Source organism: Anticarsia gemmatalis, chromosome 27 (assembly GCF_050436995.1).
Source record: "Anticarsia gemmatalis isolate Benzon Research Colony breed Stoneville strain chromosome 27, ilAntGemm2 primary, whole genome shotgun sequence".
Classification (NCBI taxonomy): domain Eukaryota; kingdom Metazoa; phylum Arthropoda; class Insecta; order Lepidoptera; family Erebidae; genus Anticarsia; species Anticarsia gemmatalis.
Window position 1 is genome coordinate 1,490,948 of NC_134771.1, and position 144,179 is coordinate 1,635,126.

Below are 144,179 nucleotides of genomic sequence, written 5' to 3' on the forward strand. Positions count from 1 at the left end.
TTTGTCATATATTGGGTAAAAGTGTTCTCCGAGATATACCTAACCTATCACCTTACCAAAATTTATCAAAATTGGTCCAGCCGTTGGCTCGTGAAAGCGTAAAAGACAGAGCTACTTTCTTTTTTATTATATTAGTATACATTTTCATTATAGTTACAAAACTGAAACGTTACTCATAGTAATTTAACATTCACTTATTAAAGTAATATTTAAAATCAAGCAACTCATACTGTTATTTAATTTTTGAGGGTACCCTCAATGCTCGTCCTCCATTTTGAAAATTATAAATAAATAATAATAATAAGTAAATAATAATGTGTATTGATAATTGTGATGTTTTCTTTATTATTAGTATATAAGATTATTTTCATTGTACCTACATTTGTTAGATCTATATTATTGATAAAAAGGTTCTATTAAAAGACTGAAATCTTACTATGCATTTATATTTTTAACCAATTTTCCATATAACAAAGCAGGTATGGTGCCTTGTCAGTTTCAAAGATCTTTGACAGTCGTTAACAGTAGTCAGAAGCTTCAAAGTCTGACAACCAGTCTTACCGAAGGGTATCGTGTTATCCAGGTAACTGTGTTGTGGAGGTCAGAGAGACAGTCGCTCCGTGTAAAATACTGGTATTCAGTTGCATCCGGAGAAGCCGACTCATGAAAGTATGCATTCGCATTTAAATTTCGACTGTAGAAACCAGATTTTTTATAATATATTACATTCTTCGTTAGGCTAAAATAATACGGGGGAGAAATAAAACGAACACATTTTTACAAAATTTATTATTTCATATTTATTTTCCTAAACTTAAAGTTAGGCGTAGGACCCCCTTTACAAATGTATATTTAAGCTTCGATATCAGCCCTTTTAAATAAGTTTCAGTTAGCTTATCAGAAGGCTTAAAGTATTTTCATCCATTGGATAGATTATCTAACACTTATCCCTTTATGTCATAATAAGTAGTTATCTATTGATTATTTTGAGAAATTCCCTAGCACCCATAAATTCCACCTGTGTTCCGATTTAAACCCTTCACCTTTTTTTTAGTAAATTCAAATGCCCAGAATACTTTCTGTTGAAAACTATCAGTTAATTAAAAAAAAACATAAAAGTCACAGATAAATTTCCTCAAAATTAAGATTTAGAATTAAGAATAAAGAATTTCATTGTGCAAAAATTGATACTATGACCTTTTTGATAGGCAGTTGCATATAGGTATTATTACTTAGACAACACCAGCAGTAGACTCATGGTAAAACTATGGTAAAATAGGTCTTTAAAAGTTGCGAAGTTCTAGAAATGTCTAAATAAAGAAACAAAACTAAAACTTATTATTTTTTATCCGTTCGAACCTGAGACCTCGTAGTCAGTAGACGCAAACACTACTACTGAGACCACAGAGGCAATCAATAGTAATATCTATAACTTTATCTAATAGATTTCCAACAGATAAGTATAATTTATTTTTACAAAATTATCTGTAAAAGGGGTCCTATCAAAAGCTCTAAAAATAATCACAAAAGTGTAAGTAAGTATTGCAAGCACCAAAAATAATAACTATTTAGAGTTACAAAGTAAAAAATAATAATATGGCCAATATTTTATTTAAGATTTTTGTTGTAAAAATCAAATAGGTAAGAAATTTTACAGGGTAATATTTGTAGAATCTCACATCTTTGTCTTGAAAAAAGGGACAAAAATTTTAAACGTAATATTATTAAACAATTTTTAAATCAAATCATTTAAATAAGTCTAAGTATTGATATTTAGCAAATAATATTTTATTGCTTTAATATGCCAAGACATACATACAACAGATACTAAACTTCATACAAATTAAATACATCTAAATCAAAATATTTAAGAGTCCTACTAGCCGTACCCAAGATTACTGGTATTCAGCGTCATGCGGTGAGACTGGAAGCCGACTCCAATATAGTTGGAATAAAGGCTAGACTGATGCTTATGAATATTTAATGAAAATTCTACAAAAATTACCACAGTAAAAAATCGTATGAAATTATTATTGTAAAGGTAAACAAATACGTATCACGCTTATTACTACTAGTGGGTAAGCAATGATATTTACAGTAGTACATTATGTCTAGACGTCTAGAAAATAGTATTAAAAAACAATCATTTCAGGAATTTTCTGATACAAGTCATTTAATAAATTTATCCAAATTCTGCTATCATTTTTATTTGTTGTATAAAAATTAGAAAGTTGTATCTAATTGAGTTTAGAGAAAACTTGAGCGTTACATCATAATTATGTTCTTAAATCCAAAAAAATTTTTAGACAGCAGAATTAAAAATATTATTTTCAGTGTGGTATTTTGACGTCAAATTACTGATTACTGATTAGGGAAACCGATAATTTCTAAATTGTGAACGATCGAGTAACGAGAGTTTGACATTTAAAATGTTTAGCAAAATAGTTCCGGAGGCCCCCGATAGAGGCGCTGTTCTGATTTTCATACATTTCTCGATAGCTAGCCGGTTGTCGGTAGTCGATAGTGGTAGAGTATCGTGCTATTGTGTTTCTATAATACCACACTTTTAAAATGGTTTAAACATTCTAAGCGGTAGGTATAACAAGTTGTAAAGTAAATTATATTTATTATTCACAATTATTGATCCGAGTTTCTATTGAACAGTTATCATAAGACTAGTGGATTTTAATGCTGTTAGCATTTTTATTTAAGTTAAGCGCACACTACTGGGCTTGGAAATGGATGGAGCATTGAAAAAAACTTTTTTTACTTATTTAGAGAATTCTCAATTATAAGCTCACACAGCTCAATTTGAAGCTAACACAACTTTAAATTGAGCGATTTTTGGACATGAAAGGTCAAAAATTTTACAATAAACCTAAAAGCCTAGAATCTCATGGCCAGGCTGAAAAATATGTAGATGAAATATAGCTATATAGAAAATAATAAAACAAATAAGGTTTGTTTCAGTTTTAGAGTCCTTAAAAATCATTGAATATCGAAGCCATCCATTCAATAAGTCAATGTGCGCTTAACTCTACACTGGTAAAAACTAATCTAAATTAATTACGTCTTAAAATACATTATTATCGTTAAATCACTTTAATTAAAACCTACTTGGGAATAACTATGGAATGGTGTCGACTACTTTAAAAATCCTCTACTATTTGGCAATAGAAAAGTATAAAAATAACAATTTAAAATCTTTCAAAATTCATGTTTTTTAGTCTGTGATCGAAATTAGTTCTAATGATTTCCGTCTGTCAAATGGCGCTAGTATCGTTTGATTTATTTTTCAGTTAGTTACACCGTTTTTGCTACAAAAGGTCTGTTATTAAGTCGTTTCGATGTATTAGAATAAAAATAAAATGTTTTTGCATTACTTTTGGTCGATTTAAAACAATATCTAGTTCATAAGAGAAAGCAACTTTTGGCGCGACTAATTTAAAGATTTGATCATCTTTTGTAGCTTAATTTATCATAAACTGACTCTTTTAGTCTTTAGCAGTGTTTAAGCCACTTTTAAACCCTGACTTACGCGAACCACACATGGAAAACCTTAAAAAAGAACCTTCTGCAACAAAAATCGGCGTCAAAAACATCGCAATCAATTAAAAAGTCCACTTTTCTATTTGAACAGAGCTAAAAGGCAGGTTATAAGTAGTAAACTGCTGTACACTGTCATATTGGAGTTGCTTTCAGTCGGTTCCGGGGCGTGGATCACTAGCTTATTGTCTGATGTATGTTCTGCGACTGTTGCCGGGGTTCCGTCCATGTCGCCGAGGCGTTGATTCGCGATTTTGAGGTTACGGATGAGAGCGAGGACGTCTTCTGTGAAAAGAAATTTGGTTTTATTAGTTCTTTGTGGCTTTTTAAGAATTTCTTAGGGAGATAAATCATTTTGACGGGCTGAGAAATTGTTATAACGTTTTACAGGTTAGGAAAACTGTTTTTTGCGTATTCAGTGGAAAAGAACTAGAAATGTATATGATTAAAACAAGTTATTCGATATGTAATGTGGGTATACTTAGGTTGTAACGAAAGTCTTTAAGTGTGCATGTTTTATGGTACTGTTGACTGCCTGTGCCGGTAGTGTATCCGATTGCTGACCATTAGCGATAGGTTCCGGTTTCGGTGCCCAGGTCGGAAAAAAAGATGATTATTCTCAATGGTTGCTCGGAGTTTGGTAACGTGCCCGGTATATAGTTAATTTCACATATGACTCAACATTCCAAAATTATCAGAAACTACTGACTGAACAACTAAAACCAAAAATTATGTCTTCGTTTTTAAAACCTCATACCAATAAAACATATAGGTAACCTAAAAAACACCCTATTTCACCTAAACTAAAACCTTTTACCCATCTATCAAACACTAAAAGCTCAACACAGCCTAGCACTCACTCAATTTACATGAGAATATATAACCCTCCATATTTTCTCATAATGAATATATATGTACATATTTCATCCCATTTGCGTAAAATGGATGGGCAGACGCAGTTGACAACGGTCATTATGCGTCGTTTATCATTCAGGCAAAATGATTCATTTTATAAAGGACGGATGAATACAAAAATGTGTATTTTTGATATTTGAAGAACATTTTTTGGTTGTAGTTTTGTCTGTTAAGTGGTTATGTTACTTGAATATAATGACTGAAAGTAGGTACTTAAGAAAGAAAACTGAACCTAGACTTGGCGCAGAGAGTCTCGGTTTGACAATTCTTTACAATCAGGCTATCAAAACGCAATAATTATAGCGTCCTGCAATTATTTCCAAGCGGACCTAAAAATGACTTACAAGTTGTTTGGCGGCACTTATACCTATTTATATTGCGGGCGCATAGTAGCCTCAATAAAGGCTTCAATTTAATTTAAAATCTTATTTAACAATTATAGAAAATTGAATATTCGAGCACATTCAAGACAAGACATTTCTGTTTTAGTTTGGGCCTCGAACCCAAGACCTCTTTACCAGTAAGGTAGTAACTAGTAAAGTTGTTAATGTCGCATGTATAATTATTTTCTTATATTTTATCAGTAAGCATCAGACAACGATGTACCTGGTTCTTGCTGTCCCTTTTCTGGAGCAACTTGTATGAAGGTAGTCAGAGACACTTCGTACAGTTTGTTGGACTCGCTGGACGCGATGGAGCGGCGCCGGCGACCGTACGCGACCTGGCCGTTACTGCATTGTACCTGCGAAATAAACAATACTCAAGTTAATTCAATAAGTATTTATTTTACAGCAGACTATTGCACTCGTTATCAGCAGTAGAAGCGAGTAGAAACAGCGGCGCGTCGAAAACATATATCCGTTCGTCAGTTTAAATGCATTTTAAATTTTGAACTTATTTTTTACTAGAGGCCGCTGGCGAATTCGTCCACGTGAAAACCCTTCCCGTGTAAATCCCGATCCCTCGGAACTCCGGGATAAAAAGTAGCCTTTGTGTTATTCTGGGTCTTCAGCTACCTATATACCAAATTTCATTGTTATCGGTTCAGTAGTATTTGCGTGAAAGAGTAACAAACGTCCATACATCAGACAGCAAACGTCACAAACTTTCGCATTTATAAATAATACTAGCGGACCCGAAAGACGTTGTCCTGTCAAATAAATTAAATTTAATAAAAAAAACACTGTCCAGCGGACAAAATTGTGAATCTAAACCATTCTCAGATTCCCTTGAACACACACAAAAAATTTCACCAAAATCGGCCCAGTCGTTTAAGAGAAGTTCAGTGACATACACACGTACAGACTGACTGACAAATGGACAACGCACAGCCAAATCTACTGAGCGTAAAAAGTTAAAATTTGCTATGAAGATTTCATAGGAAGTGTAGAGGAGCACTAAGAGAGGATTTTTGGAAATCCCTCGACAAGGTACCTGTTCCACGTGGGCGTAGTCGCGGGCAGAAAGCTATTTAATAATAAACGTCATCTACTCACCCCCTGGCATTTATCGAGGCACACGGTGACTGTTCCTTTAAACTGCACGTACGTGGTGTCAGGGAACTTGAACGCCTTGAACTTGGCTGTGAGAGTGTCGCCGTCTGACGTCACGAAGTTGTCGAACAGATACGGGTCTACTGAACAACTGAAATTAAAGAAAATAGGGTTAATTTAAAAAATAATATAAGTAGATAAATTTATAATTATCATGCTCTCTGTTCATTGTCAAGTATAGTCTTTTAGTCTTTTGCAACAAATTTTCCTACCAACGAATTCTTAGCAATTTCTTGAAGTTCGTTGGCAACGGTGCTTTAAAAAGCGTGAAGTCATGGGTCCTTAGAATTACCTCTCACCGATCGAGTTGCGTACTATTCTTGCTGGGCTTTGAGAGTAAGGGAGTAGAGGTTAGAGTGTACCTCTGTACTGTACACACACGCGCGACACTATAAACAAAGTCCTGCACAATTGGCCGGTTCTATGAAAATGGCCTCTATATCGACTTGATTATTATTTATTTATTTATTATTATAGTGTCTGTCTGTTATAGTCACTCTTAAAAGTGTAAACAACTATTTATTTTACTTACCCATTCAATATAATAGTCTCCTGTTGTTTCCCTGTATCGGTGACGTGCATGTAGTTGACAAGTAGTCCGTAGATGGGCGCCGACTGCTTGTTCAGGAAGATCTCCATCGTTAATGGCGTGCCAGGGGTCACGGAGATCTCGCCTGATACCCTGGTAAGAAAGTCACGGTGTTTAGTATTGAGTACTTGCCTGGATTAACAAAAAAATATTAAACTCATAAAAGGTTCGTCTAAAACGCTCATGTTATGTAATGTCTTATGGTAAATAATGTAATTATTACAGACTGAATTATTTTATTAGAAACTCATTTGATATCGACTAAATTACAAAACTGTCGTCACTACACCGTATTTCTGTAATAAGATGTGTTTTTTTAAATTTCATAAAGAGTAGTGGATTTGTTTTAGTCAAGTACCCAATAGCAACATTCGTTTCTGTGGTGTTTCTTAAATTTAATAATGATATAGATTTTGATTTCACTAGAAATATTTGAGAAATCTCTATAGCTGCGTCATTCTTTATACGTTGATAATGTTTAAATTTTTCGCGCTGCAACTCAAACTCAAATTCGAATAACTTATTTCAGGCTACAGACTATACCTTTACCTAAAAATACATATCTATACTAATATTATAAAGCTGAAGAGTTTGTTTGTTTGTTTGTTTGAACGCGCTAATCTCAGGAACTACTGGTCTGATTAGAAAAAATCTTTCAGTGTTAGATAGCCCATTCATCGAGGAAGGCTATAGGCTATATAACATCACGCTACGGTCGTTAGGAGCGGAGTAGCAACGAAAAATGTTACAAAAACGGGGAAAATTTTGACCCATTCTCTTAGGTGACGCAAGCGAAGTTGCGCGGGTCAGCTAGTTAATCATAAACTCTTTCATGCATTTCACTGTTATTACGATATCTAACTTTGAAGTCGTTCTTTTTCTTGTAAGAATTATTAGGTCGGGAAAAAGTATTTTCGCATTATAGTATGTATGAACTTGTAACAAAATGTCTTTGGTTTCAAGAATCACAAATGAGTACACGGTTCATTAGGTTTCTTTCAGTGAGCTCGTGAGGTACCCAAATATCGATCTTTTTATGTAGAGAAAAGATTTTATTACAAGTTCATACATACTATAATGCGAAAAGACTTTTTCCCCGACCTAATATTAGAAAATATTCACATGGGCAGTGCCTACTACGTACATACATCATAAGCAAGTTTATATACAAATCAGATACAATTAGTCAATAACTTCACATACAGGTATTTACAAAGTTCACTCATGTACCTACACACCGTGACGCCGTGTGAACCACATAACTAGGGACCAATCACGCGTGTCTATGTTATTATTGATGATTGTTGTAAATCATTTCACATAGATTGACTGCTTGATAAGTAATGTATAAATGGACTGAATTGCCTTTTGTGTAAGGTTAAATAAATATTTGGATAATTCAGACACGGTCATTTGATTCCAAATTAAGCTTGTACTATGGTAACCAAATCTATACTAATATTATAAAGCTGAAGAGTTTGTTTGTTTGAACGCGCTAATCTCAGGAACTACTGGTCCGATTAAAAAAAATATTTCAGTGTTAGATAGTCCGTTTATTGAGGAAGGCTATAGGCTATATATCATTGCGCTACGACCTCCCATTGCGGGTCCTCCTAGGTTAATACTTACTGTTTTCCATTCTGTTTCACGATAGCACCAAGGACTGGTTCGGGAGCCTTTCCTTCTTCGTAACGAGTGATGTTCAGGACACTGAAATAAAGAACATACGGCTTAGACATTTTGAACACAAAAGCACGACTTAATTGATACTACAAAGTTGGTAGTTTGATTGAGACAAATTTTGTTAGGACCATAAATATTCTGTTTAAAAAAAAACAATAAAAACTTGTTACTATCCAACTTCTGGTAAAACTGAACTGGTAGTTCGATTAAATTGAATTTTGGTAGGACCAAAAATATTTTGTTTCAAAAAGACAAAATAATAATAACTTGTTACTATCCCACTTCTGGACAAAGTCCTTCTCCCGGGAGTAAGGGAGGGGCAAGGCTTTTAGATCATAGAGGCTAGTCGACAGGTTATAGACTTTTAAAGAGAGATTATTGTATTCGAAGGTGCTGAATTGAGAACCTCCTCGTTCTTGAAGTTGGTTAAGGTAGTTTCATTTTTAGATGAAAAACAAGAACAGTAAAATAAAAGAATATATTTTTATACTTGTGTTTGTGACATCTATAACTTTTGGTGGTAAAAGAAGGGGTGTTCAATATTTCATTAACTTTTGCCTAAGATTTATTTTACGTTTCAGTCAGACATGGGTGATTGTGAGGTTTTCAAAGACGATACGCGATGTTTAAGATTGAGTGAAGTGGAGGAGACTACCAAATGCCTCCGTGGCGCAGTGGTTTAGGTCGCCACGCCGATACCATTGCGTAAGGACGTCGTGGGTTCAATTCCCACACAGAACAATTATTTGTGCGATCCACAAATAGTTGTTCCGGGTCTGGTTGTACTTTGTGTCCGTTTTTTGTATGTTTGTAAAAGTCCCCGCGACACAAGAGTAATTCTTAGTGCGGGAGTTGTCTTTAAAAAATATATATGTATATATTACTCATGGCATGAAAGAGAGTTTACTCACTCAGGTTCATCAAAGTCCAGAGGGAAGGGGTGCACGTCTCTGCTCACCCTCTGCTTGCCAGGCACCATGCACGTCACGGAGATCACCTCCCGACCACCGTTGTCATCTTCGATTATGATCTTGTGGTAGAATGTGCGTTTACCCTGAAAGATATTAGTTAGTAGTCAGATTCAGAGTATTTGTTCAGTAGCTCGATTCTCTACTACTATCGACTACCGACAACCGACCTGTCATCGAGAATTTGTATGAAAATCTGATCAGCGCCTCTGTCGGGCGTTGTAGGAAATATTTTGGCAGTACATTCTCAAATGTCAAACTTTCGATACTCGACAGTACCCACTGTACAGAATCGCGCTACTGAGTCGTATATACGAGATATAAGTATGTATTTAGAAGTATGTATATGAATATGTATATCAGTTATTTGGTTAGCATAGTTCAAGCTCTGCTTAGTTTGGAACCAAATAACCGTGTGTGAGTTGTCCAATTATATTTATTTATTTAGATAAGTGATTGCAGGTTCGATGCAACACACCAATGACTTTTCCAAGTTATGTGTGTATTAGAAATAATTATCACTTGTTCTAACGGTGAAAGAAAACATCGTGATAAAACCTTGTATGTCTGAGAGTTCTTTAGGAAAATTGTATAAAGCTGTCTACATAAATAAAAATGAATCACCGAAAATGTATGTATAACTTTTAAGCAACTAATTTATAATTAGGTAATTTTTTTTATGTTTGTTACAACTTGTCGAAACAAGGATTGTATAGGATCGATGGGATCAAAATTCCCATGAGAATACAATCAAAGCTACAAAATTGCATTATACCCGGACGAAGTCGGAATTGCAAATACAAATAATGTATTTCTATAAAACTTACTAACTCCCGGTTTCTGAGGTACATTTAGCGGCAGTTTATCTATTCAATAGCGTTTTTTTGTATGAGTGTTAACGCTATCGAATAGATAAACTACCGCTAAATGTACTTCAGAAACCGGGGGTAACACGTTTAAAATATCTGTCCTAATTAACATTTTATGTTTCTAACTATTCAAACTTGTATGATTATTAGTTAGCCCCTAGGGGTAGTTACAGTCCAGGCAAATTAATGTTTTAACTAGATTTCAGGCTGTTTCTCTTTTATGACATGTTTCGGGAGTTTCAGTAGTTTTCAGTTCGTTATGGACACTGGGGATAGTTTTCAAAAGGTTTTAAATGTAAATTGGGTTAGAATTTTGAAATGTATTTTATATTTTGTGGTAACTTTTAGGAAACGAATGTTTTAGAACTAAATTTGGGGATAAAAAAACTAGTCAAGTGCGAGTATGACTCTTGCAACATTATTAAAAAAAAACGTGAAAAAATATCTGTTTTGTTGTACAGATAATGATTATTTTATTCCGTTTCAGCACGTCATCTGTGAAAGTTAAGCAACCTTGGCACGGACAATCCTTAGATGGGTTACCGCTTAGTAGTATCACGCACGGGAAAGAGGGCGCGGTCTTCGCTCACATTTTCTTCGCCGGCTTGACAGATGCGGCGCGCGCTCTTTCCTTTCTTTTTGCACACCCTTTACACGCACGCTCTTTCACGCGCGAAAGAGCGTGCGTGTAAAGGCACATATTGACTGAATGAATGACAACTCACAGTGACTTTGTTGAGCACCCTGGTGACACCACACTGGTGAGGGTCTTGCAGGTCAAGCACGAACATGGCCGTCGTGCCGTCCACTTCGGGCTGGCATGGCTTGTATTCTGAAAGGAAAGAAATAGGTACTATTACTACTGACATAGGTATCATTTCCTATTTTAGGTTTTTAGGGAATTATTTTAGAAAAAAGTTATCTATTTTAGAACCTGGGTCTTCAGCAATTGAAGGAGAAACGCGTGGCTTAGGATACAACAGCCGCGCCGATCGATCTCGAGGTCGAGATCGAGGTAAAGCTACGCTTACCGAGGTTGTTCTGTGGATGGGTAACCATCTTTCAAATTTGTAGAGCTCCTCCGTGTTTCAGAAAGCACGGTAAATTGTGGGTCCTGGCTATCATTTTCAAAGATCTTTGACAGTCGTTAACAATAGTCAGAAGCTTGAAAGTCTTTCCGAGGGGTATCGCGTTATAACATAGAATGGGTTGTGGAGTTCAGATAGGTAGTCGCTCCATGTAAAATACTGGTATTCAGCTGCATCTGGTGATAATGGAAGCCGACTCCAACAAAAATTGAAACAAGGCTAGGCTCAAACTAAAAATGTATAAATGAATAGGTAAGCTACGCAAATATTTGAAAGTCATATTTTTGTATATAAAATACAAGGAAAACACCCCTCCCCTTGGGGGATGTCCTTCATACCCTACATGTTCCAATTATACACAACGACCATTAATCCTGGCTTGTCTGGCCCGGGAATAGAACTAATTACCTTACGGACGTGACCCGGTTATCTAGTGCTTATAATGTTGATAAGAAATTATTATCTTGATAATCATGAATATGGACATAACTAGTTATGTTTCATATATCATACATATATAATTTAAACTAGATTTTGGTTTGTGACTTATGACAGGATTTTCATACAAACTTACATCCCCTATTTTATCCTCTTGGGGGTAGAATTGATAAAATCCTTTCTTAGCGGATGACTACGTCATAACATCTACCTGCATGGCAAATTTCAGCCATATCCGTTTAGCGGTTTGGACTGTGCGTTGATAGATCACTATGTCAGTCAGTCACCTTTGAGTTATATATATTTAGATACTAGCTGACCCGTGCAACTTCGCTTGCGTGACATAAGAGAGAATGGGTCAAAATTTTTCCCCGTTTTTGTAACATTTTTCACTGGTACTCTGTTCCTATTGGTAGTAGCGTGATGATATATAGCCTGTAACCTTCCTCGATAAATGGACTATCTAACACTGAAAGAATTTTTCAAATCGGACCAGTAGTTCCTGAGATTAGCGCGTTCAAACAAACAAACAAACAAACAAACAAACAAACTCTCAGCTTTATAATATATAGATTGTTCCGGGTCCGCTTGTACTTTATATCCGTTGTTTGTATGTTTGTAATAGTCCCCGCGACACAAGAGCAATTCTTAGAGCGGGAGTTGACATAAAAAATTGCAATAAAATACATATTTATTTACATACATACATAATATCACGCCTTTTATACTCAAAGGTTTAGGCAGAGATATAATAATATAAAATACCTATTTACAAAATGAAACAGTGCCCCAAAGCAATGTCTTCAAAAGATGCCACAAGTGGTATTCTTACGATTTGGAGTTGTACTTCACAATTCTTATGACTTCTTGACATTGCTGACACTTGAAATTTTCTCGCTTTGATGATTTTTTATGGGGGCAATCTTAATGAATATGTATCCATAGCTTGTTATGTTAAGGATGTACTGTTGCATAGTAATTTTTGTTTTAGGCAGAAAGATTACTACCTAGGCATTTTTTTCTGTCCTATAACTGCTGGACAAGGGTCTCAAACTACTTATGGAAGCATTTAACAATTTCTCCGTGATAAAAAAATATACGCTTTGTAGCATTCCTTAACTCAAATATTGAATTGATTTTAAATCTTTTATCCTTTCTTAAACAATAAGGAAAATATAGATAAGTAACAAAATACAGATGTAGGCTCAAATATCTGCTCTAGGCACATAGAAGCACGGGCATAAACCTCCCGCAGAATATTCATACATTTGTACATCTGTCGGTTTGTCTGTTATCCCTTTGTAGCTAAACTGCTGGTCTGATTAAGGTGAAATTATTTGTTAAAACTGTAGTTCACATCTAGGTTAAAAATATTTATTATATAATTGTATTTAGATAAGCTATATTAATCAAAAGGTTGCCGACTCTCTGCGTGATTTGTATATCATAATTTACGACTCAAATATACTCAGCCAATAAATATTAACCATTCAAAAACAATCAAATAACAAATCAAAAGTTTGTATAATTCATAGTTAAGTTAAAAATAAAGATGTCTGCCGTGTTATTGACGTTTGAATAGAGTGAGCGAGACAGGAGATATATCAGGGTTGATGTGTTGCGAGATTGATGGCCACATGGTACATGACTTTGTTGAAAAACATTTGGACTTTAGTTTTTAAGTAGAGTGACAAAATTGCTTCAAATGAATAACCCCCGGTTTCTGAGTACATTTCGCGGTAGTTTATCTGTTCAAATAGTCATTTTTATACGAGTTTAAAATAGCTTACTAGCTGACCACTGACCACATAAGAGAGAATTATACTAATATTATAATTATAACCTATACTTATATTATAAAGCTGAAGAGTTTGTTTGTTTGAACGCGCTAATCTCCGGATCTACTGGCCCGATTTGAAAAATTATTTCAGTGTTACATAGCCCATTTATCGAAGCAGGCTATAGACTATATATCATCACGCTACGACCAATAGGAGCAGAGAAGGAACAAAAAATGTAACAAAAACGGGGAAAATTTTGATCCATTCTCTCTTATGTGTCGCAAGCGAAATTGCGCGGGTCAGCTAGTAATATTATAAAGCTGAAAATATTGTTTGTTTGAACGCGCTAATCGCAGGAACTACTGGTGCGAATTGAAAAACTCTTTTACTGTTGGATAGCCCATTTATTGAGGAAGGCTTTAGGCCTTCGGGCGGCTTGAACAACTTTGACACTAGGTTGACCACTAACCATACAATAAGAAGACAATTCAGTTCTTAAAGAAATGCTAAGTTACCAACCTGCTAAGTCAACGTGGTGGTCGAAAATGCCACTTTACTATGCCACAGGTATTGTCAAAATCCTACTAGTATTATAAATGCGAAAGTCTGTGAGTATGGATGCATGGATGTTTGTTACTCTTTCACGCAAATACTACTGAACCGATCACCATGAAATTTGGTATGTAGGTAGCTAAAGACCAAGAATAACACATAGGTTTTTAATCCCGTAGTTCCCGAAGGATCGGGATTTACACGGGAAGGGTTTTCCACGCGGACGAACGTCGCGGGCGGCCTCTAGTAAAACAATACATTTTAAAAGTTACACAACAAATGCCACAATTCCCTTGTATTGTTGTAAGCGAAAGTTTGTGTTCTCATGTTAATTAGCCGCCATTTTGTTTCTATTGTCAAACGGTTTACCGACAGTTTTCACTCAACTTATAATTGGACAAGTAAAGTTATAGTTTGTAACTATATAACAACGCTTTAGTTTCAGATTTCTATGGTACTGGCTCATCCCTATTTAAACCCTAGGTTGATTTAAAAGGTCCAAAATTTAACAAGTCCTTCAGAGGTCAATGTGTGTGGTTCTACAATAAAATCCCTAGTTTTTAAGTTGTTAATGCCTAGTTATTGTTAATTAAAGATACAATAAATTTAAATTACTGTTTAAACGAACCTTCTGCTTAAAAGGCAAAGATATAGAATAAAAAGTTAAAAGTTGTTGTTCAAGATTATTTGGAACATAATAAAGCTTGGGACTGTGCTGCTTCTGCAAATCAGTTTCAAAATTGTATTAATATTTTAATGTACGATGTTTTACTGTGTCCTACCTAAAGGTTTTCTTTTAACTTTATTATTAGCTTTAAGTTTAAATTAGATTTGTTACTGTTTTTTACAGCACACAAAGTAAATCACCATTATGAAATTGCAATAAATCTATTGACATTTAAAAAGCGAGAGCAAGCCATAAGTTTCTTGTCGTTTCTTCTCCCGATCAATCAGCTTTCCCGAAACGAAAAAAAACAATAAATGACTATTTCAAATAATTTGTACAAAGTTTACGAAATAAAGGATATGTATTTTGAATTTGAATCTATATTAATTTGGGTTTGGTGTTAAGTAAAGTTTCTTTATAAGTTCTAAAGTATCTATTGAAGAAATGTACTTACTTCTTAGCTGGTCGAGGTACGAGATCCTCCTGTCTCCGTCCATCGGCACCGTCACTGTCATCACCTCGGGCGTGCATTCTATGCGAGCTTCCGATCCTAAAACAATACATAAAAACATGTTAATCCAAGGTATTTATAAAATTTTAGAATCACCACTGAAAAATAGTTTCTTCCCCTACTTCAACTTTTCTTTCCTCTAACGTATGCTGTCCCAGTGTCCGTTGGGCAAAGGCCTCTCCCAAAGTCTTTCTTTTTTCTCTTTCAGCGTTTTTTCGTTTTAGAGGATAATTTTTAAAATATTTTTATAAGATTCTGGGTATGATCTATATACATATTTTCATAAAAATCGACTCAATAGTAGTTCAGCTGTTTTGGCTTTTTAATTGTAAAGCCTAAAAGTAATATGAATGGTTTATTTAATATCTGTCTGAACTTTAATGACATGTAAGGTTTCATCGCGAGGTTTTCCTTCACCGTTAGAGCAAGTGACAATTATTTCTACTAAGTCTATAACTTCGAAAAGTCATTGATGTGTTGCCTTCGATTCAAACCTTTGACCACTTACTTGAGAGGCAATTGCTTAAAAACATTGCTATAACTACTTATCTATTAAAAAAAGTGCTATATTCGAAATTGCTTAAATAACTGTAAATAATTTCTACATAATATTATATTCGTTCGACAAAACAGGTTACATTATTCCATAAAGTTGAGAAACCCAAAAAGTATTAAACCGGTCAATTGATTAAATTCAACAGAAACTGGTTGTTGCAAGTGCATAAGATTACATCATCGTATCAAAATATAACCATACGGTACACATACGAGTTTGGAAAAGAGATTTAATGTTTAAAAATAAACTAACTGCACGTTTGGGGCAGTGGTTTAAGTAGTCATAAGTCACCTCACCACAATAACCGTAACGCCGCGTGTGGCGGGTTCAAATCCCACCCGGGACTAATATTTGTGTGATGAGCACGAGTATTTGTTCTGAGCCTGGTTGTTAATCTATACTAATATTATAAAGCTGAAGAGTTTATTTGTTTGAACGCGCTAATCTCAGGAACTATTGAACCGATTTGAAAAATTATTTCAGTGTTAGATAGTCCATTTATCGAGGAAGGCTATACGCTACGACCAATAGGAGCAGAGTACCACTGAAAAATGTTACAAAAACGGGGAAAAATTCGACCCATTCTCTCTTATGTGACGCAAGCGAAGTTGCGCGGGTCAGCTAGTTTATCTATATAAGTATGTATTGAGATGTATATAAGTATGTTTATCAGTTGACTGGTTACCAGGCTGGCTATGGGCGCTTCTAGGCGGTATTTTATAAGTAGATAATTACTTATATCAAGACGTTAGCCGCGGCGGTCCCGTCACGGTTCAAGTAGCGCGCTCTCTTTAACTTATTGTTTTAAACAAAGACTACCTTCCTACTCCGTGTTATAGGTCAACGATCTGTTAGGCTTTTGAGTGTACTATCACTGTATTTTAATTTAGGTATAAGCAGAAGTATTATAGACTGAGAGTCAGCCTGCGCCGAAACATTAGGCAATCCAAGATTAAATTCGTGTTCCCGTTAATTCCTTTATCAATGCATCATACATATTATTATAATAAATGAATCCCTAATTCCCTTGCCCCCAGTTTCTGAGTACGTTTTTTATATGAGTTTAAACGCTATTTAATAGGTAAACTGCTAAATGTTCGTCCGAAACCGGGGGTTAGTCACGCCATCACGCGTGAACGGCTGGACCGATTTCATTCATTATCTTTATATATATAATTCTTCTGTAAGTGTGTATGTCACCGAACTTCTCTTAAACGACTGGACCGATTTTGATGAATTTTTTGTGTGTGTTCAAGGGGATTTGAGAATGGTTTAGATTTACAATTTTGTCCGCTGGGCAATGTTTTTTGAATTCATTTTTAATTTATTAGTAACGTGTAGACGGACAGCGTCTGTCGGGTCCGCTAGTTTTTTATAATATTCCTTAAAGTACGGGGATGGTTATTACAGAAAAAAGTAGATTTACTATTGAATTAAACGTGTCTTATTTTAATCGATTGAAATAAAATAAAAAAATAACCCATTGATATAGCTTTGCTGGGGAAGGGTCTCCTCCCGTAATGAGGGAGGGGTTATGTCCATCACGCTGGTTAAGTGCGGGTTGGGGACTTCGCATACCATCAAGAACTGTTTCAAACATCTTTAAGGCGTGCAAGGTTTCATCACGATGTTTTCCTTCACCGAAATAATAATCACTTGTTCTAAACAAGTGATTATTATTTCTAATACACACATAACTTGGTTAGAACATGAGCGTGTAGTCTCAAGTTCGAATCCTCGACCACTTAAACGTACATAAACTTTTTTCATCCACAATCATACAAACAGGATATAATAAAGGATGAAATGCTTTTATCCTGTAAGAGGGTAGGCAGAGCTAGTGATATCAAACAAAACTCATTATAATAGCCGGTGCTTCTTTAGATTATGTACAGTGACTCTCATTTTTGACATTAAAGGATAATCTATATTATCTATACTAATATTATAAAGCTGAAGAGTTTGTTTGTTTGTTTGTTTGAACGCGCTAATCTCAGGAACTACTGGTTCGAATTGAAAAATTCTTTCTGTATTGAACAGACCATTTATCGAGGAAGGCTTTAGGCTATATAACATCACGCTACGGCCATAAGGAGCGGAGTAGCAACGAAAAATGTTACAAAAACGGGGAAAATTGTGACCCATAGCTGACCCGCGCAACTTCGCTTGCGTCATAATTTTCCCTGTTTTTGTAACATTTTTTACTGATACTCGGCTCCTATTGGTCGTAGCGTGATGATATATAGCCTATAACCTTCCTCGATAAATGGGCTATCTAACACTGAAAGCATTTTTGAAATCCGACCAGTAGTTCCTGAGATTAGCGCGTTCAAACAAACAAACAAACAAACAAAATGTAAATACATAAAATCACGCCCGGTATACCCGAAAGTGTAAGCAGAAATGAGGGTACTTGTAAAATAAATCTATATAAATAAAAATGAATCTCTAAAATGTATATACGCGCATAACTTTTTAACAACTAAACTAAATTGGCAGCTCCTCGCATGATCAATTATTGTATCAACCACATTGTAAAACTTTTGGCGATTGAAAAGAAAAGTCGTGAGTTTGTTGCTAGCTCTTCTCATAAGGCTCTACCCCCTTTGCGAGCTAGTGGTAGATTCAGTAATTGTAACGACTAATATAAGTGTCAATATTTGACTTAAATGAATAAATGATTTGATTTTGATTTTGAAATTGGATTTATATTTTAATACGTTTGTAACTGTCGGGACAAGGTTTGTATGGGATCGATGGAATAAAACTTCCCGCGGGATTTCCAATAGGATCAACGGGATAAAATTGTACCTTGAAGAAGCCGGGCCAGTCTGCTTGTTAATAATAATTAAGTATTTCAAAAAGTCCACTTTCAAATCGCAATGTTACTGAAAAACAAATTTTCTTCATAAATACAGTCAATACAAAATTATATTTAACAAACAACAGTGGTTTCCAAAAATAGCATAAACTGAACACCTAAAACGAACACCTGTACCACATAAATCTTTGTCACGCACGGGCATCGAACACGCGACCTTTGCCACTAGACAACATTTAGATGGTTATCATATTGTCAACTGCGCTTCTCCGAGTTAAATCCCATAAATGTATTGATTTATAGTTTTAGCAATTCTATGCTTACATACATAAAATCACGCCTTTTTCCCATAGGGGTAGGCAGAGACCAGAGATCTATGATTATTCGTGTTTATTACGTATATTATTATTTGATTGTTTGTTTGTTTGCTCGTCCTTTACGTGAAAACTAATTTTGCACGTTGATAGATATACTTCACAATATACTCCAAGATCAAAACGCTATTATGAATTTAGAAACGAAATAAGTAATAATCTTACATTTAAATCCTAAGTTCAGTCAACTTGGGTAACTTTGAATCATTTGGGTAACATTGAACGTGCGAATTTGAACTAGTTTCGATTATTTTTTCATATGAATCTTGTTCAAATTCCCACGTTCAATGTTACCCAAATGATTCAAAGTTACCCAAGTTGACTGTATCTCTTTCACTTTACTTTTTTTAAGTTCCCAGGGTTAAAAACCAAGGCAACACACAAATGGCTTTTATCCCTAGTAGTCCCTAAGTGAAGGGCCCCCTACATCTAGATGTGGTTCGTCGTACGTTCCGTCCGGGCGCGCTCGCGTGTGACTGCGCCTTTATCAGCCCGGACACGAATGTCTACTGATTTATACCTCGCTAGTTTTAACACGCGGTTGCGTTCAATATTTCCGTTGCTTAGTTAACAACAGCAGTATCTGCCGAGGTTGTTCTGAAGATGGATGACCATCTTATATTAGGTCGGGGAAAAAGTCTTTTCGCATTAAAGTGTGTATGAACTTGTAATACAATCTTTTCTCTACACAAAAAAGCTTGATATTTGGGTACGCCACGAGCTCACTGAAAGAAACCTATTGAACCGTGTGCTCATTTGTGATTCTTGAAGCCAAAGAGATTTTATTACAAGTTCATACATACTATAATGCGAAAAGTCCCCGACCTATTATATATCAAGTTTCTCTGTGTTTCGGAAGGCAAGTTAAATTGTGGGTACCGGTCATTTTTGAAGGTCTATGACAGTCGTTAACAGTAGTCAGAAGCTTGAAAGTCTGACAAGCAGTCTTACCGGGTTTTGTGCTATAACCCAGGTAACTGTGTTGTGGAGGTCAGATAGACAGTCGCTCCATGTAAAACACTGGTATTCAGCTGCATTCTGTGAAACTGGAAGCCGATTTCAACATAGTTGGAAGAAAAGCTAGACTGATATATTATTATTACCCTTGGTAAGTTTCCTGTATTAAAACCATTTGACGGTAAAAAAAACCATACAGTCGAATTGAGAACCTCCTCCTTTTTTGAAGTCGATTAAAAAGAGTGGCCAGCTTGTTAAACATACATTTTCCGGAATAAAAAAGCCTATTTTTTACTCCTTTCTACTATTTATCAAAATGCGTTCAGCAATTTAGTATTTCATGCGTAACAGACAGACATACAAACTTTCACATTAATGTCAAGACTAGATTTATTAAAGTACCCTTTACTTAAAGTTCCGCTCAGTAAACTTGCTTTCTTAGAAAATAAATTTATAATTGTCAGTATTTAGTAAAGTCTAGACTTGTGGCATTTTTATGGCTAGTGACTTTAATTGTATGGCGTGTTATGAGAAATAAGCTAAACAAGATTTGTAATTTGTATGATTGTAAATTGACGATTTGATAATTATAGTTTTTAGGGTACCTTACCGAAAGGGTAAATGTCTGTCACGAGTCTGTATCTCAGAAACCTTAATAGCAAAGCTGAATTTTTTACACAATATTATGTGCTTCCGTTGCCGCTTTAACAACAAATAAAGAAAAAGATATTTTTTTGGTATGGAACCATTTGTGCGCAAGTCCGACTCGCACTTGGCAGGTTTTTTTTTACTACTTACTGTACTCACACCCGATTATCTGATTTCAAACTAAGCATGGCTTGCTTAGTTTGAAATAACGCCTTGACCAACTTTGACACTAGGTTGTCCACTAACCATACGATAAGAAGAACTATTTTACAACTCATATACGTATATAAATTATCTTCAAAGCGAAAAAACCACACAAATGTGTTGTAAACGTCGGCCAGTAGACTATAGCGTACGCATCCGGCGGCGCTCGCGAAACTCTGTACGTGACTCGACTGTTTATTGCAATATACTAGTGTTTACTCACGATTTCGTCTGCGTTGAGTCACGGTTTAGTACATTAGTGATAGAGGTATTGTTTTTAATGTAATTCGATGCGAAAATTACTTTTTAAATCGTACAAACGACTATGCAATACATTGCAGTTTGTTTGTTTGTTGAACGCGCTAATTTCATGAACTACTGGTCGGATTTGAAGACTTCCTTCAGTGTTAGATCATCACGAATTTTTTCTTTACCACAAACAAGTGATAATTGTTTCTACTACACACATGACTTAAAAAAGTCGTTGGTGTGTTGCCTCAGGTTAAAATCTGCAACCACTTGCGTAGGAGGTGCCAGCTTATACCACTCGGCTATCACTGCTGTTTTATATGTTACTCACCATCGTTTTAGAAAATAAGCAATCTACATAGTAGTGGCTATCGAACGGTTGTAAACTGAGATACACAATAGGAACCCAGATGCCTTTTTCGTTTGGAAAATCATCTTCCTTACATCCTGTATATCAATCAACAGACAGACAAACAGACCCAATTTTGCTATAGTTAAGTGATTGTAAGATGACATCACAGTGTTTGATGTAACCGCAATGACATAATATGTGACATACATACATAGGAACTTTATATAGAGTAGGTATTGGCTGCCTCCGTGGAGCAGTGGTTTGTTGCCACGCCGCTACCATTGCGTAGGGAGGACGTGGGTTCGATACCCACACGGTACAATTATTTACTGTATCCACAAATAATTGTTTCGGGTCTGGTTTTAGGAAATTTGTGTCCGTTGTTCGTATGTTTGTAAAAGTCCCCGCGACACAAGAGTAATTCTTAGTAAGGAGTTGTATTTTTTTAAAGAAAACATTAAAGAAAGAAACTTTATGAGTAGGTAAATAATGAACTTATTGTTGTAAGACGTCTGCACTACAAAATATTAGTAGGGCGAAACATTTACTAGAATTTATAGCATCATGCCAGTTCCACTTGAGGGTGAAGGCGATGGTGTATGAAATACAACTACGTTTAACTATTCGATACATCGGATTAACAAATTCAAATCGACATTTCAATTTATCTGTATATTTTGTTGAAATATCTATTTAAAAGCTAATGCTTTTTATTTGGTCCAATTTAAATTTGACTTGCATTGTTTTATGATATTATATAGTTTTGGAATCGTTTTTTTGGGAGAATCATTATTATGAATAATCTAACCACGCGGCCAAGCAAAATCGTAGTGTAAAACAAATATCATATTTCTTTATACCTTCAAAGAGGTAAATTCACACGTTTTGTGTCAAAACTAGTCAGTATTACTATATAATAGCGTTTGTGTGTGTGTTTGTGTGTTTATGTATGAGTATGTGTGTGTGTGTGTGTGTGTGATTGTAACACACACATAGTCACAACTTGTACAATTATTCGTTCAGCGAGCCTTGGTCACTCTTATTGTTTCCGTGTATTGTGGTACGAGGCATGGGCGGGAGCGATTTAACTTCTTTCAAGTTAAATCGCTCCCGCCCATGCCTCGTACTTTCGTTTCTTCTCGTTTTTAAATTATCTGTTATTTCGTCTTAAAATACATACATATAATTGGGTTCATGTCGATATTTATTGACATATTGTATGTTTATTTTAACACTAAGCATTTCATGTGAAAGCGATATACTTTAAGTTTTGTGAGTTTTTTTTTTTCATATGCGATATATTATATTATTCATATTATTAAATGTACAGAATTTTGTTATAAATAAACTAAAACTAAACATTAAATTAATACATTAAATAATAAATTTTATATGTACAAACGAAAAAAAAAAATAATAATAAAGGAACTAAACATAAATAAAACTAAAATAAGGCATCATAAAATATCTCCGCATCGCCGTCCCCGGGTAACGTGCCCAGAAGGCTGGCAGCATTGCCACGTTGAATGGCAATGCTTATTCTTTGCCCTAAGTAAAGGCCAGCCCTCTGGTCACGTGTCGTGCTGACTATTCGGCGAGAGATATCAAAGAAATTTTTTTTTGCACTCGGACCCCACGACCCCATCGTCTCAACTCCGAACGGCTCAAATATGCAATCACCAATAAGATTTGCATATTTGCGCCGTTTGAGGGACTCTGCAGCTGCAGCAGCAGCGCCGGAGCAAATCGACGTGCTAGGAAGATGTGATGGCGCAAGGGTATCGACGCAAGTTGCGTCCCATACCAAAGGCCTACCCATCTTCCAAGGTAGCAACGACATACCATCAGGTCTCTTGCCATCGTCACGTGCCAGCCCATTAGGTTCAAGAACAGCTGGCACGCCGGCGGTGACAAGAGCACGACGAATTATGTCATTTAAGCTGCAATGACGTGAAATGCGGCCGGCGCTCCTACTACAGGAGAGGCCGTGATGTCCGAGGTTGTCAACTAGTACACCGCAATGACAGCGGTGCGGAGATACACAAGGTGCCCCTACACGGAGGCAGGCAGCAAGTCGGAAGGTGGCGTCGTCCAACATAGTCCCTACATTGGACGACGGGAGAGCCTGCAGCCATAAACCCGATTCCCACTCACCCACAGCCAGAAGGCGCGCGCGCTCTGCGGCAGTGGAAGTGCTGTCCAGAAGGGACTGCCTTACCTTGGCGCAGAGCGGCACGTCCCACTGTCTTTGGCAGGAAGGGTTAGTGGGAGCATCTATATTTGGACAAGCCATTTTCCAGGCATTTAAGGCGTCAGTCTTACAGTTTTGTGAGTTAAATAACATAGTGGAATCTGCTTTCCTAATCGTATAACCAAATGAACTCGTAGAATTGTTGATCACTGTTAATTTTACAACATAATGTACTTACTTTACGCATCTATATAAGTTAAACGTTGATTGGACACATTAATCATATTGAAATGTATAAAATTGAATTATTCTTTAAAAGAAAAACTATGGTACTAACCTATGGTACTATGTTCGTAACCTAGTTTTAAACATGAAGCATGTTTAAAACTAGGTTACGAACATAAATACCTCGGTGTGGTAATCGTATTCCTCTACACCACAAAATCAGTCAGCATTAACATATTTAAAGAGTCGTTTTGAACTCTAAACAATACACAAATTCTCAACACTTTTTACTTAACCCGCTATCTCCTATAACTTAATCCACAACCTAACCTACCGTTTAACCCCGCGTCGTCCGATAAGGAGCTTCCCTGAATTATGCGAGGGTCCCACAGTAAATCCAGCCATATACAGATGAATAAATTAACTGGCCACTGTCAATAATAAGGATTCACTGAATAAACGCTAAAATGTACTATCTGTTATACTATCTTTTGCCTGCGATTGCGTCCGCGTGAATGGTTTTCTAGAGAAAAAGAGTATCCTATGTGTTAATTTTTAACCTATTTATGTACCAAATGTATTTATTTAACGTGGAAAAGCTAGTCTAATGATTTGTTAGACTGTATATATTATGTATAATACTCTTCTGTTACTGAATAACTGACTGATGGACAACGCACAGCCGAAACTAAGTAGTAATAGTAAGCGTAGAAACTTGAAATTTGTTATAATAAAGATTCATTAGCAAGTGTAGAGGAGCATTAACTCCCGGTTTCTGGGACACTTTTAGCGGCAGTTTATCTATTCAAACCCATAAAAAAAATTGTAAATGATAAAAAAAAGTATTTAAATGCTATTTAATAGATAAACTAACTAAACGAAACTGGGCATAAGACAGGGTTTTTGGAAATATTCCCCTAAGGGGATAAAAGGGGGAAAAACTTTTATATGAAAAATTTGCAATAAAAAAGTGTTGTGTAAGCGTTAAAACTAAAGTTCGAGCAGCTGCTAGTTTATTTATAAGAAAAACAGAACTTATTTGACTTAATTTATGTCTAACTATTTTGCACCTGGCCTGTCCTAGACACTCCTGTAGGAGTTATTTATATACTAAAAATAAACAAGCCCTTTTTCTATTCGTTTTGGCTTAGACTTTCTTCGCGATTACTATGTGCTAATTCGGGTTATAAACTATCTTCTGGGCGATATTTGGTGGCCAGTTTAATTGAAACCGGCCAAAGGCAGGACTTTGTTTATAGTGTCCAAGTGTGTACACAATACACAGGTACACCCTCTATTCCATCACTCTCATAGTCCGGTGGGAGTGGGACGGATAACCGACTCTTTACGTGCTTTCCGAAGCACGAACGTCTACAGCTGAAATTTCTAATTTCGAAAATTCACTCAGTAATACTTGAGAGAAAAACCTTATACATTTTTTACTCAAATCGGGATTCGAACCTGAGAACTTTGCAGAGCAGTCGCATACACACACAGATGCAGGCGTGAAAGAGTAACAAACATACATATGTATATCCTTACAAACTTTCGCATTTAAAATTATTAGTAGGACAGTCTATCAGCAAATACATTTTTCATGGTCTATTAAAAATGTAACTTCATAATTCTGTCCCAGTTTTACATAAAAACGGCCGTACCGATTTGCATAAAATATGCAAGTGATAGATTACATCCCAGAGTCCCGTAGGATAATATTTCAATAAAAGCGGTCACAGCCGGGGGCTAAAACAAGTAGTAATTATAAAATAACTAGTTGACGAGCGCGGCTTCGCTCGCATATAAGTAAGCAAAAATAAAAGATTTTCGTGTCCTGTTTTACCCACTACACATACATCCTACTAATATTATAAATGCGAAAGTTTGTTAGTATGTATGTATGGATGTTTGTTACTCTTTCACGCAAATACTACAAAACCGATTACGATGAAATTTTGTATGTAGGTAGCTGAAGACCCAGAATACCACATAGGCTACTTTTTATCCCGGAGTTTCCGAAGGATCAGGATTTACACGGGAAGGGTTTCCACGCGGACGAAATCGCGAGTGGCCTCTAGTCTTAATATAAATTTGAAAAGGCTAATAGTACTTTGCTAGACCGGGAATTGAATCCGAGACCTTATGATAAACAGTCGGATACACTACCGACTGCGCCACAGAGGTTCCGTTAGGTATGTAGGGCATATGTCGTTTACAAGGTGACCGGGGCGCCTGAACAGGATTCGAACCTGCCCTAGTGTGAGATAAAAACTAGTATGAATGCATATTGATGTGAATAAGGGTGAAATCGACACTAAAATTATAAATGCAAATGTCTGTCTGGCTGTCGCAATATTATGCATAAATAGCAGAACCTATTTTGATGAAATTCAGCTTGGATATAGTTGAAGAAAGAGAATTAAATATCCGTAATCTATTTATTTATTTTATGTAGTTGTCGTACCCACAGTTTCTGAGGTACATTTAGCGGTAGTTTATCTATTCAATAGCGTTTAAACTCATATAAATATGACAGTTTGAATAGATAAACTACCGCTAACAACTTGACAACAACCGGTATAGACTTTTACATGCCCTTCGAAGCACGGAGACCCTCAGTTCAAATACCTACAATACGGTCACCCATCAATAGACTGACCCCACTGTGCTTAACTCACAGATCGCTAAACAGACGACGCGCAAATCCTACTGGATGTTTGTTACTCTTTCACGCAAATACTACTGAACCGATTACGATGAAATTCACACAGTTTCGGAAGACATATATTATGATAGCAGGGACCCACAATTTATATGGGCCCCTAAACTCGAAAATGATAAAATAAAAAAAACAAAAAAATTCTTTACAAATAGCCAAGCAATTGTTTTTGTTATATACAGTAAGTCAACATGTTATCTATGTTACTAACATGTAACTAGCTGACCCGCGCAACTTCGCTTGCGTCACATAAGAGAGAATGGGTCATAATTTTGCCCGTTCTTGTAACATTTTTTACTGGTACTCTGCTCCTATTGGTCGTAGCGTGATGATAAATAACCTATAGCCTTCCTCGATAATTGGGCTATCTAACACTGAGAAGAACAATTTTTCAAATCGGACCAGTAGTTCCTGAGATTAGCGTGTTCAAACAAACAAACAAACTCTTTAGCTTTATAATATTAGTATAGATAACAAGCTCGCCACCCATCCATATATGGAACATGTTCTATTAAAACAACACCTGTCTACTTTATGAGTAGGTCTATGTATAAATAGACCATAGGGTCCCAGCCTTTCTTGACTTAGTTAACAACAGCCGCACGATCGATCTGTGAAGTTAAGCTACGCTTGCTGAGGTTATTTTGTGGATGGGTGACCATGTTATACGACTAGGAATAAATAGACCATAGGCTCCCAATCTTTCGTGGCTTAGTTAACAACAGTCCCGCGAATCTCTGAGGTTAAGCTACACTTGCCGAGGTTGTTCTGTGGATGGCTGACCATGTTATACGTCTAGGTATAAATAGACCATAAACTCCCGACTTTTGTGGCTTAGTTAAAAATAGCCGCAAGAATCTCTGAGGTTAAGCTACCCTCGCCGGGGTTGTTCTGTGGATAGGTGATCGTGTTATACATATCGAGTTCCTCCGTGTTTCGGAAGGCACGTCAAATGGTGGGCTGTTATTTTCAAAGATCTTTGACAGTTTTTAACAGTAGTCAGAAGCTTGAAAGTTTGACAATCAGTCTTACCGAAGGATATCGTGTTATAATCCAGGTAACTGGGTTGTGGAGGTCCGATAGGCAGCCGCTCCATGTAAAATACTGGTATTCAGCTGCATCTGGTGAGACTGGAAGCCGACTTGTTCGGCTTGTGATCGGGTTTATCTATATATCAGCTTAGCCTTTTTTTCCAAACTATATATTCGGTTTTGCCGTCCAGCTATGCATATAATTGTCGAATTAAATATGTTTGCAGCAAACATACACAATAGTCTCCACAAAGTTGTCAAACTATAACTAAAACACATCTATACTAACTAATATTATAAAGCTGAAGAGATTGTTTGTTTGTTTGTTTGAACGCGCTAATCTCAAGAACTCCTGGTCCGATTTGAAAAATTGTTTCAGTGTTAGATAGTCCATTTATCGAGGAAAGCTATAAGCTACATAACATTACGCTACAAACATAAGGAGCGGAGTAGCAACGAAAAATGTTTCAAAAACGGGGAAAATTATGTCCCATTTTCGCTTATGTGACGCAAGCGAAGCTGCGCTGGTCAGCTAGTTTAATTGTAAAACCCGTAACAAATATGCCATAACCGTATTTTCTCACAAACAGGCCGTAAAAACCTAGTCTTTATATAGACACGACCTATAAAACTAACTATGTCTCACCGATATAGTCTTGTGAACAAAAAGTACTGGTTATAATTACTATAGTATTTCTACTAACCTATTTTTGTATCTAGGAATAAAGACTAGTTTATTCTCGGGGCTTTGTTTGTAGAACTTTGAATATAAGTGGTTCGAACCCAAGGTTACGACTTTTGCAAGATATGTGTGTACTAATATTATCTATACTAATATTATAAAGCTGAAGAGTTTGTTTGTTTGTTTGAACGCGCTAATCTCAGGAACTACTGGTCCGATTTGAAAAGATTTCAGTGTTAGATAGTCCATTTATCAAGGAAGGCTATAAGTTATATAGCATCACGCTACAACCAGTAGGAGCAGAGTAGCAATAAAAAATGTTACAAAAACGGGGAAAATTATGACCTATTCTCTCTTATGTGACGCAAGCGAAGTTGTGCGGGTCAGTTAGTAAATGCAAAAGTTTGTAAGTATGGATGGAAGTATGTTTGTTACTCTTTTATTGAAAAACTACTGTACGGATTTTGATAATATTTGGTGCACTGATACCTGGCTTAACACATAGAACTTTTTACCCCCGGGAAATCTTTTCACGTAGACGAAGTCGCGAGCGAAAGTTAGTATAATAAATGCCAAAGTTTGAGTGGATAGAGGGGTCGGTATTGTAACCGGCTCCTGATCAAGAGTTCTTGGGTTCGATTTCCAAGTCGGGCAAAGTGCAATTGGTCTTTTCTTATTTCATGTAAGAATATTTCTCATGTATGTATTCATGCATGAAATATACGTTTCTATATTTATAGATTTTATACAATATCTATACATATTGTAAGGATAAACCGATATAATATATTATACAGCCGACATTTTACGCAAAGAGAAAAAAGGATGCGCTTGGATAACGGTACTTTGTAGTGAAGGGATATAGTCGATAGTTTGTGGGAATCAAAATGCTTCTTTAGTTTTAGAATTAGGTTTTAATCTCATTATTTGTTTGTTTATTAGAGTTGTAAATACAAAATATCGGTAACTCACGTATTTTTCCCCGAGGATATGATCTATAGTAGACATAGTTTTTATTTCTTATATCACTAATCCTGTTGTACCCGAAGGTGAAGATAGAGGTTTATGAAATACAACTAAGTTTGCAGTTCACAATGTTACTACCGTTTTGTCGAGGGCGAGCCTATTAGTATATAGCGGGCAAGTTACCAGAATCCGGAAAAAAATTCGGACTATCCGGACTACTATTGAAAAACTCTAATAGAAATTAAATATCTCAATAGCACTTAGTCCAAACTTGGAATCGAACCGGAGACCTCGTGATCAGCAGATAAACTACTGCCTAGATTATTGAGGTAAATCTGGCAAATTAATTTAATATTCAGTTGTAAAATCTTCTTTGTCTTGTCCTTATTGCAACGTGAGTCGGGTCGGGGAAGGGTCCTCGTGTAACGAGGGAGATTTTAGCCCTTGACTCCACCACAAAAGTCGTTGGTGTGTTGCCTCGGATATGAAACCTAGACCACTTGCACGGGAGCTACCAATTGATACCACTTGGCTATGATACGAATTTACAAAAGACTGATTGAAATAGGGAAACTATATCGACATGTCCCTTCCCTATTAATCCTTTTAACTTCGCTATCTATATACAATTAATCGTTGTTTTTGTCCATCATCCTTTTTATTACTTAGGGGATCGGCAGCGTGGCGTGTATGCAAATGAAAACAAGGTGCGCTGAATTTATGAGGACATTTTAAAATTAAAAAATGTATGGATAATAAAAGAAATCGATAGTTCTAGTTGGGTTATTTTTAGTTATTATAGACATGAGAATGTGCAAGTAATATGGAATTATTTTAACAAGTTGTGTGCCGTAGCTGTGCCTGCATTTTTCTAAGTTATTGGTAGAGTCTGGTACCAAATATCTTTTGGTTTAAAAAGTATTGATTATATTTTACTGCCTCTGTGGCGCTGTCGGTAGTGTCATTATAAGGTCTCGGATAAGGTTTCCGTGTCAGGCAAAGTACTATATAAGTTTTCTTATTTTAATATATTATTATTTTTTATTAGTAGTCCTGAGTTTGGTTGTTTAGCAATAGGCTCGCTCCCTATTATTTGGATTTAAAATGGTAAACAATTCAATAGAAGTTCCATAACTCATTAGAAATTTATTTGGAAATCAAACTTAAGACCTTTGTCTGAAGTCGCAAACACTACTAACTACGTAGACGGTTGATGATTCATTACGAGTATAACTGACACAGCCGGGAGTCAAACCCGGTCCCAAGTCAACTTACTATGATAATTACAGGCTGCATTGCAACTAAACAGGTGCTGGTAAGCTGTTTAGTGATGGGACGTGAGTTCGAATCCCGGATATATTATTTTTAAGGTTATTTCTTTACGATGGTCAAAATGTCAGAAAATACAAAAGTTTATATAAATATCCCAGGTTCGATTTTCGGGGAAACTGAAATATATTTTTGGCAATTATAGTAACAATTTTCTTTAATAGCATTTTTTCCGTAATAATATGGGCTCTGAACTTAAAATTCGTTACATTGTCAACTAAACCGTTTACTTCTTTTCTGTGGTTAGTAGTTAACCTTTGGTTAAACGTCAACTAGAATGGCAATCATGAATTTAACGACAAATTAAGGTCAGTGAACTATCCAAGAAATCTGGGTGTCAAGTTGTACACTTTCACGGCTAAATTGCTGAACTTATTTTCATATAACTCAATATAAGAATAGATTTACTTGAAATGAACACTAATTGTAATGTTTATTCGTATAAAATAAGTAAATAAAAAGATGAAGAACAGAGGCTCAACAAATTTAATAATTTCCATATCTTATACTTTATGCAAGCAAAGCCACGCGATTTACCTAGTAAATCTAAAATCGAAGAACTTATTTTCTTACTAAAAAAATTACTTAAAAAAAAGTCCCGGACACATCCCGCGGATCCCGGTCAAGCACATCACTATCGTAATTACGGAGCTAGTCCAGTAAGTAGGTAACACACAGACACACATATGTGACCTATAGGGCACAGGAAATCGCCTCAGTCTAGAAAATTATCTACCTTTGGTCTGAACAACATTTCATATCGACTTTCTAGGCATTTTATTGCTTAAGTTGTAAACTTTTTGCACCCGGATTTGTGTGTGAATATTCGAAAAGGTAGATTTTTTCTTTGAGATGATTTACTAATATTATAAATATAATATATTGTGTCACGAAATTAAATGGGGTAGACCAAATTTTACGCGATCGAAGTCGCAAGCAAGAACTAGTTTCATATTATTATTAAGGCAAAAGTTTGTTATGATGGATGTTTGTAACTCTTTCACGAAAGAACTACTGAACGGACTTTATTGAAACTTGGTATACACATAATTTACCGCGTAGATTAACATAAAGGTAACTTTTAACCTCGGGTAATCTTTTCACGCGGGTGAAGTCGCGGACGGACACCAGTAATCCAGAAACCTGTATGTCATCAAAATTGGTAGTTTGGTATGAAAGTGCATACAGATATTTTTGTCATTATTTTGTTAGCTTTTGGGCATTCGATGGCAAATAAAATTATTTAAAAAAAAAGGGATGGGAAAGAAAACAGGGATTGAAACCTGGAAACCTTGAAAATATTGGACCTATGCAGAGAAATTATTAATTAAGCGGTCATATGTCATCACAATTTTTTCAGTAATTAATCTCTGTAGGGTTTAAACATATTTGATCTTTTAAAATAGGTACTATAAGAGATTCTTGTATCTATACACATAACACAAATGCTACGATAACTGTGGTAAGCATTGTAGACAATTTCAAATCTAAGATGGGTGGCCAATAGTCACGTAAAAACTAGAATAAATAGTACTTAAGTACATAATAGTATATCAATTTAGAATAAAGCTTCTCAGAACGTATTGCGACGAGTCTTCATGTTGTAGTCCAAATTAAGCCTCCCAGGCAATCGTGAGAGGCTTAATACGACGAGAATTAGGCCGGCTGCATATGTACGACTTAATTTGACTTGAATTTGTCTCGAATTTTTATTATTTCGGTAACTTTAAGAGTTTCCTACCTGCACTTGGTTAGAGCGGTGGTCTCAACTCTCGCCACAATACGGGAGGAGACCCTTGCCCAATAGTGATACAGGTAATTTTTTTTTATTATATTTTATGAAAGCTTGCGTACAGTTTTTGACCTATAACTCGAAATTAGGGGGTCTTAACCTTTAGTCCATCACACTGAAAATTTCCGGCTTGAGGTCTTTTCATCCCCTTGCAAATCGTTTTAAATTTACGATTTATGATTCCCATAGGTTTGGATTCTAGGGGATTCAACAGGATGCCACGAGATAACATAAGATTACGTTGAATGCTACAGGATGTCCTGAGATATCACGGGATGTCACGGTATGCTAAGAGATGTAATGAGATGTCACCGACGTATTGTCACGGTATTGTTCACGATACCACGGGATTTCACAGAATTTCACGGGATGCCACAGGATGCCACGGAATGTCACGGGATGCTTCAAGATACCTTCCTATTCAGACAAAGTCCTTTATGTATTGTAACATAAAGACAAATACGGAAGCGTTTACCATATAAAATATTATAATTAACTGGTTACTGTAATTAAAATAAATAAGTGTTAAAAGGATTTCTCTGTACATTGCAAGATAGAATAAGTTTTACATACGTTTAACTGTTAGAAAACGTCTTTATTGTAAACTGGCATTGAGCCAAGTTGTTTTGCATTAGGGGATAGGCAGAAGAAGAGTACTTTATAATTATGAGGTAATTGTATTGTTTTTGGTACTTAATAAGTTTAGTTGAAGTGTTGGTATAGTGGTCGGGTTTGACTCTCGGAATAGGCATACGAATTGAATTGATTTAGTTAATGTAATTAATGTAGTTAATGAAATAATTTTGATTTTTGAAGAATTGTGATTAGTTGAAGAATGAAAGATTGGGTCATGTACCGTTAAAACCATTCCGAGATTTGTGATTACCAATAAAAAAAATATTTTTTTTATAAAAATGTTTGTTTATGCAATAAAAAGTTACCATTTTGGTAACTTTAAATCCAACTTAAGACCTCATAGTTAGCAAATAAATACAGTTCCTACATTTCGTTTCACATGTTAATCAGACAACTACTTCAACCGGAAATCGAATCAAACACACCAAACGCAATTTCACATTACAAGTCTACTGGAACTGGAAAACAAACCACAAATGCATAACTTTCCCAAACTACTCAACTCGACTAATCGCACCACCGTGCGACTAATCGCAAACGCGCCCACGCCCTTAGCTGACCTTATGACCACGTCCAGTTATCTAGTACACACACGTCTAAGAGATTGATGACCTAGTGTTAGAGAAAGCACTAAGAATGGACCTAGCTTGTAAACGGTTCGGTGTGCCTTTATAACGTGTGTAGTAAGTTTGAAAATGTCTTATGTTATATGGTTATTTTAAGGAAAATGTGTCGTTTTTCCTGTAATTTGTTTGGTAGTATAAAAAGCTAAAATATCGTATTTTTTAATATGCAGTACGTTTTTAAATAAACATAGTAAGTTCTTGTAGTTTTCAATAAGTAATTACTGTTCGTATTATTTAGATAAGCCGTAATTGGCCAGCGTGGTGGACTCAAGGCCTAACCTCTCCTTCGTTACAGGAGAAGACCCTTGCCCAGCAGTGAGACATTAATAGCTTAAATTATTTTATTTTTATAAGTTAGAAAATTGAATTCAACAGTCTTGCTTCCAACTATTTTGGAGTCGGTTTTCAGTCTCACCGGATGCAGCCGAATACCAGTATTTTACATGGAACGACTGCCAATCGGATCTGCACAACACAGTTACCTGGGTTATAACACGATACCCCTCAGTAAGACTGTTTGTCTTAATTGACAACAACCGGGACCGAATTTTTACGTGCCCTCCGAAGCAGACGCCCAGTTCAAATAAGCGGTGCGGTGACCCATCTATAGAATGACCGCGCCAAGGGTTGCTTAACACACTGGTAGGTAACCAAACGGTAAGCGGCTAGCCTTAAAGGCTAAAAGGTAGTCATAATCGCTATTACCAAAATCATACGACATATGAAAATCTTTGCGCAACGAGCCATTTCTTCAAAGAATATTATCTGTCACCCATCGACTAACTTATTTCTAGAACTTTCCCGCGCGCATTCACACAGAATCTTTGAGATGTTATCTCAAAATGAGATTACATTATAATACTCTAATTTGAGTGCTACTCCCACGATCTCAATCTCAAAATGCAGGTTAACACGGCTTATTATCTATAATTCTATTGTACAAATAAACATGTATTTTTCTAAAGTATTTTATGGAAATTATACATAAAACTAGCGGACTGGCTTTGCCCGGGATTTTTATTTTTTTATAGGAGAATTCCCGCACTAACCCCCGGTTCCTGAGTACATTTAACGGTAGTTTATCTATTCAATAGCGTTTTTTTATATGAGTTTTAACGCAATTGAATAGATAAACTACCGTTAAATGTACCTCAGAAACCGGAGGTATGAAATGCTCTTGTGTCGGGGGGACTTTTACAAACATACAAACAACAATGCAAAGTACAACCAGACCCGAAATATTTTTTTGTGGATCGCACAAATAATTGTTTCGTGTGGGAATCGAACCTACGATCTCCCAATGCAAATGGTAGTGGCGTGGCGACCACCTTAACTACACCACGGAGGTAAAGCGAAATAACTATTCTCATTATGGCTATAACTCATGAATATATCAGCTTAGCCTTTCTTCCAAGCTATGTTGGAGTCGGCTTCCAGTCTCACCGGATGCAGCTGAATACCAGTATTTTACATGGAGCGACTGTCTATCGGACCTCCACAACCCAGTCACCTGGGTTATAACACGATACCCTTCGGTAAGACTGGTTGTCAGACTTTCAAGCTTCTGACGACTTAACGACTGTCAAAGATCTTCGAAAATGACAGCCGAGACTCACAATTTAACGTGCCTTCCGAAACACGGAGGAACTCGATATGTATAAGATGGTCAGATCCACAGATCAACCTCGGCGAACTTAACTTAACCTCAGAGATCGATCGCGGCAGTTGTTAACTAAACATACTTATATACTTCTAAATATATATATACTTATATAGATATATTAACAACTAGGCTCAGAACAAATACTCGTGCTCATCACACAAAGATTTGTCCCGGGTAGGATTCGAAACCACCACACGCGGCGCTACGGCTATTGCGGTGAGGTGACCGCTTAAACCACTGCGCCAAACGTGCAGTTAAATCAAAGCGAAATAACGATCCTTATTATGGCTATAACTCAAGAATCATCATCATCTCAGCCGGGAATCGTCCACTGCTGAACAAAGGCCTCCCCCATCGAGCGCCAATAGGACCGGTCCTAACTCAAGAATGAAAGAAAGAAAGTTTTTCATCGTAAAATCTAGAACTCCCATGCATAATAATGCATCTATGTCAATAGATAACATCTATTTCTCAGCCCGTCACCCTGTCATTAGTAGTCGTGATGATATGGGACTTTTTCCACTGATAATTGCTTGGGAACTTTTCGTATAATGTGTCGTAAGAAAATTATAGGTTATTATGATGAAAAGCTTACAAATCTATAATCTTACTGATGTTATAAATGCGCAAGTTTGTAAATATGTATTTATGTTTGTTCCACTTTCATGAAAAATATTGTTGTTAGTTCAATTTGCTTATAGACAGTTGCGCTCACTGGTAGGTAAACGATCTGTAGGTTAAGCAACCCTTGCCGCGATCATTCTATTGATGGGTGACCGTATAAAATAAATAAAATTAACCCATTACTGTCCCACTGCAGGGCAAGGGTCTCCTAGGGAGGGATTAGGCAATGAGGCTTTCACGTTGGCCAATTGCGGGTTGGGGACTTTGCATACCTTCAAGAACTGTTCTTAACTCTCATACATGCAAGGTATGCATCACGATGTTTTTCTTCACCGTCGGAATTAATAATCATTATTTCGAATACACACATAACGTCGAATTTGGTGTGTTGCCTCGGGTTCGAACCTGTGAACACCTGCCTGGAAGTTGCCAACTTGGCTATCACTGCTCTGCAATATGTATGCAATTAAGTATTTATTCGTAATAAAGTTTGCCATTAAACCGCGTGAGATTACATCATGAAACAATAACTATTAATTAAATTCTCATATCAATCTTTCTATCATAAAATTGATTTACCTCCACCGTTCTTGTCAAGTGCCGTTGTGTTATAAACTTCTGTATGAAGATTTAAATGCTTATTATTCATTTTATCCTGTAACAGAAGTAATTATTGTGTAATAAAATAATACCTATTTAAATGAACTTTGAGTTAAGCAACCCTTGACCGGGTCACTTTATAGATGGGTAACCGCATAGTGAGCGTCTCCGTGCTTCGGAGGGCACGGTAGAAGTCGGTCCAGTTTGTTGTCAATTAAGATAAAAGTCGTTAATCCCTGTCAAAGGCCGGCTTGAACAACTTTGACACTAGGTTGACCACTAACCGTACGATATATAGACCCACAATTTAACGTGCCTTAAAAAACACAGAGGAACTCGATATGTATAATATGGTCACCTATCCACAGGACAACCTCGACAAGCGTAGCTTTACCTGAAACGTCACGATAAAATAAAATAGTTTATACCATAGCCAACTAGATCTTTACATCGCAGAAATTCTGTTTAAATTAAAGGTCGGTGAAACTGAAAGCTTAGTACAGCCTTTGTAAAAGATCCGAAATTAAGATAATTCAGTCATTAATTAGCTACGCTTTATAAGGGTAGTAACTTTTAATCGTTAGTTTTCTAATAAAATCGTGTAGAAAATAAGGCTTTAGTTTTTTCGATGTATAGAGCGTTATATTTATTCCTTTTATAAACGCAACTCCCGCACTAAGAATAAATTGCTCTTGTGTCGCGGGGACTTTTACAAACATACAAACAACGGACACAAAATACAACCAGACCCGAAACAATTATTTGTGTATCGCATAAATAATTACTAATGCAAAGGGAGGTTGTGGGTTCGATTCGCAAACGAAACAGATATATGTGCGATTCATATTTTGCTGTTTTAGGTCTGGTTGTACTTTGTATCCGTTGTTTGTATGTTTGTAAAAGTCTCCGCGTAAAGTCTTTCGCTCTCACACAATTTATAGCTGGATTCTTCTTTTTCTAGTCGTATGGTTAGTGGTCAACCTGGTGTCAAAGTTGTTCAAGCCGCCCGAAGGTCCTTGACATGGCTTAACGACTGTTATCTTAATTGACAACATCCAGAACCGACTTTTTAAGTGTCTTCCGAAGCACGGAGACGCCCTGTTCAAATACCACTATGCGGTCACCCATCTAAGGAATAACCGCGCCAAGGTTTGCTTAACCGACAGATCGTTTACCGACCGGTGAGCGCAACTGGCTACGGGTGCCTCGGCTGGCTTGACCACTACTTATTCGACCATTTCGATTAAGTATCGCTTAGTTAAGTTTAGTTGTTTCCGTCATGTTATCTATCGGTTATCTGACATTTATCCGTAACTCACGACTTTTAAACTTTAAACAAGTAAATATTTGATTTTAAAACATCGTGTTTGTAGAAAATGGCGGCAAACCGTCATGTATCATGTAAGAGAACAACAAATTACTTTAATGTTGTCATCAGGCAAACACACGGAGTATTATGCTTTTTTATAAAGACCATAGATTGTATACAGATAATAGAAGGGTAATAAAAAGACCATAGCATTTTTTTTCAGTGACTGGGAATATGACGTCTTTTTGAGAGGTTCGGCCTGGCCAATTTATTTGAAACTAGCCAACTGATAGATAGTTTTAGTTGATTTTGAAAGTTCGGAGGTCTCAATAACTAGTTCATACTCTATTTTTTTGGTAGTTTGTTGACAGAAAACAGATATTGTGTCAGATATTGTGTCTTTACTCAGGAATCAAACACGGTACCTTGGCAAATAAACAATTTACCATTTAATTTTAAACTCGCTAACGGAACAATAAAAGCCTAACCTAATCGGAATTCGAACCTGAGACCTGAGAACCTGAGACACAACCAGATAAATAAATTCATAAACTCTTATCCTATAGCAACACACGCTAATTCACATCTCTATAAAATAAACCAAATAACTCAAAAGCAAGGTCCATTATTTTCTAACTAAGTTATGTGCTAATAACCTCGAAGCGACATACCACACTCTGTGGTCAAAAGGCTCGGTTCCAAAGAAAATATTAATGTCGCCATAAAAAAAACAAAGGCGAAGGAACACGTTCTATTTTTAAACCGGTGTCAATTTTACTTTTTTCCCGCGCCAATGTTGCATGGATGTTGTTTTATTTTTGAGATTAATGTTTAGAATTTGTTACTTTATACTTTAGTTACTTATTTCCTGGAAGTAAGAAGTATCTTATGTGTAAATCCAGGTTATAAGCTATCAGTGTACCAAGTTTCATTAAAATCCGCCCAGTAGATTTTTCGTGTAAGAGTAGCAAACTTATATCTATCCTTGCTTACAAACTTTCGGGTTTATAATACATACATAACATCGCGTCTTTTTCCCATAGTGGCATGCAGAGACCAGAGAACGCCAGTTGGTACGATCCTTACAAACGTTCTTTACTTAAATCTGTACTAATATGATAAAGCTGAAGAGTTTGTTTGTTTGAATCTCAGGAACTACGTGATCCGATTTGAAAATCCTTTCAGTGTTAGATAGTCCATCGAGGAAGGCTATAGGCTATATATCATCACGCTATGACCGACAGGAGCAGACTACAAGTAAAAAATGTTAATGTTAAAATTTTGACCCATTCTCTCTTATGTGACGCAAGCGAAGTTGCGCGGGTCAGCTAGTACTTTATATCGCGTATTAAAATTATATTCGTGCAAACAAAATCAGTTGCTTTTCTTAACACAATATAGTATTACCACATTGCTCCCTTCGCATATTAAATCGACACTGTCAACATGGTACTCAATACTATAGGCCGACAACTTTGTAGGGAGTCTTGGGATGCCAGATCCATCTTAAATATTCTTCAAAAAAGTGGCTGTATCAAACAGGCCATCGTCAGCTGCACAAGCCGGTCAATGATGTTTTAAATTATGAATTTTAGAAGCCGCAAACCAAGGAGCTCGTCGCTATTCATAAACAGCCACAAGGATCGATCTCTCAGATCACGCTACACTTTCCGAGGTTTATCAGTGGATAGCTGAACATACTATCCGTTAAATTGTGGGTCCCGGCTGTCATTTTGAAAGATCTTTGACAGTTCTTACCAGTAGTCAAAAACTTGAAAGTCTGACGACCAATCTTAACAAAGGATATCGTGTAATTAACCTAGGTAACTGGGTTGTGGAGGTTCGATATGCTGTCGTTCCATGTAAAATACTGGTATTCAGCTGCATCCGGTAAGACTGGAAGCCGACTCCAACATAGTTGAAAAAAAGGCTAGACTGATAGTGCTATTAGTCTTACTCGTATTTAATCTATATTAGAATACGTATGACGAGAAGCCGACTCCAAAGCAGTTGGAAGAAAAACTAAGCCGATGTAAGCCGCAAACCTTTTACACGCGGCTCTCTACTAAGTTGTTGGACTTTAGTTACCTTCGCATATTAAATCGATACTGTCAACACGGTATTCGATACTACAATACATCGAGACATCGATAGCATCTCGTTTTATATTTGTATCGATTATAGGCTGTTATCGCATTCCTTTTGTAACTTACTATGTACGAAGGAGGTATTTTCTGAAGTACTTAGTTGTTTATTACTCAGAATGTATTGTAAAACAAAGACTACTGTTTGTGACCGATATACTCGAAAACGAGTGAACGGAATTGGATGCGGTTTTTGCTGATAGATAGAGTTTTGTAAGGAGTGTTTTGATGTGTAGTTTGTTGTAGTTTTGTTGTAGTTTACTGAGATATGATGATGATTGTAGGGGATATTGAAAAATTCCCTAAAAGTTCCCTATATAGAAAGCTATTTAACATACATACACTCACACATCTGTCTCCAGGGAAATTACATTCACATTCGACTAAACACGACTTTCGTTTAAAATTAAAAGTTTTATACGGCCATCTTGTTTTAGTATTTTTAATAAAATATAATAAACGAAAAGTATACTTATATGTAACTGAAATTCTTAAAGCATTTAAAGTTATGTTTTATAAAAATAAATATTACTGAAACACTGAAAGGACGTAGTACTTGTAACTGGTGGTCCTGTAGGTATGTGTATGGATGTGAATGAGGCAAAGAAAGTTTGTGAGGATCGTGCCAAATGGCATTCGCTGGCCTCTGCCCACCCTACCTACTAGGCGAAGCGAAGGCTTAACCCTGATGGGGAAAATGATCTCAAGGCCTAATACATAAATAGCCCCCGTTTGGCAGGAGACCCTTGCCAAGCAGTGGGACAGGAAAGGGTGAAAGAAATGGGTACACTGCACAGGTATTTTTTTAGGCCCCTCTAAAACTACCAATCGAATTTGAAAATAACTTTTAATTTATGATAACCACATTATAAGAAAGGCCATAAATTATCTTACAAGCTTTCAACTACGGGAACGAAAGCCAGACTTTCAATTAAAAAATATCCCAACAAATTTTTAACTCGGCCACCCAGGCACCTTGCAAAAAGCACAAAAATGTTACAAAATACAATTCTAAAAATAACAACTAGTACATACAAGTATAACACGCGTCGTCGCCCGCATTTCTCGGAAACATTGTAGCACTATAATTAAGGAGCGAGCGTATGGAGTATGCGCAAAATATTCCCTAATGGCCGAACAACGCAGTTTACATGCGCGGGAAAAAAAACTATATTTTTACTCTGTGATTTAAAATGGCGCGGTTTTATTGGTATTCGATTTTAAAATGTATTTTCTTTATCGTTTTATAGCACAGTTATTGAAGGACTGTGAAGTCCCCAACCAGTATTTGGCCAGCTTGGGGGACTAAAAGCCTTCTCCCTCTTTCCGTTGGGAGACCCTTGCCCAGCAGTGACAAAATAATGGATTAAAGTAAAAAGAAGGATTGTTTATACGTTTTTTCCACAGTAAAACGGTTACCCCCGGTTTCTGAATACATTTAGCGGTAGTTTATCTATTCAATAGCGTTTTTATATGAGTTTAAACGCTATTGTATATATAAACTACCGCTAAATATACCTCAGAAATTGAGGGTAATATTACTTTAAGTAAACGCAACTTTCTTTAAAAAAATAACTTCTGTAATTGGTTTACCAGTTTAAGAGATTATGCCTTACAGACAGTTATAGGCATACAAAACTCATTCCATATAATTTTAATACTTAGTAACTTACAAATTACAGGTTACTGCTAAGAAATCTCGTTTACCTGAAAATAAAGAAATCGATTGTTAAATATGTTATTACTTAGACTTTTCTCAATGATAGTTAAATTTAATGATACATATTTTTTTAAATAAACTGTAAGTTGTTTTAATATCACTATTATTAGAACATTTCTGTACCTCAGAGGTATACATTAACTTATAAAACAAAAAAGCGTTGAGGTAAATAATCTTATGGCCTTTTGAGGTCCTTTACCAGTTAAATATTAGCAGATTTAATCTACACTAATACATATTATAAAGCTGAAGAGTTTGTTTGTTTGTTTGAACGCGCTAATCTCAGCAACTACTGGTTCGATTTGAAAAATTATTTCAGTGTTAGATAGCCCATTTATCGAGGAAGGCTATGAGCTATATGTCATTACGCTACAACTATTAGGAGCAGAGTACCAGTAAAAAATGTTACAGAGATGGGGAAAAATTTCGCCCATTCTCTAATGTGACGCAAGCGAAGTTGTGCGGGTCAGCTAGTGTCATGTACAATTGGATATTTCTTTTCATAGATGTAATAGGATTTATATTTCAAAAATCACCCTCTTAGATAAAAGAAAGACTTGAACAGAAGCATAAAATCTAAAAACCAACTAATTAATTACAAAACTAACAATGTTAATTATTCAACAATAAAAAAAGGTCCAGCCGTTCCCGAGATAGCGAGTTAAAGACAAACAAAGAACATTCCTTTTTAAATTAATCTATTTATGTCGGCATTTGTCGGCAATTAGGGCGTGCACTTGCGACTAGTCGTAGCCAGTTGTGCTCACCGGTCGGTAAACGATCTGTGGGTTAAGCAACCGTTAGCGCGGTCATTGCGTAGATGGGTGACCGCAAAATGGTATTTGAACTGAGCGTCTCCGTGCTTCGGAGGGCACGTAAAAAGTCGGTTCCGGTTGTTGTCGATTAGGATAACAGTCGTTAAGCCATGTCAAAAGCCTTTCGGGCGGCTTGAACAACATGGAGCGGCTGTCTATCGGACCTCCACAACCCAGTTGCCTGGGTTATAACACGATACCCCTCGGTAAGACTGGGTGTCAGACTTTCAAGCCTCTGACTACTGTTATCAACTGTCAAAGATCTCTGAAAATCACAGCCGGAACCCACAATTTAACGTGCATTAAAAAATGTGCTTTCTAAATAATAAAAAATGGTCACCCATCTACAGAACAACCCCGGCAAGAGAAGCTTAACCTGGCAAATCTATCCGCGCGGCTGTAGTTAACTAAACCAAGTATAATAACATATCATAACATTAAATATATGTAATTAAAGCAATAAATAAATCTCTTTGTCGCCATTTATATAAATAGAGACGTGTTAATTGTGTTAGTGGTCGTTTCTCGAGAACTGCCGGGCCGGTTATGATATTATAATTGTGGGGTACTTGGCCATTAATTCTGTAGTTGCTGAGCTGCTATTTTAAATGGTGGTTTGAAGAAAAAACGGTCAAGTGTGAGTGAGACTTGTATAGGGAGGGTTTCGTATGATTATTTGTACTAATTTGTACTAATATTATAAAGCTGAAGAGTTTGTTTGTTTGTTTGAACGCGCTAATCTCAGGAACCACTGGTCCGATTTGAAAAATTCTTTCAATATTAGATAGTCCATTTATCGAGGAAGGTTATAGGCTATATATCATCACGCTACGACTAATAGAAGCAGAGTACCAGTGAAAAATGTTACAAAAACGGGAAAAAAATTGGCCCATTCTCTCTTATGTGACGCAAGCGAAGTTGCGCGGGTCAGCTAGTTTATTAAAAAGCTGGGCAAGTGCGAGTTGAACCAATTTAAGAAGGGTTTTTTATCATTATTTTTAACGAAACACAAGCTTAGTTTGTGTTGTGTACAAAGGGTTTCGTACCATTATTTAAAAAACGGCAAAAAACACGTTTGTTATATAGGAGTAGCCTTACATATTCATATTATTCGGCTTTTTAGCATTTGTAGTTATAGCCGCAGCTTAAATACATAATCTGTGAAAATTTTAACTGTCTAACAAACACACAGACAGACCGCGAAGTCTCAGTAATAAGGTTTTTATCCTTTAGGTAAGGAACCCTAAAAATAGTTCTCGTTTAGTTTTTGGTTTTTATTTTATAAATTTAAAATGAAGATTGCGCATTAATCTAAATAATGGTTCATATTATCATTACTCAATCTGGTTATTTATTTTCAAGAGGTTTCAGTTCGATTCTCAAAGGGTTATTATTTTGAAAAATTAAACAAAAAATTGTATATAGTTTATTACTTTTCCACTGCTGGAAACTAAACCTTGTATGCCTGAGAGTTCTTTAGAACAGTTCTTGAAGGTATGCAAAGTCCTCAACCCACAATTTGTTTTCCTTCACCGTTGGAACAAGTGATAATTATTTCTAATACACACATAACTTTGAAAAGTCATTGGTGTGTTGCCTCGGGTTCGAACCGTCGACCACTTGCATGGTAACTAATTTATACCACTCGGGTATCACTGCAAGTATATTACTTAACTAGCTGACCCGCGCAACTTCGCTTGCGTCACCTAAGAGAATGGGTCAAAATTTTCCCCGTTTTTGTAACATTTTTCGTTGCTACTCCGCTCCTAATGACCGTAGCGTGATGTTATATAGCCTTTAACCTTCCTCGATAAATGGGCTATCTAACACTGAAAGAATTTTTCAAATCGGACCAGTAGTTCCTGAGATTAGCGCGTTCAAACAAACAAACAAACAAACAAACAAACTCTTCAGCTTCATTATATTAGTATAGATTATCTATCTATCGTATGGTTAGTGGTCAACCTAGTGTCAAAGTTATTCAAGCCGCCCGAAAGGCCTTTGACATGGCTTAACGACTGTTATCTTAATTGAAAACAATACAAACAAAACAAAACGGGACCAACGTTTTACGTGCCCTCCGAAGCACGGAGACGCTCAGTTCAAATACCACTATGCGGTCACCCATCCATAGAATGACCGCGCCACGGTAGCTTAACCCACAGATCGCTTACCGACCGGTGAGCACAACTGGCTATGAGCGCCTCACTTAACTTAAAACATTATTTTAAATATTTTTTTTATGAATATGAACAAATTTAATTAAAATTATATTTAGATGAGAATATGAGAATATGAGAAATTGACTATTATATATTCAATGTACAGAATTTTGTTATAAATAAACTAAAACTAAACATTAAATTAATACATTAAATAATAATTTTATATGTACAAACGAAAAAAAAAAAATAATAATAAAGGAACTAAACATAAATAAAACTAAAATAAGGCATCATAAAATATCTCCGCATCGCCGTCCCCGGGTAACGTGCCCAGAAGGCTGGCAGCATTGCCACGTTGAATGGCAATGCTTATTCTTTGCCCTAAGTAAAGGCCAGCCCTCTGGTCACGTGTCGTGCTGATTATTCGGCGAGAGATATCAAACAAATTTTTTTTTGCACTCGGACCCCACGACCCCATCGTCTCAACTCCGAACGGCTCAAATATGCAATCACCAATAAGATTTGCATATTTGCGCCGTTTGAGGGACTCTGCAGCTGCAGCAGCAGCGCCGGAGCAAATCGACGTGCTAGGAAGATGTGATGGCGCAAGGGTATCGACGCAAGTTGCGTCCCATACCAAAGGCCTACCCATCTTCCAAGGTAGCAACGACATACCATCAGGTCTCTTGCCATCGTCACGTGCCAGCCCATTAGGTTCAAGAACAGCTGGCACGCCGGCGGTGACAAGAGCACGACGAATTATGTCATTTAAGCTGCAATGACGTGAAATGCGGCCGGCGCTCCTACTACAGGAGAGGCCGTGATGTCCGAGGTTGTCGACTAGTACACCGCAATGACAGCGGTGCGGAGATACACAAGGTGCCCCTACACGGAGGCAGGCAGCAAGTCGGAAGGTGGCGTCGTCCAACATAGTCCCTACATTGGACGACGGGAGAGCCTGCAGCCATAAACCCGATTCCCACTCACCCACAGCCAGAAGGCGCGCGCGCTCTGCGGCAGTGGAAGTGCTGTCCAGAAGGGACTGCCTTACCCTGGCGCAGAGCGGCACGTCCCACTGTCTTTGGCAGGAAGGGTTAGTGGGAGCATCTATATTTGGACAAGAAAGGGTGAAGAAAGAAGAAAGAATTAAATGATGCATCGGCCGGGAATCGAACCCGGGTCGCCCGCGTGGTTGGCGAGCGTTCTACCACTGAACCACCGACGCTGTCATTTTAAATATTAATTTGCAAACTACACGTCATTGATACAACATTGCCAGCCCGTCAGTCAAATTGGGTAATGTTGTCCAAATAAGGCTAGCTGCACACGGTACTGTGCGGCGGAACTGACGCGCGTTATTCAGGCCACTTGTTGCGACAGTTCGGTAATGTGGAGCGAGCCTTATTTGATAGATAGTGTCTGGGTGTAACAGTGATTTGGTGAAAATAAATTTAGATTTTGTATTTTATTTATTTTTGTACGGATCTGAGTGGTTGAAAGCCATATTTTTAGCAGTTATGAAATTATTTATGAAAAAATCTAAGCGTTTTTACTGATCTTGAGTCATCTTTCTTCATGCTAGATTTCATGAATAACGGTTAAGCAGTATAGCCTTTTAAGTATTATACCTATACAATACATATTGTAACTATGTATATAGACCGACTTTGAAACCTTGAAACTTTGAAATCCTGCTAATATTATAAACGTGTAAGTTTCTAAGGATGGATGTATGTTTGTTACTCTTTCACGAATAAACTACTTTACAGATTTGGACGAAATTTAGCACGCAAGTAGTTTATAACCTGTATTTATACACAGGATTCCTTTTACCCCGGGAAATCTTTTTACACGGTTGAAATCGCGGGCATACAAATACCCAGTGCCTTGATTAAGTGTAGAAGAAAACAAGATGAAACTAACCAAGCCTTGTTATATTATGTACCTACTTTATATCTTACTATTTACTAAGATATTGTATAAAAAATGTCCCACTGTTGGGCAAGAGTCTCCTCCCTGAATAGGTAAGGAGACCTTGAGTCCACTTTCATCATCAGCCTAGCCTTTTCTAACAACTATGTTAGAGTCAACTTCCAGTCTCACCAGATACAGCTGAATACCAGTATTTTACATGGAGTGACTGCCTATTGAAACTCCACAACCCAGTTACCTGGGATATAACACGATACCCTTCTGTTAAACTGGTTGTTAGAATTTCAAGCCCACACACACAACTAAACGTACATTCTAGGATGTCACCCATCTAAAAATCAACCTCGGCAAGCGTAGCTTAACCTCAGGGATTTATCCGTACATACAAACACCCAGTGCCTTAATTAAACGTAGAAGAAAACAACTAAACTAACCAAGCCTTGTTATATTATGTACCTACTTTATATCTTACTATTTACTTAGATATTCTAAGAGAAAGGTGTTCTTATGTACAGGTTTTTGAGGGTCGCTACTTTTTGTATCTTCTATACTAATATTATAAAGCTGAAGAGTTTGTTTGTTTGTTTGTTTGAACGCGTTAATCGCAGGAACTACGGGTGCGACGTGAAAAATTATTTACTGTTGGATAGCCTATTTGTCGAGGAAGGCTATATAACATCACGCTACAACCATAAGGACCGAAGTAGCAACGAAAAATTAAAAAGTTTAAAATATCGGGGAAAATGATTACGCATTCTCGCTTATGAGACGCAAGCGAAGTTGCGCGGGTCAGCTAGTCTAATATATTTTCTAATAAGTAAACGCAACTTAGTTTCTTAAAAGCTGCCCGTCCATTGACAGCCTCACAACATCCCACATAAAAAATATACAAAAGCGTTACTCATTTATCCACCTACATTGCACCGCTGACCTTAGCCGAAAAAGGTAACATTATTCACCACTACACAACACTAATATCAACCTTAATACCACTACATAAAGACGACAATAGATTCTACTAACTGCATTTATATAATTGTAAAGTTAACTAAAACTATAGAGAATTTTACACTTTATGTATTAGAAGATAAAGTTGGTTTTGGCTTGTGTTATGTCCGTCCCACGTAGAACCTTGTCGCCTACTATAGTGACGTCATTTATGTCCTGACTGAGATTTGCTTTGATTATGATTTTGCAAGATTTTTAAGATTGTTAAAATCTTTTTCTATTCTATTTTTTTTTGTGTCCTCAGATTCACGAGATAAATAAGTTTTATTTTACCTATCTGACACATAGTGATAGAGTTCAACAACTACAACTTAGTAGACAGGCTAGTTTACAAGGTTCGCTAGTTCGCTAATAGGGGTACACGTAGGCTTATACAACCGTTGACCTGTTTGGTACGGCTATTTTAAATATAAAAAAAAATTAAATTTTAAAAAATATTCAGAATTGTGAATCATAACCTAGGTAAATCATGCATACAAAAACGATGGAACAAGTTGTCGGACTATAGCTAAAAAAATTGTCAGAAGCCAGTATTAGTGTAGACATACAAACATACATAAAATCACGTCTTTTCCTCTACGGGTAGGTAGAATTGCTCGTCACTTGGTACGATCCATACAAACTTCCCTTGCCTCATTCACATACAAACATGTTGTCATACAGGACCGCTGGTTACGAATACTACGCACTTTACCTTTTTTGCAAGTGAACACAGTCTTTTTCATGTCAAAATACTAGTTTTTAGCAAAAACTTATTTTCGCACATTGTACGTTTTGACCTCCAAAACATTTGCATTGTACGAAGTTAAGGTCACCGTATATTTCTCAGTTCTATTGTATAACTATGACATAAGACGACCTTTAGTTTAATCGCTGAATGCGGTAATAAATACTGAGTGTTAAATACATTTTTATAGACTTATATGTAAAGAAACTTAGATCATTACGCAGACATAACAACATATGACAAGATGTATGGATGTGAATGAGGCAAGGGAAGTTTGTGAGGATCGTACCAAGTGAGGCCCTTTTGTCTCTGCCTGCCCCTATGAGAAATAGCAGCAGTACCTATGTATGAAAAAGACCTGCGGGCTTATTACGTATTTCAGTTGACAACTAGCGAACGTCAAATTGAAGGTCACTATTCAGTACATTGCTGCTTTGACGTAATGTGTTAATCACTATAATCTAGGAGAAATCAACGTAAAGCATGATGGCTTTCAAATAGTTGTCAACTGAGATACGTGATAGCCTCCCTGAAGAGGTTTTCTAAGACTTAAATATGCTTGGAAGTGGTGTAAACGAATTTTGTATTTGAGGTTTCGTGTTCGATTTTATCTTGGATATCATTTCTGATATGACTTTTGATACTATAAATAGTTAGGAAACTGTGGTCTTGTCTTGCGGGGACTTTTATTTAATGTATAACTAGTAATCAGTTTCATAAATACTTGTTTCGTCTGGAAATCGAACTCCCGAACCATGCGCAGAGGGGTAGAGTTGTTGATCAGTTTAATCACTATTTACAAACGTTGTTTATAAAATCTCAAAGTAACTAACTAAACTAATTTAATGAAGAAATAAAACAGCATTAAAAAAACTCCCACATTTTTTCCCCAAATCCACTTTTTGCCTTAAATTTTGTACAAAAAGTGGTAATTTGCAGCGATACGACGCACGGTTGAGTACATGTGAACAAAGAGGGCTTTTTTGTGAGTTCCTCCCCCCTCTTACCCCCTTCCTCTGGGAGGGGGAGGAACTTTAGTTAGTTAAGTAAGAGTGTAGCTTTTATACGACTGGAATTAAGAGGAAAAGAATGAGCCTTTTTGAAGTGATGTCATCGCGTGATTTTTTTGGGAGAATGCTTTGCTGACGTTTTTGCTCTACCAAAGATGATGGTTTTAGAAGAAGAAGAGCTAGGAAAGAAATATCTGAAAGAAAAAGTAGATGAAGAGTAGGTAAACATGAATATCACATATGAATGAAAAATAATTAAATCGTCCTTTTTTACAGTTTTTAAAATTGTAGAGTTGTACTCTACAATTTGTTTCTTTTTTTTACATTTTTCAGATTTTTTGTCGTTATATGAAATACGCAAAGTTCTTAACATTAGAAAATATTCACTTATTACTATCCCACTAGCGGGGGAAGGCCTTCTCCGAGAATAAGGGAGGAAAAGGGAACAACTGTCACTTTACAGAAAGAGATTCTACATAATTAAATTACGAATTAAAGTTATTCGTTATCTGTGTGTAACTAAAAACGGAGGCTAAAATACATGAACCCTCTTATTCATAAACACACTATAAACCTATTTTAGTTAAAAAGCTACTATAATAATTATGTTTACTCTTTTTCATTTCTCTAAGGCGTGAAAGAAACAAAACACTTTATAAGCCTTTCATAACTTCATATATTTTTATGAATAAGGCTTATCTATAAATTCTATAGCTCTTGTGTCCTAGTTAAAATTAAGAAATAACTCTACTTAACCCTTCTTAACTAAAAATCCTTCCACAACACAACTTCACTTAATATTACCGTTTCATATGACAGCCTTGTCCACTCAAGGTTGTATTTTTTGGTCACAAACGACTGTTATAAACACAAAAAGTTTTTATGTGTCTGGTTATGTACGAGCCATTTCCTAGAGAAAAAAAAACTGTTAGGAGATGTGCTATCTAACGAGTTTTGTATGTATGTATGTGTAGGTCTGCGTCGTTTACGCCAAACGTAGTGAGACATTTCCCGGTTTGAGCCAAAATTGGTCGACTATCGACAATCGGCTAGCTATCAAATTTTGTATGAGAATCAGAGAGGAGTAGCCCGGTTTCTGTGGAACATTTAGCGGTAGTTTATCTATTCAAACTGTCATGTGTATATTGGCTTAAACGCTATTGAATAGATAAACTACCTTTTAATGTACAGTCAGCTCTAAAAGTTGCTATTCAATTTCAAAAATTTTAATCTTCTCTATTACAAAATTCACCGGTCGGTAAACGATCTGCGGGTTAAGCAAACCTTGGCGCGGTCATTCAAGAGATGGGTGACCGCATAGTGGTATTTGAACTGGGCGTCTCCGTGCTTCGGAGGGCACGTAAAAAGTCGGACCCGGTTGTTGTCAATTAAGATAACAGTCATTAAGCCACGTCAAAGGCCTTTCGAGCGGCTTGAACAACTTTGACACTAGGTTGACCACTAACCATACGATTAGAAGAAGAATGAATACCTGAACAAAATCAGGCAGAAATAATTGGAATCAAACATTTCAATCAAGGTGAAATGTTTTTTTGACGGAATAATATGCATTCTCCAGAATATTGGTCTTCGATAAATTTTATAATATAATATGTTCAGTTACTTTTGGAGCTGTACCTCAGATACCGGGGGTAGGTGGGCAAAATCGAAATTAAAGCTGTTTATAAACTTTTCTTATTCTATTTTCACACGGAATGAGCAGTATCGGATAAGCATGACTTGTATTCTTGTATTGTATTTCAACCAACGTTTTTTAAGGATAGAATTGTGAAAAAGAAAGAATATTCGTTTTTTTTTATTACAGTAAGGCCTGCAGTACGTTTTAAATGTCAAACTCTCGATACTCATAAGTATCGTCTGGAGATTATCGTCCCACAGTATAAATAAATAATAAACATAAATAAATTTCTCAAAAAGACATATCTGACCATGGAATAATCAGACATTTTTCTAATTATAAGTAGGTATATATTTTTTTATGTATGTCTCAAATTTAATTCATCTATTTTTTTCCTGTGCATTCAAAGTTTTAACAAAATTACTTTTCAATTTCGATTTCGTATCGCCATTTTTTTCATCGCGTTAAAAGTTAGAGACTTCCTGATTTATTTATGACCCACAAACTTTTGGCAACTTTTTATTAGAATTATATTATATTGTATTTATGCTGCGCTGTGGTTAAGGTAGTCGCCACACCAAAGAGCCCAAGGTTCGATGCCTACGGGAAACATTTCTTATTTGTGTAATAGAATCATTTGTGAACGGTGAAGGAAAACATCGTGATGCAACCTTGCATGCCTGAGAGTTCTTAAGAACAGTGCTTGAAGGTATGTATCTAGAGTCCCCAACCTGCACTTGGCCAGCGTGGTGGACTCAAGGCCTAATTACGGGAGAAAACCCTTGCCCAGCAGTGGGACATTAATGGGTAAGATATTGTTTTTTTTTTGTTTTATTAAAATGTTGGACTATTTCTGATCGACTTGTCAAAGAACTACAAGCGTGAATATCTCCAATAAATACTGTATACCAAATAATTTAATACTAACACGTACAGAATCCTCAAAGCGAGTGATTTCAAAGCAATATTAGGTGTTAGAAACCGTTTGTACGGAGTGAACAGGAAATAGAATTACGACCCTAATTTATTGAGAAAATGTATTCACGTAGGTTAAATTTGCAGGAGTTGAGGACCTAGTACCAGTTTTTAATGTCTGGACAAAGCGCAAATGTAGTGGCAATTCACCTGGTTAAAGAACATAGGCTAGGTCGACTCACAGATGAAAGACCAGTCTTTCAGAAAAGGGCTAGTGTATTTGTTCTTAAAGAGTCCTTTAGTTTACTATAACAGATTTAAAAATAAATGTATAAATATGTTATTAACTAAGTCAGGTTTACGAACATGATCCATAGTAATGCAATGCCAAAGTCACGCACAGTTTGGTTACGAAAGCGTATATTTTTGTCCATCTGTTACGCTTTTATGACAAAACTGTAGTACCGTATTTGACAAAATTTAGCATGGTAATAGTTCAAGACCACGAATTTGACGAACGAGCGGCAAACTGGCACCAGCTTATCTAATCTATCTAAAATCTAGATTGCTTAAAAATGGCCGTATTTAAACCAAACTTTCCATCAATATTAATAACTTATTTTCCTCAAACATTAACTTGTTCTTCTGCAATACATTTGTATTATTTCTGATCAACATTCAACTCAGTATCAAACGTGAACAGAATAACAAGTAACATTAGCGCATTTCACAGAAATCACTTTGAATTTTTACGCAAAAAATGACCATTTGAAATTCTAATACTACAAGTGGTATTTGAAAGAATTTTTTTTAAGTTGAATTTTGGGGAGACTTTATTTTGAAATCTTGTTTTTTTATGGGAGCACTGACGGCCGACCGCGCTTTTGCCCAGACTTTTAGAATAGAAAATTCTAAAACTTATATTTTTTAGAGTAGAGACAGACGCAGGGAGGGGACTTTATTTACTCACTTGATGTCAAAATATGTGGTGTCAAGGTTTCTTCACAATATCTTCCTCCACGGTTAGAGCACCTACTAATATTATAAATGCGAAAGTTTGTGAGTATGTATGTATTAAGTCGAGGAAAAAGTCAAGTATTACAAGTTTATACATACTATAACGCGAAAAGTCTTTTACCCCGACCTAATATATATGGGTGTTTGTTACTCTGTTACTTAAATACTACTGAATCGATTACAATGAAATTTGGTATATAGATGGTGGAAGACCCAGAATAACACAGGCTACTTTTTATCCCGGAGTTCCCGAGGGATCGGGATTTACACGGGAAGGGTTTCCACGCGGACGAAGTCGCGGGCGGCCTCTAGTAATTTAATAATACACACATAACTTCGAAAAGCCGTGCCTTGAACTGCGTGGGTGGCAAATATCATTACTTACTTATCACCAACTCATCACTAAAAATGACACCCACAATTAAGGCTATAGGCTATATATTTATTAGGCTACGACCAATAGAAGAAGAGTACTCTCAATAATCTCAGGAATAATCTCAGGAGTAATCTCAGGAACTACTAGTCCGTTTTGAAAAAATATTTCAGTGTTAGATAGCCCATCTATCGAGGAAGGTTATTGGCTATATATCATCACGGTATGACCAATTGGAGCAGAGTACCAGTAAAAAATGTTACAAAAACGGGGAAAATTTTGACCCATTCTCTCTTATGTGACGCAAGCGAAGTTGCGCGGGTCAGCTAGTGTTATAATATGTAGTGCTACATACACTAAACTTCGACAAGCCCAGCTATGAACCTGTACTACGTGGATGACAAATATCATAACTTACTTTTCACCGACATCACCCTAAAAGTGACACCCACAATTAACAGCACAGTGGTTCAATAACACACGAGACGGGACAAAAATTCGCAATGTCACACAGTGTGCTAAACAAGTTTGGAGCTGCACAAAAACTTGTCGCTCGATCAATGACCTTCTGTAAAAAGTATACATTGGTACATTGTTTTGATACATAGCTGTTAGGTGATTGGCAGACACCGTTAACTCGTTAAAGACAATATTATGAGCGGATAAATACTAAGAGACTAGCTTTTGAACTACTAATCTTTTCTACTTATTTAACAAATACCCACCTAACTATAAATTAAAAATTTAAGAAACTCCCGATTTTATACAATTCTTTTTCATACTTTTTATAGATTGGCTATTTAGGTTACGCCATTCTCATATGCCCACCACCAACTTTCTTATCATACGAAACTATTTGAGACCCCATCCGAGTAAATTTTCTCTCCTCCCCTCACTTTCACCCCTTACAACTTTTTAACGGCTCAACCGACTTTCATCAAACATGTCTATGAACGTAACATATATGTATAACACACATAAGTAACCTTTATATAACCTTTATACAAAAAAAAACAAAATTGAAATCATTGCATCCGTTCGGGAGTTATGACGCCACAGACAGACAGACACACACACGCACAGACACGTCAAACTTATAACACCCCTCTTTTTGTGTCGGGGGTTAATAATAAACCAATATAAAAAATAACAAGTGCCAAACTATATTAAAACCTCTATACAGTTTTTTTTTGCATATGCCTTACGAAATAAAACCGTTATGTCATTATAGAACAATATTATTTTTTGTGCATGAATGGCGTTGACTAATAGTAACTCGTTTAACTGTTTCTATAGTTTTAAGGAAATAGGCTTAAATACCGTATCTTGGCTGATTCATTTGCAAAAGTTTACAATACTACTTACGACTATCGACTAACTATCGACAAAATTTATTTCTTCTTCTTGTCGTATGGTTAGTGGTCAACCTAGTGTCAAAGTTGTTCAAGCCGCCCGAAGGCCTTTGACGTGGCTTAACGACTGTTATCTTAATTGACAACAACCGGGACCGACTTTTTACGTGCCCTCCGAAGCACGGAAACGCCCTGTTCAAATACCACTATGCGGTCACCCATCTATGGAATGACCGCGCCAAGGTTTGCTTAACCCACAGATCGTTTACCGACCGGTGAGCGTAACTGGCTACGGGCGCCTCAAAATGTATATGAGAACTTGATCAGTCTAGCACCTTCAGTCGCTATCTATAGTACTTTTTTAAACCCATTACTGTCCCACTGCTGGGCAAGTGTCTCCTTTCAAACGAGGGAGGGGTTAGGCCTTGAGTCCATTACGCTGACCAAGGGTGGCTTTGGGACTTAGCTTGACCTCAAGAAATGTATCAAACTAATTTTCGGCATGCAAGGTTACGATGCTTTCCTTCACCGTTGGAACAAGTGATAATTATTTCTAACTAGCTGACCCGCGCAACTTCGCTTGCGTCACTTAAGATAATCCCCGTTTTTGTAACATTTTTCACTGTTTCTCTGCTCCTGTTGGCCGTAGCGTGATGATATATAGCCTATAGCCTTCCTCGATAAATGGGCTATCTAACACTGAAAGAATTTTTCAAATCTGGCCAGTAGTTCCCGAGATTAGCGCGTTCAAACAAACAAACAAACAAACTCTTCAGCTTTATAATATTATTATAGTATAGATACACAAGTAACTTCGAAAAGTCATTGGAGTGTTGCCTCAGGTTCGAACCTGCAACCGCTTTCGTGGGGAGATGCCAACCTATACCACTCGGCTGTTACTGCTTTTAAAACACTTAAAACTTATAAAATTGATTGACGTCTGTAGTTTCGAGTCTGAAATCGTTTGCTTGAAAAGCCAAGCCTTTTAATACTTCAAACTGAATTTATTGATACATATTTAGGCAACACTAGGAATAAAATAATACTCAATTTCTCGCTATTTTTTGGGAAGAACGTAACACTGTACAAAAGAATTAATATTTAAAATGTAATTTCAGTGTTTAATTTAAATTAAAGTAAATAATGTACGGCGGAATGAATTTCCTGAAACTGAAAGAACCGCACGCGGAACAAAACCACATTAAATGTGCCGTATTTTTGTTTAATTAACTCATTTGTAATGTTATAATATAAAATATATTTAATTTTAAGTGTCTTTGTTTAAGTTAAAATATGAAACACTAGCTGACCAGCGCAACTTCGCTTGCGTCCAATAGGAGAGAATGGGTGAAATTTTCCCCCGTTTTTGTAACATTAATTACTGGTACTCTGATCCTTTTGGTCGTAGCGTGATGATATATAGCCTATGTCCTTTCTCGGGTATCAAAATATCTCCATACCAAATTTCATGCAAAATGGTTCAGTAGTTTAGGTGTGATTGAGTAGCAGACAGACAGACAGAGTTACTTTCGCATTTATAATATTAGTATGGATATGGATTTTCTTTTTGATATTATTTTCATATATACAAGTATATGGCAGTGACAGCCGGGTGGTACCTTTCACGCAAGTGGTCGCTGGTACGAGCCCGAGGCAGCACACCAATGACTTTTCGAAGTTATGTGTGTATTAGAAATAATGATCACTTGCTCTAACGGTGAAGGAAAACATAAAGATGAAACGTTGTACGCCAAAAATATAAATATCATAAATATAAATATCATTGGACAACTCACACACGGTCATTTGATTCCAAACTAAGCAGAGCTTGTACTATGGTAACCAAATAACTGATAAATATATTTATATACTTTTAAATACATACTTATATAGATAAATTAACAACTAGGTTCAGAACAAATACTCGTGCTCATCACACAAAGATTTAACTTAACTCGCGGCGCTACGGTTATTGCGGCAAGGTGACCACGTTAACTATATGTGCCCGAAGGTAAATGCGAAAGTTTGTGAGAATGTATGTATGTATGGATGTTTGTTACTCTTTCACGCAAATACTACTGAACCGATTACCACGAAATTAGGTATATAGGTAGCTGAAGACCCGGAATAACACATAGGTATTTTATCCCGTAGTTCCCGAGGGATCGAGACTTACACGGGAAGGGTTTCCACGCGGACGAAGTCGCGGGTGGCCTCTAGTATATACATATATATACTATTTTTCCAATTTAAATGATAATCCCATGAATGGTTAACTACTATATAGACCCGTATTAAGTTTATAATAGTCCCATGTAATAGGCGCCGAGCTTATTGCATATTATGGCTATAAGCTTGCTATTTATGGTACCTTGAACATATATTTAATAGTACTAAATACTAATAAAAGTTATAATAGATTTTGAAAATGTTCAAAACTTATAGGTGTAGATCAAGGTTTTTTTATCATTTCATTTTAAGTTTTTTTATGAGGCAACTCCCGCACTAAGAATAGCTCTTGTGTCGCGGGGACTTTTACAAACATACAAACAACAGACACAAAGCACAACCAGACCCGAAACAATTATTTGTGGATCGCACAAATAATTGTCCCGGGTGGGAATCGGCTTAACTGGAGCTTAACGGCTGTTATCTTAATTGACAACAACCAGGACCGACTGTTTACGAGCCCTCCGGAGCACGGAGACCCAAGGTTACCCATCTATGGAATGTCCGCGCCAAGAGTTGCTTAACCCACAGATCGTTTACCGACCGGTGAGCGCAACCGTCTATAGGTGCCTCAGAAACCATATGTCTATTACTTTGCATATAACAGGCTTAAGCAACATAAAAAAAACTCATTAACCACTTTACAAAAATAAAATTTGCCGACATTTTTCCCAAAAAAACATCCGTTATTTCAAAAGAAACTTGTATAACGCACTGACATTTTCACCCACAGAGTGTTATCGAGCGAGTTGGTCCACGCCCACAATTACTCTGCCCACTGCGTTGTTAATCATTACTCTGTGACTTGATTGATTGTGTTTTTTTATGCGGTTGATTGAACTGCGAATAAAAATAGATAGTTTGGGAGACTTATTAATTGAATAATCTATACTAATATTATAATATTTTAGTTTGTTTGTTTGAACGTGGTAATCTCAGGAACTACTGGTCTGATTTGAAAATTTATTTCAGTGCTGCATTTACCGAGGAAGGTTATGGACTATATATCATCATGCTACGACAGCGTACCAGTAAAAATAGTTACAAAAACGGGGAAAATTTTGACTCTTTTATGTGACGCGAAGTTGCGCGGGTCATCTAGTTATGTACCTCTATGTATGTGAACCATGGTATTCTAAGTGGCTACTAAGCTTTTTTGAATCTACTTTTTACTAGTTCTCTAGTTTGATTCCGGGTTCACACAAAGCTATAGACCAAGTTTAATTGAAACACTCATATCAACATATTATGTTTTTTCAGAAAAAAAAAAACATTTCGCAAATGATAATTTACCATTCAATTCTAGGACACTAAAACTGTACTTCTACATAGTTTTACATCAAAACAAAAGATCTAATACTCCAAAAGAATCATAATTTTCACCACATTAGCGCAAATGGAGCAAAAAAATAACAACTTTTTGTCCGAATTCGAACTAGTGTGCACGAAAACAAAGCATTAACACACTCTCGAAACCTAAATCCATATTTCGTGTGTAATTACCTGAAGGTGACTGCCTCTTTGGCTGTCTTCTACCTATCGTATGTTCAGTGGTCAACCTAATGTCAAAGTTGTTCAAGTCGCCTGAAGGCTTTTAAAGTGGCTTAACGACTGTTATCTTAATCAACAACAACCGGGACCAACTTTGCCATGCTCTCCGAAGCACGGAGACGCCCAGTTCAAATACTATGTGGTCACCCATCTATGGACAGACCGCGCCAAGGTTTGCTTAACCAGTGATCGAAACCACCGGAAACAAATAATAAATAAATAAATATCATTCGACAACTCACACACGGTCATTTGATTCCAAACTAAGCAAAGCTTGTATTATGGTAATCAAATAACTGATAAACATACTTATATACTTCTAAATACATACTTATATATATATATAAATTAACATCCAGGCTCAGAACAAATACTCGTGCTCATCACACAAAGATAATAAATACATAAACTCGGCCAGTGGGCCAAAATTCATGCTCCAGACGGAATAATTTGCATGAAATTTTCCCATTTCGATTCGCTCAGTTAAAAGTGCCGGTTTAAAACTATATATCATGTAAACGTTAATTTTGTATGTGTTAAATTAGTGTGAAATTGTTAGGCCGTTTTGAAAGTAAAATTGTAATTTTTCAAGCATTTGGTACAATTTAGATTATGGATGAAAACAATTGGTTTTTATATATGAACTAGCTGACCCGGCAAACGTTGTTATGCCATGTAAATAATTAAAAAAAAATGTGTCACTTGGCGATATGAAAATTAGATGTTGGCCGATTCTCAGTCCTACTCAATATGCTCACAAAATTTCATGAGAATCGGTCAAGCCGTTTCGGAGGAGTACGGTAACGAAAACTGTGACGCGAGAATTTAATATATTAGATGGGGTATTTTTTTTACTTTTCGGTATAAATATTAGGTGTCGTGCGTAATTTTTAACCAATAAAGTAGTTGACTGAGTAAAGATAAAAATATTAGACTTGTTCTAATAAAAGGTTTATCTAAAAAGATCATGCGTCGTAAATATTGTTAAAATTAAATTAAATTGAATTTTCTTTGGTTCCTGCCTTTCACAATGGAAAGAAGGCTTGATTTTATATATGTTTAAGACCTTATAATAGGCACTAATTTGATTCCAACGAAAATACGACATAGTGACGTCACTATGTCGCATTTCTATAAAACAATGTGTTTTTGACATTTCATTAGGAGTAGCTGATTTGACTGGTAGTCAACTACCGTATTAGATAATTTTTAAATGTAACCTTGTATTAAACCTTAATGGTTTTTAACGAAACAAAAAACGAAAAGTCTCAGATAAGTTTTCGTCAACAATTTTAGGACCTGTCTCTTGTTTTTCATAAATTAAAATTTAACACCAATACTGAAACGATAAGGATGAAATTACTCTGTGTGATAGATAACGTCTCGGCAATTTATTTTAAAAAAATCCATACAAGCGGATCCTATGGCAAAGTTTAGTGTAATATTATATCTCTACCTACTCTCCCATAATAATAAGCGTGAAGTTATACGAAACATTACAATATTTAATAAGCAGTTACATTATAATTTCAACAATGGCCTGTGACCATATAAGGACCGAGCATCGAATGCGTGACCAATGAACTGCGTGTACCGTTAACCAATGAGTCACTAGGTATAACTGATAGTGCTGTTTAATTAGGTTTCGTAGGCGGGGTGGCCCACACCGGTCGCGGGTTCGATTCCCCTTATAATTATTGTGTTATAATTGGTTTTTGCTTGTAATTCTCGTATTAAGATAAACTGAAATAATTATTTTAATCATTGTGTTTATATTTAGTATTTGTAGAATTATTAGTCTTACCGCCATAGTAGAAAGGCGTGGCGAAAGCGAAGCGAAGGCGGCTTTGTGTAATAATTATTGGTTTAACCCATGAATCGTTTATCGACCAGTGACCACTGAACTGGCTATGGATACCAAAAAGTACACCATAATTTGATTAATAATGCTATGAAATCACGCCATCGCTTCGCTTTCGCTACTATTTTCTTTGGTCCATGCAAATATCAAACTATAACTACTAAATTAGCGGTTTATATTTATTATATTACCAAAAACGCGATTTCGCTTCGCTTTCGCTACTATTTCTTTGGTTTCTGTAAATTAAAATATAACTACTAAATAAGTGGTTTATGTTTATTATATTACCAAAAACACGACTTCGCTTCGCTTTCGCATTTCTTCAGTTCTTCACAATAATTTAGGGTTAGAAATATATTAATTTTACCTTTAGCAATAGCTGCTTTAACGAGACATAGACACAAGAGTAATCTTATGAACGCCATCTTGAAAATAAATCCCTTTTTCAAACACTTGTCACTTCACTGTACCTGAAAATAACAGAAAAAGTAATTAACATACATACATGATAATATATAGTACAATCACGCCTTTTTCCTGTAGGCGGAGACCAGAGAAAGTCACTTGGTACGATCCTTACAAACTTCCCTTGCCTCATTCAAATACATACATCTTGTCTTACAGGACCGCCGGTAAAACAATCAGCCTAGCCTTTCTTCCAACTATGTTGGAGTCGGCTTCCAGTCTCACCGGATGCACCAGTATTTTACATGAAGCGACTGCCTATCGGACCTCCACAACTCAGTTACCTGGGTTATAACACGATACCCTCCGGTAAGAATGGTTGTCAGACTTTCAAGCTTCTGACTACTGTTAACGACTGTCAAAGATCTTTGAAAATGACAGCCGGGACACTTTAACGTGCCTTCCGAAACACGGAGGCACTCGATATGTATAAGATGATCACTGTCAGTTACTCTTTCAGATCTGTCAGATGGTCAGTTTCTGACTACTGGTAAAGACTGGTAATTATTGAGAAAGGCTATAGGCTATATAATGGAGTGGAGTTGACTACCCGGCTGCTAGTGTTTTATATATTCTGCCATGTAAAGCGTGCAAATAATTATATGATTCCGTAAAAGTATCATCAAAATGACTCATCAGTTTCCGAGATGAGTTGGAACAAACCAAAACAATATTCAAACCGGTTTCTTTATTTTGGTATTTATTAATTTCGATTGTGACCTTAGAAAAGGGCAAGTTGATTTTATATAACAAATAGTATAACTCGGATTTAAGCAGAAAATTTGCCCGCGGCTTTGCCTAAATTTCGCTCTTTTCGGGGGGGAGGGAGAGGTGAATTTCCAAAAATCTTTAAGTGCTCCTCTACGTTTCCTAAGGAATGTTAATACCAAATTTCAAGTTTCTACAAATATTTAAAAATGTAAAATGTCATTGGTCATCGATTTCTCTAAAGAGTTGATGAAACTGGTATTTAAATGTCAAATGTTAGGTTTTTAGTAGTTTTAGCATATTTTAGTTTTATTTGAAAAGGATACAGCAGATTCGCTTTACGTGGTGTAGAATAGGATTGTTTACAAATTACATTACACTTAGAAAATTACTATTGTGTCGCGGGGACTTTTACAAACATACAAACAACGGACACAAAGCACAACCAGACCCGAAACAAATATTTGTGGATCGCACAAATAATTGTTCTGTGTGGGAATCGAACCCATGACCTTCCGACGTATTGGTTGGCTTTGCTATTATTCATACTTATTACTGTAAAATGTGAAAAAAATATTGCGAAATGGAAATAAAAATGTAATAAATCTTATTAATTAAAATGAGCATTCATTTACCCGGAAACAAAACGGTTAGTTCTAACAATTAAACGAGACTAACGATTATTTTAATTACCAATCAGTGCACCGGAATCGAACCCGGTCACGGTTGTGGAACACCACCGATGCGTTTGAAATCAGTTTACGGTATCACATACGGACATACATACATACATACATACAAATTGTATAGTGTGGTTGGTAGACCGTGAAAGAGTATTAGGGAGATGCGCTCATAGCCAGTTGCGTTTACTAGACGATCAGTGACCTTTGACGCGGCTATTTCTTAGATGGGTAGCTGTATAGTGGTGTTTAGGCTGAACGTCATAGTGCTCCGGACATTAAGTAGATGGGTGACCGCTTAGTGGTCTTCATACTTCGGAGGGAACGTTATAAATAGGCCTGTGTTGTCAATTAAGATGACATTCCTGCCGAAAACGTCTTTAGGATGGGTGGCCTGCTTGGTTTGAGCTGACCGTCTCCGAGCTTAGGAAATTTTATAGATGGGTGATCGTGGTATTTCAGTTCAGCGTGTTAGTGTCTAAATGTATTATTATTTGGTTTTGGTGGTCAATAATATAATGAAACGTTCATAGCCAGTTGGACTCATTGGTCGGTAAACGATCTTTAGGATAAGCAACGCTGCCGCGATTTTTTCTTAGATGGGTGGCCTCTTAGTAGTATTCTAGCTGAGTGTATCCGTGCTTCGGAAAGTACTACTAAGGTGCAACGCAGACGACAGACTATCCTTGACGCACTTTTTAGTCTGTGAAAATAGAACTTACGCAATTATATGTAGTAACGCGCCGGACTTTTTGCGCGTTGTGTGCGCATATAATGGCATAAGTTCTATTTTCACAGACTAAAAAGTGCGTCACGGATAGTCTGTCGTCTGCGCTGCACCTAAAGTGGGTAGTCAAGCCATATCAAAGGCTTGAACAACTTTGACACTACCTATGGCTAGGTTGACCATTAGCATGCAATAAAGAAAGCATCCGTTAGTGCACATAGTTTATAGATGGGTGGTCATCTGATGCAAAGTTAAGTTTTTTATCATATTAAGTCCAATAGAAATGATTTCCCATAATCTTCAGACAATTTCTCGTAATAAAAAGAAACTTATGTTAATTAGAGATAATGCGCGCTTACAAAAGAATAATTAGATATGGTTCACTGCCACTGTTTAACTACTTAGTAGAGAGTCTTGTAAACAAGGATCGAGACGTCCATAGCCAGTTGCGCTCACTGTTCGGTAAAGGATCTGTGGGTTAAGCAAACGTTGGCGCGGTCATTCTATAGATGGGTGACCGCATAGTGGTATTTGAACTGGGCGTCTCCGTGCTTCGGAGGGCACGTTAAAAGTCGGTCCCGGTTGTTGTCAATTAAGATAACAGTCGTTAAGCCACGTCAAAGGCTTTTCGGGCGGCTCGAACAACTTTGACACTAGGTTGACCACTAACCATACGATGAGAGAGAGAGAGCAATGATCGCAGCTGGTTGAGGTACATAGAATTCAAAAGTGGTCATCAGTGACCCGCAGACTTATGTAGCTGACGGTGGCCTGTTTGATACAGAGCGAGCTACTTTATTTTGGAAATACACAGAATTTTAAATTATAATCTGGATAAATCGTGCATGCGACTGCTGTGCAGAAGGCCTGTTGGTGCCAAGAATTGCCAATTTTTCTGTTAAAAAAAGCTTCGCGAATTGCCTGGAGTTGGCAAATTGAAGTAGAAGATCTCCTCTCTAAAGCCGTCGGTCCTGCGCCTGACCTCTCACTGGTCGTGTCGGTTATCCGTCCCACCAAACTAAGAGTGACGGAATAGAGAGTGTAACTGTGTATTGTGCACACACTTGAACACCATAAACGCAGTTCTGCACAGCCGTCGTAGCTGAATGTCGGCCAGAAGGACATTATTATTTTGGTTGTCATGTATGTTTACTTTTTTGCTTTCAAAACTTAACCATTTTGATGAATATTAGCCTAAAAATATTTGGAAATCCGAAAACAAACGTAATATTTTGAGCAAACAAATCACGTGAGCGGAGTCAGAGGCATGAGCTACCATCTAATAAAGGGCTGTATCATATTTGATTGACAAGCACCCACTGACATAGATAGCCACACGCACGGTTGTTAAGTGCTCTCTCAAGCACGGAACCTAACTGTGATACTACTATTAGGGGCCCGTGACTTACTACAAATTGTATTACATAGTGTATAGCAGTTATACCCGAGTGGTAGGTATATATTGCAAGTTCGAACCCGACACACCAATGACTTTTCCAAGTTGTGTGTTAGAAATAATTATCACTTGTTCTAACAGTGAAGGGAAATATGTTGATTCCACCTTGCATGCCTAAAAATTTGTATACTACATTTATCGAGGGCATGCAAGTCCCCAACCCGCAGTCTGTCAGCGTGATGGACAGAAGGGGTTATCCCTTCCTCGTTTGGGAGGAGACCTTTGCTCTGGGTTGAAAAAAAATTGCAGTACGTCCTACGCAAGAGGTATGCAGGTTCGAACTCAAGGCACGCACTAATGTCTTTTCGAAGTGATGTGTGTATTAGAAATAATTATCACTTGCTCTAACGGTGAAACACGAAAAAAAATCTAAGTTATATGGTAAATTAAAGTCATTAGAGACTAAAACATTACGCACTCATTTAACCCCATCAAAAAATACAACATTGTGACGTCACTATGTCGTATTTCTATACTAAAATGTGTTATTGACATAAAGTACTTAATTTGACTGGTACTTAACTACCCTATAAAATCCTGACATATTAATAAATAAAAGAACTAGAAATACACCATTTACTCGTTGTAAAAACGCATGTCTTTGAAGCATGTTTTATCTATACTTACTAATATTATAAAGCTGAAGAGTTTGTTTGTTTGAACGCGCTATAATCTCAGGAACTACTGGTCCAATTTGAAAAATTATTTCAGTGTTCGATAGTCCATTTATCGAGGAAGGTTATAGGCTATATATCATCACGCTACTACCAATAGGAGCAAAGTACCAGTGAAAAATGTTGCAAAAACGGGGAAATTTTTGACCCATTCTCTCTTATGTGACGCAAGCGAAGTTGCGCGGGTCAGCTAGTTTGATACTATATTTATTACGGAGCTTCAGAAGGTAATAAAAATGGCTGCTTTATTTTTATCATTTAAGTAACATGACAGTTACATGGATAATTTATTGAATTAGTTTGTTTTACATCGACAGGCAAGTTTAGTCTTTTCTATTAATTATTGCAGAACTTTTAATTACTATTTTTACAAGCTTTTATCTCTGACTTCGTCTGCGTGTACACGAAGTGTCGGAGTGAAAAATATCATATGTGTTAATTCAGGTTATAAGTTTGCAGTGTATCGCACATACATACATTATATGTACATAATATTACGCCTTTTTTCGATAGGCAGTGACAAAAACACGTTACTTGGTACAATCCTTACAAACTTACCTTGCTTCATTCACATCCATATATCTTGTCATTAGTGTAAGAAATTTCATTAAAATCCGTCCAGAAGTTTTTTTTTGTAAAATTAAACATACATACATCAATTCTCACCGACTTTCGCATCTATACTTACTAATATTATAAAGCTGAAGAGTTTGTTTGTTTGTTTGTTTGTTTGAACGCGCTAATCTCAGGAACTACCGGTCCGATTTGAAAAATTCTTTCAGTGTTAGATAGCCCATTTATCGAGGAAGGTTATAGGCCATATATCATCACGCTACGACAAAAAGGAGCAGAGTACCAGTAAAAAATGTTACAAAAACGGGGAAAATTTTGACTCATTCTCTCTTATGTGACGCAAGCGAAGTTGCGCGGGTCAGCTAGTTTATAATATTACGCATATCCGAGTGTTCAAAGCTTGTGCTTCCCTTGGAAGTGGTTGCAGGTTCGAACCCGAGACACCACCAACGTCTTTTCAAATTAATGTGTATTAGAAAATATGATTATCACTCCATAACTTTTAAACTTTTTAAGGCGAAGGATAACATCGTGATGAAACCTTGCATGCCTAAAAGTTGCATGCAAAGTTACCGCACTTGGTCAGCCTGGTGGGTTCAAGGCTCAAACTCTCTCTCATTGGAAGGTCACCCTTGCCCAGCAGTGGGACAGCGGTAGGTAAGAAAAAAAATATTCCAAATTGATTTTTTTGGGGTAAAAAGGTTAAGATGTTTAGTATAATTACTTTACATTTTTACCTCCTGATAATATTTCTCCGATATCGAACGAATATCATAAAATGAAAAAAAAAATGTTTTATTATAAATTGAGTAGTTATTTCTAAAAAAATAAAAAATGCACGGGCATCGAACCATGTTCACTGATGAAGCGATCATAAAGTTATGTAATGGACAATAATAAAAATATTATTTAGAATAAATTAGTTAAGAAAATAAATTGTTTTTTGCCATTAACAATGTTAGTCCCATGTAATAGGGGGTGAGCCTATTGCCATATACCGGGCACGTTACCAAACTCCGGACTACTATTGAAAATATTCTATTATGAATTAGAAAAGGCCTTGAGTCCACCACGCTGGCCAAGTGCGGGTTGAGGACTTTGCATGACCTCAATAAGTATGAAACAAATTTTAGGCATGCAAGGATTCCTCACGATGTTTTCCTTCACCGTTGGAGCATGTGATAATTATTTCTAATACACACATAACTTCGAAAAGTCTTTGGTGTGTTGCCTCGGGTTCGAACCTGGGACCACTTGCGTAAAAGGTGTTAACTTATACCACTCGGCTATCACTGCATTATAAATGCCAAAGTCGGACTATTTTTTCTCGACCCGAGAATCGCACCCCTAGACCACCTTGTGTGTATAAAGCAGGTCTTCACATAGACACTATGATCAATAGACCATAAGACAGGTACATTAACACGCTGAGATAAAAATAGCTTGAAAAACTTATATAAATGTTCTTACATTATTTCTTTACTTGAACGGCGGGGTGACTTTTTATAAATGACTAGCTGACCCGCGCAACTTTGCTTGCGATAAGAGAATCATAATTTTCCCCGTTTTTGTAACATTTTTCACTGGTACTCTGCTCTTATTGGTCGTAACGTGATGATATATAGCCTATAGCCTTCCTAAATAAATAAGCTATCCAACTGTAAAATAATTCTTTAATTCGCAGCAGTAGTTCCTGAGATTAGCGCGTTCAAACAAACAAACTTTGACGTGAGGTTGACCACTAAACATGCGATATTTAATCATAGAATCTATTCATAGATACATACATATATTTTAAAAAATCTTATTTACTTTAGCTTCTAATCGCAGCTTAGACCGGGTTGTAAAGTTTTACCCAAAAATAAGGACTTTTCGTAAAGCTAGTGCCGTATTAGTGCAAAATTTAAACAAAATCTGTTCAGTTTTGAAGAACATTGTACCTACATTATATGGGTTCTATATACTTTGCCCAACGATTATCCATTTCACTTGACACACGAAGAAAAATAAACCTAGATCAAATTCTAAGGATAAAAAACCAGTAAATCTAATCTAATGTATATTTAAAACTATGATGCTAACATGACATCATGAATTCTTAGTATTTCCTACGATTCTTATAACCTTCGTGGCAAATATTTTGAATATGTATTTATTTATGAAACTAGTTTCCGGATGTATTAAAGCGTTTTACATAATATAATGTTTGACAAAGACCCTTATGGCTGTGTGATCCGCATTTATGCCTAAATTATTGAACCGATTTAGATAAAAGCAATTGATCTTAATTGGATTAAAGGAGAATGGGCACTCTTGGGCGGTCGGCGGCCATTAATGAAAGTAGTGTCAAATTAAAGTAATGATAACTAGGAACAACTTTTACTAAAAACGTTTCGCTGCAATCCTTTCAGGAAACAATATATTGACATGTAAATATAATGGAATTTCATAGAACAAATACAATTTTTTCGTGTCTGTAATGCATTTAATGTTGTGTAATAACGTTACATCTTATTATAACGATTGCAATGCCATCAAAATGAACAATAATCGTAACTCGTATCTATCTATCATATAGTTCACCTAGTTTCAAAGTTGTTCAAGCCGCCCGAATGTTATCTTAGTTGACAACAACCGGGACCGACTTTTTACGTGCCGTCAAAAGCACGGAGAAGCTCAGTTCAAATACCACAATGCGGTCACCCATCTATAGAATGACCGCGCAAACGGTTGCTTAACCAACAGATCGTTTACCGACCAGTGAGCGCAACGGGCTATGAACGCCTGGTTTTTAAGCTGAGCATTCAAGACAGATAAGTCGTCTCAGTGAATATATTATAGAAGAGCAAGATGTTTACTTGTTACGATATTTATATATTTACATGTTATGATTGTTCGAATATTAATAATGTCTACATTTGTATGCAATAATATAAATAGTACTTTTTATTTAATCTCCGAATATAAGCCAAAAATATGTTTTTATACTATTAAAAGTGCTCAAAAACAAAAATGTATTTTGTTCGTCATATAAGTGCGTCGCGGCAATAAAACTTCTACACGGTAATTATAGGACTAAACTACATTAAAAAAACATTAAATCAAGTTTGGCCGCGGATCGCCCAGGCTCCATACTATTTTGCCCATTCTCCTTTTGAAAACCTTACAAAATGTTTAGTAACAACTACTTGTACATTATACCTGAATCATGAAATATAAATTTTCTAAAATAAAACCTTAACTCTTAAAACTTTTTGATAAACGATTAGTATACGTAAATATAGCACTTAATTGCTATATATAACTTGTGGTAAACTTAAGACCCTAACCCTTCCCTCGTTAGGAAGGAGACCTTTGTCCAGCTATGAAGTAGTTACGGAAGCAAAAAACGCAAATGATAAACAAATCAATAAGTAAAGTTCTTACTACCGGGCAAAAATGTCATTGCCGGGCAAAGTTATCATCACCAGGCAAAGTTGACAACTTTACAACCAACTTCTCACTAGAGGCGCTACTTTACCATCTGCCAATCATAGTCTACGCATGCTTACATTAGTATGTCTTTATGTGCATCTATTTATAATGGCTCCCATGTTTGACTTGCAAATATAATCACGCATACATAATAATATGCGTACAGAGAATTCATATCGTGTACAATTTATTATGAAGATATAGTTTCTATTTACATAGAAACTAGATAGAAGAGATAGATAGATATATATATATATATGTTCTCGTTTCTCATACAGGTGGGTCAAGAATAACACACAAATGATTTTTCTAAGTTATGTGTGTATTAGAAACAATTATCACTTGCGCTAACGATGAAGGAAAATATCGTGATGAAACCTTGCAAGCTCGCTTTTTCAACAGTTCTTGAAGGAATGCAAAGTCCTCAACCCTTTCCTGACAGAGTTAAATTTAGATTTGTTAAAATATGTTCAGTAGTTGGATAATAAACATTCATACATACAAACAAACTGTTGGAAATGCGGTAGTTGACGACCAGTCAAAAGTCTCTTTATGAAATATCAAAAACACATTTTAGTAAAGAAATATGATATAGTGACGTCACGGTGTCTTATTTTCGCTGGTATCAAATGAATACCTATTAAACTGTTTCAATCTGCAATAATAACAATTTCAAAATTATTTACGAAAATAATTGCATAGAGTTATCATTTTGGATGAACCTTTTAAGAGTACAAGTTTGATATTTTTTCGTTAACCCAGTCAACTACCCAATTTAAATAGTATAGTTTTACTGCTAAAGGTGTCATGTTATGTATGTATATATTTACTGCTAAAACTGTCTACCACTTACTGCCAGCAGTGCGTGATAGCACATAAGTTAACCATTTTATAAATTGAATTCGTTCGGTAGTAGTTTTTGCCTTGGGAAAAGTGTATTCAAGCAGTTTGAAAACAATGTAATTTTCCCATAAAACAATAGAATGAGGTCGGCTCTGCTGTTCCAAATTTATGTCTGTGTCTCTTTTTATTGCTCATAATTGGAAAGAGACGAAATGTATGTAAGAAATTTAAATTAATTGCAACTTTGCCCATCATTTTGTTGTCAGTGGTAGATTGGTTTTTGTTTTTTTGTACAAGATGATTAAATACTAACACGATAGTCTGACAATTTAGAGAGCTTTGGCGGGCACGATATATCTAGATTATTACAATCAGCTTAGCCTTTCTTCCAACTATGTTGGAGTCGGCTTCCAGTCTCACCGGATGCAGCTGAGTACCAGTATTTTACATGAAGCGACTGCTTATCGGACCTCCACAACCCAGTTACCTGGTTTATAACACTTCGGTGAGACTGGTTGTCAGACTTTCAAGCTTCTGTCTTCTGTTAACGACTGTCAAAGATCTTTGAAAATGACAGCCGGGACCTACAATTTAACGTGCCTTCCCAAACAGGAAGGAACTCGATATGTATAACATGGTCAGGTCACCCATCCATAGAACAACCTCGGCAAGTGTAGCTTTACCTTCGAGATCGCCCCTTTCCACCACTGATTCTGGATTTAAGCTTATATTAATATAAATGGTCATCAAAATTGGCTCAGATATTTAAACACAAAAACACAACAATCTTTTTCCTATTTCTGTCGAAAGAGGCAGAACTTTTTAGTTTGTTTGTAGAAGGCAATCTCAAGAACTACCGGACCGATTATAATCGATTCCTTATTAACATTCTTGGCTTATTATCTCGGAGTTAAACCGGAAGATAGCGATGTTTTAAAAACAGACCAAGTTGCGTGCAGAAGCTAGTATTAATGATGGTTTTATAAAAAAATCTACTTCCTACCAATAAAATTGTATTATTACTTAAAAAAATCATTTATTTTCTTGAAAAAATACATACAAACATACATAATATCACGCTATATAACCAAATAAGATAAGTAGAGATATCCAAAAGTCTCTCATACAATTTGTACCTTCTTCATACAATCAATAATCATCAAAATATATCGATTTACAGTTTCCCTAACACCCAGTTGAAAGATAAAACCTTATTACTACCAGACTTTCTCCATCTCACTCTCTCTTTCCACAGAAATCTGACCTCTCTTTCCCTCTTACTCAAAATAAGTTCCTGGAACTAATTGGTGACGAGCTTTTTAAAGATTTTGAGGTTATGTTGGAGCCTTCACATAAAAATACTGCATAAAGAACAACATCTTTAGTTCAACAAAGTAATACTACAAAAAAATACTTAAAAACCACTTTTACACAGTCTATCAATGATTTCAAAGTCTTAAGTCAACCTCAACTTAGTAAACTTACATCACCGATAATTTAACTTACAAAAAAGAAGAAAATACTTACTTTTTAACCAAAAAAACCAACACAGACACTTCACGGAAACCAAAAATGATATAACCTCAAAATTTTGACAGCTGACTTAGTGTTAAAGAGACTTTTTATTACTTTTTTGTTATAAATACATTATATGGTTTTTTAAAATGGCGGCTCGGACGTGTTGTCCGGTCGAATGCGACGGAGCGACTGGTTTCGCCTTGACTTGAATGCCTGATTGACTTAGGCTGCGCACACGCAGGTGTCTGGAAAACTGTGGTATGTTTATATTGAGAATTTTTTTCGATTACTTGTCCGGAGGAATAAGAAATTAATGTATCTATTGTATGGTTAGTGGTCAACCTAGTGTCAGAGTTGTTCAAGCCACCTAAAAGGCATTTAACGGCTTAAAGACTGTTATCTTAATTGACAAATTCGTGAGTTCGATTCCCACAGGGGACAATTATTTGTGCGATCCACAAATAATTGTTTCGGGTCTGGCTGTACTTTGTGTCTTGTGTCCGTTGTTTGTATGTTTGTAAAAGTCGCCGCGACACACGAGCAATTCTTAGTGCGGGAGTTGTCTTAAAAAAGAAAATACCTATACAGGTATTAATTGATAGGCAGTGGATTAGCTCGATTCTCTACCACTATCGACTGCCGAGAACTAGCTATCGAAAATATTGTATGACAATTGGTTGAGCGCCTCTAGCGGGCGTCGTAGAAACTATTTTTGCAGTACATTTTAAATGTCAAACTCTCGATACTCCAAACCAAATTTACAGAACCGCGTTACAGCTATAAGGAATTAATTATCTAATTCCCTGACCGGAAACCTCAAGTAAAATTTTATAAGGGAAACAAACCCGAGATTTCTTTGTTACAGTCACCTTAACTTATACAATAGTCAAAACCTCCTTAAACATAATAATACGACAATCAAAATCCTTCCTTATATTATAACCCCGGCTTAAACCAACAATGATAAATAAACACATTGTGTAACGACCTTTACAATACACGATTGCGAAGTAAAGGCTTCGAAGGCTGTGTGCAGCTTGGAAACATAACGACATATGTGCTGCAGACGAAAATACACCTTATAATCTTCAATATACGAGTCAATTTAGCTTGAGTTTAGAAACATTTGAAGTTAGTGTGGAGCTTGGTAACAAAACGACGTATGTGCTGCAGACGAAAATACACCTTATTATCTTTAAAATACGAGTCAATTTAGCTTGCGTTTGGAATACTCGAAGTTGGTGTAGAGCTCGGAGACAAAATGACTTAACTACTGCAAACGAAATTGTACATTAGGTTTTGTGTTTATGAGTCAATTTGGCTTGAGTTTGAGGAAATCGAAGTTGGGGTATGGGTTGAAAACGAAATGTTGTAACTACTGCACACGGAATTAAACTTTAGTGCTTCTAGTTATGAGTCAATTTGGCTTGAGGTTAGAAAATTCGAATTCGATGTGGGTCTTGGAAACAAAATGACGAAACTGCTGCAGACTAAACAGTACCTTAGAATATTTATGATATGAGTCAATTTCATTGAAATGGTGCTCGGATCACAGGCTGCATTTATTTTGGAATCAAACGGACATACGTTCTTCAAACGACATTGTACTCTAACACCTTTTCTTTTTAAGTTAATTTTATGTAAACTGCTGATGGCTTTGCGGACCATATTTATTTTGGAATTAAAACGACATCACTATTATAAATGAAATTAAACCGTAATGATCATATGTATATGATTTATTTTTAATAAAAAATGTTGAGTTATTAGAATATATTATAATCTTTAAATTACCATCTAAAACAAAGCTATACTTTAACACATTTCAATAAGAATAAAAAATTCTGTAAATTTCAAATAGCAACTTGACAACTAAACGACTTAACCTCCATAAGCAGCAACACACCTTATTACCGTATCACTAAGGTTCAATTTCACTTAACAGATCTTGGAAACAAAACAGTTTAAAGTAAAATCTAAAAGACATAAGAACATAATCACTTCTTACAAAACACAACCTTTTCATATTCGCTTTAAAGTCTAATCTTGCTGCAACTTTTCTAAGATTTTGTTGCCATTAGAAATGAAAATTTGTTCTTATATACATAGGGTAGGTTTTTCTGTGCATAATTTAAATACGAAAGCTTTTAATAAGGCTCTAACTTAACTTTATTTTAAAGAGAGTGTAATGAGTTTGTCAGTATGTAGAATAGGTGGTATGACGCAATTAAGGTTGTCACGCTGACACGTAAGAACTAGGTGTCGTGGGTTCGACTCCCACACAAACAAAACGGGTTTTTACCAGTAGTTTCGTCTTTTGTATGTTTGTTAGTTTCCGTATTATATTTTTATGCTTCTATCTTACTGTTATAGTAGCGGATTAACCGCTGAGCCAAAGTCCGTGATGTTTTGCAAGGATATAGTTTAAAACTTGGAATTAAATATAGGCTATTATCTTTAAACTATATACAACAACTGAGTTTAGGTGGAATATAGTAAGAAAAGTGACTCTACATTGATGGTTAGGTAACACTAGCGGCACGCCTCATCTTCACTCGAGTTACACCGAGCTAAACTTATAGAATAATACACTAAAACTTCTCTATCTATCGGTGAAAGATGCATCAAAATCCGTTCAGTTGATTTAGAGTTTATTATGGATTCGACAGACAGACAGACGAGGCGAGGGGACTCTTTTGTAATTGTTATCGTCACCATGACAACAATTATAAATGAGTCCCCTTTGACTGCTGATGAGAATACTAGGATGAAGGAACCGTGGGAGAAAGGTAGGTTCGATTCCCAGGTAGCGCATAGTAGTATTAGTTTCCCTGTGTAACAAAAAAAATATGTAAAATAATATAAAATACTAGCTGACCCGGCAAACGTTGTTTTGCCATGTAAATTAAAAAAAATATATTGTCACTTAGGGGTATGAAAAATAGATGTTGGCCAATGTTCAGACCTACTCAATAAGCTCACAAAATTTCATGAGAATCGGTCAAGCCGTTTCGGAGGAGTATGGCAACGAAAACTGTGACGCGAGAATTTTACCTATATATGTATGAGTTTGACTCATCTCTTTGCATAAAAGATAGGGAAACAGATTTAAAATATTCTCAGAATTACCAACTCATCATGACGCTTACTGCCTTAAAAGGGTAGGCAGAATTATCCCCCGCCCACATGTTAGCCCTTAATCGGTGAACAAGGAACTTTTAATACAGTCATACTTAATTATTTATTGTTATTTAAAAATATCATCATCGTGAGCCTGGTCTTTCTTCCAACTATGTTGGAGTCGGCTTCCAGTCTCATCGGATGCAGCTGAATACCAGTATTTTACATGGAGCGACTGTCTATCTGACCTCCACAACATAGTTTCTTGGGTTATAACACTATACTCCTCGGTAAGACTGGTTATTTAAATTGACCTGGAATTTCAGCAACCTTGGGAACGTCTGTGTTAGATTCCTATGGTCAATTCCCAGTCAACCTAGAGTCAAAGTTTTGACAACTTTGACCTTTGACAGATACTAAGATTATTTTTCGAGGTCCTGTTCATTGGAAGCCTTGTTATAAAGATTCTGCTGTCGTTTTTTTTACATACACAAAATCACATCTTCTCATAGAGGTAGGCAGAGATCAGAGAGCACCATTCACAAACATATGTATGACATGTTGTCATACAGGACCGCCGGTTACGAGTACTACGCACCTGACCTTTTTGCAAAACGTTATATTTTTCTAGTGTAGTTGTAAGAATGATTTTCCAGATTAAACATCGCATGACGTATTAAGTTTTTCATCAAAGCTTTATCAAAACGTTTTTGCGTAAAATTCATATACATATTATGTATATAAAATATATAGTTATTCGCAAATATCAAACTATCGTAACAAAGTTAGATCCCCAAGCGATGTCTGCAAATGTCTATAGAGCGTCTCTTGACCGTAATATAGAGACTTAATGTATGTATGTATGTATGTATATTCGGTGTGAATCCTAAAAACCTGTTCAGGACATTGACCCCCAAAGTGGTTTGAATAAAACTGTTCTTCTAATTAATTTTGTTATGCGAGTTTTGGCTGGCTGTTTAGAAGTTTTTTAAATGTTTTTTAGTACCACTGCTGGGCAAATGCCTGACTTAATAATTAAAATAGTTGGACAATCAAACTAGCAGATATAATGATTAATTATGAGGGATGTTGTGTATAGCAGCAGTGTAGGAGTTTGTTTATATTGTCCAAATGAAGAAGGTACACAGAAAGAATCTATATTCTTTTAATCTGACAGCCCGGTGCAAAGGATAGCTGACACGACCAGTGAGAGATCAGGACCGGCGGATTTACGTGCTCTTCGAGGCACGCGGTCTATCACATCAACTTCCTAGCTCCGCGCAATCTATAAGAGTATCTAATTTATTTATTTATAAGGCATGTTAACAGAATAAACATCAACATCTAACCATAATAATTTCTGTAGGTTATACAAGGGCGTATGCTTATGCCAATTACAGAAATGCATAACATTCTTATCTTGACAGAAAAACTGTGAAACAAATTTTGTCTCGACCGGAGATGCGAACCGAGACCTATCCATACAGAGACCAGTCACATACACTGCCAACTTGACTATCATTTTTAAACGTCTTTGTTAGCATAACTATCTCTCAAAATAGTAAAATGGCTACTGCCCATTACAAGGGACTAACATTGTTAATGGCTAAACGTGGAGTGGGGAGTATTTCATACACTTCGGGTATAACATGATATTATGTAAGTAAAACTAAAATTTAGAGGAGCTCGTGGCTTAGTTAACAACGGCCGCGCGGTTCGATCTCTGAGGTTAAGCCTTACTTGCCGAGGTTGATTTTTGGATGGGTGACCATCTTATACATATCGAGTTCCTCCGTGTTTCGGAAGGCACGTTAAATTGTGGGTCCCGGCTGTCATTTTCGAAGATCATTGACAGTCGTTAACAGTAGTCAGAAGCTTGAAAGTCTGACAACCAGTCTTACCGAAGGGTATCGTGTTATCCCAAATAACTGGGTTGTGGAGGTCAGATAGGCAGTCGCACCATGTAAAACACTGGTATTCAGCTGCATCCGGCGGGACTGGAAGCCGACTTCAACATAGCTTGGAAGAAAGGCTAGTTGATATATTATAAGTACTTTATACTAAATTTTCATTTAATCTACATTCACCATTTCTAAAGTACACAACAAACCATAAACATTACATCTGGCTTCTCTTGATTAACTAAGTATTTTAATTTATTAGTAGCATCTGGGACGCGATGAACTTGCTAAAAGTAGGACAAAGGGAGATTATCTCTAAGGCTTAAAGAACGATTTTCTACCACTATCGTTTTGCAACCTAATAAGGGCGATTTCCTATCAGTATCGATTACCAGCCGTATTGGTATCAAGAAAGTATAAGGACGGGGAAAAACCCTTTTCGCATTACTTTATGTATGAACTTGTAATAAAATCTCTTTGGCTTCAAGAATCACAAATGAGTACACGGTTCATTAGGTTTCTTTCAGTGAGCTCGTGAGGTACCCAAATATCGAGCGTTTTTTTGTGTTGAGAAAATATTTTATTACAAGTTCATACATACTATAATGCGAAAAGACTTTTCCCCGAACTCATATAAAGAACTTAACAGCGCCCCTAGCGTATTCAGAAAGAAATTGCGTAATTTAATATGTCAAACACTAGTTGCATAATTCATACTAACATCATAAATGCTATTTCGTTTGTCTATCTGTTATGCTTTCACTGCTTAACTGTAGAACCGATTTTGATGATTTTTAGCACTGAGATTGATAAAGAGACAGGATCAAGCGCAGACATTTTGCTCAAAAATAATTTCAAATGCGCCTGATATAGGGGATTGAATTTTGTACGCAAGACCTCTAGTTCTGAATATAATACGACGTTATTCTTTAAGAATAGCATCTCCCTCATTTATTTACAATTTTACGTCTGTATTTTTTTATATTCCGTTTGGCCACAACTGCCTTTAAATAACAAGACCTTTTTATTTACATACAAAACCCACTTAAAAACACACCCGAAACTCTCATACACAAGAAATCCTAACAAAATACTCTCTGAACAACCATTTAAGTCCTCAGGAGTCCAAAGTTTTGACCCCAAACGATTAAAATATGCACCATTCACTTGTGTACGATAATATTGTTCAAACAATAATGTTTGTAACGCCTACAATAAATTTTATAGCAACAACACGCTTCTGCGTAATTGAGTTTGCTTGCTACTTACATTTATGTAGGCGCTTTAATATTAAATTGTACGTGCATGCTAAATAAGTTATAATGCGGGAATATTGCGTTACATTATATATTTGTGAATATGATTTTGAGTTCTGTTTGTGAAACATGAATTTCAGCGCTGAAATGTTTCGTTTATGTTCAACTGAACTAATATTGTTGTATGATAATAATTTTTAATTAACTTGTTTTCTGTGTGATTTTGGGAATCATGTAGACAATAATATAATGTGGGGACGTAACAGGGAAGATTTACGTAAACGGGAATACTTACACTCACGCCAGGAGAGAACAAAGATATTACGTGCATGCTGATGATAATGAACAAAGATTTAACTATCTTGCCTGAGCAGTAATATAAGTTTTCTAAACTAAACTATTTTTAATAAACCGAGGCGAAAAAATAGGTATAGAATTATAGCCTAGGTATTAAAGGCTTTTTTAGGCCAGCTATAAAATCTTAAAAATATGGTTTATTCAACAACACTTATATATTATTTTCAAACATACAAAAAAGTTCATGTTTTACTAAATAACATGTCTTTTTAAAATTCGTTTTCAAACAAAATAAAAGTTGCATGTTTATACAATCTCTTTGTTGAATACAAAATGGCGTACCTGTTGCAGTTTCATTTGTATCACAAAGTACTAGGCTTTTATTACAGTTGTTTACTGTAACGGCAACGGCTGAAAATGTTATCGGAATTTATTTTTACAACTTAATTAAAAGAATCATTGGTTTTGCTGGGAATTTTTTTGCGTCGAACGAATTTACATCTATACTGATATTATAAAGCTGAAGAGTTTGTTTGTTTGTGTTTTTGTTTGAACGCGCTAATCTCAGGAACTACTGGTCCGATTTGAAAAATTCTTTCAGTGTTAGATTAAGTTAGATAGTCCATTTATCGAGAAAGGCTATAGGCTATATTACATTACGCTACGACTAATAGGAGCAGAGCAGCAGTAAAAAATGTTACAAAAACGGGGAAAATTTTGACCCATTCTCTCTTATGTGACGCAAGCGAAGTTGCGCGGGTCAGCTAGTACATACATAAAATTATGTTTAAAAAGACAACTCCTGCACTTAGAACTGTTCTTTGGACTTTTACAAACATACAAACAACGGACACAAAGTACAAGCCAGACCCGAAACAACTTTTGTGGATTGCATAAATAATTGGTCAACAACAACAACTATTTGTGGATCATATAAATAGTTGTACATGTGGAAATCGAATCCACCTCTTGACGCAATGGTAGCGGCGATCTCCCTTTACGACGGCGCCACGTAAGCACTCTACAACAAAAATTGTTGAAAAAATATATTTTTTTGAAAATAACCTGATAGACGTGAAAAAATAAATAGACGCGTGTGGTATCATGTTGCTTTTTTAACCCCCGAAAAAGAGGAGTGCTATACAACGTGTAACGGAAACAACGCACATCCTCAGACACCCCAACAAGAAAATCCTTTTTCATTCACAATTAATGCATCAGTATAATAATTTGATTATTGTAGATATTGTTTATGGGACATATTGTTTTTAAAATATCCCGCAAATTCTATGGTCACAATAAACCAACGCACTCACGCACAGGCGCACACGAGTAGCGCTGGCGTACCTACCTAGGTATCTACCTAAACATGACTTAAACGTGATTTATGAAGACAATGTCTACAATTTACTAACTTTCAAGTATTTCAAAAAAAAAAAAAATTTTTTGGAAAGAAGTGGGATGGATTCAGCTACCGATTCTGAACTAACTAATTTCAGGATGTGCGTTAATTATGTTACAGGTTGTATATTCCTGACCAGTTCTCTACATGTCTCTTTGATATAAAAGGCTTCCTCCTTCCTTCCGTACCAATCAAACATCACTTCCTCTCTTGATTGCCTTGCAAAGACAGTCTACTTTTATTTGCAAAAGATTTTTTATTTAGAAGCGTTTCCTTTCTTATTTTCTTTAAAACAAACTTAATTAAAGTAAAATCTCATTACAGTCATTGCAAAGCAAACTCCCGTAATGAAAGAAGGGTTAGGCTTTGAGTCTATCACGGTGTATTCATCATGGTTTGTATTCCTTCAAGAACTGTTTAAAAGGCAGCTTTAGCGCGAGGTCTTTTTCAGCAAAAAATATTTATGAGTGTCTAAATCTATACTAATATTATAAAGCTGAAGAGTTTGTTTGTTTGTTTGAACGCCCTAATCTCAGGAATTATTGGTCCGATTTGAAAGATTCTTTCACTGTTTGATAGCCTATTTATCGAGGAAGGCTATAGACTATATATTATCACGCTAAGACCAACAGGAGCTGAGTGCCAGTAAAAAATGTTACGAAAACGGGGAAAATTATGACTCATTCTCTTCTATGTGACGCAAGCGAAGTTGCGCGGGTCAGCTAGTTAATTGATAACTACGACTTGAATTTTCATCAGTTTCCGAACGGCTACCCATCTATTGAAAATCCGTAGGTAATATTGCTAAACTCAGCCATTCACCGTCATGTAAGAGGAACTAGCTAGCACAGAAACGCTCAGATCAAATACCACTAAACGGTCACCCATCCACAGACTGTCTGCAGAATATGGAGCTTAACCTAATAATTTACTTCTTAGTCGCCGCAATTAGCGATCATACACACCCAACTACCCCCAAACGGCCACCTATCTATAAAATATCCGTAACCAACATTACTTAACCCGATAATTTACTGACTGTTAAGCACCACTCTCTGACCATGGTCACCCATCTACATATTGTCTGTAGAATATGTAGCTTAACTTTTACCGACTGGTAAGCGCAACTGGTTATAACCTATAACTTTCAATTACGTGGAGCTTGCAAATATCATAGGTAACCGCCCACAGTGAAGCGAGCACTAGGACATATTCCCACCCCCGCCCTCTCCCACCCCCTGTGACGTAATACGCACATCCCGGGCTGGCTGCATTGATTGCATTTAGCGCATTGCAGATGCGCCCGGGTGAAGGGATGGGGTAGTATCGGGGGCGAAATCGAGAGTTTGGATAAAGGCCGAATGCTGGGGTAGTGATCAAAGGCCTTACTATAAACATATTATTATATTATATACAGTCAAGCTGGGTAACATTGAATAATTTGGGTAACATTGACAGTGGGAATTTGAACTAGTTTCGATAATTTTTTTATACGAAACCAACACAATTGATAAAAGTTTGCAAAACTAAAATAATCCTTTATCAATTGTGTAATCGAAACTAGTTCATATTCCCACTGTCAATGTTACCCAAATGATTCAAAGTTACCCAAATTGACCTTAGCATAAGCATATTAGCAGTGATAGCCGAGTGGTATATGTTGCTACCTCACACGCAAGTGGTCGACCGACGGTTCGAACCCGGGGCAACGCACCAATGACTTTTCAAAGTTATGTGTGTAAGTATCTATACCAATCTATACTAATATTATAAAGCTCAAGAGTTTGTTTGTTTATTAGAACGCACTAATCTCAGGAACTTGTGGTCCGACGGAAAAAAATATTTTAGTGTTACATAGCCTACTTATTGAGGAAGGCTATGGGCTATATAACATCACGCTACGACCAATAAGAGCAGAGAACCAGTAAAAAATGTTACAAAAACGGGGAAAATTATGACCCATTCTCTCTTATGTGACGCAAATGAAGTTGCGCGGGTCAGCTTATCAGCTAGTCAGAAATGATTATCACATGCTCTAATGGTGAAGGAAAACATCGTGATGCAACCTTGCATGCCTGAGAGTTCTTTAGAAAAGTTCTTGAAGGTATCCAAAGTCCCCAACCTGCACTTGGCCAGCGTGGTAGACCCAAGGCCTACCCCTCCTTCATTCCGGGAGGAGACTCTTGCTCAATATTTGATGGTTTTTTCACAAACCATAGTAGCCCTTCAGGTGTTCTCATTGTAGATTTGAAACGTTGTTCAATTTGAGTGTAAAAGCAGTTTCTGAAGGGAAGGGTTAATTGAGGCAAGTTTCAACTTAAAACTTTTGTGGTAAAGAAAATAAATATAAGATTTTTAGAGTCACATTTCGGTGAAGTTATTAGTTAAAAAATCTGAAACCTGTCTATAGCGGGGCAAATGTTAAAATGGTCGCCACTCTACCAGTGCGAGGGGAGGTCGCGGGTTCGATGCCCACTTGAGACAAATTTGTTCAGAAAAATAAACATACATACATTAAAAAATACCCTTATACTTTTCCATGTACCAGCGCTGCATATCTATCGGATAGTTTCCCTGACGCTTCTTCAATATGCGTAAAACTATCTCTTAGTATTACAAAACTATCGATTTACAAAAGCCCATCACTATTCGTCCTGCTGACGTCACTACCGTTCTTGACCCATGACATCTCAAGAGAACTTAATAATACACTTCACAATGCAAAATAAACCTTATTACAACCACATAAAGTCGAATTTCCACTAATAATACGTTCAAGAGTACTATTTGATATGCAATTTTGGCTTCTATTTTGTTGTATTTGAGGTCAGATTCCCGTGAATTGTTTAAACTAGGTTACAAAGGTTATTTCAGGATTCTAGATTTTAAAGGTTATGAAGTATGAAAGTGCAGGCTTTTATATAAAATGGAGCAGTTTTCTTTTAGTTAAGTTTTTATAGGGAAAATAGGATTTTCTAGGAACAATTTTTATTTATAAAATTCATTTTTGTATTTGTTTGTGTAGTTGGATAGTGCTTGTAGTTTTATCACTGGCATGGTTAAGCGATTTAACTGAGGCTTAGATTAAGATGGGTGGCCGTTTACAAAAATACGCTATGTCAATGAACATACACGTATTTTGAGGGATTTCTATGCACATAGGCAGTAATATTTTACTATCAGTGATAGCCGAGTGGTCATAGAATTCGTTTATGAATTTCATTAACATATCAATGGCTTCTCCAAGTTATGTGTGTATTAGAAATAATGATCACTTGTTATAACGATAAAAGAAAACATCGTGATGAAACCTTACATACTTAAGAGTTTTTGCGAACAGTTTTTGAAGGAATACTAACTCTCTAATGTGCAATTGGCCAGCGTGACTTACTTAAGGCTTAGCCCCTCCCTCATTTCAGGAGGAGACCCTTGCCCAGTAGTGGAAGTTTACTATTTTTTATTATTAAACTAGCTGACCTGCGCAGCTCAGCTCACGCTTGCTTGTTTTTATTTAATATCGCGCATTTTCACATTTATTTACCTGTAACACCTTCTCTGGACTTTTCAATTCAGGACCAAAATTAGCCAAATCGGTCCAGCCGTTCTCGAGTTTTAGCGAGACTAACGAACAGTCATTCATTTTAATATAAGTATATAAATAAAAACATAAAAATAAAAAGTGCAAATGTTGTAAAAGACCATAAACTATGTATATGATTAGCACATTTTCCAAATACATACCAAACACTGCTAGTTTTTTACTATTTTTAATCTCAAAAGGTCATTATATCATATAAGTCACCAACCCGGAATGAACTAACATCCCAAGCACATTGACACTCGCGTAGTGTCAATATATAATTAGTATATAGACACTAACTCTACATAATCTGTTAGCGAGTTTATGTTTTGAATCGGGAAAATACCGAGGAACATGCAATGATAAATGATATATGTATTATATATTGTTTGTTTATCGTATGGTTAGTGGTCAACCTAGTGTCAAAGTTGTTCAAGCCGCCCGAAGGCCTTTGATGTGGCTTAACGACTGTTATCTTAATTGACAACAACCGGGACCGACTTTTTACGTGATATTATTGATATATGTACATACATACATACACATGTCCTATCTATACTAATATTACGTCGGGGTAAGTCTTTTCGCATGAACTTGTAATAAAATATTTTCTCTACCCAAAATGATCGATATTCGGGTACCTCACGAGCTCACTGAAAGAAACCTAATGAACCGTGTACTCATTTGTGATTCTTGAAGCCAAAGAGATTTTATTACAAGTTCGTACATACCATAATGCGAATAGACTTTTTCCCCGACCTAATATTATAAAGCTGAAGAGTTTGTTTGTTTGTTTGAACGCGCTAATCTCAGGAACTTGTGGTCCGTTTTATTTATTGAGGAAGGCTATAGGCTATATAACATCACGCTACGACCAACAGGAGCAGAGTACCAAAACAAAATGTTACAAAATCGAAGTTGCGCGGGTCATCGAATAATAAAATTGAGCAGCGCTTTGTCACATTGTCAACAATATTTTTGATTGCACAATTTTAGGTTAATATTGTGCAACCTGTCTCTATTATTGTGTAATCGTCATAATCATTGTGTTCACAATATTGTTGACTACTAGCTGACCCGCGCAACTTCGCTTGCGTCACATAAGACAGAATGGGTGAAATTTTTCCCCGCTTTTGTAACATTTTTTACCGGTACTCTGCTCCTATTGGTCGTAGCGTGATGTTATATAGCCTATAACCTTCCTCGATAATTGGGCTATCTAAAAATGAAATATTTTTACAAATTGGAGTATGAGTTCCTGAGATTAGAGCGTTCAAACAAACAAACAAACTCTTCAGCTTTATAATATTAGTATAGATTTTTTCTATGTTATTTCGTTTGCGTGAAAAGATTTCCTAGGGTTTAAAGTACTATTATTATACTCTTACCTTATGTGTTAACGCAGGTTATAAACTGTCAGGAAAAACATTTTTTGTTATATAGTAGCCCCCTTAAATATTAATATAATTTTGTTTTAAATTTATGTTATTATAACGGCTACAGAAATACATCACATAGGAAAATTTCAATTGTCTACCGCGGTTCACAAGATACTATCTGGTGACAGACAGACGGACAGCGGAGTCTTTCTAATACGGTACCGTTTTTATTGTTTTGGTACAGAATCCTAAAAAAACTAAACTAAAAAATGCAAATTCCTAGATTTCATCCTTTTATTCACGTATACTGTATAAAGTTAATTCATTTAATATTCAAAGCGAGATTCTCTCGTAAGAAAATTTTCTACACTAGCTCGGAGCATAAAACCGTTGTTTGGAGTAAAATAGACTTGTTTTTATACATAGTAAAATGGTATACAATGCACCTTTACCTATTCTTTTAAGAAAACAGTTTCATTTAAAGCAGAAACACTGTAGTTGATTTCGCGTTTATATAGATTGTTTCGCTTTTATTAAGATGTGCTTATAGCTAGCTTTATGGAAATTTATTCAAGTTATTATTAAGAATTTTGTATAGTTTTGAAATAATATTTGTAACCTATGACTCTCCTACTGCTGGGCAAAGGTCTCCTCCCAAATGAGGGAGGGGTTCTTGATTCCATCACGCTAGCCAAGTGCTTCGCATCCCCTCAAGATATATGTTAAAGATCTTTTATGGCATGCAATTGGTTCATAGAACCTTCGCCTATGTTCTTGGCTAATCACGAGGGTGTTTGATTTCTGAATCGTGCCAAGTACAGGTCTTTTCAAATAATCTCAACAGTAGCCCAGAGCTTGGTAACTTGCCTGGTATATGGCACTAGGCCCATATTACATAGGACTAACATTGTAAATGGCGAAAAATAGGTGCATTTAATACACCTCTTCCTATCCTGGGATAACAGGCGTTAACTTATGTATGCCTTTATTCTTAGGGTTCCGTAACTAAAGGGTAAAACGGGACCCTTTAACTATTTCCAATAATGAGTACCCAAATTGAAAACTGACAAAACATAAAATCACAGGAACATACCTTTGCTATGTTCCTGTGATTTTGACCACACGTTAAATATTGCTCACACGAAATTGCGTGTTTTAAAATTTTCCCTCAACTTATGACTAACAGGTATTTTGCTTCTAACACTAAAACTATACCTTATTTGTCGCTAATTACTGCAAACAAGATCAACACATTTCACATATATATGTCAAATCAAATAATATGAAACATTTGACAAGCAAAATAACCTCAAAAAGTTTCGTCACGCAATTTTCAACCTTATGTCTTTGTGATACGGTTTTCCGTAATTTTAAACTTTGTAGTATAAGTTGGTATTAGTTCCTATATATTGCTTATTAGTATGAAATCTTTGTTATTATTTAAAGTCCTTTGAGAAGACGAGTACTTGATTTTTTCATACAAAAATGTATTCAATTGTGAGATTGTATGCTGTTATTGTTTTGGTACTGGCTTTAATGCAGGTTAGTTTTAATTTTCATTAACTATTTTGTCTTTATGACTGGGCCATTTTTCTTAAACCAGCCAATTGTGCAGAAGTGTACTAAGGAAAACACTAATTAGACCTCCAGTCAAAGAGCAAAACAAAAATATCTTAGTAATAGTTAATCATCGTAGCTCTGGGTCTTCAAAAGCCACAAGCACCTTTTTTACTCTAGACCTTAGAAGTTTTCAGGGCTCTTATAATCAGAGGCCCTGGGAAGGCCGCCCTTGGATTTATTTGCTACTGCAACTATGCAGGCTTTTTGCAGTTGACATCTATACTAATATTATAAAGCTAAAGTTTGTTTGTTTGAACGCGATAATCTCAGGAACGACTGGTCCGATTTGAAAAGGCTTATAACATCACGCTACGGCCATTAGGAGCGGAGTAGCAACGAAAAAACGTTACAAAAACGGGGAAAATTATGACCTATTCTCTTTTATGTGACGCAAGCGAAGTTACGCGGGTCAGATAGTTTATAATAAACTCTATTATAATTAGGCAATAATATCCTTATTATATCAGCTATAATAAAATAACTTTTCCAAATCCCTTTGATAGTTTAAATTTACGAGTAATTCCAATATTTTTGTTGTTGCCGTAAATAATCACTTTGAAAAGTTGTGTTCCTAATAAAGTGTACTTACATTTAATGTCCAATCACACCTAATTTGCATTTTAATATTAAGTTGTGTTCCGTAAACCATTTCATGCTTACTGAATTTAAATGTAAACCCGCCCTTTGTAAAAGAAACCGTGTTTTTAACGATTTTAAACTTTTGTTACTTGTATACATAATACTAGAATATAACGGGTCTTAAGCGCGATTGAAAATTAAATCACGGTCGATGTAATTCGATCGAAACTTTGGGTGAACAAATAAGGTATCCTACCCTTTAATTTTCAATCGCGCTAAAGACCCGTTGCATTATAATATTAAAACCTTGTCAGTAAAGAAGTTATACTTACTGAAAATCCAGTGTTTGCAGTGGAAAAGTATATTATATACCTCCACTGCGTCGTTAGCCTACATCTAGTAAATAAATGAGCGCAATAAGTCATCGATCGTTGTTTACTCAAGTAAAGCGTCGCATGACATCATTTGATATGTAAATCGCAACTATTTATAATATTTATATAAACTGGCTGCCATTACGACTGTTCCGCTTTCGTGACGGCGATTGGAGTTTTTCATGAGGTCTATTTGTGTTTCTTGAAACTATTATGGCTCTTTGATTGAGCAGAAAATAAAAACAACTTACTTCCTATTTCTGAGGTTACAGTTAGCGGTAGTTTATCTATTCAACAGCCTTTAGGTTCATAAAAACATGATAGTTTGAATAGATAAAATACCGCTAAATGTGCCTCAGAAACTAGACATTAGTCTTCTATTTAATTACAAGTCTTGAATCTGTTCCTTGAGTTTGAAATGTAACAAATAACTCGTTTTATCACTTTCCCACTGCTGGGCAAGAGTCTTCTCCCGGCGTGACTAAGTTCAAGGCTGGCTAAGGTATACTACATTCTGAATTTCAAAACATCAGAGACGTGTAGCTGGCTTTGGTCTGTTTGACACAGCATATTCATATCACTATAATCACTGCTCTTTATTAATTAGTCATCATCAGTCAGCCTCTCTTCCAAGTATGTTGGAGTCGGCTTTCAGTCTCACCAGATTCAGCTGAATACCAGTATTTAACATGGAGCGACTGCCTATCTGACCTCCACAACTCAGTTATCTGTGTTTTAACACGAGACTCTTCAATAAGACTGGTTGTCAGACTTTCAAGCTTCTGACTACTGTTAACGACTGTCAAAGATCTTTGAAAATTCCAGACAATTTAACGTGCCTTCCGAAATACGGAACACTGTTCTTTATAGTGTATATTATTAATTCATTTCTCGTTTTTTTCAGAGCATATCCTGTCACTTCTTCGGAGGGTTCTATCCTCGAGTGGTCGTGATACCTCGTCCTTACCCCTACGCTTATGGAGGGTATGGAGGTTTCGGCGGGTTTGGAGGAGGCTTTTATGGACCTCCCCCACCACCGCCACCTCCATTCTTTGGATAAATAGACGTATGATCCGTAGCGCGATTCTCTACTACTAATGACTGTAAAAAATCGGCTAGTTATCAAGAAATTTTGTATGAAAATCTGATCAGCGCCTCTAGCGGGCGCTGTAGGAACTATTTTTGCGGTACATTTTAAATGTCAAACTCACGATACTCGATATTATTGGCTGTAGATCGTGCTATTGATGATTTCATACCACTATCGACTATCGGCTAAATAACTATCGTGAAATATTGTTTTGTTTTTTGGTACCTTATTAATTATATTTAATTCGTTGTGTTTTAATGAGTGTAAGTTAGTCTGTAATTGACATTATTAAATAAGACAAAAAATATAGCTTTTATTTCCTTCTCATTGTTTTCTTTTCTATAGGTTTATTTTTTACTTACTAATGGCTGTCCCACTGCTGGGCAAAGGTCCCAAACGATTGAGAGGTTAGGCCATCACCACTTTGGCCACGCTGGACAAGTGCGGGTTGGACCATTTATAGGTTAGCCTTTGAGTCCACCATGCTGGCTAAATGCAGGTTGGGGACTACATACCCTCAAAAAATGCCAAAGGCATTCAAAGTTTCATCACAATGTTTATCTTCACCGTTAGAGCAAGTGACAATTATTTCTAACATACATATAACTCCGAAGGTCATTATTGTGTTGCCTCGGGTTAGAACCATCGACCACTAAAAATTTAAATAAAGCACTTATGCAGCTGAAATGGAGGATGGAATATGGAACATTTGAAACCACGTGGGTCAGCTACTAAATTAATATATTATAACAGTTGAAATTCCAGATCCAGGTTTCTCTTGGGATATTGACAGTCATTAAGACAGTCTAAAGTACACTTTAGGGAGCAGAAGTCACGTAGCTTTTAATTACAATGTTTTTAAATGGCATCCTTAATGTCTTACTACTGACTAAGTAAAGACAGCTTCCATGACTTTTACTGTTCGACTTCGTCCGCATAAATAGATTTTTCAGGATACTACATATGTACAGGGTAGGTACTAAATATGTATCCTATGTGTCAATTCAAGTAAAAAAATCTCTGTGTATAAGACATTAAAATCTATACTTTTGGTAAAATGTTTATTAGACTTTCGGTACCGCGATTCTCTACCACTATCGACTACCGACAACCGGCTAGCTATCGACATTTTGTCATTTAGAATGTACTGCCAAAACATTTCCTACAACACCCGTCAGAGGCGCTGATCAGATTTTCATACAAAATTTCTCGATGACAGTTCGGTTGTCGGTAGTCGATAGTAGTAGAGAATCGAGCTACGGAACATTTGAAATTTAGAAAAAATAATTAATTTATGTGAAGAGGCTTTACATGCTTGCATGTTTGTTCGAAAAAAGTACGTGTATTTTGTCCTTTAATATATAGTCTATAGACCAGTCATGTTCCATACAAATTGGCTCAGCTATTTAACCATGAAAGTGTAGCGAAGGTACTTCTATAGTAGATTCTAAGTAAAGTCGTGTTTAAATATTAAGTATATAATGTATATTAAGTTTGATCTTAGCTATGAAATGTTGAAATCGGTTCTAATAAATGTCAACGATTCTACTTATACTAGACTATTGCAAAAATAAATGAGTAATTTTATGTGATATCAAAAGTATATCTGTCGGTACGATACACATCAAAGAGACAAACACAGCATGATATATAAGAGTTGCTTAAAGTTGAGGGACGTTTCTACATTTTGCTGTTATGAGTGTATACTGATTTCAGTGAATTTATTGTATTTTCTCATTCTGAACTTTGTATAAACTCAGCGTCAAAAATATGTCTGCACGGTCACATTTTCAGTCGTACATTTCTGTATAAAGATATCAATTTAAGTATGTTCATTAGTCAGCAATAAATGTACACAGTCATCGTAAAATTATTTTGAAGTTAACAGAAAGTAATAATTGTAGTATTTTTATTAAAAAATGCAGTTGAAAATGTGTATTTGTAACTTCAATACGTTTGCTTTTAATTGTATGTGGGGGTGTAAGGAGAGGATATTTAAGGGACAGTAAAAACGACATTGCTGACATAATTTATATAATTTATAACACATATTTAATACACAAGGTTTACTTCATAATGTAGTCTTATGATAGCTAACAATGAACGGTGTCAACAGTGCTGGCGCAGAACATGCGTTAGGCCTTCAAACAAAATCAACACACAAGATATCTCATATCTTTAACTTATGTATTTTGGCGAAAATATACCTCATCAATATCCATTTATATAGTTTCAGAAAATAGACACACATCACAGTATTTAGGCTAAACATTTTTAAACAACAACAAATCCGAAAGACTGTGAGTATAAGATAAAAATGTGTTTTACAGCTAAATTTTAATAAAAAAAGACTTTTTGATATGTATTTTCTAGGCACCTAGCTTTAGTTCAAGAGATTACTAAAATATAAAGCGAAAAAAAATATTATACTTACATCTAGAACTTACTTTTATAACTAGAATATGATATGTTTCCTTACAATTTTAACATCGATAATTTCTAATATAAATGCCTCAGCCAGTAAGATATGTATTTGTTACTTTGAAGACTTAATTGTTATTTAATTTTAATAGTTAATCTAATCATAATATTTAGAGATTAAACACATTAAAACATTATATTTTATTTAATAAGACACGACAACCGTCGCCAATAAATACTATTATACGACATTCATAAGTATTAATATCGAAACATTTATATTTCAGTTATTCTAAAAACTACGAGAATAATAAAATAAAAATGATATGTACTCAAAATTGTTCTATTTTCTTTTTTGTATTTTTTTCGAAGCCATTTTTTAAATAAAATGTATCGTTTGACCGTTTTTCGAAGCGAAATTTTCATTTTTTTAATCCATATTTTTAAGAATTTTGTCATTACTCGCGTTTATTCTTTAAAGTCTTAGATAAATTAATTAGAGTCGATAGTAAAATGTAAGTCGGTTGAGTTGAAGTCGGTAATAAAAAGTCGAAATAAATAAATAAATAAATGAAAGTTTTTACGAGTTCTCCGCGCGTAATCACAAAATCCTCGATTTAATGACTTCAAAATAATTTTACGAGTTGCTCGTGGGTCGTAAAATTTTCAACTTTTTTACTAATAAAAACTATTTAGGGCAAGCTGTTTTGTATCGCAAATCATAGATGTTTGTTTGTTTAATTTTTATTAGTAAAATAGATCAGTATTTTGTTCGTCACTTAAAACGTTACATACACTTGCGCCATTATTACATTTTTGAAAAGTATTTCGTCATTTTGGGATGTTTTTTGAGGTTATTATGTATCATTTTAAGTGGCGTGTGATCTCGTGGTTCTTAGTGAAGACGGTAGACACTACCGATGCGTTTTTCGCCGGCAGTGTGTTGGACAAACTCGCGGATCTGGTCTGTGGCCACCGGGCCGATGCAGACGAGGGGCTCCTTGAAGTAGCCGCAGCTCTGTGGACAAATGAAACAGGGTTAAGAATGGAAGATGTTATAATCAGAAGTTTACCGGAATACAGACTCTTTTTTCCATTTATATTGCTCGTTTTATGTAATACTGTAAAATGGTTTTAGTTTAGGAAAATTTGGGGTTAAGTCGATTATAAAAAGCTCGCTTAAAAAGCTAGCGACGAGTTCGGTTTTCCGGTTTTTGGTACAAAGTATCGCTAGAAATTGACCTTAAACATGCTCAGTTCTTTAAATTTTAAAGTAAGCCCTGTATTCAAAAGTAGGGGCTTCCTTGGAATACAGCGATTACTTTAAACTGTTTTACCGGCACGGGAGAAGCCTATTGCGAAATAATAGACAACTAAGCAAACCCCGGGTTGGTAGATTGGGTGCGAAGGTTCGCTCAGGAGCACGAGGTGTCCCTCCCCCCTTTCTTTTTACTTTATTATCCTCACTTAGTCATATTCACAGTCCTAGTTATTCAAAATTTATAGCAAATTCGAAAAAATCTATTAACATTTGCCCGGAAGTGGTTATCAAAACCTTTGTTATCATAATGTCGCCACAAAAATAAGACATTTTAAATGAGAACTATAATGCGGTCTCCGTATAAAGTTCTTGAAAGCCAAAATACTGCTGAATAGTTATCAGAATTCAAGTTAATTAAAACTTAGTTTATAAATATCAAGTTTCATTGACATAACTTTAGTAACTTCGACGGTTACCAAAGTTTGTTAATTAAGACCGAGAATTATGTACAGTCGTGGGCATAAATGATTGTACACTATCACGTTGATAAGTTACGGTTGAAAATTATTTAGGTTTAAATATCTCATAAGATATTTTTGTTGTTGAAAATAATGTTCAGATCATATTTATTTCGATCCTGTTTATCCTTTTAGAGAATTGCAAACTTTACAAAGAAACAAATGAAACAATATATGTATTTTCAACTATCATAACTATTAAGGTTTCGTGTTTATTACATAATAGAAACGTTTTAATTATATACAAGAATATTAGTAATTAGACTCGACTTCATAGAAAATAAACTCAATCAAAAATGTGTGTGTATTTACATCCATTTTCTTATAAAGTCTATTTGTATACAAACACTAATTAAGTATTCTAAGTATTTCTCAAAAGAGTTTCCATTCGAGTACAATTTGTAAATAAGGCAACCAATTAATTTATATTTCTTTACATCCAAAAGGACTTATAAACATCGACTTTTCAATTCCAATAAAGCATTTCCATTAACTTGAGACCTTTTTCAATTGAATGAGTCCCTAATGACTTAGAAAACGTATTTATTTGGTTCAATAAATTAAAGAGACTTATTGGAAATATATATGAAGTTCCACTCTTGATATTGAGGTTGATTTCTATTGAAATATCGTTGGTAAATAAGAGTTTATTGAAAACATATAAGGTAGAATATTTCTAAAGGAACTAATGTTGAATTGTACATAATTAGTTATGTGAAATGTTTTGGTAGGTAATAAAACTCTTATGAATACGGTTTAGAATCAATTCAAGTTGTATTCAGTGATTTAATTGCCAACTGTACATAAAATATATTGATTGTATTTTTACGGAATCATAATTAATTTGTAACTTTTTGACGATTGCCAAAAAATAATTTTGATTAACTTTTTTATTGTCCAATAATTAATCTTGCAACTTTGGTACACGATTACAAAAAAAATATGTTAAATAACTTTATAGGTGTTTAACTATTGTAAGAATTATATAAATCTAATTTCAGTCAAAATTACTCTTTTCTTAACCAAATAAAAGCACGAAACCAATGCAAAAATATTTTTCAGGCATTTTTTTCATTCATTCATAATACCACGCCTCTTACACACTGGGGTTTAGGCAGAGGTGTATAAAATACATTACGCTATTTACAATGCTAGACCTATAAAATAGGGGGCGAAAAAAATTTCTAAGTCTTTTAAATTAGAAATATAGCCTTCATTTGAATCGTGAAAAGCTTAAGATAAGGCTATTACAAACAGAATAAATGAAAACTTGTAATTAACATAACTTTACATTAATTAATTACGTTCTTTAATTATTCTGAAAGCTTTCAGTATTTACAAGAGTACTAATTAGACGCTGAAATTATTTGTACAACAGACATTTTTGTTTTAGGTAGGTACTTCATCATCAGCCTAGTCTTTCTTCCAACTATGTTGTAGTCAGCTTCCAGCCTCACCGGATGCAGCTGAATACCAGTATTTTACATGGAGCGACTGCCTATCTGACCTCCAAAACACTTCCCCTCGCTTCTGACACCGACGAATCCGGTATGTATAATACGGTCACCCATCCGCTGATTACTTCGGCAAGCGTAGCATCACATGAGAGACCAACTGCGTGGCTTGCTAAGTCTGAAAGTCTGACAACCGGTCTTACAGAAGTGTTGTGGAGGTCAAATAGGCAGTCGCTTCATGTAATATACTGGTATTCAGCTGCATGCGGTGAGACTGAAACCTACTATAACATAGTTAGAAGAAAGGCTATGCTGTTAATGAACGTCTATGTAAATTTACATTAGATATAACGATATACTAATTCACATTTTTATGAAAAAGTAAAGGAAAAGCTTTTCTAAGAAAAATAAATTCGTATTTAAAAATAACCTCCAAATGTTTCCTGTAACCACATAGCAACTATCAGACTTCCATTATAGTTAAAGATAAGGGAATATTCCGATAGAACAATTGCCAGAAAATTCCAGAAACGTGGCTTTCAACGACTGTCATTGGTCGTCATGAAAACTACGGCTTAACGTGCTCTCTAAGGCAGGAAAGGACGTGTGATTTTCCTTAAATGAGCTTAGATAGGCATCTATAGTTTAACAACTTAGTAAAGAGCTTCGTATGCAATTGACGGTGGCCTATTAGTCCATTGAAATGCTTCATTTTTTAGGCCTTAGTTTGCGTTTTTCAGATGCCGAGAATTTGTTTTTTTTATGTGTAGGGGCCCCGACACCTTTTTTCCAAGATGGCGACCAGGCGACAAAGGCAGCGACTCTATAAACTTGAACTTTTACATACATAGGGGTAGGCAGAGACCAGATACTCCAGTTGTAGTTTCTTAATCTATACTAATCTATACGATTATTATAAAGCTGAAGAGTTTGTTTGTTTGAACGCGCTAATCTCAGGAACTACTAGTCCGATTTGAAAAATTCTTTCACTGTTAGATAGCCCATTTATCGAGGAAGGCTATAGGTATATATCATCACGCTACAACCAAAAGGAGCAAAGAAGCAGTAGAAAATGATACAAAAACGGGGAAAAATTTCACCCATTCTCTCTTATTGGACGCAAGCGAAGTTGCGCGGGTCAGCTAGTTAATTATAATCAAGTAAAATCGTTCACGCTAAGCCTCCCTACTAAGTTGTAGAACTATAAAACCAGTTACATATCCAAACCATATCGATTTACTAATATTCATACATTCAAAATGGCGGTCCAATTTCCCGCGAAGTGGAGCTAATTCTGCAAAACTTTGCACTTAACACGCAACTCGGTAGACTGAGTGAAAAGTTTTCAGAATACGTGATGTGAATTCTAAATGTGGAGGTGTGAGGTTTTTCGTTAAACATTTATTTTTATTGTTTGGTAAAAGGATTAATGTATTAAAAGTTAAATTTAAAATGGATGCGCTCACCGGTCAGTAAACGATCGAGTTAAGCAACTCTTGGCGCGGTTATAAAAAGATTGTCGGGTATGGATCAGGCTGAACTTTTTAAATATCTCGTGACAACTGAAATGTAAGTTTAAGGCAAATAATGGCGCTGATGTCTTTGCCGACTTTTTGGTAAAATAATAATATAATTAATAGTACACGTAAGAAAGAAGCTATTTTTTTAAAAGCATTGTCTCAAAAAAATACAATTGCCGAAATAATTAAATTAGTCTAAAATTCAGTCGAATGTCGACGTTTTACTTTATAGTTAATTACATATAATTAAAAGCGTCAATTAAATTTCCATTTGTTAAGTAATTAACTATGTAGTCAGCTTTTGAAATATTTTAACTGTATTTAAACACAAGTTAAAATAAAAGTAACAAACTAAACTTGAAAAATCTCAACACAATTCCGAGAAATATCCAAGATCTTTTACAAAAAGGTAAAGACAAAGCTTTGAATAAACAAATAAATATTTCAACTGAAACGAGAGAGTCTAGACGCTATTTTCTTTATTTTTACTCCTAAAAGGTTTTTGCAAACGATATTTTATTTATGACTGAATTTTGAATATAAATGTGTATCGGATTTTCGACTGACTCCGTGGCGTGGTCGGTTGTGTATTCAACTGTTAACTATAAGGTTCCGGGTTCGATTCTCATGTCTGACAAAGTGCTGTTGGTCATTTTCAAATTTATATTAAACTAGCTTTCCGCCCGAGATTTCTGTTGCGTGGTATTTCACCAGCTTCGGGATAGATTTTCTATAAATCTTAGTGCTGCTCTACACTCCCTTAGCAATCCTCGTACTCAAAATTCTAGTTTTTCCGCTCAGTAGTTTCGTGCGTAATCCACTAGTCAGTCAGTCACTCTGTAACGGAAGAGTTTTATATATTATATTGATTATTCTCAATAGTAGTCTGGAGTTTGGTATCGTGCCCGGTATATGGCAATAGGCTCGCCCCCTATTACATAGGACTAACATTGTTAATAGCAAAATATGGGTGTATTTCATACACCTCGGTCTACACATTCGGGTACAAAAGGCGTGATATTACGTAAGTATTTTTCGAAATATTACTTTCGTTTAACTTAATAGCTTTCGTTTAGATTTGGTACAATCCGATGTTTATTTAGAATAAAGGCGACGAAATCTTCTTGTTTTATTTTGCAAAGGATTTTTCGGTGAAGGAAAATTCTGTTTCTTTTGTTGAGTGAGTTTCATTTGGTTTTATATAGAGACGAATGAGGTTTGGAAAACCTCATTCGTCTCTATAGGCTGTATATTCTGTGTTGGCTTTTGCACCGAAATGTATTCTTTTTTTATAATGTAAAGTTTGCTTTCAAGGAAAAGGTATTTAAAAGTGATGCCTCATGTAACGTTTTACGTTATAAGAACTCTAGAAAAAAAAAACGCACTGAGACAACATATAAATATAATATATTCAAATTGAATTCAAAATAAAATTAAAATTTAATTATGACAAAAGACTAATTGCGTGGCATCATAAAACAATATTTTTTTCGAGAACATTCAAGTCAGCATACGAAAGATCTTACACTTATTTTCATGATCTGTATAGCCTTCGTTATCTTATCTATTTAATAAATTATTCAGTTCAGCAACATCTCTTCGTGCCTTAGTTAATTCTTTACCCTGCGTGGCTTGTGGTTGACTGGCTAGACTGGTATGGATGGGTTAGGTGGCTTATCTTCATAGGCTTCTGACGGTGGCGGTGGCGACGTTGCATGATGCTGCGCCTCATCGTACCTAAGTTAAACCTTGATATTGGCCTATGTGGCTAAAGTTGTCAGGCTAAACTGGCTGACATGGGGTAAGGTGGCTTACCTTCCTAGGCTTCTGGCGGTGGCGACGTTACATGATACAATATCCCATCGTGCCTTATTAGAACCCTGAAACTTGGTTGTTAAGGTTGGCTGGCTAAACTGGCATGGATGGGTAAGATGGCTTACCTTCCTAGGCTTCTGGCGGTGGCGACGTTACATGATACAATATCCCATCGTGCCTTATTAGAACCCTGAAACTTGGTTGCTAAGGTTGGCTAGCTAAACTGCCCAGGGATAAGATAGCTTACCTTCCTAGGCTTCTGGCGGTGGCGACGTTGCATGATGCAGCACAGTCCCCGGGTGATGTCACATTCGCTGGACGAGGCGCAGTCTTCGTTGTATTGCTTGCGGCCGGCTGACGGTGGACGGCAAACGTGCATCTCTCCTATAGGGACAAAAAATAACAATTAATGGATGAATTGTGAGAATATCGAACGATACAAAGTATGATCGGACCTAAACAAACTCTTAAATCCCGCTCGGACAATTTTGGGTGATCATCGATCAACTAGTTTGGAAATTTTTAAACAGATTTCAGTCTGTCCTGTCTGCAATACAATCATCTCAAATTTTACATGCATTTTCTGCGAAAATCATTTGGATGATTTCTTAAAATATTGTTATCTATTCAGATACGGGTTAAGAACAGTTCATTCATCCGTTCATTCACAGACGGGGATTTGTCTCCTCTTTCCCTTAAAAATTGTATTCCCTTAAATACAGGAGGCTGGATAAAGAACATTCAAGATTAAATAGTTTCGTGTCACTTCGAATAAAAATCGTAAAATAACTTTCTTAAATTGTCAAGCCTTGAACCACCCCCTTTTCACAAAATTCTGGTTCACAAGAAACATCTTGATGACTGTTTGTCTGTCTGTCTCACCTGGCACGACTTCCTCGCAGACGAGTCCAGCATCACATTGGTTCTCTCTGTTGCATATCTCGCCGAACTTCCTCCCAGCGAACGCTGGAAGGCAACGCCCTCCGTCCTCTGTGGACAAACACTCACGTTTAATACAAAGAAAATAATAGAACTTTCAAGAAAGAAACGGTATTTTTATAAAAGTACCTAATGTTAAGTCAAATATTACTTATAAAGGTGTTAAAAAAGTTTTTATGAAAAAATAACGTCTCTGCAAAAACAAGGTTTGAAAAAAAATTGCATCAATGTTATCTCCAAAGTAAAAAATCACATGTTTTGTAAGATACCTAAATTAACCTTATATAAAGTAGGTAGCGAAAGGTATATAGCTTTAAATTAAGTAATATCTTCAAAAGTTGTCGTCAAAAGCTAACGATACGTGAAAATTATTACATGGACTTAAAAGTCAAAAATCTATTTGTACTAATTTCAATCACAAAATGAGTGTGTTTAAGTAAAAACTAATTTAGACTTTTAAAAATCCACTTCAGTACAAGAGCCAGTAAATATAAGCAGCTTAACTCTACAAGACCCAGTTTATTTTATAAAACACACATCTATTCGTCCTTATATCCGATCCGAAAGCAATTTCCCGTCACTATTACTTACGGCTCAGCGATTCTGTGTATGGAATTTTAAATCGTTATGTACAGTCAGCTACAAAATTCGCTGAACATTATTAATCTTTCAAAACCCTATATTCTGGATCAAGTATATTATTTCTTTGAAAAAACATTTGACACTGATTCATTAGCCTAGCAGGATCCAACTACATACATAATATGTTGGAGTAGGCTTTCAGTTTCACTGTATGCAGCTGAATACCAATATTTTACATGCAGCGACTGTCTATCTGACCTCCACAACACAGTTGCCTGGGTTATAACACGATACCCTTCGGTAAGCCTGGTTATTATCTTTGAAAATTACAGTCGGGACCCACAATTTAACGTGCCTCCCAAAATACGGTGGAGTCCTGAGTTCGGTATGTAAAATAACGGTCACCTACCCACTGACCAACCTCGGCAAATATAGCTGAACCTTAGAGAACAATCCGCTAGCTGTTGGTAATTCTAACTGATTTTGTAGTAGTAGTTAAAAGTAGTTTTGAAAATATGAAGTAGTTAAGCGACTTTTGTAGCTGACTGTACCAATAACTGTTGCCAGATATACCAATATGTTGCCAAAAATATTGCCGGCGATAGATTGTGTGTTACACAATAATGGTTTTTCTGAGAAATACTGATAGAATACGTAAAGCTTTTCATTGGACAATACTGGGAAATTTTGAATTTAGGAGAATCGGGAAAATCGTGTTCCAAATCATTGGATCTTTTCAGATTATGAAAATAATAAATTGCGGATTATGTTAAAGTGTTTTAGACGTTGAGGAAAATAAGATGAAAATGTCAGAAGGTTTATTTAAACTGAAAAATACTGTTGCTTTGATAATTCATGTTCTTTAACAAAATATTTTCACTTTAGTATATCAGTATAAAAAATTATATAAAAGTATTAGTTTATAAAATATATTCTTATCATGATTATAATGTAGAAACATATAGGCCTAATTCTGTTTTTTTACCTGTCGATAGACAATCCCCCTATTACATGGGACTAACATAGTTAATGGCGAAACGTGGGTATATTTCGGGCACTACTGCCTACACCTTAGGGATATAACAAGCGTGATATTACGTACATATAAATACCTCAATTTAGGACAGACCTCCCAAACCTTACAAACAGACCTCCCAGCGAATAAATTATTAACACACACTCTACACCTAATTATCGCTGAAAAGAGCCAAATCCTCACAAAATATCTTTGAAAAATTCGCATCAGACTAATCTGTTACTGATCAACAATTCTGAAAAACATTTTACCCTGAAAATAACCTTTTTAATTCATCCAAAGAATATCAAATGAACTCGCTTATGAAGGATGAATGTTTAAAAAGGCGAGCCTGAAGTTAAGCGTCTCGTTTAGTTAGTAATTTATTTGGGAAAGGAAGCGATTTAAATATGCATTACATACGGTTGAGTTGCCTTAATGAATTGTTTATTAAACTGGGAAGAGACCGGGGCGACGTCGCTTTTTCGGGACGTGGTTTTTAGGGTTGCGTAGCCACATGGTAAAAACGGGACCGGTATTACTGGGACTGAGACTTCGCTGCCTGTTTGTTTGTCTATCACCAGGTGGTATTTCATGAACCGTGGTAGTTAGTAAGACATCGCTAACTGCACGTTTGGAGCAGTGGTTTAAGCGGTCACCTCGCCGCAAGAAACGTAGCGCCGCGTGTGGTGGGTTTGAATCCTATCCGGGACAAATCTTTGTGTGACGAGCACGAGTATTTGTTCTGAGCCTGGTTGTCAATTTATCTATATAAGTATGTATTTAGAAGTATTTATGTATGTTTATCAGTTATTTGGTTTGGTGAGTTGTCCAATAATATTTATTTATTTATTTATCGCTGTCTGGCTGTATTAATGTTACCAGATAATGTATTTAAGTTACCGGTATAATAACAGATAAAAATAGAATAAAATTAGGCATTTCTCCTCTACAGCCAACATTAAGTGTTGCGGTTTTTAAAAAATGGTACGGAATCGTACCTCAATTTCATCCCGTATTTGGCCGGTCTTTTAGTAAGTTGTATGGGAAATTGGGTTACTTTGGGTGAGCGGTGAAAATCTTATTTGAATCTTGGCGTTTACGGCAAAATTAATGGTTTTTGGGGTGAATTTTGATAACAATGGATAATCTACAGTCTGTCAACTTAGTATAGAGCCTTAGCAAGAACAATATAATATATGTAGATAAAATTGAATAATTCTGCTAAATTCTAACCCTCTTATTCATAAAAATATATGAAGTTATGAAAGGTTTATAAAGAGTTTTGTTTCTTTCACTCCTTAGCGGAATGAAAAAGAGAAAACATATTATAGTAGTTTTTTAACTAAAATAGGTTTATAGTGTGTTTATGAATAAGAGGGTTAATTTTATTTATCTCCGTCAGGCGTGACCGTACGAATGTAACTCTCTATTAAGTTTTTGGACCAGAATAGGATTTTCTTTAACTTATTGTTTAGTCTTTAAAATATTCCTAATTAATAATATAAAATTTACAAGTGTATTTGAAAAGTTAGTTTATTTAGCTTTATAAGTAAGTTACTAACGAAAATTCTTATTTACTATTATTTACTTATCTTCATTTCTTTAGTAGTTATTACTGTTTATTAGTGACTGAAGTGAAATTACTTTTGTACTTAATTTACTTTTTTTTTTGTTTATTCAAAGAATAAAACTAAACGTACTAAAACTAAGTAATAAAACTAAGATACAAAATAATTATTAGTTAATTTACTCCAAATAAATAATAAAAATTCTTACAAGTCTTAATTTATATAAAAACTGTAAGCTTTGATGTCTGAAAACTCTTGCTAAATAAAGCTCTTAGTATGTTCGTTTGAGTACACAAAGATTAGGTGCGTAGTACTCGTAACCAGCGGTCCTGTATGACAACATGTATGTATGTGAATGAAGCAAGGGAAGTTTGTAAGGATCGTACCAAGTGGCGTTCTTTAATCTCTGCCTATTACTATGGAAATAAAGCGTGCTATTATGTTTGTACGTATATGTATAAAAGAGAATCATCAGTCGAGCACTCGAGCCTTCTTCCCGTTCTAACAAACAAACTCTTCAGCTTTATGATATTGGTATAGATCATTTGAAAGACGCTGTAAAAGATAATTGGAGAAAATGGCGGACTCCTCAAAACAAGATGGCGCACTTGACGAAGGAAAAATTCAAAGTAATAAAAAAGAAATGTTTTCTTTTCATGTAGATTTCTGTTTGATGAAGTTTTAATTGTCATTAGTTTTTTATTTGTAAAGTACAAGATGAAGATTTTGCTGTTTTCAAGGTGTTTGTTTCAGATTCCAGTCATTTATGAGGTTTGTTGATGTAAATTTCTGAAGACCGCTTTATAGTACCTACAGGTTCAATAGGTACAAAAATGTAATTGTCTTGACATTCTTTAAATAAGTTATCTTTCCCGGTATAATAATACTTATATCTTAATATCAAATCTTTTAAAAAAAAGACAACTCCCGCACTAAGAATTGCTCTTGTGTCGCGGACTTTTACAAACATACAAGCAATGGATACAAAGTAGTAAATACGGTGCCAAATAATAATAAAAAGCATTGTTAATAGTCAAACCTGAATTCATATATCCGGGACCGATTTTTGACGTGCCGAAGCACGAAGACGCCTAATTCAAATACCACTTTGCGGTCACCCATCCATGGAATGACCGCGTACAGATTTGCTTAACCCATAGACCGTTTACCGACCGGTGAGCGCAACAGGCTATGGGTTGGCCACAAATATATTATTATAGAATCTACCAAAAATAAATAAAATATAAATAAAGGCATATAAAATGTCTAATCGAGAAGTCGAAATATCAAAAGCAAAAAAATATTTTATTCATTTTATTCTCAAACATGAGAAATACAAGTCTTATTTTTGTACCTCTCGTTTCACGTCAAATTACACCTATTGACATTATAATATCGTATAACATACTTCACTCGGAAATCTAATTTATGTATCATGTGATACGATAAAAAGAATATTTTTATGAGTACGTAGATATTCTGTGAAATATACGTCTAGTTGTAAAGGTGGGTCCTTATATATTTAACCGTTTAACCGCGCGGGTAAGGTGTATTGTAGCGTGCGTCCACTTAAAAAAAGAGCTTAATAGAAAAAGAATAATTCAATATGCTCTTTTATTTAGTTTTTGGTTTTAATAAATAGTCAAGTTCTTGCATCAATCTTATATTAATTTAAAAGTACTTACAGTCAACATAATACCTATTTATGAAATGAACAGGAGTGAAATATCACTGAAACTTTAACAGAAAATATTAGTTGATACCCAGACTAGCAAAAAAAAACTCAAAGCGCCTGAAAAAACAGTTTTCTATGTTTTCAAGAACCGTTTGCTATATAGGAACCCAATTTCTTCTTCTACCTCAAATCACCCAGTCACTCTATTTGATACGTTTTCAAAAGCCCATTCACATAAATATTATTTCGGGGAAAGTCTTTTTGCATTATAGTATGTATGAATTTGTAATAAAATCTTTTTGGTTTCAAGAATCACAAATGACACGGTTCATAAGGTTTCTTTCAGTGAGGTCGTGAGGTACCCAAATATCGAGCTTTATTGTGTAGAGAAAAGATTTTATTAGAAGTTCAGACATACTATAATGCGAAAAGACTTTTTCCCCGACCTAATAAATATATTAAAGATCCTACGAACCGCGCGCTATCCCGACACACCTTTACCTATATTCTATTTTCTACTCTCCTCACGTACTCATCTCAACATTCGACATTTCTAATAAGATTTCCTAAAATAATGTAATAACGCGGAATAAATGACATAATATATGTACTCGTATGTCGTATACTAGCGGCTGCCGTGACTTCGGTCACAGAACCTTAGTTTTCCGTATTCACAACATTTTTTATTGCTGCTCCGCTCTTTTTAGCCATAGCGTGATGTTCTATAACCCATAACCTTCCTTAATATATGGACATTATAACACGAAAGGAACTTTTTAATTCAAACCGTTAAATTTGAGTCTCTGTTGTCATCTTCAAAGACCTTTGACAGTCGTTACCTGTAGTCAGAAGCTGGAAAGTCTGTCAACCAGTCTTACCGAGGGGTATCGTGTTATAACCCAGGTAACTGGGTTGTGGAGGTCAGATAGACAGTAGCTTCATGTAAAACACTGGTATTCAGCTGCATCCGGTGAGACTGGAAGCCGACTCCAACATAGTTGAAATAAAGGCTAGACTGATGATGAGTAGGTACCTGAGATAAGCGTGTCCAAAAAAACTCTTCGGCTTGATTTTATTTTATATTCTCTTTTGTATTTGTAAAGAGTATCTTATCTTTTTTTCTATTATAAATGGGATATTTTGATAATATTTTTTGAATATAAATCAACTAAACGCGTAAAAGATTTTCTGTTACGTTTTGTTAAAGTATATACATGGGTGTTATTTCTGACTTTTCAGGAATAAAGTTATTTTTTGATCCTATTTTTGCCAGCGTTTAGGAATATATTAGAATCATTCTTTTCTCTATTTTTATGGATAAATTTGAAGTGTTTTTCAGCGAAAGTTTATCTTTCCCGGAATATTTTATACAGATAAAAGTTCACAATATCATTATTTTACTCGTGAAATCGTATAGACAGACAAATATGATAACTTTATATTTAAAATGTTTGAAAAATAAGATTGCCGCGTTATGTAAATCCTTGGCAAAAATTATATAAAAACCTTCAACACGGTTTCAGAAATGTTATCTTATTTGAAAATAACCAAGACCGACTTTATACGTATCCTCCGAATCATGAACACACTAGATACTCAAATACCATTATGTGACCACCCATCAAAGAAATGACCGCGCTAAAGGTTGCTTAACCCACTGATCGTTTACCGACCGGCACATAAGAATCCTCATCTCAAACTTCTTTAACCAACCCATCCTTTTCCATACCGTATCTATCTACACTTAACTTGTCTTATTTAACGACCTATAAGTGCATCTGCACTCACCCTTTGATATTTTCAGTTCTGCGTCGCACGTTTTCAGCTGAAAACCTTTGACATTTAAATGTCAACTGGTATCTACATTGGGATAAATATAGTTCAGGAATATATATGCATAGTATATAGGACGAAGCGCTCATAGCCAGTTGCGCTCACCGGTCGGTTAACGATCTGTGGGTTAAGCAAACCTTGGCACGGTCATTCCATAGATTTAACAACCGGGACCAAGTTTTTACGTAAGTTTTTACTTGCATCCAAAGCAAGGAGATGCTCAATTCAAATATCACTATGGGGTCACCCATCTATGGAATGACAGCGCAACGGTTTGCCCAACCCACAATCAGCAAGTGAGCGCAACTGCCTTTAAGCACAAAGCTAAGATACTTATACTGTTGAAATTGCTGTTACTGTAGAAATGTAGACTAGCAAGCATTTGACATTTTGCTTAAAAAAACAGTTCCTGCTAAATTCCGTTGGCGGCGCTCTTAAAATTTTTATACAAAATAATAATTTACTTCAGGCTTTGATACAAAATAATATTTAACTTTCTTGAAACTCTATAAGTTAAAACCCCATTGAATATCCGTTTAGTAGATTTTGAGTTTATCGCGGACAGACAGACGCGGTAGGGAAATTTAGTTTTATAATATGTAGAGATAGTCGATAATAGTAGGAAATCTGAACACGTGGCTCGACCTAAACGGAACTTCAATTTCCATGAATTTTCAATAACATATCGACCGGCACCTATACTTAGATCAATGCATTTTTAAAACACTACGTCACAGCCATTGATTCTAGTACATACAGTTCTATATACGGAGTTGTATCGATCTATACCACGAATAGATGTTTTCATTTCTCCCCACGCGCGATCCAATGACACGGCTTTGACTTTTAGAAGTCTTGTTTCTTTGTTAGGTATATACGAGGTTAGAAGACTGGAATACATTACAATAAACTTTGTTTCGTAATTATCGAATGTAAAAAAATTACATAAGTACTTAAATAATTTTGTTTTTTTTATCAAATTTATTGGCAAGACCTTCAGCCAACAAAAGGCTATGTCGGCCTCATTGGGAAACTCAAATGATGTACAGCAAAATCTAAAAAAAACACTAATTTCCTAACTACAGGCGAACAAAATTCGAGAAAGAAAATGAAAAATAAATTTAACATAGCATATCTACGGAAAAAACATAACTAAAGAACCTAAAAATTTTAATCGCCTTTTCGGGCCTTGCCGGGTCAGCTAGTTATCTTATAATACTTTCATGAATTTACGCACATTTGACTGGCCGTAATTGTGTACTTTGAATTGAAAAGTAAAAAAAACTAGGCTAATGGATTCTTTCAGTCGCTTTTCAGTCACGTCAACAAATAAGGCCATTTATTTACCTCATTTATCAACTACTTTCATTAATATATCTTCAGGAAACCTTCAAACACCCCATATACTTTAAAACCCTTTCCATTTATGTCTTTCAGCCTAGGCTTTCTTCCAACTACATAATTATGTTGTAGTCGGCTTCCAGTGTCACTATTGATGCAGCTGTATACCATACCAATATTTTACTTGAAGCGACTCTCTATCGGACCTCCACAACCCAGTAACTTGGATCATTACACGATATCCTTCGGTAAGACTGGCTTATCAGTGTTTCAAGCTTCTGACTACTGTTAACGGCTGACAAAGATCTTTGATAATGACAGCCGGGACCCACTTTTTGACGTGCCTTCCGAAACACAAAGGAACTGGATATGTATAAGATAGTCACCCATCTACAGGATAACCTCGGCAAGCGTAGCTTAACCCCAAAGATCGTTACGCGCGGCTGTTGTTAACCAAGCCACGAGGCATTACAGTCGAATCAAAAAAGCTCATTTAGATCATTAATCAACTACTTTCATCAATAAATCTTCAGGAAACCTTCAAACGCACTATATTCTTTAAGAAACCCTTCTGAAAAACCCTTTCCTAAACCTATAATAAAGTTCTTTACTCTCAATAAAAGTTCCACCACGTAGAGTACGGTCTATTTTTAAATGCTATTAGCGGCCATCGTGGTGTAATAAAACTAAAAGCTGTTTGTTTATGTTATGACGTAAAGCCTTCACGGAATGGACGGCAATTAAAATAACACGTATAAATTAATTTATTATGACTCTAAATATAACTACATACTTGTAAAACATGACGTTTTGTTCCCATGGAGTAGGCAGCGATCAAGTAACATACTATATATTTTTATATACAAACAATATATAACAGCCACTGAGATTAAGCTACGCTTGCGAGATAGTTCTGTGGATGGTTGACCATCTTATACATTACGAGTTCCTCCGTGTTTCGAAAGGCACGTTAAATTGTGGGTCCTGGCTGTCATTTTCGAAAATTCTGTCTGTCGTTACCAGTAATCAGAAGCATGAAAGTCTGACAACCAGTCTTACCGAAGGGTATCGTGTTATAATCCAGGAAACTGGGTTGTGAAGGTCCGATAGGCCAGGCAATAACTCCATGTAAGATACTGCTATCTCTATACCTCACAGGGCCCGCAAAGCTGCCGCTTCTGCGCAAATAGTCGCTTCCAAGGTTTCAGCTAAATCAATCATGATTATAGTTTTTCCTAGCAAAGCATTTAAGATTGTTAGAGGTTTCTCTACAAAAAGTTTTCGTTACACTAGGAAAGCCATTTTCAAAATTTCACGTTCCAGTATTTAGTTTTCCACAACCGGTGTAACCGGCGCCGAAGCTTCATGCCGAGGTGAAAAGTGTGTTCGCGTTAAATTCCCGTATCTATACTAATATTATAAAATGTAGAGTTTGTTTGGTTGAACGCGCTAATCTCAGGAAATTGATAAAATATTTTAGTGTTGTATAGCCTATTTATTGAGGAAGGCTATAGGCTAACATCACGCCACGACCAATAGGAGCAGAGTACCGTCAAAGTTAAACGGGGAAATTATGACCCATTATCTCTTATATGTGACGCAAGCGATGGTCAGCTAGTTATATTATAGAATGTGGAAATCCGAACACGCATTATACGGTTATTCTGGCCGTGGTCGAAAGCTGACTACTGAAACGTCAGGCATACAAAGGTGTGTTCGCGTTAATTCCCGTACACTATTATATAAAAGGCAGGCCAGTTTCAAAGTAAGTAATTCTCATTAGCCACACCTAAAAGTTCTACAAGTCTAAATAGGTGGCACTTTAGTAAGTAAACTTTGTCTACGTTCTAGAGGCAGACTAATTGTCAGGCAACACTTAGTAAGTGTCAGGTGACAGTGTTATGTGACTACATTTAGTTAATTAGTGCTTTTTAGGGGGTGTTTTCAGTGAACAGACATTTTCAGGATAGGTAATATCTTGCTAATATAACACGTGCTTGTATATTTGCGTAGATTGTTGTTGCTCAATCACGCTAAAAGTACTGAACAGGTTTTTATAAAATTTGATATGCACATAGTTTATAATTCGGGTAAGTATATAGGCTACTTTTTATTACGGATATTTTTTCAAGCGGACGAAGTCGCGGGCGCATGTTAATGATGGGTAACAAGATAAGTTTATCGAAACAAGGCGTGTTATTTTGTACAGGTGTTAGATGTTGGGTTGTTAAAGATAGTTAAAGAGTATTAAACATTTTAAATAAAAATTTTAATTCTCAAGTGCTGTTAAGAAAATTCAGCTACGCAAATCTATTAAGCGTAAAAGTTGACTTATATAAGAAATCACAAAAAAGCAGAATAACAATATCCTGGATTATTCGTCGTCGTATTATTTATCGCAAAAAATGTGAGATTTTAAAAACATCAATTACACCATTAGTACCACCAAAAAACATCAAATCACTCCTTAAATATTAAGAAAGTCTTAACAAAACACCAAAAGGAAAGACATTGAAAACAAACTTTTTAACTCTTAATACTGAAAATATGCAAACAAGCGAGTCTTTCTTTTATCTTCTTAACTGAATAATTCTGTCTTTTCCTTTGTCATCACAGAAAAGAGAGTTTTCTTTTTAACTCGAGAACGACATTTCTAAGTCATATTGTTATAAATTATGAGAATACTTTCAGCTGAGAATGGATTAGAATGGCTACTACTTGTTTTAGAAGTCGAAGTAAAGTCACTTGTAATCTCAGTACGTATTCGAAAATTTCGCATCATTGCTTAGTTTATTCATCGTTCGGTTAGTGGTCAACCTAGTGTCAAAGTACTTCAAGCCGTTCGAAAGCCTTTGACGTGAGTAAACGACTGTTATCTTAATTAACCAGGACATAGGAGCGACTGAATTTTTACGTGCCCTTCGGTACACAGAGACGCTCAGCTGAAATACCATCTGACGATCCATTTATGTATTGTCTGTGTTAAAGGTAACCTACCGATTGTTTCCGATTGAATGCAACTGGCTATGAGCGTATTGTACCATTGGTGAGAGTATATTATTTACTAAACATATATAATGACGCCGAAATTGAGGCCAACGGCGACAATAAACTAGTTAACTGCTAGAACCAGTATCAAAACTGAGCAGTCACGTTGAAAAGCTACATGTTTGGTAAATTAAAAGGAGGCTTTTGATATAATAGCACAATATAAAAGGCTTAAAAATATAATGGAAGTCACCCATTTAGTTAGTAATTTATATTACATTATGGTGTATGTTCCTATATACGCAATACGCGTCAGTGACGCAATATTTTCCTAGAAAACACCGTAATTTAACTCACAGGGTTGTTAGTGAATTATATTTATGCAAAATCATTTGAATAATTACGCGAGTGGGTGCTGTGCTAAACGAGCGTTATTAACAAAGTTAAATTGTACATTTACGCTGCTCACAGGCTATTTTTCTTTCGAGATTTAAAGTGAGTATAATTCGAGAACTCATAGTAGGAAGATGAGTCTTTTCAACACTTTTCCTTTCGAGAGCTTGTACTTAGGTATTTTTCGACTACTACCTTTTTCTTTCGAGAATTAAAGTGAGTGTTATTCGAGAACACATAGTAGCAACATGAATATAAACCATACATTACAGACTGTTACATTTTCAGACGCGTTCAATATTTCAGGAGCAAGTAACAGCTAACGCAGTGATGCTGAGAGCTGTTACGTGTTGTATTCAGGGTCTGAATAATAAATGAAGTACTAAAGGACTAAGTAGCTAAGCAGACTTAAGTATGTTACTTTGAGATTATAGGGCCCTTTACTTGTGACTAATACTGTGTGACTACTGTAAGGAATGATTTTCTACATCATCAAATAACTTTATTTGAAAGATGACTTTTCTGACAAAATAATGTAGGAATCTCTTATGAATAAAAAAACGGTAATTGAGCTTTCCGACTTGGATAAATAGGACCCAGATAAAACAAATGATTTTGTATCAAAAAGCCAAAATATTTCCTAATTTTCGGAAGGCTTTGAAGAGTCTGTACAAGATATAGTTTGAATGCTACCTTTTACTTTCGAGAATCGAGACGAGTATCATTCGAGAACTCATAGTAGCAACATGAATATGAACCATACATTATAGGCTGTTACATTTTCAGACGCGTTCAATATTTCAGGAGCACGTAACAGCTAACGCAATGCTGCTGAAAGCTGTTATAATGTGTTGTATTCAGTCTCTGAATAATAACTAAAGTGCTGAAGGCATGGGTTATGATGGAGAGGCTTTCACTGGTTTTATATACTGTTGATGTAACGCGGTTTTTTAATGTGTAGTGTCAGTTATAGTAGATTTTTTTTTGCTCAACATTTAACACATAGTTGAATTATATTTTTAAGGTATTATCAGATGAAGAATCACTGAAAATCTTGTTCAGAAGTCACGGCAGAGAGATAATAACGTCATCACCATCAACGTCTTATAACCTGTAAAAAGACTACCAGATTTCAGAAGATTCAGTGTAGTAATTTTAGTTTGTAAAAAGGTCTAAAGGGTCTATTACACATTATTCTTCAAATTATCTGGTCTCCACATACGTATCCAGATGTAGATCATAAAAGTAGCCACCATCAGCTCTTCATAACAGCTGTTCTTCATAGACTCCCTGTAAATATTAGATCGGGGAAAAAGTCTTTTCACGTTATAGTATGTATGTACTTGTAATAAAATCTTTTCTCTACACAAAAAAGCTCGATATTTGGATACCTCACGAGCTCACTGTAAGAAACCTAATGAACCGTGAACTCATTTGTGATTCTTGAAGCCAAAGAGATTTTACTACAAGTTCATTCATACTGTAATGCGAAAAGACTTTTGCCCCGACCTAATCAAAAGACTATTCCAAACTTGGTCTACTCACCGGTATCCAGGCACAGTAGACCACGGCAGCAGTCTCCGTTAGTCGCGCAGGGTGAGGAGTAGCAGTGCGCCGGCTCATCGATCACGTCGTCGATGCGGTTACCCTCCAAGGCCTCGGCGTACACCTCCTCGGGTTCCACCTGAGGGAGAGACTGAGGTAGAATCTTGTCGACATATTCTGAATCGGTCATTGAGTTATTGGGGAACGAATATAAAAAAAAACATCACGGTTATAAAACCCTCCTCATTCTTTTGAAGTCGGTTGAAATACATTTTTTCTTGCATAGATCTGGTTCTAAGTGTGTCTCTGGTCTCTGCCTATCCCTAAAGGAAGTAGGCGTGATGTTATGTATATTTTTCTTGCACAGATCAGTGCTGTTTATCTGGTGTCTGCCTACCCGTATGGGAAGAAGGCATGATTTTATATATGTATAGATAAGTGCGTAAAGGTTAAGGAGTTAGCCATTAAATGAAAAAGAACTGGTATTTTCAGGAGGAACGAAAATTGTAGGAGTGGTCAACAAAAATGTTAAGTCCTAGTTTAATCTTCTTGTAAGCGAAAGTAACATAACTTAACTATCAGATATGCATATGTGTCAGGTAATACTGTTTGTCATCATCAGAATTAAATTAAATTCCATACAAGCTAAAATATTTTTAGCTAGAAATTTTATTTTTATAGTTCTTATTAATTGCAAGCTCGTATAACAAACGTTTCATCTTACCTATCTCTGAGACACAGTATACAGACATTTTCTTCTATCTTTTCTAATTTGTCTTGCCATCCAGCCAAAAGATAACCATGATTTATCCATTCTATTAATTCGCATTAACTCAGACTACAATATATCTCTGTTCGTATAATCCGCTACTATAAATACGAATTAATAACGATTTACCGAGGGTTTACCGTCCGCAGCGTAATACGCAATCACCCGTAAATGTCAGAGATTTACGCGTCAAATTACATTTTAAGGTTTTGCGTAATTTTGTGGACTTTGATATTTAAGGTGTTTTGGTTTTTAGAGAATAATGTGTATTTTTTTTATCGTTTGACATCGGTTCTTGTTTTTTAAAGCCGTGTTCCGGTTGAAGCGTGGTTTAATGTTCACATATGTACTATAAATACGACCTCCGTGGTGCAGTGGTTAAGGTGTGAGAACTAAGACTTTTCATATTATTTTTATTAAGGCATGTATCCCATTGGAGCAAAAGATAATTTCGAAATTTCAAATACCTGTTTTCAGATTTTCAGCATCAATCGTCCTCCTTAGAGACAATCAGGCTACCATTATGATCGCAAAATGATAGATACACTACAGGCTACTGATCTAATTAACATATCTTTATGAAGATAATTGTTTAAAGTTCTTTTTTTTAACCCATTATTGTCCCACTGCTGAGCAAGGCTCTCCTACCAAACGAGGGAGCGGTTAGGCTTTGAATCCACCAAGTGCGGGTTGGGGACTTTGCATGACCTCAATAAATGTAATAAACAGCTTCTTACCTGTCCATAAGGGTAGTGGCGGTACCCACTCCTTCCGTACCCCAGGTTGGCCAGCATATCGGAGCTGAACCTGTTGAACAGGCCGCCCCAGGCGTGCGCCGTGCCCGCTACGGCCAGCACCAGCACCGCTGTCACAGCCATCGTGGTGCTGCAGAAGACCCAGGGTTAGAAGGTGGAACTACTTAACTAGACAACTGGAGTTTAAAGTGCCACCTCGCTACTTTTACCATAGCGCCGCGTGTAGTGGGTTATAATCCCACCCGGGACAGATCTTTGTGTGATGAACACGACTATTTGTTCTGAACCTGGTTGTCTATATAAGTACCTATGTGTTTAGAATTATATATGAGTATTGGCATCAGTTATTGGGTTACCATAGTACAAGTTTTTTTCCGGTTTAATGTAAAAATAAAATAGTAAAGTAGTACAGAAAGGTACTAAATTAACGCATTTTAAATAACGCAAAAAACTTAATATTATATTATTATTAACTATGCGTATATTACAAGTAAAGGGAAAAACCAAAAGAGATTTAATAATAAAAGCCCATTTCAAAGAGCTTAATTTATTACTTTCTCTTTAATAGATAGAATATATTTTTTACGAGTGATTAATGGAGTACCGTTTAAGAATAATTAATCGGTTTTCCTTTGAGTCTGTTAAGAATATTAAATTAAAAGGGGTTGATTTGACGGGGTTGTAATTGGTGTTAGGCAATTTTATCGATATTTTACGATATTTTAAATCGTTTTTCTCTGGACTTTGCCTACCCCTATGGAAAAAGAGCGTGAGTTTATGTTTATATTTTTTTTCTTATTTATTTAATATATTTTTTTACATATTTGTTCGTATGTCTGTATGTATCAATCGGTTCTGGTTTAATTCCCGGTTCCGGCAAAATTTTGTTGGATTTTTCTATTAGAGTGTTTCGATTTCTAGGAGGGAATTTGGTAGCCCAGTACCTATATGGTTAAAGTCTTGCTTCCTATTACATGGGGCTACTTATTGAAGATGTAACGCGGGTCTATGATTTCATAGACCTCTGCCTACGTGCCTACAACTTGGGGTATAAACAGGCGTGATGTTACAAACAAAAATAAACTATAAGATTAGAAATAGGTTCCGTATACCCAAAAACATTAATAACCTAACCAAAATACCCCAACACAAAGACTTTCAACCCTTAAGGGGTTTAAATTTGTATAATATAAATAATTAATACAGTTTTAAGTCAATTTCGCGACCGTTTCCGCTTCAGGGGCTGAAACTTGTTATTAATTGAACGTCGTATTTCTACCCGTTTAAATACCCCTTGGGGTAATACCGCTGTAAATGGGTATGACAAATCTAGGGTATAAAACTTTAGTTGATCGTTTAAATGGGAAGATTCAGGATTGGTAGTTTTTGGGTTCAAAACCTACACCAATATTATTGCGAAAGTCTGTGTTTTTCACGGCCTAACTTTTGATGAAATTTTAGCAAAAGGATGAAATTTTTAAAGGGCTAAACGGGGGGATAAAAGTTGCAAGGGAAAAAACGAGAGTTAACAAGTTACTCAATACCGGTGGGACCATAAAATACCTTACAACCTTTTACCCGACCCAAGAACCGAACCCGAGAACACATAATCAGCGATAACAAACAACACCGCGGCCGTTAGTTAAACCACACAATTAAATTAAATTAATTACGTAATTTAATTAACCTTTTAAAAGAGTATAATACTCTTTGAAGATCAAAGTAAAAATTGTTTAATTTGCACAAAGAAAACAAGCTGTTTGTTTTCAATTACAGACTTAATTACAACCCCTTTTGTAATACTTCCTAGAAATGTTTTACACGTTTGTGAAAACATTTACAGAGTGTGGCGTGGAGGTTCACAGGTTTACTAGGGGACCCGACAGGCGTTGTCCTGTCTACACGTCTTTAATTTGAAAATTTTAATCCTTTCTAAATAATCTAAACCATTCTCAGATCTCCTTGAACACACACAAAAAATTTCATCAAAATCGGTCCAGTCGATTAAGAGAAGTTCAGTGACATACACACTTACAGAAGAATTATATATATAAAGATATTACAAAATGGCGCTTGAGTTCATTTGAGGCATTATACACATACATATTTCTCGGCTGAAGATCTCATAAGACGATATATAGAAAGATTTCCTATTTTTGTTGCTGACATATTGACAATTTAATAGTCGATATTCATTTATTTGAAGAACTCGTTCTTTCGAAATACGTAATGGGTGTTGTTTCGTTTTGCGTACAATTGGTAAGCGATAGATATAGGAAATTCTTTATCTCAACCAGAAGCTTAATCTGGGTATAATTATTTAATTTTCAGTTAAAAACTTTGCGATAAAAAAAATATTTTAGAATTGAAAATTAATTCAAAGAAGATAATAAGCTCTCAATTGAAAATAAATTATATTTCATTATAATTACGATAGATTCTTCAAATTATTATCCTCTTATACTATTTTTTTTACAAATTCCCAACTACAAATATCTTAAGTAATACTCCATTATAATATTTACAAGAATGGAGCACAAAAATACAAACATTATTAAATCCTACTTCATTCACTAACGTGTACAAATACCACCCCCGCCCAGTTACACCCTTTTACGAACAACCCCCGCGGCTAACATAGCTGTTATTATATTAATTTGTACCTGGAGCTTCCGGCATTCATATAGTTTTATATTAATTTGTTAAAAAAGGCGCATGTGGTAATATTTTTATAAAAAGAGGTTATATTTTTTTTTTCGGGGAAAAGACCTTTGCTCATCAGTGTCCCACTGCTGGGCAAAGGTCTCCTAGTAATGGGTTATAAAAAGATAGATTATATTAATATTATATAAATAGATTAGATTAACAATGTTAGTCCCATGTAATAGGAGACTAGACTTTTGCCATATACCGGGCACGTTACTAAACGCGTTCTATCAAAAGCCAGAAAAATCTCAATACATCTTTATCCAACCCGGGAATCGTACTTGAGACCTTATGATCAACAGACGGATACACTACCAACGTCATAGAGGCAATCTTTTATAGATATACTAAGGTATTAGATATTCGAGGAAGTTTAAAAATTGCGGCAGTTATAGAAAAGCTAAGGAGTAAGGCTAGCATGGTATTATAGGCATGTCATGAGAAGAGAAGAAAGCCGTGTTACGAGACGAGTGATGAATATGAATGTAAGCGGACATGTAAGTAGAGGAAGACCAAAAAAGAGATGGATGGATTGTGTGAAAGAGGATATGAACAAGAAAGGGTGAATACAGAGTTGACGGCTGAAAGGGATGAGTGGAAGAGGAAAACATGTTGTGCCGACCCCACCTAGCGTGGGACAATGGTATAGAACATATACCTAAGTATTAGGTATATACTCTGATTGCGAAGCTTTGAATCAATACCTAGGGGTCAAGGACCTTTAGTATTGATTTCGGTACATTGCATATAAGACCTTTATCTAGTAAGAAGGCTAAGTGCCGAATAGACAGATATGTTTCTGATTTCTTTGTTCTCTATCTACCCGTTTGAGGAAAAAGGCGTGATTTTATTGTATTTTTTTCGCGCGGGTTAACATGCGTGACATCTATAGCAAAATAAAAGTCAAACCGTGTTAGTATCTTTTTCTATCTTTAAAGTACTGTAACGATTTTAATACTGGATAGTAATAATTCCGAATATAGGTGACAGTTTTAAAATGTATAAATAGGTGAAGCCGCAGTCAAAAGCTAGTTAGATAAAAAGTAGCTTAGTAATCCGTGAATAACGTTTGTTCCTGTTGTAAAATATAATTTTCAAATCATGAAAGATGTTCCTGAAATTAGATAAAAACCCAAGATTTTCCTATTTATGTTAATAATAGGAGTATATATTAAAAACAAAATTAGTACCCCTGAGTTTCTTGTCGTGATAATAAAAATATGTTCCTAAGTATGTAGAGTCATACAAAAGAATATGACCAAATAAAATTGTGTATATTGTAATCCGTCCGCATATATTTTATTACCGAAACCCTAAAATCGCAATATCTTATGTATGGCTTTGTCGGCACAAATAAGACAAGGATTTTACGAGGATAGATCAAATACCATACTCACAACATAGATAAAAATAACTGTGTAATATAATATCAAAGATGTGACATAAAAATAAAGTAAATAAATAGATTTAACCCCTTACTGTCCCACTGCTGGGCAAGGGTCTCCTCCCGTAATGAGGGAGGGGTTAGGCCTTGAAACTTTATACTCTTTAAAGATGTGACATAAAGTCATGAAAAATTTAAGATATCAAAAATATTCCAGAGGTAATTTTTAGAATTCTCTCTATATTGTTAAAAGTAGCCGTGTCATTTTACATAAAAAATTAATAAAATCATATTTAAGATACCATAAATAAAATTATATGCCGCAATTTACTTTAAAAATTCATTAAATACAGACATCATAATAAAAACACACCTGTAACTGAAAAACTGAATATCAATCTTAAAAACCTTTGAAGTTCGAAAAGAAAAAATATTTCTCTAATCGCGCGCTTTCACAATTAAAATGAGTACAGGAAAATAATATTTAACATCTTTCAAAAACTTAAAACACAGTAACAATATCCTAAATCTATTTAAAAAAAAACACAGATTAAAAAGACGTGCCTTCACAAATCTACTTTTTTAATCAAAACGTCGAAATTTTACAACCAGTACGAATAATTCGTTCGAAAATTATTTTTCTTTAAATTTTGTAGCAAAATTTGTGTAAAAAGTTTTGATTTGAACAACAAAGGTTTATTTTATTCGGTGGCTATGTACTTACCGATGCATGGTGTCTTCTTGAGTGCCCGAAACGAACTGAATGCGATCTATACTGAGGGTCTGGAGTGCGCATGGTAGCTTGTCATAAGGGTGGTTTTACAGGGGAGGTTAATTTGGTGCGATTGGGGAGGTTAAAGGGCAAAGGTGAAAATGGAGTTTTAGTTTTAAAATGCATTATGTTGTGCTGTTTGTTTGAATTGGTTAGTTTGTAAAGAAAAGGTTTATAATGAGCGTATGTAGTGAAGGAATTTAGTAGATTTTTTCTAAGGGGTGGCTGAAAAATAAGGATGCTTTCGGGAGATTTTGTGTATAAAAAAAAATAGATAAGGCTTTGTATATTTTTGGAAACTTTAATGCTTTTGATTTATAAAATTGAGCTTCGACTTTATCACAATTTGAGCACATATTTGAATACTTTTTCTATAGTTATTGCAATAAAAAAGTAATACTTCACAGATACTTATTTATCAATTCATGATAGTTATTTGAACACGGCGTTTTCTTAGATTTTAACGATAAGGCACTAATAGTCCATTGGTCAATAAATGGTCAGTAAATTAAATGGAACAATAAGACATTTTAATATACAGGTAGCGACTTATTATGAACAATCAAGAGGAGAGTTTTCGTGCTTCAGATACAGCCTGTGTCGTTATGATTTCAGTCGTTAAGCCATGGCAATGGTTCTAACGCTTGAAAAACTTTGCCCATAAGCTTACAAAGTAGAAAAAAATGCTATTTTTAATTAATTCATTCTAAATCAGCGCGTAATTAATTAAATTATTAGTCTCTTAATGGTTGAAACTTGTGAGCGAAATAGATTTTTTACTTGCTCTACCAAAATATCCTAATGTTTCCAAACTTTTTTGAGTTTTCTCTACAGAAAAGCTGTTCTTTTCGACAAACTACCAGACAGAAGTGTATCAGACGATCGATTCTAAATTAACCTATAAAATATATATGTATATAGGTAATAATAATTATTAATTTATATTTTCAGATTATTCCAGTACCTATCCCATGCGACTATTCCCAACATCTGCGATTATTCAATCGCAACAAATTTTGACCAGTCCACATCCACCCTTTTTTTCTCACCGCCTATAATAGATACGCGAAAATACACAGTGACGTCATCAGACTGGATGGATAAGGCTTGTATCCATATAGTACGATTGTCGTAATGTCATAGGTAGACTGAATCTAATCAAGTAAAGTGCTTTCATAATTTAGGCATTAATTTGAATTGTGTGTGACTAGTGGATTAGCGCGGTTTTGCTCGCATTTTCATTCAATATTTCAACCAAATTTCGTGTAGTTTCATGGAATGTGTCAGTGGTTGATTTTCCTTTGTTTGACCTCGGGTTTCAATTAGTTACAATAAAGTTAGTTCAGTAGTTTAGGCGTCAGAGTAACGGACATACAGACATTTGTATTTCATAGTATTAGTACGCATTTTAATGTGTAACATATTAGGTCAAAAATGTACTTTGTTTAAATTCTGTAATAAAACAATTTTCTTTAAAGAAAAATGGCTTACCGTAGGTCCGGGTTTTTATAATTTTATGAAAAAAAAATCATCTGACTTCGTTATCCATAGAATATTCGCGCATACGTTGCTTAACCCAGTAGATAGTTTGCCGACTGGAAAGCGCAAGTGACTATAAACGCAGGTACAGGGTTTGGCCGACTAAAGCGTAGAAGTAGCTACATTGATTTAATTAAATTTCCATACATTTTCACTGTAAATAACTTAGCATAAATTACTTTGCGTTGAGTAAGGATAAAATTAGTCTTGATTATTATGTAGATGTGAATGTACTTTACTTATATATAGGTATACATAATATCTCGCCTGTTATACTCGAAGATGTAAGCAGAGCTTTTCACTTTAGAGTGTTAGTCTCGTGTAACGGGAGGGGGGGTAGGAATTGTCATATACAAGGCACGTTACCCAACTAGTAACTGATGGCACAAAAAACTGTTACTGTTTGTCTGTTTGTATGCTCTAATCTCTGGAACTACTGCACAGATTTGAATGAAATATTATACACGCGAACGAAGTCGTAGTCGTCCGCTAGTATAATTATATAATTAAAAAATTTCGTTTCCGTATTACAATATTTTGTTCGTCGTATTGTCGTTGGTTCTTTGAAAAATGTTTTTTTTTGTTGTATATTCTGTGCAGGTGTAAGTGGCCCCGATTGTTAAATTTGTTTTATTGTAAATGTAAGAGTTTGGTGTTTAAATATTTGCATGCTATTGTTTTTATGGCGAAATGTGTTACGAACTGGAAAACTTTTATACAATTTTTGTAAATACCACATTTTTGAGCAAATAAATATATTTTATACTATACAAACTTCCTCTAAAGAACAATATATTCCTCTCTTCCTAGTCAGTGCTGTCATGTCACGACTATTTGTACAAGCTCCCCGGGGAGGTACAGTCAAGTTGATACGCTTTGTGATCCCGTACAAGTCTACTACAAAGGAATCTGATTGTTTTCTATGTAACTGTGTAGTTCATGTCTTGTGTTTATTTTATTGTGGTTTTAGTATTAAAGATTTGTGTTACATTCTTATAAAACAGGGTGGAAAAATATTTGCCCATTAATGTCCCACTGCTGGGCAAGGGTGTCCTCTCGGAATGTGGAAAAGGTTAGCCTTGAGTCCACCACGCTGGCTAAGTACGGGTTCGAAACTTTTTATACCTTCAAGAACAGCTATAAAGAGCTATCAGCCGTGTTAAGTCCGCCACGCTGGCCAAGTGCGGGTTAGGGACTTTGCATACCTTCAAGAAGTATCAGTCATTCAACGTTGCATCACGAAGTTTTTCTTCACCGTTGGAATAAGTAATCATTATTTCTAATACACACATAACTTGGAAAAGTCATTGGTGTGTTCCCTCGGGTTCGAACCGTCGACCACTTGAATGAGAGCTACAATTTATACGGCTCGGCTAAATTAAAAAGACAAAACAAACTTATTTTTAGATTTATAATCAGAGTGGATTAACATAAAGTATCTCTTAATTTATTGACTTCCTCCGTGCCGCAGTGGTTTAGGTCGCCATGCCGCTACCATTGTGTCGAAAAGCCGTGGGTTCGATTCCCACACTTAACAAATATATTTGTGCCATCCACAAATAATTGTTTCGAGTTTGGTTGTACTTTGTGTCCGTTGTTTGTATGTTTGTAAAAGTCTCCGCGGCACAAGAGCAATTCTTAGAGCGGGAGTTGTCTATTTTAAAAAAATCCAGATTTATAATCAGTGTGTATTAACATAAAATTACTTTTAATTCTTAGAAATATTCGCGAAATTGTTCAACAAAGTTAGCACAAGTTATATCTACACAAATACATTTCCAAAATTATCCTGGTGACGTGACAGTGTGACGTAATTATATTGACGTCAGAGCGTCAGCTAATTTGATGCCATCTATTTTTGACTTAGAGTACCTATAGCGGAGTGGTAAACATTCGCCTCCCACGCAACTGGTATAAGGTTCGTTGTAGTTGGGACTTTTTTTTTAAAGACCACTTCTGCACTAGGAATTGCTCTTGTGTCGCGAGGACTTTTACAAACACACAAGCAACGGACAATAAGAACAACTAGACCCGAAACAATTATTTGTGGATAGCACAAATAATAAATTGTTTCGTGTGGGAATCGAAACCACGACCTCCCGGCGCAATGGTTGCGGCGTGGCGATCTAAACCAGCGTTACGGAGACTGGACGGATTGGGCTGAATTTGGCATTCTTGCAATTGTTATGAAGTAAGACAGTAATGGGTTGACTTTATTATAGTGCGTGGGAAAAAGTACCTATGTTCTTTTACTTAGTCTGTTTTGAAGCAAATAATACTTGTGACTTTCGTTAAAAGTAGTAGGTACTTAAGTCATTATGTTTACAAACATGCGAGGTCTAATTGCTGGCTAGGTAAAAGTAAGTAATTAAATAATTGTTTTGCTTTATTGCAAAAATTAATTGTTTGTGAAAAAACCGGAAATACTGTTCTAGGTCAAGGGTATGAATGCTAATAATAGTTATTAAGTTTAATATTTAATGAGTATAAGACCTTATGTGGACGAATTCTATGACGCCCTGTAACATTATTAGTTTTTTTGTTTAATTGTATTTTTGAAAATAATGTAATGAAAAAAAAAGAAATTAATATGAAACAATCACATTAATTTCTTTTTTTTCATTTCTAAAAGACAAATCCCGCACTAAGACTTGCTCTTGTGTCGCGGGGACTTTTACAAACATACAAACAACGGACAGAATGTACAAACAGCACCGAAACAATTAATTTGTTGATCGTATAAATATTTTTTTTCTGTGTGGGAATTGAACCCACGACCTCCCGACGCAATAGTAGCTGCGTGGCGACCTAAACTGCGCCGCGGGGTTTAAGTTAGTTAGTAAGTGTAAAATTAGGTTTGATTTTTAAAATTACCAAGATTTGATGGTACTTAATAAATCTTTAGCCTTTTTCCTTCATTTTTTCATTTAGTTTTAAAAAAACAGAAAGTCCTTGAAACCGGTGTATCTATATTTGACAACACAATAACCATTAAAAACTGAGAATTAAAACAGAAATAAATGAGGAATTTGCCTTTAGAACTGCCAAACAAGTCATGAAATAGGTTAGTATCTTGGAAATTTGGTAGAAAATTGTCAGTAGTCTATTAGGGGCTGTCTAAGAGCTTCAGAATTTTAGTACTCTTTTATACATGGTCGTCTAAAAATTAGAAACAAGGATTTAAAAGTAAAATTAACTAATATTTAAAACAAAAATCAATTTATTAAATAACCCCACTGTGACTATATTATCTATATGAGCAGACTGAGCAGTGCCTGCAGTACCATCACGACGAGCTGCAGCAGACCAGGCAGGAGTGCTCCGCCGATGCCCAGCAGCACGTCGTCCGTCACCTCCGTGATGGAGGAGATGAGGGTCGTGAGGAGACCTTGAAGGTTCATCAGCTAGCTTCATACACTGCTCTTATAACTAACTGAAGTGGGAGATACTTTCCTTGAAGCTGTGTTATAAGTAACTTAACTGCTCTTATGTAAAAACAATCGGCTATTGTTAAAGACAGAAAGAAACTTTTAGAAATTGTTGTAGATATATCAGAAAACACAATTACCACCAGGAAAATAGTTAGAAACTGACCATAAATATCGGAAGTTATGAGGAATTCGCCTTTAGAACTGTCAAACAGATCAGGAAATTGGTAAATATCTTGGTAATTTGATAGAAAATTGTCAGTAGTCTATTAGAGACTGTCTGAAAACTTCTGAATCTAGCAAGTATTTTAGTATTCTGTTGTAAATTGTCGTAGAAAAAAGGGTTTTAAAAGTAAAATAAACCAACATTTAAAACAAAAATCTCTTTATTAAATAACCCCACCGTCACTATAGTATCTATATAAGCAGACTGAGCAGCGCCTGCAGTACCATCACGACGAGCTGCAGCAGACCAGGCAGGAGTGCTCCGCCGATGCCCAGCAGCACGTCGTCCGTCACCTCCGTGATGGAGGAGATGAGCGTCGTGAGGAGACCTTGAAGGTTCACCAGCGAGCTTCATACACTGCTCTTATAACTAACTTCTCTGGAAGATACTTTCGTTGCTGAAACGGTTGTACTCTCGTAATCGAAGAGCTTTTTTAAGTAACTTAATTGCTCTTGTAACTAACCGAAGTGGGAGATACTTTCGTTGAAGCCATATTATAAGTAACTTAACTGCTCTTATGTACAAAGGGATCAGCTATGGTGTTTGATTAGTCAGAAACTCTTAGAAATCGTTGTTTCTATATTAGAAAACACAATTACCACTAGAAAAATAATCAGAAACTAAGAATAAACATATAAAATTAGAAGGAATTTGCCTTTTAAATTGTCAAACGGCTCAGGAAATAGGTTAGTAACTTTATAATTTGATAGAAAAATGTCAGTAGTCTATTAGGGGCTGTCTAAGAGCTTCAGAATTTTAGTACTCTTTTATACATGGTCGTCTAAAAATTAGAAACAAGGATTTAAAAGTAAAATAAACCGACATTTAAAACAAAGATCTCTTTATTAAATAACCCCACCGTCACTATAGTATCTATATAAGCAGACTGAGCAGCGCCTGCAGTACCATCACGACGAGCTGCAGCAGACCAGGCAGGAGTGCTCCGCCGATGCCCAGCAGCACGTCGTCCGTCACCTCCGTGATGGAGGAGATGAGGGTCGTGAGGAGACCTTGAAGGTTCACCAGCGAGCTTCGTACACCGCTCTTATAACTAACTGAAGTGGGAGATACTTTCCTTGAAGCTGTGTTATAAGTAACTTAACTGCTCTTATATAAAAACAATTGACAATTGTTTTAGAAAAGCCAGTCACACTTAAAAATTGTTGTAGATATATCATAAAACACAATTTTCGCTAGAAAAAAATGTAGAAACTGAGAATAAACATATAAAATTAGGAGAAAGTTGCCTTTTGAAACTGTCAAACGACTCAGGAAATAGGTTAGTATCTTGATAATTTGATAGAAAATTGTCAGTAGTCTATAAAAAACTGTCTAACACCTTCGGGAATCAGCAAGCATTTAGGTGATCTTTCAAAAATTGCCTTAAAAAAATAGAAAAGAGTAATTTGATAGCAAATTGTCAGTAGTCTATTAGGGACTAATAAAAAGCCTCATAATTTTGGTACTCTATTATAAATGGCCGTCTAAAAATTAGAAACAAGGATTTAAAAGTAAAATAAACTAAAATTTAAAACAAACATCAATTTATTAAATAACCCCACTGTGACTATAGTATCTATATAAGCAGACTGAGCAGCGCCTGCAGTACCATCACGACGAGCTGCAGCAGACCAGGCAGGAGTGCTCCGCCGATGCCCAGCAGCACGTCGTCCGTCACCTCCGTGATGGAGGAGATGAGAGTCGAAGGAGACCTTGAAGGTTCACCAGCGAGCTTCATACGCTGCTCTTATGACTAACTTAACTGGGAGATGCTCTCGTTGAAGCGGTATTATAAGTAACTTAACTGCTCTTATGTAAAAAACTTTTAGAAATTGTTGTAGATATATCAGAAAACACAATAACCACTAGAAAAATAGTCAGAAATTGAGAATAAACATATAAAATTAGGAGAAAGTTGCCTTTTGAAACTGTCAAACGGCTCAGGAAATAGGTTAGTATCTTGATAATTTGATAGAAAATTGTCAGTAGTCTATGAAAAACTGTTTAACACCTTCGGGAACCAGCAAGCATTTTGGTGATCTTTTAAAAATTGCCTTAAAAAATAGAAAAGAGTAATTTGATAGAAAATTGTCAGTAGTCTATTTAGGGACTGTCTAAAAGCTTCAGAATTTTGGTACCCTTTTATAAATTGCCGTAGAAAAATTGGAAAGAGGGTATTCAAAGTAAAATAAACCGACATTTAAAACAAAGATCTCTTTATTAAATAACCCCACCGTCACTATAGTATCTATATAAGCAGACTGAGCAGCGCCTGCAGTACCATCACGACGAGCTGCAGCAGACCAGGCAGGAGTGCTCCGCCGATGCCCAGCAGCACGTCGTCCGTCACCTCCGTGATGGAGGAGATGAGGGTCGTGAGGAGACCTTGAAGGTTCACCAGCGAGCTTTATACGCTGCTCTTATAACTAACTGAACTGGGAGATGCTTTCATTGAAGCTGATTTATAAGTAACTTAACTGCTCTTAAGTAAAAACAATCGGCTATTGTTAAAGACAGAAGAAACTTTTAGAAATCGTTGTTTCTATATCAGAAAACACAATTACCACTAGAAAATAGCCAGAAATTGAGAATAAACATATAAAATTAGGAGAAAGTTGCCTTTTGAAACTGTCAAACGGCTCAGGAAATAGGTTAGTATCTTGATAATTTGATAGAAAATTGTCAGTAGTCTATTAGAGACTGTCTGGAAACTTCTGAATCTAGCAAGTATTTTAGTATTCTATTGTAAATTGCCGTAGAAAAAAGGGTTTTAAAAGTAAAATAAACCAACATTTAAAACAAAAATCTCTTTATTAAATACTCCTACTGTTACTATAGTATCTATATAAGCAGACTGAGCAGCGCCTGCAGTACCATCACGACGAGCTGCAGCAGACCAGGCAGGAGTGCTCCGCCGATGCCCAGCAGCACGTCGTCCGTCACCTCCGTGATGGAGGAGATGAGGGTCGTGAGGAGACCTTGAAGGTTCACCAGTGAGCTTCATACACTGCTCTTATGACTAACTTCATTGGGAGATACTTTCCTTGAAGCTGTGTTATAAGTAACTTAACTGCTCTTATATAAAAACAATCGACAATTTGTCAAACGGCTTTGGAAATAGGTTAGTATCTTGGTATTTTGGCAGATTTTTTTCTGTAGACTATTAGAGACTGTCTAATAGCCTCCGAAATCAGCAAGCATTATGGTACCATATAATGAATTGCCGTAGAAAAATTGGAAAGAGGGTTTTAAATATAATATAAAGTAACATTTTAAAACAAAAATCTCTTTATTAAATAACCCCACCGTCACTATAGTATCTATATAAGCAGACTGAGCAGTGCCTGCAGTACCATCACGACGAGCTGCAGCAGACCAGGCAGGAGTGCTCCGCCGATGCCCAGCAGCACGTCGTCCGTCACCTCCGTGATGGAGGAGATGAGGGTCGTGAGGAGACCTTGAAGGTTCACCAGCGAGCTTCATACACTGCTCTTATAACTATGCTCTTAACTTAACTAGAAGATACTTTTGTTGCTGAAGCGGTTATACTTTCGTAACCGGAGAGCTTTTAAAAGTAACTTAATTGCTTTTATAAGTAACTGAAGTGGGAGATACTTTCGTTGAAGCCATATTATAAGTAACTTAACAGCTCTTTTGTACAAAGGGATCAGCTATGGTGTTTGATTAGCCAGAAACTCTTAGAAACCGTTGTAGCTGTATCAGAAAACACAATATCCACCAGAAAAATAGGCAAAAACTGACAAAAACCATAGAAGCTTAGAAGGAAAAATAGGTAAGTATCTTGATAATTTAATAGAAAATTGTCCGTAGGCTATTAGGGACTGTCTGAAAACTTCAGATTTTAGCAAGTATTTTAGTATTCTGTTGTATTTTGCCGTAGAAAGAGGGTCTTAAAAGTAAAATAAACTATCATTTAAAACAAAAATCAATTTATTAAATAACCCCACCGTCACTATAGTATCTATATAAGCAGACTGAGCAGCGCCTGCAGTACCATCACGACGAGCTGCAGCAGACCAGGCAGGAGTGCTCCGCCGATGCCCAGCAGCACGTCGTCCGTCACCTCCGTGATGGAGGAGATGAGGGTCGTGAGGAGACCTTGAAGGTTCACCATGCTGGTGGATGGGGTGTTCGGGTTGGCGCCGATGGCATATTCTGGTAGAGACCTGGAGAGAGAATAGACGTTATAATGTGCCTTTAGATACTATTTGAGGTGTCTTCGATTGATATAAAAAAAAGATTTAAACAAGTCAATCGACACCTCCATAAGGTCATTATGGGTATGAGTTTAATAGATCTCTGAAATCAGACGTACGAACCTCGAAATATCATCCTGTGCGCGGTAACTTTTAAAATATACGACCATATGCTTTTATAAAACTCGTTAATTAAAAGTAATTTTACTATTTTGATTTCAGGGATCTATTAGAGTAAAAAATGGATTTTCGATAAAAACATGTTACGACCTTATGCGCTGAAAGGTGTCGAAATCAAATCACCATAAATTTCCTCACCTCAAGAAATTAACAATAGCCAACGCCTGCGAATACAGCTTGAGCAGCGAGGTCTCCAGCGCGCCCAGGTCTACAGGGATCATGCATGATATATTGGAAGGTAGGGTGTCGAAGATCGACAGTAGTGACAGCAACAGATTGTACACGTTGTTCAGCAGTGGGAGTAGGATGTTCACGAGGGGGTAGACTGCTGGCAGCTGGACATTAGCGTTCGCTGATACTGGGCTCTGGGAACAAATTCATGAGAAAATGTATCTATCTGGATTTTTTTATCTCTATACATATAGTTCTATAATATGAGTTGAGTCTAAACTACTGTTTTTTGTAATCAAAATTTTGCTTGTATTTTTTGTTTTTGTTAAAATGACTGTGTATGTTCCTTACTTTTTGTGTTATTTGTTATCTGAACAGTAGAAAATTTGTCAGTAAATATGTATGTATGAAACATCCTGAGAATTTTGTCTATTGAATACGTAAACTTATGTTTATATGTCAGTAAATTTATTTATAGTATATCAAGGGTAAACAAATAATTAAATTGAAATTTCACCAAACAGGAAAAATATTTTTTTTATGTATGGTCTTTTCTTTACTTAAGTTATTTATAAAATTATTGTTCTCTAGAAATAATACCTACTTAGTAAAACAGTCAGATGAATAATTATGTAAACGCTTACTAAGATAAGACAACTTTATGATAAAGATTTTGTCTCGTTAGATGCAAAAGATATCATAGAATTTTAACGTTAATAATATTTACTACTACTACTAATTAAATACATTTAATCAAAATAATAAATAAATAATAAATACTTACCGTAAATAAGAAAACACAAGCAAAAGCAAAAACAACCAAATTGATTTTGGACATTTTGAATAATTTAAATTTAACTAAAATATGTTTAAACTGTCTTAAAATAATATTTACAATATAGAACCTACGATAAATAACAGTATATATATAAAAAACTTACATAACTGTGTATTTCTAACTAAGTAAATATGTGATATGATATCTTTTATCATTCGTTACATAAAATTACTTAAGTTTTTTATTTTCGCAATAAATATGACATAATTATTACACCTGTTAGTCCTAGAAAGAATAGGCAGCTAACGCCTATTGTAGTCCTATGTGAAAAGTTAAGCCATCTAAAATCATCAGCCCAGCCTTTCTTCCAACTATGTTGGAGTCGGCTTCCAGTCTCACCGGATGCAGCTGAATACCAGTATTTTACATGGAGCGACTGCCTATCTGACCTACACAACATAGTTACCTGGGTTATACACGATACCCTTCGGTAAGACTGGTTGTCAGATATTCAAGCTTCTGACTACTGTTAACGACTGCCAAAGATATTTGAAAATGACAGCCGAGACCCACAATTTAACGTGCCGTCCAACAATGTAGCAATATTTCTCTTTTAGTTTTGTTAAAAAAATAATAATTCTTCTTACATCGATGTATTGTCTCATTCACATCCATACATCTTGTAATACAGAACCGCCGGATAAAAGTATTACAAACCTGACCTTTTTTAAAGGCGACCCTACCGAATATTTTAGCTAATTAATTGATGACTGATTGAATTGACTACTTAAATGTGAGCTTATGCTTTCTCACCTGTTTTCCAGACGTCCGTTTTCCGGTTTTTCCAAGGACACCAAATTATTAATTAAGTTAGTTATTCAGTAAGTTCTTATAAAATCTGTAGAATTTGCTTGAAAGAATAAACGTTCATACATCTATCCAAACTATCTTTTGCTATTGTAGACATACACGTAATTTTTATTCTAGAGTTGCTGGGGTCAATATCTATTCAAAATTTCATCTCCAAAAAAAGCTATTTGTATGCTAAATTTCATCCAAATCCGTCTGGTAGTTCTTGCGTCAAACAACAATAATATTCATACAAACTAACATTTATAGTAGCTTATCGCCACGACTTCATCCCGGTAAAAAGATTTCCCGAGTAATAAAGTCCTATAATAATATGTTAATTCAGGCTTTTAACTATTTGTGTGCTAAATTTCATTGAAAACCGTGTAGTAGTTTTTCGTGAAAAACTTACAAATATACATACATCCATCCATTCTCATAAACTTCCACATTTATTATATTAAGTAGGATAAGATATTAAGGATAATTAAATGTAAAAGATGCATGGTCTCAAAACTAGTAAAAATATTACCAAATTTAGAAACATTCTTTACTCGTAGATAACAAAAATTCTGTAAATCAACAATTGATAATAATATAACAATTACATAAAGAAATGAAGTAATACATTGCACATAGATAACAGGTGCATATAAATACTAAATATTATTTTATTTTACACATAACTTATTTAGATTTTAACTTATAGTATTTTATTTTATTTGTGGAAAAATGCGTCCTGTTTTGATTGTCCTTGTGGCTTGTGTCGCTTTCCAGGTTAGTAGATTTACGAATTATTTATATATTTATTTATATATTTTGGGGTAAAAATGTAAAATAACTTAGTACTTTCAAAAAGTGTTTTTAGGGAACACTACACTGTTTTTTTTTCTTTATGGGAAAATCGGGGGACCGCAGAAATTTCACGCGCATTTAAAAAAAAAGCTTATTTTACTGAAGGTACATTTACCTTCATTTGTGTACAAACTGTCAGTATATAAGCGTTGATTTAAACTCTCTATATAACCTTTCTCGTACCTCAAAGACAATTTTACAAAAACAATAAGTGGAATTGGTTGAGCCGTTTTTGAGCTTTGCTCTTAGCAAGACATTTATATTTATATATAGGGAAGATTAACTCATTAGGTTCCATTGTATTAATAATCTTCTTCTCCACAGATCCACCAAACCGAAGCCATGATCCCAGCCTACTCCGTCTCAGCACTCCGTCTAGCCTTCGACGAGATAGCCACAGTCCTACCAGTAGCCAACCAGCTCGCTTGCCTCCTCATCCCCTTCTTGATCAACTTGATCAACAATTTGAACAACTTATCAAATATTGTTCAAAATCTGACGCCAGCTTTGCTGCCATATTTCGGCTGTACATTACCTCTTTTATATGCTACTCTTACAGATTTAGCGTCCGTGTTATTCTTGTATATAAGTGTGTTAATTTCGCTTTTCCGATCAAATGTGCTCGCAGCTCCCGGTCTGTTGCTCGGTTTGGTTTCACAAGTGCTCAATTTAGTGCTCAATTTGCTCAGTGGTTTGAGCGATGGCACCGGTTTGTTGAGCAGTTTGATCAAGTTGATCACTAGTATTGTTGTTGAGTTGGAAAAATTGTTAATTTAAGTTTGTTGAATAAATTGTTTATTTATAATGTTGTTGTTTTATTTTTTGTTTAACATTGTTCTACCTATTAGTAAGTTGTTAAGGTAATCCTGCGCATATGATGGTGTCTTATGCCCTGTGTTTGATTACCAGGTCTGCTATACTCAGGCCGTTACCAACGTGCGAACTACGTCATAATCAGACGAATCATACGAATGTGACCATGGGGCTATCACGTATCTTAGTTGACGGCTATTTAAAGCCACTATGCTGTGCATTGTTTTCTTCCTTAGATTACAGTGATTAACACGTTACGTTAAAGCAGCAATGTACTGAATAGTGACCATCAATTTGACGTACACTAGTTGTCAACTGAGATACGTGATAAGCTCGCTGGTGTAAGTGCGAGCGAGAGACTCCGATAAAATGACATGACTTAGTTCGCATGTTTGAAATAGCCCGAGTATAGTTACTTTCTTTTACATCAAAGATTATGTTAATGCATCTTATTACTGGGAAAAATCTATAAGACTTTTGCTGCATGAAAAATTCTTATTATACGGAAAACAACTATAAGAATTTCATATGCACAATTTTTAAATGCATAAACTGAAAAATCAGAAAAAAATGGACTTTTTCGGGACTTGATCCCAAGATCTGAATAAGGTAATCGCCTTACTTCCTATGCACCACAAAGACACAAATACAATCAAAACAGACACACATTTTCAAAAGCATTACTTCGCACAAACAAACCTCCTAAAAAAGGAAATGAAATTATAACATTTAAATATATCGTGTGTTTTTTCCTTAAATGGCTGAAACCCGCTCGTGTACACACCGCTTGCTCCAGGGGTCCGACATAACAATAACTTGGATTCATGTTTTCCTATAAAGGTTAGTACAGACTAGATGCGTTTGGTGGTGGCTGCCGCGCGTTTAAGGAGACTGGGAGACGCGCGTTTAGTTTCTTACATGACGAATTTTGGTAAATTTTGGTTTGGTTTAAAAATATTTTTTTATTTCTAATTTTGAAGTGCGTTGCGGGGGACGCTATGAAAAAAAACTGATCTAAATATATAAAATTTCAAGTTATTAATCAATATAATTGTACTGTTGAATTTGATTGAAAAATGAAAATGAAAAAAGGAGAAAGTCAAAATTTACGTTAAAATTTTAAAGAGATTTCTTGTTTGATTTAATGTTATATTCGCTAGATTCCAGTTTTGAGGTTATTAAGGTATAATATAATAGTATGTAATTTGCTAAAGTAAATTGGGCTAATCAAATCTTGTTAGATTAAATGTATTTCCTTTAAATCTCAGTGTATAAACAAAAAAAGTGCAATAACTTCAGATAACTCAACGTAAGTTTTTCTAAACAAAAATATACATGTTCTATCAACCCGCTTAAAAAACGCCCAATAACCTAATCTACACTACCCTTTGCACACTGTTAGCAAACAAAATTGCCAACATACGAGGGAACATAAAGGAACTGATAAACGTTGTCAAACGTGCGACCCTTCAGCGAATGGTGCTTCAGAACAAATTATATAGAATAGATTTAAATGGAGGTCGTAGCCAGGTGAAGAGTGCTTATTTGTTATTGTAGTCAACAACTGAAAAGAACTAACAAATATCCTGTATTACAAGGTTTATGGATGTGAATGAAGCGTGACTTGATGTTTCTTGGTCTCTGCCTACCCCTACGGCGAGAAGATGAAATTATGGGAAAAAGGTGTATATGTTACTGTAAAAGCCCGAACGGTGGTAAATCCTAAGATTTTCCGGTACAACCTAAGATTTACCAACTCGCAATGGTAAAAGTCCGAACAATTATTTTATTTCGAACTTTTACCTATATTCACTTGATGATATCGAGATGTCGCCGGAGCCCCGCTTTGCGGGGCTCCTCCTTCTGGGTGGTTAAAAAAAAATAACCACGAAGGCTAAGGTGGGAGCGAGCGAAGCGAAGCTCCCACCTTAGCCTTCTAACCTAACCTACCCATGTCGCTATGCCCAAAACTCCTTCTTTATAACTATGTCACAGTATATAATTGTACCGTGAAATAGTTATAAACATAGTTATGAAGGAGGATTTTTTTATATATCGTAACATAGTTTTTAAACTCTGGCTTGTTCGGACTTTTACCATTGAGAGTTGGTAAATCTTAGGTTTTACCGGAAAATCTTAGGTTTTACCACAGTTCGGGCTTTTACAGTAACATATATATATTACTAGCTGACTCGCGCAACTTCGCTTGCGTCACATAAGAGAGAATGGGTCGACATTTTTCCCGTTTTTGTAACATTTTTTACTGGTACTCTGCTCCTATTGGTCGTAGCGTAATGATAAATAGCCTATAGCCTTCCTCGATAAATGGGCTATCAAACACTGAAGAATTTTTCAAATCGGGCCAGTAGTTACTGAGATTAGAGCGTTCAAACAAACAAACAAACTCTTCAGCTTTATAATATAAGTACATTATGGCGCATAAATTGGAGGTCTTGCGTTCGATTTCTTTAAATTTACACTTCAAATACTAACAGGTCTACCCCATGGGAAAAAGGTGTGATCTAATGTTTGTATGTGTGAACTAGTAGTGTAAACATGTGTATACATAAAGTTGTGTATTTCAGGCGTGAAGTTTTGCGACCTTAATTTGACTAAATGGTTCTTTTGATAAATGTCTAATAATAATGATAATCCAAGATTCAAATGTTATTGTAATGATATTTTTATGATAATGACCTGGGTTTGGTGTTTATCAACAAATACAATATGAGATTGAAAAGCTAATGTAATTGGACATTTGGCTCATTATTTTAGGTAATGTAAGGCAAATACAGTATACAGAAATTTAATCTACTTCGTATATTATAATTTGTTTCCCAATGAAAAGTGATGACTTTGATAATATATTTATATTATTTTTTGTTCTTTTTGTGTTCATTTAAGACAATGTTTTGTATTTTTTTGATAAGAAAAATATTTCAGGGATTTTAAGAAATTTAATACACATACATATATTTTAGAGCCTAGATCAATACATATCACGATCTTTTTACCACGAGAAACATTTTCTCGCAGAAGCTTGTTACATTATAGAATATATGTATATATCAGCTTTGCCTTTCTTCCAAGCTATGTTGCCGGCTTCCAGTCTCACCGGATGCAGCTGAATACCAGTGTTTTACATGGAGCGACTGTCTATCTGACCTCCGCAACCCAGTTACCTGGGATAACAAGATACCCTTCGGTAAGACTGGTTGTCAGACTTTCAAGCTTCTGACTACTGTTAACGACTGTCAAAGATCTTCGAAATTGACAGCCGCGACTCACAATTTAACGTGCCTTCCGAAACACGGAGGAACTCGATATGTATAAGATGGTCACCCGTCCACAAATCAACCTCGGCATGCATGGCTTAACCTCAGAAATCGATCCGCGCGGCTGTTGTTAACTAAGCCGCGAGCTCCTGTCTGTTACATTATAGAATAAAATCCGTAAATTGTGAATGGAGTATTAAAAAACAAATACATTACCTACGTAACATCAAAGTTACAACACTTAAATCAAATGAAATACTCTCGAAAGATCGGTACTACTCGATAAGAGATCGTGCTTAATCGTTATCAATCGATAATCAATCGGTAAAAATCGATAAAAATCTTTATATAAATACATTATTATATAATAAGCACGTATTAAAATATACGGTTTTGGGTGTCATAGTAAAATATTGAACATGTTGGATTTTTAATTTGAAGTGAATAATGATCTTAAGGGATAATGTTTTTGAATATATTTTTGTTTTTTTCGGCTATTATAGTGGTGAGTACCTTTTTTAATTCTTTTTAGAAATAATTGATTTGCCCGCGTGGTGGACTCAAAGCCCTACCCCTCCCTCTCGTTTGGGAGGAGACCCTTGCCTTGCAGTGGGACAGTAATGGGTTAAAAAAATATATTTGTTAGTGGCTTAACCAGTAGCGAGTGATTACTTAATGTGTGTGTATTGCGGGTTCAATATCCGGGTCGAAACTGGCGTAATCGGGCCACCCTTAGGCCCGTGTTTGATAATATAATTAGAAAAGATAAAAGCTAATTTTGAGGAGATATATATATTACATACATCTTCATTTTGCTATTATTTTTTTGTACTGAAAAAGTAAAAGACAAAATATTTGATAAGCTTAAAAGCTTACGAAAAACCAACTGCACGTGAAAAGTAAACAAACAGCTTCAATATCCTATCAAAACTTTTCACCAAAACTCCAATTCGTATTTGCTTACAAAACTAACAATAAACAATATTTCATTACAGGTATCTGCAAGCGAAATACCAGCACAAACATACCCTATTTACCAACAAAATGGATTCGTGAATCTTCCTCATAACCAACCAAACAACATCCAACCTTATACTCAAGGTAATACAGTTCAAAATCCTGCGCAACAAACCAACATATCACCTTCTGTAATCAAGCAAGCGATATTGAACAAGCTTTTGACGAATACACCCGTTCAGTCAGTTCCGAATCTTAATGCAAGGAGTTATGGTACAAATTTGAATGCAGTACAGAGTTATCAGGTTCCACAGAATCATGTTAGCAATTATGTCGGATATACACCGTATTTGCGGAATAATATGAACAATGCAAATACTGAAATACAGTCCACTGATATAAAGAACAATGAAAGATCGAAAAACAAAAGAAGATCTAAATCTAGAAGGAAACAAAACGAAGCAGAGTCCATTTCATCCAGAAACACTTCTACTAATGAAAATAAATTAAAAACTAACGAGCAACTTACAGAAAAACATAAACAATCAAAGAATTCTTCCGTTAATGAAAATGTAATAAACAATAGAAACATTACTAACAGTAATAGAAAAGCAAGGAAAAAATCACGCAAAAACAACACTCAAGTGACTGAACCAACTCCAGTTACTGAAGTGACAGAAAATATAAACAACAATCAAACAAGAAGACGTAAGAAGAAGAGAAAAGAACAAACGACTGAGAACCCTATTCAAGAAGAAAATAAGGTCGAAACTCCGAGAGCAAGACGTCGCCGTAAGAAACAAAAGAAGAATACAGCAGATTTACAAACAAAAAATCTTAATTATACAGCTGCAAAAGAAATTAAGGAAGTAGATCTGGATATAACTAATGATGGAATGAACAATGAAAACAGACTGACAAGGAATTCTAAGCAAGAAGAAAATGTCGTCAAACCTATACCAAACACGCCTAAAGAAATCACAAACCAATTTCTTTCAAATCTAAATCAATTCAACAATCCTATAATGAGTAATTGGTTTTCGAATATCTACCAGTCTTTGCTGAACCAACCAATACAGAGCGGTGTTAGACCTAAAAGAAGAAGAAAGAATAGAAAAAATAGGAAAAATCAGAAGACGAAAAATGTACTAAACAAAAACTCTACTGAAATTACTACTATTATAAATGCTGTAAATGATCCTACTACTACGGAACAAACGTTATATATCAATGAAATAACTGAAACGAATTACAACCTTGATCCCACGGAAGAAAGTCCAAAATCAATTGACAAAGATGTCAACAGTAATGAAATATTCCGAGATGGATATAATATTGATGAATTTGAAGATAGATATCAGTCAGACTTTTATAACGGATATTTTGATGATTATTATCCTTCGTTTATAGACAGTGCAGCTTATACTGCTAATAATAAGGAAATTATATTAAAAAACTTGAATGACAACAAATTTTACTATGCTACTGATGATGCTGTAAAAGAATTCAATCAAAAATTTCAGGAAATAAGAGACTTTGAAAACAATAAACGTACTAACAATGAAACGGAAGAAAACAGCAGTGAAATATATAATAATGATTATGAAGAAGAAATTACATTTCAAAGTCCACCACATTTAGAATTTCCAGACTTTACAACAAGACAAATAGATAGAAATGAAATTAAGCCAGAAATATATTATTACAGTGACGATTTAAATGAAAAATCTTCAACATATTCGAACGCAAAAAGCACATATTCCGATCCTAAAAATAGAAAACAAAAAGATGTAGAAACTGTGTTTTCTAAATCAAAGGTAGTCTCATACGGGCCGGTATATGTTCCTGATGAAGATTGCTCTTCTGCCTCATCTAATGTTAGCCCGATCACAGTAGATATCAAAGGAAGTGAGCCGTATTATGTTGTAGCTAAGTCGATAGATCCAAAGTACATTCATAGAGATTTTGCTGAGTTGTATCCTGTATTTCTTCGAGAAGATGATGAAATTGATTGATTTAAGACATTTATTTATGCTCAACACGTCACGGCGTCGTTTCCATATAAAGTCTTGCATCAGCTTTTCATCAATTGCAGTCCTACAGATTTCGAGATGTTATCTGATCATCCAGTTGTTGTTCCTGTGGTTTTACGCGTAGCGTACGGTAGAAATGGTGATGAGAAAATCGGCCTCAATGAGAATCTTAACATTAAGTGTCTAAAATGAAAGTGATTGTAAACTTTATTTTACTTAGTTGTTAATAAAATAGTCACTGTTAATTATTAAGTGTTAATTTATTTATTTTAGAATAAATTATTAATTGTTGTGCGTGCTTTTATTTATCAAAGTGTGATTCTGTAATAGATTTCGAGATCTAACGTTTTGCTCAAGTATCTAACGTTTGCAAGAGGGTCACTGGTATACTGCGGGCTCTATATCGTCTCAAAAACTTTCTCCCATCCACGACTAAAGCAATGCTTGTGCAGACCTTAATCTTTCCACTGATTGACTATGGTGATGTATGTTACTTCGACCTGAATGCAGATCTCCTCAATAAACTTGACCGCCTTCTCAACAACTGCATTCGATTCATCTTCAACCTCCGCAAGTATGATCATATATCTACATATCGCTCCCAGCTTAGGTGGCTGCCCATTCGTGAGCGTCGTAATTTACGTGCACTCACGACTCTCTTCTCTTTCCTTACTTCTTCTACTCCCCCAGCCTACCTAACTCCTTACTTTTAATATCTGTGTGATAATCACAACCGTAACCTTCGTTCCTCTAATAATCTTCTTCTTCTCTGCCCTTCACACACTTCTGGGTTTGTCAACTCTTCTTTTCCTGCCCAATCTGTCTTATTGTGGAACGCGCTCCCTCTTGAAATCAGGATGTCCACTAACCGTCTTACGTTTAAGAGCAAAGTTCGGGATCTCTTGTTAAAACAAGTTGCAGAAACTTCACACTTATCATAGTTTGTATTTATGAATTATGTATATATATATATTTATAAGTATTATATTTAGTTTATAGTATGTTTTTAATATCGTCTATTTAGATAATATATTGATTTATTCGTATTTAATATTTTATCATTATTAATAATTATGTATGTATATACTTATCCATATTTATGTACACTCACATGAACCATTGTTATTTATTTGTAAACCTCTTTCTCAAATTAATTTTCCTCTTTTATTATTTAAGCACCTACTTCATTTAATCTCTGCATCACCCCAAGGTAGACTGGCAGAAAATGCCTTTGGCATTAAGTCCGCCTTTATACAATTTATGTATAAGAAGTTTAAATAAATAAATATGGAAGTGTTGCCATGGCATGATGCGTCTTAAAAACATGCACCAGAACTTTTAACAGAAAATAAAGTCTTGACACTGCTAAAAACACAACAATCAAAAGAAAAATGTGCCCAGTACATATAACAATGAGACTAGATATATCATCATTAATTTTAAAAATATGTAGTACAATTAAAATTTTGACCAATCGACTGAAACCTCCTGAATACTGAAAGACAATAAGAAAGAAAGGGATTAAAAAAAACAAATAATCAATTTAAAATCATATTTATTAACATACATAATTCAATTTAAATACAAAAAGCTTAAAACAGTATCCAAATCATTCATGTCGACACAATCATCGTTCAATATTTCTGAAAGAAACATTAACTGTAGCAACCTTTCTATCACTTTACTATTCTTTTTCTTTTGATCTATCACTATTGGTACATCCAAATATGGCGGAATTATAGGTATAGGCAAATTTGATGGGCATTGCAATGGAGAATAGTCTACTAAAGAAACTGGAGGTAAAACTGTCACTTCTAAAGGCGGTAGAATTATTTCTGGTACAAAAGAAAATTCAGGTACATTAGATAGACAAATATTCTCTTCTGGATATAAAGACCAATCAAGTGGAGAGGATTCTAAAGATAAAAAACTAGGTGTTGAAAATAATGAATTGGTTTGTTTTCTTAAACAAGGTATAGATGGAGGTTTTGTGTTTCTAGATGTTAATTGAGACATAATAGATGATAGTAAATTTTGAGTTAATTTTGAAACTAAATCGTTTATTGATGACGATGATTGACAAGTAGATGGTGATATATTTACATAGTTTGAAGGGGCAGTGTTTATTTTAGGTATTTTTATGTCTGGTTTGTTACTATTACCTAGAACTGTAGAAAATGGGGTTTCAGGAATGTTTAGTAAAAGATTTTCTGATGGTAAAGATAGTATAGATACATCAGGCAGTTGTCTGTCTGTAAAGATTTCTGGTATTGGTTTAAAACCTATATCACAGTTTGGTATCTCAATTTTATTTACAAATTTATCTACAACAGGAAAAGTATCGGGTATATTGTAGTTAGGAAAGTTTACTTCGTGATTATTTTTGATGTTATTGAAGTGTGGTGTTGTTTCAAATTCGAAACAATTTGGTACAAATTCCAAAGGATCTTTTTCTTTAATACATTTTTGTTTATTTTTATTTCGTAATTTTTCTTCAATTATAGATATTAGTAGTCTAGTTTTATCACTGATTTCAGGTTGTTGATTTATTGGATTCAGGTTATATGGCCATTGGGATGTATCAAATTCTGAAGAATAACAATTTGGCATATTACTAAATTCTGAAGGAAGAGATGCAAAAGTAGGTACTTTAGGTATTCTATTTACATTATATGAATTAGGAGTATAGTATTGAGGAGTAAGTCTATCTGTACATAAAGGACAATAATTTGGTAAGTAAGGTTTAGGTACATTCAAATATGCACCGTCTGAAAAACACATAGGGTTGAAATTCGGAATCATATCTTGCGGAGTTACGACGTTTGGTAATGATCGTAAATTGTATTGTAAGGGATACGGCAGAGAATATAAAGGCACTAAAGAAGACAAAGAATTGTATGAAAATGAGTCGAAATATGGAGAATATGAAGAACCAATTGAAGAAAATGGTCTTAAACTAGATACAGTTTTGTACTGTGATGTAGAAAACGAATTAATCGTTCGTCTAATAGGCTCTAAAGGAACGGTAGGTAAAGAAGTAATTGTAGGTAAGAAGGCATTTGACGGTAACAATTCAGGCAAGTAATTAGCACAAGATATTGGTGCTTTAGGAGAAAACGATGTTGGAAAATCATCATACATTAATGTGAAATCTTTTGGATATTTTCTTTGAATAGAATTAGGAACAACTGGTGATGGTGAAGTTAAACTAGGTCTAAATGTAAACGGTTGTTTTGAAGCAACATTGTTACACGATTTTGAACCTAAAGTAGCTGCAACCGAAGGTGTAATTTTGCTTGCAGATTTAAGTCTCAATCTTGGATCATCTATTTTGTTTAAAGATTCAATTTTAGGTACTGGTAAAGGCCTGGATGTGGAACTAAGGAATAATGGTGATGTAAATTTACAAGCTAATGATGGACTGGATTCAGGATACTGTGACCTGAAGTATTCGAGTATGGAATCGCCTGATGATGAAGAGGCTGCGATTGGTGAAGGAGAAGGCTTTACTGGACTCACTGTTGCTACTAGGTTTGAGAATGGTAGCTTTAGTTCGGCGAGAGATGGAGTTAGTAGTGTCTGAAACAAATAAAAGATTTTTTGTAGATCAAAAATGTAAGTACTTGGATATAAATTGGACTCTTGCCTGAATTATTTGTGAGGTAATATATTTTTCATAGTTTTTGCTTGTAAATGATGTTATTTGCAAGCAGATTTCCCAAACCGTTTATAAACGACTAGCTGACCCGCGCAACTTCGCTTGCGTCACAGAAGAGAGAATGCGTCATAATTTCCCCCGTGTTGTAACATTTCTTGTTACTACTCCGCTTCTGCTGGTCGTAGCGTGATGATATATAGCCTATAGCCTTCCTCAAGAAATAGGCTATCTAACACTGAAAGAATTTTACAAATCGGATCAGTAGTTCCTGAGATTAGCGCGTTCAAACAAACAAACAAACAAACAAACTCTTCAGCTTTATAATATTAGTATAGATTATATCTAGGACTGTCAAGTAAGCTTGTTTTAGAAGTACCGTAAACGACTTGCGTTAATTAATTTCTAAGATTTAACTTTAAATCTTAAAAGGAAGGAAGTCATATTTTAAAATGTGTGATCCACGGTTGTCTACAAAAATAAACTAACTAAATACATTAATCTATCACCTTCCTAAACTCCAATTAAATCGATTTGGCGACTTTCATATAAAAACAGGATAAACGAACACACTTATATTAATTAACTATAAATCTATGGCCTGCTGAGTGCTAAGAAATTCGTTCAAGAGTTTTAAAACATAAAGAAACTATTTACCTGCCATATAACACACAACACTAACATATTCACCCCCATTCTGTTTCACAAATGACTTGCAATACATCTACAATAATATATAACCTACTTATTACATAGACAATTACTGGAATTAGAACAATTTCGTATGTATAGGTCAGTAGTAATACTTATGTAATTATATATTAACAAATTGTTACTGTTTGTTTGTCGCATGGTTAGTGGTCAACTTAGTGTCAAAGTTGTTCAAGCCGCCCGAAGGCCTTTGACATGGCTTAACGACTGTTATCTCAATTGACAACAACCGGGACCGACTTTTAACGTGCCCTCCGAAGCACCGAGACGCCCAGTTCAAATACCACCCGGTCACCCATCTATGGAATGACCGCGTCAACGTTCTACATTTTCCGGATGGGATTTGAAAGCTACGACGTAATTCGATGCGCTATTCGTGCAATTAAAAGAAAAGTGACAAAAAAGGGTTTGATGGAATTGTGACTGATTTTGTTGTGGGTCATTAAACTAAAAAAAAGTATAAACAATGTGACGTCACAACATTAACTTCATAATACATTATGTACGTGATATTAGTACAATTACGACATTATGATAGTAATTGATATTAAATTAAGTAATACTTGTGTCTATTTGATTATTTCGTTGATTTGTCACGTATTTCTAATCGTTTAGTGTTGGTAACTTGTAAATATATAGTTATGAAATAATAGTTTATGTTAGTTTATTTACTTAGTTTACAACAGCCGCGCAGATCGATCTCTGAAATTAAGCTACGCTTGCCGTGGTTGTTCTTTGGATGGATAACCAGTTTATCCATATCGAGTTCCCATGAAAATCGTATTATAACCCAGGTAACTGGGTTGTGGAGTCCCGATAGGCAGTCGCTCCATTTAAAATATTAATTTATAGAATGAATTAAAGAAAAAACACATAACGACTCCCTCCTGTTTTAGCTTTTCTAACAGCAAAAAAAACACACACCATCAAATTAAAATGCATTCAATTTTAGTTTTGTCACTTGCTCCAACGGTGAAAGAAAACATCATGCTGCAACATTGCATGCCTGAGTATGATAACGTTCCGTATGATAAATACGATTTACATTACGATATGCGATTACCAGCCAGCAAACTAATACATAATATTAGGTCGGGGAACATGTAATAAAATCTCTTTGGCTTCAAGAATCACAAATGAGTACACGGTTCATTAGGTTTCTTTCAGTGAGCTCGTGAGGTACCCAAATATCGAGCTTTTTTGTGTAGAGAAAAGCTTTTATTACAAGTTCATACATACTATAATGCGAAAAGACTTTTTCCCCGACCTAATATAATAGTAACATGTATGAATAACTACGTGTATGTCAGTATGTACTGACGAGGGACTGGATACAGAAGGCCGTGGGTGAGACGATCAATCACTTGATGTACTACTTCCTACACACTTTCATATGTTATATAACATACGGGGAGGTATTTGAGACGGACAATTTCAATAGGAAGGGCTTAGTTTTCAACAGCTGCACCGATCTCTGAGGTCAAGCTACACTTGCCGAGGTTGTTCTGTGGGTGGGTGACCATCTTATAAATGTGTTTCGGAGGGCACGTTAAATTGTGGGCCCCGGCTGTCATTTTTGAAGATCTTTGACAGTCGTTAACAGTAGTCAGAAGCTTGAAAGTCTGACAACCAGTCTTACCGAAGAGTATCGTGTTATAACGCAGGTAACTAGGTTGTGGAGGTAATATAGGTAGTCGTTTCATGTAAAATACTAGTATTCAGCATGCATCCGGTAAGACTGGAAGCCAAATAAATAGGTAGGTATCGTAGAAACCTTTTCAGTGACAATTAACTTATCCGTAATATTATGTACGACTTTCCCGTCCAAAATATATTTCCGTATGTTCACTTCTGATGTAAGCGTTTCGGTAAAGTTTGAAGTATCATCGTTATCCCAACATCTGTATCCCAACTTTTTGCTATCCTTACATATATACACACATACATATACATGTAAGAACATATCTTTTATAATAAATCTGTTTTATCATGACAAAGAGAAACGATCTGTGTGTTTGTAGGATGTTTTTAAGATTACAAACCTGTAGTGCCATTTTCTACACTCATTACTAAAGAGTAGCAAGAGTTTGACATTTAAAATAACTTGGATTAATTGCAAGAACTGTGCGTTTGACGCAGTTATTAGCGCTTATATCTTGCCGCAACAACCACAGCGCCGCGTGTGATGGGTTCGAAACCCACCCGAGACAAATATTTGTGTGATGAGCACGAGAATCTGTTCTGGCTGTAAAATATTTACAACCAGGCTCAAATAAATACACGTATTCATACTGATCCTAATCCGAACTCAAGATTTAACCACGTACATACATACTGTTTAAACTATTTATCTCAGAAAACATTTCTGCAAACAGCTTTCTAAAATGCCTTTACAAAAAACCTCTATAAAAGCCACTTTTCTAAATAGTAACATAAAATAACCTTCTTTATTCCTTTTCTAATCCTGTCTTCAAGCAATAGATTTAACATAAAACTCCGAATAAAGACGTTTTAAGTAAATAAAAGTACTTTGTTCTATCCTTAGAGCGTATTGATTCGTTACTTTAGTGTTATTTGGCTTTTGTGAGACGTAGAAGTCGGTTTTAAGAGTTTATATGTTGGACATATAGAGCAGTGATAGCCGAGTGGCATAAGTTGGCAAAAGAGGAATGAGCTGGTGTGATGATATTTAGTTTGAATTGATTTATATTTTCTTTTAAGAAAAATGCAAGAATATTGTACATGGCAGTCTTTCTCTTATCGTATGGTTAGTGGTCAACCTAGTGTCAAAGTTGTTCAAGCCGCCTGAAAGGTCTTTGACATGGCTTAACGACTGTTATCTTAGTTGACAACAACCGGGACCGACTTTTTACGTGCCCTCCGAAGCATGAAGACGCTCAGTTCGAAAACCACTACGCGGTCAACCATGACCGTGCTAACGGTTGCTTAACCCAAGATCGTTTACCGACCAGTGAGCATAACTGACTATGAGCGACGTGGAATTGCGATTGATAGAGGGGATTTGAGTAAGATTATTTTTCCTGGACGATCTTTGATCTGAATGATGTTTAGGAACAGAAAAAAATGTGAGTTATTGTAAAGGTTTTTAGCTTTTGCAAGTTCGAGTCCCATTAGCTGAAGTTAGGTATTTTATGATGAAGTTGTTCAAGACGTCTGAAGTCTATATCAAATGCCATTATGCGGTCACCTATCTATAAAATGTTTGCGCTAAGCTTGCTTAATCGACTAAATCGTTTACCGGCTAGTAAGTGTAACTAGCTTTAAGTAACAGTGTTAGACACTATAATGTCTTCCCCATATAGAAAATAAAACAATATAATAAACAGAAA

At 35.6% G+C, this 144,179-nt stretch overlaps 4 protein-coding genes, 1 long non-coding RNA gene and 1 other non-coding gene across 6 annotated transcripts in view; 1 reads left to right on the forward strand and 5 right to left on the reverse strand.

The window, feature by feature from the left end:
* Nucleotides 1-774: 774 nt before the first annotated feature.
* On the reverse strand, nt 775-71,488 carry qsm (Zona pelucida superfamily protein qsm). Its single transcript, XM_076132242.1, has 10 exons — nt 71,297-71,488; nt 60,537-60,639; nt 15,104-15,199; nt 10,849-10,955; nt 9,198-9,340; nt 8,233-8,313; nt 6,547-6,696; nt 5,958-6,105; nt 5,068-5,203; nt 775-3,831 (listed from the first exon to the last, which is right to left on the reverse strand). The coding sequence occupies exons 2-10, from the start codon at nt 60,592-60,594 to the stop codon at nt 3,629-3,631; spliced, it is 1,122 nt and encodes a 373-aa protein (XP_075988357.1). The 5' UTR covers nt 60,595-60,639; nt 71,297-71,488; the 3' UTR covers nt 775-3,628.
* TRNAG-ACC (transfer RNA glycine (anticodon ACC)) lies at nt 45,710-45,780 on the reverse strand. Its single transcript has one exon. It is a non-coding gene; the product is annotated as a tRNA-Gly (tRNA).
* Nucleotides 71,489-85,654: 14,166 nt separating the features above from the next.
* Nucleotides 85,655-88,194, forward strand: LOC142984564 (uncharacterized). The gene is made up of 2 exons (XR_012960154.1): nt 85,655-85,764; nt 87,700-88,194. It is a non-coding gene; the product is annotated as an uncharacterized LOC142984564 (long non-coding RNA).
* A 1,708-nt stretch (nt 88,195-89,902) lies between these two features.
* Nucleotides 89,903-117,129, reverse strand: spab (space blanket). Its single transcript, XM_076132271.1, has 6 exons — nt 117,095-117,129; nt 112,263-112,410; nt 110,757-110,895; nt 97,757-97,864; nt 97,122-97,258; nt 89,903-91,324 (listed from the first exon to the last, which is right to left on the reverse strand). The coding sequence occupies exons 1-6, from the start codon at nt 117,100-117,102 to the stop codon at nt 91,202-91,204; spliced, it is 663 nt and encodes a 220-aa protein (XP_075988386.1). The 5' UTR covers nt 117,103-117,129; the 3' UTR covers nt 89,903-91,201.
* Nucleotides 117,130-126,274: 9,145 nt separating this feature from the next.
* LOC142984357 (uncharacterized) lies at nt 126,275-129,506 on the reverse strand. Its single transcript, XM_076131912.1, has 3 exons — nt 129,501-129,506; nt 126,871-127,097; nt 126,275-126,522 (listed from the first exon to the last, which is right to left on the reverse strand). Exons 1-3 carry the CDS (start codon nt 129,504-129,506, stop codon nt 126,318-126,320), a joined length of 438 nt encoding a protein of 145 aa, XP_075988027.1. The 3' UTR covers nt 126,275-126,317.
* Nucleotides 129,507-144,169: 14,663 nt separating this feature from the next.
* The window catches only part of LOC142984665 (uncharacterized), a gene marked incomplete at its 5' end in the record, with an annotated part of 530 nt that continues 520 nt past the window's right edge, over nt 144,170-144,179 (reverse strand). Inside the window, one exon of the mRNA XM_076132415.1 lies at nt 144,170-144,179. This exon is cut by the window's right edge and continues 520 nt beyond it.

Coding starts and splice junctions, on each gene's coding strand:
- qsm (XM_076132242.1), bottom strand. CDS start 60,594: ATGGCGTTCATAAGATTACTCTTGTGTCTATGTCTCGTTAAAGCAGCT. Junction 8,314..9,197: donor CTGGACTTTGATGAACCTGA/GTGAGTAAACTC, acceptor TCTTTATTTCAG/TGTCCTGAACATCACTCGTT. Junction 3,832..5,067: donor AAAGGGACAGCAAGAACCAG/GTACATCGTTGT, acceptor TTCTTTTCACAG/AAGACGTCCTCGCTCTCATC.
- spab (XM_076132271.1), bottom strand. Junction 110,896..112,262: donor GCCACTACCCTTATGGACAG/GTAAGAAGCTGT, acceptor TCTCTCCCTCAG/GTGGAACCCGAGGAGGTGTA. Junction 97,259..97,756: donor CTGCGAGGAAGTCGTGCCAG/GTGAGACAGACA, acceptor TTGTCCCTATAG/GAGAGATGCACGTTTGCCGT.
- LOC142984357 (XM_076131912.1), bottom strand. Junction 126,523..126,870: donor GCTATTGTTAATTTCTTGAG/GTGAGGAAATTT, acceptor TTCTCTCTCCAG/GTCTCTACCAGAATATGCCA.